Below are 144,179 nucleotides of genomic sequence, written 5' to 3'. Positions count from 1 at the left end.
TGCCTGCAGTCCTGTATTGTCACTCACTGAAAACATTTGATGCATCATGAAATGAAAAATACAACAAAGGAGACTCTGAACAGTTGGGGAGCTGAAATCCTTTATAAGGCAGGAATGAGACAACATTTCACTTTCAAAACTCCAGAGATGAGTTTCCTTGGTTCCCAAATATTTACAGTGTTGTTAAAAGAAGAGATAATGCAACAGAAAAGTAAACACAAAAGTAAACAACATTTTTGGGAATGTGATCCAGATGAGGTAAAATACTTGTTAGTGAACTGTTACATGTCAGAATGTATCATCATAACCACCCACTTGCTGTACCTATTACTGGGCCACTGACTGAAGACAAAAGCAAAGAGACACCAAATATTAGTTTAAAAATGATTTTATTGTTTAAATGAGCCCCGTGACCCCTCATGGGATAAGCGGGCAAGATAATGGATGGATGGATGTATGTAGGAGTGTAGGACAAACTAACATTCATTAACATGCTCTCCCTCTTCTCGGAGCTTTGTGGTTGGTACACTTTTACACATAAATGAGGGAAATGCAAAGTTTTTAAGATTGGTGATGTTTTCACTACCACTTTTGGTTCCAGTTACTTTTTAGCAACATGCAACTTAGAGATGCACTAATTGGCTCTGCTTCAGTTGCCTGGATTGCAGGACAGGATCTTGCTCCACTTTGTCCTATCAGAGGTGGTTGGGGCCCAGATGCTCCTCAGGCTGCTTTCTCATCTGTCCCTGGTAACTGTCATCTTTACCAAACTCTTCAGAGCAGCTTGGGATACAAACCAAAATGTTTTCCAATGTTTTTATAATGCAAAAAGAAACCGCATCAGACAGAGGTGAAATTTGCCAGACTCATTTTTTGCAGCTTGATTGGATATGGATTGTGTCATCAGGCTGTCCCTGGTGGCACTTTTGCTGTTGAGAATTAATCACTGTTGTGCTGGGGTTTCGGCCAATCAGAGTTAAGTATTTAACACAAGCTTGGTAATGTATTTTTGTTTAAAACATTCAGATGATTTGAAGGGAGGGTTGGAAATTAGGTGCAATCAGCATTAGAACATGAATCCATCCCACTACCAGGGATGGTCCTTTTATGGTGAAGGGAATATTCTTTGACCCAATTAGCATAATTTTGACTTTTTCCTTATTTGGTCATCTTACTGGCACTAACTTAACAAAACTACAAACCAGCATTATAGCTGGTTCTAAGCAACAGTATTGTTGCTGAAAAAAAAAACAGTTTTTAATGAGTACCAGCATGTTGCTGCTTTTTCTGCACAAAGAGTCAATGCATTTCAAGCCAAAGGGTGTCCAAAGTAACACCAACAAGCTTTGTCTTACTACATGAAAAGATCATCTATTTTGCAACAATGCTCACTGATCTGACCACCAACCAGACTTAGTCTAACTGCAGAGAGGTAATTTTAGCATATATTCTACCTTGCTGTTTTACCAAGTGTGGTTTTATATGTGCTTACTTTAAAGGCAACAGAGAGTTTAATATTCCTGTAGCAACATTGTATCTGCTGAGTGATCCATTTTATTTAAATGAATCAACCCTAATGCGAAGATTATTCACTGACACAGGCCCCATGGGCATTCCTGACCTGTCATCACTCTCCCTCTGCTCTCTGAAGTACGTTCCATCCATCTCACCTCACCCCTCCCGGTCTCTGCCTCCCACAGCATTTGGTTTCATGCCTTGTCCAAATGTCATGCCTTGGCTTGCTTATACAGATACCTTTGGTAGCTATTACACTTTTAGCTTATGGAGGAGAGAAAGTGTGTAAGCCACACAGAAATACCATACAGTCTTAACTTTTTCACACATGTGGCATGGTATCTGACAGTTGTGGGTGTTGATTGGCTGGCTAGCACCTCTGGCTTCTCTCTTTTTCTGGCTTCTCTCCATATTGACTTCTTTAACTTTTTTTTGCAAACAAAGTGTTTTTATGTCGGCCTGCAACTTTATTTGCATCTCCTCAATTCCCTAAGTAATAAAGGACACAGCTCAAGGCAGCTGCAAGAACATGTGCTCGAGCTGGCTTTATATGAGCATGTGTTTGTGCATACCTGTGTGTGTTGTGAATTCCAGAAAGTCTGCACATGCCAATAACTTGTTTATAGTTGCAGATTCTCGAAAACAAGAACCATCTCCATCAGATGTTTTTTTGTACCTCTGCAAAAAATTATCTGCCTTGTGCAGACCTGTCGTTCAGTCTGTCTGCTGTCCCTCAACCCTGGCTCTAGGTTAACGCCTCCCACAAGGGCGATCAGAACTTTACAATTAGTTGATTGAACCTGCCTCCAGTGAGCCATCTGCCTGTGCACACGGTGGAACCGATGTCCTCACCTGCCAGAGGCAATTAACTCTAAATACGACTCTCCTCACTCATGCAGCGCGATTCTCCTCCCAGCTGAGAATAATAAGGTTGAACTATGTTGAAGTTGAAGAGGGGGCGGGAAACCTGCTTATGGCCCCCAGAGGGTGATGGGTAATTACTTCCGTCAGATTTATACTGGCAGCCATGTGGAATGGTGGACGACTGTCTTCGACCCTCGTATAGGCAGAGGAAAGGCAGTTAAGGTTTTTCAGCTGCAGCAGGTCAACTGGGCCGGGAGGAGGGGAGGGGATGGGGGGTTATGTGATTAATTGAAGGTGCAGCTCAGGGTTAGTCTACATTGTTGGGGTGATGGGTCAAATGAGTGTGGCATTGAGTTTGTCACCTGATGCACGGCTTGCCCCCTGTCCTCGGCATCAGCTGAACGACGAAGTTGTACCTCAGAGCGCAGAAAGTGAGAAAGAGATAGAAGAGAGGAGGAGAGCGAGACATGAGGACACCTGAGGAAAAACAGATTTTGGGGGGTTCTCAGACCCTTTCTTTCATCTGACATTTCAATTAAATTGCTATCACAAGTGCCAAGAGTATTGTTGACTTCATATCTTGTGCAGATATTTTTTTCCCTCTGAAGGATTTGAATTACTTGAAAAGTGTAGGAAATGTCCCCAACAAAGGCAGGAGAGGATAGAAGTGCCAAAGATAGTATTAAGCTTCAATGACAACAAATAGATGTCTGCTATTAGAAAAGATTTGTTCTCACAGAAAGGAAGATAAGAGCAGCAAAGGTGATCTCCATCCACAAAAACATATATAATACAAGTTAATGTGATTCACTTTCACCATTCTACATCAAGACATTGACACACATCGTTTCTTATCTATTATACAATTCTTCTGGGTGTCTGATGTAACTGTCACTGCAGCCCCGTTATCCAGCTCAGCCATTAAAACCATCCTATGACAGATTTTTGAAGCTGCACCCCCACTCTTGCCAGCTGTGTTTCTCCCTCACAGCCTAAAAATGACGATCTATAAAAGCGGTGCGGTGCATTTCAAACCTGTTGTGCTAACATTCTTGACAGTGGTGTGTGTTTCTTTGTATTTTCCTTTTATTTTTCCCATTTTTCTCTCTGTCTCTTTCTATTATTCATGAAACGTCATTTCATGTGGTGTTGTATACTGCTGATGTCCTTGAAAAACAACAATAAAGATCTCCAGAATGCTAAGAGGCACATGGGCGCATCATTGATAGCAGCACTGAGCTATCAATCTTTGAAACAGATGGCCTATCAGTCGCCTGGCTTTGTCCTCCTCATGTCTACTACACTGCACAGAGGTGACCTTTCACAGATAATGTGCACTAAAGATGATAGTATACGCTTAATTCACTTTAAAGTAAAATGACTTTCTCAAAACTGGAAATACAGCACATCCGTAGTAGTTTGATCATTCTTATCATTCTTATTACCGTCGATAATTAGCATTATTTCATATATTTTCATGCCCTATTTCTCAGAGGCTAATGAAAGCTGGGATGAAATGTAAAATAAACGATGAGGTTATAACCAGCTGCCCATTGTTCCACCGGCACGTCCCGCTTATCAACGGCTCCATGTTGGCTTTCACAGCACAAGAAAAAGCGACCATGTCAATCCTCATTAATTCTCCCTGTGAATTAGAGGCAAAGTAGATGATAGGAAATTAATGTCTGCAAGGAGATACTTAAATTATTCAACAGTAACAGGATTATGATGAAAGATCACCACACTGGCCTCTTTCTCGCTATCCCCATCCATCCCCCCCCCCCCCCCCCCCCCCCTTCACCACCTCCTCCTTCTTTCCAAGCTCCCTCTTTCCTCTCACTTTTGTCATATATCAGCCAATGCCTAGGGCGTATATGTTTTTAATTCCTATTTAAAACTTGTGTTGTCCTTATGTTGGTGTTCTGCATGCACAATCATAGCAAAAGATCCACAGCAGCATGCAAGATGAAGAAGCACAAAACCCTGACTTGAAGATGTTAAGTTTGTAACATGCATTAAAGCGACATGACTTCATCCAGATAGAGAGAGGGAGGAGGATACAGCCGCTCTTATATCAAGCAGTCTGAGCCTATAGCAGCATAACAAGGGTCTGGTCCAAGCAATCATGAGTCAGCACTATCTATCAAGCAGAAATTTCTAAAGCCCACTCTCAAAAGGGGAAGGGGTGACTGTAGGCCAAGACTGGTAAACAGTTTAGTAAGATAACTGAAGGCTCTGCCTCCCATACTACTCTTGGAGATGTTGGATACAACAAGCAGCCCTGCATTCTGTGAGTGCAATGCTCAAGAGGTCTTATTTCATCTAAAGAAGTGCTGACTTAGGTTTGTGAGCTTTGTTGTAGTCTTTAACAAGATGCAACATGCTCATTGGTCACTCTTTGAGTGGGTGGTATGCAAACTTTCTACATTTGGTTAGATTCAAGCAAAAAGTTTCTCTCATTAATACAACCTGCTGCTGGCTGTAACATCACATCTAATAGGCACACACAAGGCTTTTATTTCTCTGTTAGTGAAATAAACAAAGTATGTGGAGTGAGTGATAATGTAAAGTGAGTGGGTGGTTATGCAAAAAGGAGTCCTGACAGGGTGAGACAAGACCCCTTTGCTTCGCGTTGGGGTCTCGTCTCACCCTGAAGGGATTCTCTGTTGCACAACCACCCACTCTCTTTACAGGATCACCCTTATTACCCGGCTAACAAATGCAAATACAAACAAGTTGACATGTAGTTTTGATTTAAAGATACGTTTATTGCTTTAAAAATTGTCCCTCATTAAATGGTTAGTAGTGCTTCCATTGCAACAGTAATCTTATCAGCCGACTTGCAGGACGGATTACCAGGTTTACATTTTAATTTACGATAAAGTCTAAAAAATGTTACATTCCATTGCAGGTCTTGACAGCTTCAGAAAATAACACCTGTATTATGTACTCTTCCCTGTAACCAGGAACTTTTCTAGGGGTTGCAATGCCCCCCTTAAGATCTGATTGGACACCCCAGTGATAAACCCAGAATCCTAAACAATGATTGGGTACTTGCCTGTCAGAGGCAGTACTTAAGGTAAATCAACTATTTGGGCTGTGTTACAACATTCAGCAAGCAGCTGTCTTTTCATCTCAATGTAACATATTTTCCTTTTGGCTGCACGGTGGCGCAGTGGTTAGTGCTGTTGCCTCGCAGCAAGTGGATCTTGGTTAAAATCCCTCGTCGGGCAAGTGCCTTTCTGTGTGTAGTTTGCATGTTCTCTTCTTGCATGCGTGGGTTCTCTCAGGGTACTACAGCTTCCTCCCACAGTCCAAAAACATGCTCACCAGGTTGAGAGGTCACTCTAAATTGGCCGTAGGTGTGAGGGTGTGCGTCTCTGTGTATTGGCCCTGTGACAGGCTGGAGACCTGTCCAGGGTGTACCCAGCCTTACACCCAGAGACAGCCGAATAGGCTCCAGCGTTCACGACCCCAAACAGGATAAGCAGGGAAAGATGATAGATGGGTGGATGAATATTTTTCTTTAGTTATTACTTTAAATTGTGACTTTAAAGTATATATTTTTTGGGCTCATACACCTTTGCTTATAGAGGAGAGGACAGTGGATACTGTAAGAATGGGGGAAAGAGGCTGCAGACTGAATTTGACTCGGGCCGCCCGTTACATGGACGCGCAACTTAACCATCAGGCTACGTCTGTGCCCTTAAATTGTGACTTTGAACAGACTTTAACAGACCAATGTGACTGGACAGAAACCTAGGTAGTAAGACTGAATATTTCTTTAAGGTGTGCACTCTTTTGGATGCTAAATAAATAATTTAAGCATGAAGTTCAGTTTGTAGTTTTGTATTTGCATTTTTCAGGGTTACTTGTCACCTGTCATTCTTTTTCGATTGGCTGTGTTACCGTTCATTCCAGGGTTAAGATAAGGCAATGACTCATTTAGAGATGTCTTGGGAGTAGGGTATGAAAACCTTCATAATTGACAGTTAAGCTTGAAAACTCTGTAGATTTTTGCTAAGAAGACAAGAGCAAGCTGTGACCCCAGACAGAGCGACAGAGAGGGACTGTGGAGGCATGTGAGGATAATGTACAACCATGGCAACAAAGATTGAGGATCCTGTATGTGTCACAGTGAAAGGTGTCACAGCTTTTTCTTAATTTGCGGAGATGGCCTTACAAAGATCACTGAGTCTTTTTTTAACAACAAAATCTGCTTTTACAGTTCTGTGCCAGGCGACGACAATAACCTGAGAGTGAAAGAGAAACCCAATGGCTTAATTTAGAAAGTGAGCTAACATTGCTGAAGTCACTTTGAATTGAAAAGTGGGGTAAATGAAAGTTACTGTTATGTAATGGGTAGTTTGCATGTCTATGATGAACACAGGCAATAAATTCTGTTTGCCAAATGAGTCACTGCTGCACAGACACACCTGTGACTTTGGATTATCAAACAACCTGCAGGCTGTCCAGAGTTTTCCTTCTGTACTCAGACTTAAAACTGGGCTTTTCATTGATCAAACTCTCATTTTTCATTCTATTTTACCTGATGGGATATAAATTCTACCTTACCTGCATGTTCCTGCAGAAACAAGTTAACTCTAAAGCCCCTTGTGTTAATGCTCTTTACTAATGAAAGCAAAAGTCTAAGCATTGATGTATTTTTGTACTTTTCCATCCTGTTAGTGAGTTGTGCTTCCAGATATTGATGGTGAGTTGTACTTAAGTGTAGCTCCAGTCCTTGGTGTCCTATCTGAAAATGGAACAAACAAACCTTGGTTGTGTAATGTAGGAATTTAATCTGGCACGATAGGTAAAATTGGCAGGAGTGTGTGGTATCTGTTGGTACATGAAGTTAGGCTTTCTTCATATTTTGGAAACACTATAAAAGAACACACCTGTTTTTTAGGTTCTGAGCAGCACTTCGTACGAGGATTCATAATATTTAAAAGTTTATTTTTATCAAATATAGCATGAGCAAGTTTTGTTAGACATAAAGGTAACCATTCAATGACAATATCAGCACAGTTTATCATTTATTACCTCTGTTTTGACTGCTCTGTTTGGTCAGTTACAGCATTCTTAGGCCTGCTGTGTCTGTAGAAGGCAGACATAAGGAGCAGAGAAAAGGCAAGAGACATCGCCACTGGTAGTTAAGTCAACATTACAGTGAACATGGTTTGGGATATGAAAGGGTTTCATAAGGGCAAAGAATATATCGATACATCCTATCCACGAAGAGGCATTACTTCACCATCTATGAGAATGTTAACCTTAATGAGGGAAAGATAGAAAAGTAGCCTGGTTTTAAGGAGGCTCCTGAGTTGATTGTTGATGTTAGAGTTAGAAGCTCAAGCGTTTCCTTAAGTGTAGGACAGACACATTATTTTTAAATGATGACTGTGTCTAAATCGTCATTCTGTGATAACTTTTTGATTTCTTTGGCAAGTCATTGTGTAATGACCTGGATATTGTACAGTGAGCAGGTTGTTACTGCAGAAATAAACCCTGCAGGGACGGTCCTGTATTTCCGTACACTATATGCCCCCTGTAGATTACCCCTAAATAACATTACCCCTTACTTAATCCCTTACATTCTGTGTTTTAAAACTCTGAAGTCGCGAGGGCATTACTCTGTACTAAAAGCGTTCTTCTTTGTCATACAGTCTGGAGAAAAGGAGACCTCCAGTGAAACATAATGTAGCCACAGACGGCTTCTTTGTCCTCAGCTGGCACTACAGGATGTCTGCAGAGCAGTAACCTGAGGCCGGGATGTACAATGACTGTGCTCTAATTATCAACTGCTTCAGTTAATGGATGATTAATTATTCATTTTTCATGGGTTATAGATACATGACATCAATATTTAACAAATGGTACCTGACATTTACCTTTAATTCTTCATGGTTAAGCAATGCAGAGCAGGATTTCTTATTTCAATGTTGACACCATGTGTTCAGGATGGTTGGTAAAATGCTCTGATTTTGCATTACAGTAGTTAAATCATCATCATACATGTTTCCTTTAACATAAGCAACCCACAACATTGCAATACTTAGACATTATTTGAAGCTATGGCACTTTCAAACAGAGTGTGGATTTGGCTTTTCTTCACTTAGTGAACAAAAACAAAAAGGCGCTCCTATGTCAGAGAGCCTGAGGACAGAGTAAATGTGGGGAATTTGATGAATTAGCTCCTAATGCTAAAAAAGGAAGTAGAACAAAGGGTACAGAGCAGATTTTATGTATTGTTTTTCCTGGGGTTAGAGAAGATAAATGGAGGGAGGAAGAGGAAGAGACCGGATGTACAATAGGAAGAGTAATTAGACACCAAGGGCCCGATCTACTAAGATCCCAAATAACGAGCGCTAATTTGCGTGTGCAAATAATAATTTTGCACGTGCTTTTTCTGGGCGTTGCGGGTGATCTACTAAGACTGCGTGCGCAAATGATAACGAGTGCAAAAGTGGTGCGGACCGCCCTATTTTACGAGGATTTCGCGTGTGCTATCGGCTGTCACCATGTAGAGTTTGAGAGAACAGAGTGGCCTTAAGTGATAAATGAAGTTTGAAGACATGGAGTTGGAGGTTTTAGTGGAGGAGGGAAATAAACACATCGGTGAACTCCAGCAGAGACATCTCAGCGTTAGAAATGCGATTTGGGAGGCCATCTGTGAAAAGGTGAATGATGTGAGAAAAAAACAGAAGCAATAATATACTAATATACTAATATATATAATAAACGCATCTACTCTTCTCCAAAACGCAATCAGTGTTTTGATGGAGTTTAGAGAGCGATTTGATGAGGCTTAGTCTGCCACTCTTGCTCTAGAAAAGTTAGGCGTCACTTGGATGAAGACAGTCACCTCACTGTCCCAGGGAGCAACGTTCGGGTGAACGTTTTCAATGCCTGATATCATCATCCAGCAACTGTCCCAAAGATTCACCAGCTTAAATGGAACTGGGAACATGTTTGAGTCAATTCGCCCCAACACACTGCTGCAAGCACGAGATGAGGAGTTACGCAGAGCTGCCTGGCGCAGCTCAGTGAGCGCTCATTCACGTTAAAACTAACTAATAACCCCTTGATGAGCACGATTGGACAGAATAGACTGAGTGGACATGTCATGTTATTTATTGAGAATGACAGATCAAAGAAAATGGACATTCAGTGCATCTTGGACAAGTCCACGGAGCTTAAGGCTTGTCCAAACAGTGGTGAGTAGGCCGAGTACTTCAAATAGATTTTTTGTTTGAATGTGAAGATGTGGGCCGCTGTGCCAATTTAACTAAACTTTATAGCTGTTGATACAGTGACCTACTGTGCTCTCATTAGTTGAAAAAGTTAAAGTGGGTGTCAGAATGATGAGGTCGCTATCCGTGGTGCTGAACTGCTTTGAATTTGTGTTGTTTTATTATTATTATTTAGTTATCTTGGTTTGATTGACTAAAACATTTAGTAATGCTTGTAAGCCCAGCTTTTGCGGGCATGTTGTAAAGCGATGGTATGATGAGCGTTACAGTGACCGCAAGTGTGCGTAACGCTGTGCCAGTTTGCACCTGCCTTTCAAACGTGCTTAATATAAACGCAAATACAGCGCGCGCTATCTGCTTCAGGTTTGATAGATCACATTGCGTGTGCTAAATGTTAACATTTGCATCTCCTCCTCCCAGTATTTTGCGCGTTCTGATGATCTACATGTATTCTGCATATTCATGAAGGCAAACACGCTAAATGATTTGCGAGTGCTATTTTGCTCATTTGACAGACGCAATCCTCGGTTCTCCCGGTTAGTACGTCAGCTTTGCGCGCGCTATCAAGTTTGCACGTGTTTTTATACACGCAAACCTTTAGCAGATCGGGCCCTAAGAGCAGGGATTCTTTCAGCAGTTAGCATGCATCAAACCAACACCTCACCGACATTTCCTGTTTTGTTGAAACTGTTTCAGTGCAAGTGGTGTTAGACGTCAAAGTAGCAAAAATATTTCTATGGTGGCGGTAAAAACAGGATGTGGAGAGAGTGTTGGTCCTGCAGTCACATCCCCCCTTTATTGGTTAGTCAGCATGTAATATCCTCTCCTTTCAAAAGTAGAAATGAGACACATTTTGGACAGCGAAGCATAGTCAGGGTTTTATTAACAAATCAAGGTGAAAATAGTCTACATCGTCAAATTCAAAGCAGCAGGGTGTTAACCTTTCCAAGACCCGCAATAACTGATTTGACCTCCTGGGTCAACTCAAACAAGCTGTAAACACAACAACTTTGTAGTTTGTAAAATCATTCAAGGATTTTTTAAAGACTTGCCTCCCTATATATGTGATTGAATTGGACCGTACCTGTCACTCAGTTGATGTTTGGCCTCTTGTTACATGATGAATGCCAATCCAATGTTCTCTCTCCTTTCAGTCTGCGTTAGTTACAGAGCAAAACATCTGGCTCTAAATCTCCAAATTGCTCCCCTGATGCTAACTATCCATTTGCTGACTTTCTGTCTCTGCCATTGTTGCTGGGAGGCAGTGTACAGTGGGTCTATCGGAGATTTTTTTTATCACTAGCCGCCTGCTGTAGACTAAACACAGTAGGAGTTCTGAGGGTGACGCAGGAAAAAAAACAAGCTGAAAGACTTTTGAGAGTGTAACTTCAGAGTCAGATCTTAAGTTCCATTTGTGTGAATGCTACATTACAAGTGAGTCATTTCACATCCACATAATTCGATCCATTGTTCATGTAAAAGTGGTGCTACTTTAATGAGTTACAAAGTTCACTTGTGTAAAATTGGTCAGTTAAGAGGCTCTGTTAAGTGTTTCAGTTGATTCATTACCATTTAAACAGGATGCAGGGAGTTTCTCTGTGTAGTGGTGGTGTACTCAATATTCAAGGTCCCTTTTCTTTTCTGATGCAGCTAATGTATTTCACACCTGCTTATTACTGTAATCTTTGAAAGATGGGTATTATCACTTTGAAGCTGGCACATTGGAATTTATCCAAGTCCTTTTTTCAATGCCTCTTCTTATACGTTTAAGGGAAATAAAAGAGGAGGATCCAAAATGCAGACTAAAAGAAAGGTTTAATTCACAACAAACAACAGGAGAGAAAACAAAATTGTAAAACAAGTGCACTGGGAACACCGGAAGATGTAGTTAGACTCAGATAAGACTGGACAATGAATTGACACAGAACAGAGAAAACACTGTGGCTGTTTTCGAAATCGCCTACTACGCTAGCAGTACGTACTGATTTAGCCAAAATTCAGTATGTAGTATGTGAACAAGAGCAAAATCTGCAGTATGTCAAAGCTCCCTGGATGTCTACTGATTTGGGAAAATTTCACAGTATGCATCAGACCATTCTGCCTCGTGTACTGTTTCCCATAATGCACAGCGCTCTGCTTTTTCTTTTCTCTTCTTTTTTTGATGGGGGGAACTCCGTTTTTAGGTGCTGTGAAAATTATTAATTCCATTAAAACCACTTCCTAACTTTTTAAATCATAAGTGATGCTAAAGACTTTTCTCTATCAGCTTGTCCGTTGTTTACTTCTGCTTTCCGAAACCAGAAATTCAGTGACGTCTGGCTCAGCATACTGTAACACAGATCGAACCGAACAGTCATACTGCATGCTAGATTCAAACGCAGTATGTAGTAGGCAATACCTACTGCCTACTACATTAGTAGGTAGTATATAGCAGGCCGTTTCGAAAACAGCCAGAGACTAAATACTGACAGGTGAGATAACGAGACACAGGTGGAACTAACGAGTGTGCAATCAAACTGGAAGGAAGTAAACAAACCCAGTTACACTGGGGGCAGGAACTACAAAATAAAACAGGCAACACAATAAACTAAACTAGAAACACAAGGGAAAATAAAAACAAATGGTAAATGGAATGGAATCCATATACAAGTTATGGATTAGACATAAGACATAAGGTCAACTTACAACAAACAGAATACACAAAGGGAGGAAACAAGAAAACACAACAAGGTCAGTCTAGAAAATGAAACAGGAAATCAATGACAGAATACAAAACAAGGACAACACACACCAAACAAAAGCAACTCATGACACGTCTTCCTTTACAATTCCCCTTTTCTACTGGTAAATTGAATGTTTCTCTTTCACCTGAGGTTTTGGACATGAACATGTTTTAAAAGATAAGCTGAAGGGTAACATTATACTCATCATCTCCTTCCTTTCTTTTCAGCTTTCCCGCTCGTAACTTGGGATTATGACCCGTGGTGGTGTTCAGAAGTACCTGTAGGCTCAACTTCTGTTATAGGGGTCTTAAACCAAACACATTGTAAAGCCCTGTGATAGAAGTGTTATTGCTAAAACACACAAGGATACAATTTTTATTAGATAGTCATTAGCGAGCATGTAAATGCTAAAAAAACACAAACCTGAGCTGCCAGAGGGAGCCTCTAAAGCAGCAACCAACTCACAATTCTTCACCCGTGTTGCCTGACTGTTTCATCTTATAAGAGCTGCAATTGTTTCTGCTAATTTGTCCATGCTTTAATACACCAAAACAAAAATCCCCATATAACAGGCAGTTATATGCAAAGGTCACAAATGTCTACTTACCCATAAAAACACATTAGACCTCCAGTGGAAATATCACCGTCTGAGAAGCTTTCCTACATTCCCCCAGACACTGTTCAGGCAGATGTCTATCCCCTTAAAGAAAGGAGCAATGGATGCTTTACCGAGCCGACATCTATTTAAAACCAGCAGATTGAGTGAGCCAGATGTCAGATGTGTTTTCATATTAGTCACAGCTCACTGGCAGGGAGGATAAAGTTGGCTACATCAACAGGACATGCTGGCAAACAGCCAGGGTTGTCCAGGCATACACAGATGACAGCCCCATCAACTGAATGACAAAGCTATGTGGCTAAGATAATGTGATGTTATTCATTGACACTGCATTTTCCCACTGAGCCATTCAAAGTGCCATCTACATAAAATACCAAACAGGAATATTAAGTGGTTCAGAGTAAAGCTCTTTGACAGTGTCTCATTCATATTGATGTTCAGCTGTGTGTATCAGCCCTGCCTTGACTTTTTTCCTCTTTAACACATGCCTCAGTTGTTTGAGTAAAAAAAAAAAACAGCATCACGCTTGTTTTAAGTTAAACCCTCTAGTGGTTTCCTTGATTTCTGCCAAGACTACTTCATATGTATTTTCTGATCTCACCAATTCCACCTTGAAAAGCTTTGAAGAAATGTGACAGAGTGGGTGAAGGGAATAACCTGATGCAGGCCTCAGGGCTTACATGATAAACTGTCTTGGTTTTTCAGGAGGTGGCAGCTCTCTTCATGTTATATTTGACAGGATTATGTGCCCACAGCAACTTAAAGGTGCACTTTTACAAGAATGACTCGATAGGACAAACATTTTGGGTTTGATGTTTCCTGTGCATAAAAATGGCATCATTGAAGTGTGCAGAAAACTAACAGTGCGTATCGAGGTGTAGCTGCTTAAACATACAGAACATTATGAGCTTCAGGAGCCATTGCCTGCTCTGGTTCTGTGTGAAACAGCCAGAGCGGTGCTGATACAAGGGATTAAAAGCTGTAGTTTTCTGGTCAACCAAATAATGGGACCTGATGAGGTTCCTTCCCAAAAAATAAACTCTTCCATCGAGCTTTCTTCTCCCAAAAAAGTGTATTTGATCTCAGTTTATATCCTATTTGTTCTCTCTTGCATTTCTGATATTTTTCCCAAGCAGACACCTCCATTGTTTAACAAAATGAAGCACAAAAGTCTTGTTCATTACGTTAGTTTGTGGCATGTTGAAATATATTTCCCAATATACATTACCAGTCAAAAGTTTGGACACACCTTCTCATTCAAGGGTTTGTATTTATTTAATTTATTTGAAACACTGTAGATTAATACTGAAGACATCAAAACTATAAAAGAACATATATGGAATTATTTAATGAACTAAAAAGTGTTAAACAAACCAGAATATGTTTCATATTTTAGATTCTGTAAAGTAGCCCCCTTTTTCCTTCATGACAGCTTTGCACACTCTTGGTATTCTCTTCGTAATGTGTTTGAGACCATCAGTTGTGTTGTTCAGAGGTAGGGTTAGTAGTACACAATGGATAACCCTATTTGACTACTGTTGTAATCCAGATTATGGTAAAACCAGATTATTTCATAGTTTTGATGTCTTCAGTATTAATCTACAATGTTGAAAATAATTAAAATAAATAAAAAACATTGAATGAGAAGGTGTGTCCAAACTTTTGACTGGTAGTGTAGGGCTGTCAGAATATCAGAATTTCACTGTGCGAGTACCATCACCAACAGAAATCCCTGTGTCACAGACTGTAGGTCATAAAGAGATGGAAAAGCTTTTTCTTTCTTTTCTCTTTTTGGTTTTAAAGTTGATAGTGCATCTTTTAATTTGTTCCACTGCTGTCCGACATAACGCTGTCTTCATCTGGTGTTGTGCAGCTGTCAGCTTCTTCTTTGGCCAACTAACTGCTGTTTACGTTCCCTTCATTAGCACCACCATAATGAGTCATGAAGTAGTGACATGGTGAGTCAAATTTGGCAGGGAAATCCATTACCACCATATTTATACAACTAAATAATCAATATTTAGTCCTGCAGTTTCTTCAATTGTATCACACAGGACAGGTCAACGATACACTGCTGAATAGATATTTTTTCCCACCCCAAGTGTACAATGCAACCCAATCCTACTGAGACTGAGTTAAGCGAATTAATGAATTTGACAGAACAGCCTGTCATGTATAGAAAAATAAAGTGTCGGTTTTCAGTAAGATCGATACAAATCAAGTGTAAAATAAACTCTACTATCCTGGTTCAAGAAAGAGATTTTCTGTGTGGGTATTTGACTGCAAGAGGAGAAAGCTGTGTGACATGAAACAAAAACACAGTGCTATAACAGTTGGACTGCAAAAAACAAATTACAACAGCACATGGGTCGAAAGGTCTGCATTTCTGCTGGAGGACAAATTTGGCTTGAAGGCGGAAAAAGAGTGAGGTGAGGATGAAGGTCAGCTCTCTGGTTAACAAGGTCAGCAGAAGGCCGACCCAACAGTGCAGCCAATCCACAGCCAGACACGCACTCCACGGCAATAAAAGATGTCCCTCCAAAGGTCAAATCAGTGGCTGGGAAAATTGTCAGAGCTTGGTTGTATTTTTATATGAGAAACACATCCACACAGCAACAGTAACATGTTGAAGTAAAGCATTTTTACTCTTCTCAGTGCTGGATGGGATGGATGATTTTAGACTCCTCAGGAGTTCTACAGCAGAGAACTTTTAATTTCAGGGGTGTAAGTGCTCTTCATACAGCGAGCAGTATTAGGGCATTCGATTTAACTCTTGTCTAGGAGACATGATTTAAAGCTTAAGTGTAGATTTCATCAACATGGACCAGACTAAAATGGTCTTTTCTTATTGTTTACACTCCATCAGTCACACTATGATTGCATGAGAAAAACATTACAGTCCTTGAAATCCCAGTGTCTTCCATTCCTCGCAACCCCCCCCCCCCCGAAAAGAGCCACAATAATAGCTACTCTGATGCAAGCAGTGTAAACATTTGCATAAATGTGACAGCAAACACATTATGAAAAGCAGGCTGTATTCATCCAAGCACCTGTCTACCATTGATCTGCAGCCAATGGATGCTCAGCTTTTTCGAGCTCTGAAAGAAAAGATGAGTCACTGCAGTGGAGGAGTGAAGAGAGCTTTTCAGTTTTGTTCCCAGCGACGGGTATAAAATGTGTGACACATAATGTAAAGAAAAGCCCTGACAGCTATTTTTCCTACGGAATATAAGTGTCTGAATCAGTAGAGATGAGAGATAGTGAATCATAGAGATGAAGTCTCTCTTGTCCTTGAAGAACAAGTGTATGTAAGAGGCTGGTACTGAAAGGCACACCCATCTGTGATTATTTCAGTGTTTGGAATATAAACACACACACACACACACACACACACACACACACACACACACACACACACACACACACACACACACACACACTTCTCCTAACCACACATATTTTCTATGATGTATTACCTCTGTATTACCTTATCTCCATATCCATGACACTGGTACTGCCTGCCGTAAATAACCTTGTGTCCCCTCATTAGTAGGACAGTTGTGTCTCCCTTGGCCTCACTGGCACACACACAAATACACACCAGCCCCCCTGAGACCAGGCTGGCCATCGCCATCATAAATCCATGGGGCGCACAGTCTGGCAGCCAGAGCCGGGTGGCTAATTATACTGACAAGTAGAGCCTGGCATGGAGGTGACCCAGACGCACAGGCTGGGAGACCCTGAGATAAACAGGGAGATACAGGCTGATAGAAAAGCATTGTGGGTCATCCACTTCAGGGGTGGTTTCCTAATTCTTGCCTCATCAGCAAGAACTAATTAACTGGCTTTAATTAACTGGCTTTATCCACTTGTTGCCTATGAGGGTAGCCAAGGGTTTGAACTTGTTCTCCCTGAAAGGGAGGCGAAGCACAGCAGGATATTATTAAAAAAGTCTGCTTTAATAAGCCTCCCAATTGTTTTTTTTTTCTGGACTCTGCTGATAAAGAACACTGCAGGAGTCTACATTTGTTTACTGAGCTGTCAATGAAGACATCCCTCTCTCTTTTTAACGTCACTAACTAATTAAAACTAAACCTCTCCAAAAGAATGAACACATGCACATCAACCAGAGAGATAAGAATAACTACTATCAGCATGTACGATTGAGAAAAACATGTATTATGATTGTCTAGCTTGATCCATGTCCCATCTGTTATAGTGGAAGAGGCAGGGTTTAAGACCTACACTGCTGTCAGTCACCAGGAGGCTCTTAAGTTTTTGGTTTCACTTCAGAGAAGCTGTGTGCTGACCATATACTGTAGCTCAACAGCATATGATTTGAAGAACATGAAAGCTCAATAGTTTGCAGATGATAACAGATGAGATCCTGGATTACTTTATGGTGGATTGCGTCCCTCTTATTTTGTTCTCCCACTTTGACTTTTTCTTTGTCATGGGTGTAGCAGTCCTCTGTGATACCCACTTGTGACTGCAATCACCACCTGCTAGCTGGTTTCTCATCATGTCATCAGTTTGCAGTGCACATATGCCCCAGTAGTTTGTTTGTTAATCTTTCACTCTATCTATCTTGTATACCTTGTGTGTTCCTACTGCTAACCTGATCCTCCTGTGCTCCAGGAACAAGTCATCCTCTGCCGCCAGCCTGCTGTCTTCATCTAGAGCTTCATCTCAGTCTGTAACCTTTTTAAGACCTTTTCAACTGACTCCGCTGAGTCTGCATTCAGCAGCTCTACAAGAAAACGAACACTCTTAGATAGGGAATATGGACTAAGTGATTTAATGCGATAAGCTCTGACTACAAAGCTTTTTCAGTAGATTAAATATAAGGCAAAAACACTAACAAAATGTGCAGTCCTCTATAGATCGGGTCAGAATCGTGTTTCCATCAAGAGCACACTTAAGTGAGTCATAGAGGAACCTAAAAGCATATCTCAGGTTCTTCCATGACTGTCTCTGACCTAACGCAGTGTCACCCTTTGTGTTTCACTTCACTGTGGCTAGGTGAAAAGTGAAACCACTCAAGCTTTGAGAAGACAAGATCATTACAGGAGATGTTGGATCATTCTTCAAAAGGATCATACATATAAAACCTTGACACACAGAAAAGAACCTTCCATACATAACCTGCTCAGCACCAAACAACAAACATACAGAGCTAGCAAACGGCTGGTGATTCTTTTGGAGCATTAAGCCGCTAATGAGCCAGATTCATACATTCATTAGATGGACACTATAACGACTCCAAATGAAGCTAATGCAAGTCCTGATGTATAAGTATGTGACAGTTTGCTCACAAATTTGTTAGCACTGTATCAACTTAACATGATGATAATTAGTTATGTCATGTTTAATTACAATATTCATATCAACATTTCTGGACATACTATTCAGCCAGATCCAGGCAGCCATTTCTACCCATTAATTTAATTAAAGCATAAAAATCAATCAGCTCAACCTGATAGAGCTCCTTAATTCATCATTGCATGAATGATTTTCAGTAACATGATCATGCCATGGTCATGCACATTGATTTGAAATGGTGCCACTGCATGAAAGTTGTGAAGTTTACGCTACATTTAATAATGTCGTGGTTGTCACTGTGATGGATGACCAAGCTCTAGCAAGTTCTGAGACCGTGTTCATTTGGCAACTTTTCTGGTACTCCAGAACTCTTATCGCAAGACAAACTGCTTAACCATGTTGGTGATGTGTAATGCGTGAAGGCATAATGGCAGGGCAAATCCATTCCTCCTCTGATCCTCTCTCTGAGGTAGTAACAGTGGCAGAATGGAGGGGGGCGGATGTCTCTCTCTCTCTCTCTCTTATTCTTCTCTGTACCTCTGTCCAACTCGGTCGAGGCAGATGTCTGTCTAGCATGAGTCTGGTTCTGCTCAAGGTTTCCGCCTGTTCAAGGGAAGTTTTTCCTTGCCGCTGTAACTTGCTAAATACTGTGAGGTGCAATGCTCATGGTGGATTAAGATGAGAACAGATGAGTACATTCTGTAGAGGGGACTGGATTTTATCCTTTCTTGATGTTGGGTCTTTCTGAAAAATTTAAGATTAGAGAGTACGGTCTGGATCTGCTATGTTTGTAAAAGCGTCTTAAGTTATCGTTTGTTGTGATTTGGCGCTATACAAATAAAGATTGATTGATTGATTGATTGATTGATTGATTAATTCATTGATTCATTGATACATTTAAGTATGGTAGATGCATGCAAGATGGTTGGCTATTAAAAAACTAGCAGAATCCCATCTCAAGATATCTGACTTGCCAAGACAAATATTGCCGTGGCAGATCTGTTCAGCTTGACCTTAAACCTGTGAATCTCTGTAACAGTCTATACTTTTCAAGCCAAATGTCTAACAAATGTAGACCAATCCTGAGTGAAAGCAATTCATTTCAGAGTTGGCTCTATAAGTCTGACTCCCACCTGGTGTGGTCATGCTCCAGTGGGACGGCTCAGTAGGGGGTGAGAGTCGAGTTTGCCAGCCTCAGCCTGGCTGCTGATAGAGTTATACTACTGCGGCTTGGGGTATGTTTTGGGGGAGTCGTTGACAGACAGGCGAAGGCAACCTGCTGTGCTTCAAGGTGCTGTGGAATGGCGGAGAGCATGAATATGTGTGGATTAGTGTAAAAGTGCGTGTGTGTATGTGTGTGTGAAGGGGACCTAGTGATCAGACTGTGAGTGGGCTGTGTGAAGTTGCAGCAATCGTAAGAACAGAGGGGACGAGAAAATGAGGGTAGGGGGTAGGGTGAGAGTGAGCTCTGGTGTGAAAGCAGCAAAAATCAGCTGAATGATGTAAAAGACAACTCATTGATAGTGCTTCACTGATTCATTGCTCATGTAACTGAACTTGATATTTTGGTTGTAAATTTTGATAATGTCCTTGAGGCTTTGATTTACCAGGAGAAAACTTCTAACCAAAATAAAAAAGCATTACAGATACATGTGTGTAAGGTCAGTTTATTTACCAAAGTAAAAATCTGCTGTCATGGACTCAGCTTGCATGAATGGATGGGAAAAGTGTTAATTAAAGGGATAGTTCAGTTTTTTTTTTTTTAAAGTGGACTGGTATGAGTTGCTAGTAATTGTGCTAGCCACAACAGATGCCGCTTAGCTCGGCCCCCTCATTGAGAAATTGCCCGTAGAAACAGTAGGCAAGCTAGGCAACAGTTTTCTGCAGATGGAGCCAATTCTGACACATCATTTAGGTAATTCTAAGAATCTCCAACCCAAGCACTCATCTTGGTTTAGGTGTACGCTCCAGAAAGCCCATTTGTTTTTGCACTTTTTGCAAATGCAGCACAGACGTGCTCTTCCACCTCATTCAAGTCAATTCATAAGACTATAACAGGAGAGACTTTATTATGAGTGAACCACAACTATTTTCTATCATGGTGTTACAATATAAAGGGTGGTGAGGCCAACAGCCGGATAGGTTAACCTTCCAATGGAGCCCAGACATTAGTGGTAGTGGTGGTGGTGAAGGAAAGATGCATGGTGTGATCAGGGGTGGATATCTGAGTGGCTATTTACAAGGAAACATTTTCAATTGACAGTAAACTATTGTTGTGTTTTGGCCTTTCAATAACTTTTGAAAATAGGTTCCAAAGTAGATTTTTTTTAAAACACAACCCCTTCCATCCCCGGCGAATCAAGCGCTAAACGGATCCTCTAATGTTACAGCCCCACTCGCACATATGTATTAGGTTCCCTGTCAAATAGTAATGCAGGAGTAGGAGGATAATAACAATGGAGGACTGCTGAGCAGTGTTTGCGGTGTTGATTGTGCTGGGTGTTTTAATGCTTCTCCAGACAAAGTTAGTCTTCGAGCAGTAATTCGCCATAGTCTCCTTGTTTGTTTGTACTCATCACTCTGTTGGAGAATAGCTTTATGTACAGACATGTGGTGTTCTTCTGAGGTGTTTCATTACAGAGCTTACTGCAAAGAACAGAGGCACAACCACCAACTTCTGGTCTGGCATGCATACTCTAGCATTTTCAGTTATTTTCGCGTCTTCATGTGAACACAGGTTTTTTTTAAATGCATAGGAAAGACTTTTCTGATGTTATTGTGCAATAAAAGGTCCGAAGAACTAAACTCTGCCACGGATGAAAAGGAGTGGAGGTGGCTGGAGTTGAAGAGTGTTGCAACAATTGACACTGACAGAGCAGGAAGATAAATACAGAGTAATATAAATGAATGAACGTGAATTAATTACTTAATGAATGAGTCGTTTCTGACTGAACTTGTGCTTAGCTTCATTTGTGTTACCAGTGAGGTGTAATCAAACTCTACATTCATAGAAAGGACTGATCTACAACACTTCCAAACATGACTAGTCACATTGTTGATGCATGGTACTCCAGAACTGGTTGAAGTAATCTGTCAGTACAGATTTCTGAATGGCATTAGATTGGGGCTTGGCTTTGCTGTCTACTTTTTTATAAACAAAACTTAACTTGGTCAAATGCACAAATTTCTAGTATCCCTCAAATAAAGGCGGATCAAATTTTCTGTGAGGTAATATTTTTTGTTTTCTCTCTGATGTCTTCTGACTGTTGTGTTGAGGTAACTGCTAACTCTAGCTGTCATTAGCTCTGGTAGCCATGCAGCTATCTGCCCCACTCCCTGACTCTGGACTTTGAACTATCAGGAGAGGGAGGTTTTCCTGGCAGAGAAAGCGTGAATGTGGGGCTGGCAGGGCGTAATGCCAAAACTGGGCTCAGCAGCGTTCCAGATAACAGAAAACACAAAGTCCTGGCTGGAACCCTCTGACATCCAGTTTGTCTTCTGTATGTTATTTATTTATTTATTTGTTTATGTATTTATGTTGTGTTGGAATGGAACAGGATGGGTGTTCAAATCTACAGAGTGGAAGTAGGAGAACAAAACATATAATTGGTAAGTACTGTACAATATATTACACAGGTGCTGAAGGGTTGAACTGTAGTTGAATTACAAAGAGGTTAAAAGTCCATAGCAAAATATTTAGTTGTTTGATTATTTTCTCAGTTGGTTGACATAAAAAAAAACATTATCAGAACTTATAAGACCGGTGGGTAATAAAACAACGTTTGTTGGTGCAGCTTTTATATTTCAAATACTGGGCTTCAGTAAGAATAAACATGGTTTGATTTATCATGGTTTTAGATTTTTCCTCGACCATTAAATGTATCCACTTGTTGCATTGTTGTCTTTCTTTCCCTCTTTGTTTTTATGGGCTTTGTGTCACCTTTCATGTATATCCTTCATCCATTCCTTTGTTTCCTGATGTATCCCACAATGGAAGATACTTTCATGTCAAAACGTGTCAATGTGAAATAAAAATGAAGCCAGAGCTAGATCCCTGACCTTATCACGTCTTCTCTCTCTTCTTCCAGTCACCCCCCTTGACTTTCGTCACTGCAGTTTCCTGGTGCAATCATGTCTCAGTTCTGTTCTGCATGTCACACAGCGGCCGGCTGCATTCTGACAACCCAATCAACAGCACCAGCAGGAAACCAGCAGCAGCCAGCCACACTCAGTGTGGTGTTACAGTCCAGTTTATGTATAATCAAGCCCTATGTATCATGTAGCAATGACAGCACCCTCCCTTTTCTGTAGTTCTAGCAGTGTTGTAAAACTCAAGGCCTGAGTTTCAGGACTCGTGACTCGACTTGGAGTCGTGCACTGATGACTCAGAGTTGTTCTAAGACTCAAGTATTGACTGCAGTAGGACTCAAGAGATAGAGAGGAGGACTCTGACTTCTTTATTGATGAAGGCTGTTTTACTGTTTATGTTATAATTTTTTTTATTTAAGGCCCTTATCATATTTCTGAGTTTAGAGCGAGAGCTGGCACATGTGTTTGCCTGCATTCATGTGCCGTCTTGATCAAAGATTTTACAGTTATTGCAAGTCAGGGAATATTAAAAGAACCATCGAGGAGAACACAGGGACAAGCTCAAACTTTGACTTACATCTATCCAGGATGAACCAAGTACCAAGTAAGTGGGATGCTAAAGCTAGACTACTAACTTTACAACTAGACACAACTGTGGCAAGCTAACGGTAATGTTAGCAACTAGAGTGACTCAGCCGCAGGTCAAAGATGTTTTGTAAGTTCAAATTTTGATTATTAGCTATGGGATGCAGGTATTTTAGTGTTTACTCGACATCTGCAGTGAATCATTGAGTGACTCCCTATTAAGAGAAGTGTGGTGTATTCTTAAGCCGCACGCATCTGTGTAACTTGATTGATGATATAAATCTACAGTCACAGGATCAGTCAGAATCAAATGTTTTTGAATGAAATGTGTTTTCTTCACATCCAGGAGGTCCCACACAGTCAGGCCAGGTTCACATAGTGTAGAGTTGGAGTGAAAAAGCTGTACTTGGATTCCTCTGGTGACTCAGACTGGATGCGAGCTTAAACATAGGGACTCAAGACTTGACTGTTGAACTCAAGGTTTGGAGACTCAACATGAACACTAGTGATGTGCGGATCGATACAGAAATATCGATACTTCCGATACCAGATCTTTATGACCTAAAATCGATTCTCAAATCAAAATATCGATACTTTTGATACTTCAGTCATTTGAGGCAATGTATATCATTAACAGGAACACAGTGGAAAGTAACTAAACCATTAAGATCTTGTCTAAATGATACGCGGTTGGTGGGAACTACTTTTTCTTCCGCCTGGGTAAGTACGTTATGCGGAAGTGCAGCGGCACGCTGCCTGCTGCTCAGTCAGTCACTCAGTCAGTCTCAGTCTGTACACAATGGCAGAGCGTAAGCGAAGTAATGTGTGGAGCTATTTCAGCTCCACAAACAGCCAAGACGCGGTTTGTGATTTATGTAGAAAAACAGTGAGGAGTTGTGGCAACACAACGAACCCGGTGAAACACCTCAGGTTACAGCACAAATCAGAATATGAGACATTTATGACGAGGCGGACAGAAGAGGAGAGCACATTGTCTAGTGGTGCTGCTGCTAGGGCAAGACAGACGTGTCTGGCGGAGTCCTTCGGTTCTGCAGGCATGCACTATCCAGGTACAGAGGGAGAAAATGTGAAGCTTTAAATGGAGCTAAGCACTGTTGCTATTGTTCAAATTAATACATATGGTTATAAAATAAGTAACGAAATAAATACATGCTTCAACAAATAGCTGCACGAATTCAGCTTGGAGTAATAATATGTGTATCACTGAGAGAATCTCATATAGGCAATAAAAGCCTAAATTTATTCATGCAAGGTTTCCTAAAGAATTGATCATTTTAAGTGGATTACATAGACTAGGTGTCATTCAATTATACAGAGCAATCGGGATAAAACAGTCATGGTGGATTTAGAAAAATGTATACTAGAAAAGATGGATAAAAAAATAACATTTCATCTATAAAAATAGATCTATTATTATTTACAATCACTCTAATTTGCTTTAACTGTTAAATGACTATTTTAAAATGTAGGTATTGACAAACTTGTGCAATTATTGTGGCATTTATTTATTTAGTTAAATATTTTACTGGCAATTTCAATTTGAGTCACCTAGTATTGTAAAACAGCAAGTTTTTGTATCCCCTTATTGTAGGCTATTTGGAGAGACTACATACATAGTTAAGTCTAAATAAGATTAAGCATTCAGTGCAGAGTGACCCCATCATTTGTTTTGCTCTGTGATTTTATATCATTTGAAGATGATTCCCCAAGAGCAGCAACACTCACAAGATGCCTGGGAGAAATGATAGTGAAGGATCTCCAGCCTCTGTCCATCGTGGAAGACCAAGGTTTCCAAGGATTTGTGAGAGCTCTTGACCCAGAATATAAACTCCCAGGAAGAAAAAAACTGACAGAGACTCATCTTGTAAAGATGTTTGATGAATGCAAAGGCAAAGTAAGGGAATCTTTGCAAAATGCTTCTAGTGTTGTGCTTACCACTGATATGTGGACTTCAGTGTCCACAGAGGCATATTTGACTGTCACATATCATCTTGTTGAAAACTGGCAAATGAGGGAATTTGTTTTGGAAACCCACACTTTCCATGGGCAGCATACAGCAGATAATATCAGTTTAGCACTTAAACGCATCACAGAAGAATGAGGCATAACTGACAAGGTTGTTGCAGTTGTGACAGACAATGGTGCAAATATGGTTGCTGCAGTGCACAAGTCTGGATGGAGGCATCATCCATGTTTTGCACATACACTGAATTTAATTGTAAAGGACAGTTTAAAAACTGTCCCAGAAGTGGTGAAAGTGCTGGAGAAATGCAGTGTGATCGTGTCCTTTTTTCACCACAGCACACAGGCCACACAGAAGCTCAGGGGTATTCAACAACAGTTGAAAGTGGCAGAGCACAAGCTAATCCAGTCAGTAGATACCCGCTGGAATTCAGTATTTTACATGCTGGAGAGGCTCTGTGAGCAAAATGAAGCTGTGACCACAGCCCTCTGCCTTTTAGGGAGGAATGTGTTGTGCTTAAATGAGGGAGAATTGTCCCTCATCAAATAACTGTTGATGCACTACGGCCATTTGAAGAAGTGACACAGGAAGTTTCATCTGAATAGTATGTATCAATCTCCAAAGTGATTCCGCTCGTGTCACTCATTCACAGGGCTGTAGCAGCCTGTGAACGTCAAGGCAGCTCCCTTGCCACACAACTGGCACAGCAATGTCAGCGCAGATTCAGGGGTATTGAGAGCATTCACTGTCTAGATGTCAGTACATTTCTGGATGTTAGGTTTAAACATCTTGGTTTTCGAGACAAAGTCAATGTGGAAGTAATGAAAAAACGTCTCCTCACTGAAATGCAGGAAGTCTATCAGACAGGACAGGCAGCTCCCACTCTAGCCACAAGCTCAACAGCTACTGTTAGCTCTACTTCAGGGTCTTCTACTTCAGAGCCTTCTGCCTCAGGGCCAAACCAGAGTCCTGCCCCCTCAGGTTCAGCTGTATCAAAAGGAGGGATATGGACTGATTTTGACATGCAGGTTTTGTCAGGACAACATCACTGGTCAGCTGCCAGTTATGTGCACATTGAAGTACACCGGTACTCAGAGGAAGAAGTGATTCCCTGAGAAAGGGATGCACTGGTTTGGTGGCAAGAACATGAACCAACCTTCCCAGCCCTAAGCAAACTAGCAGTGAGATACCTGGGAATTACTGCCACTTCTGTACCGTCACAGAGTCTTTTCAAAGGCAGGAGAGGTTCTGAGCAAAAAACGGAACAGACTAAAGGGGAAGGCAGTAAATATGCTACTGTTCCTCAACAAAAACTTGTGAATGAGGGAAAGTGTCAATAGTGGATGCTTTTGTTGTAGTGTTATTTACATGTTCAGTATTTTTCATGTTAACATGTTCATGTAACGTGAATTAAGATACAAGTTTTCATTTTTATAGTAGTTCTTAATAATCAAACAATAATTTACTTTAGTGGTTTTATTGTTTTACTTATTTCTTTATTTTTAGTGTTTAAAACTCCATTTTCAAATATTTTGTATGATTGTGTCCTCTGTTTGATTTTTCTGTTGTATTAGCTCGGCTATATTGTTAATGAGGCTGCTACCTTGATATACTTACACATTTTAAATAAATAAATAAATGAATAAATAACTCAGAAATATGCTTTCTTTTTAATTTACCAGACACATTAGGTGTATTTGCACAAAGTATCGGTATCGGATCGGTATCGTCGATACCAGCCTGAATTATACTCAGTATCGGAACGGAACACTGCATTCTAGAGTCAAACTGGTCCTTGTTTTTTTATTTTTTGTCCTTTTGTGAAGGAATTCATTTAAAAGATCTGAAAAATAGTACTATTTTAGCTTCTAATGGCAACAAATGAAAGCCATTTTTTCAAGACACTATTTATTGCCCAGGTGGTTCAGGTATAGGTACATGCAGCTCCGTATGTGCCAAAGGGGATAGGCTAACCTACAAAACAGCCAAGAGAAACTTAAATCAAATAGTTCATTGCTTTGATATCCTAATACCTAAGACTAAAAGTCCAACTAAGCAAAAGCTGTGTCTGATGAATGTTCTGTCAACATACTCCGAGGGCTAAGTCTGCACAAAGAGTGTGTATTGCAGCATTGTTGGACGGAAAATGGAGGTCTGACTCCTGCCATCTCTGCAGTCATCCGACAAAACCATTTTATTGACATTGTGCTGTGGATGAATCTGCCAACTGCCAACCTCCCACCTCCAACACCAATCACAGAGGAGAACCAGCCTCATTATTCTGGACAATTAGCCAATGGGCTGGGTGTCTGCTGTCGTTATTCATGGCTCATTTGGTCTTAGTCAGATGACAGTGCCGTGTCCACTCAGGCTACGTGTCACTCAGGGGGGCTGACACAGAAAGACCAGAGAGCAGCAGCCAGCCCAAGATCAAATCAGCCAGGAATGCAGGCCTTTTATGTTTGAGTGTTAATGTGTATATGCTGTAATTTATCCGTCCAAAAGAACATGGAGATGAAGACCATTCTTAAAGAGGTAACAAGAAAATAACAATGAGATAACAGGCAGCATCATAACACTTGTGAGGAGGGGGGGAGGGGTGTTTTGTAGCTTTAACAAAAATGAGGTTCTGAATGCTGCAGCTTCACAGCCCAGCAGGATGTGCTGATGTGATGACAGCTAGTGATGCTTCAGGCAGCAGTCATGTGCACACACACACACACACACACACACACACACACACACACGCACACACACACACACACGCACACGCACACGCAAGCACACACACACACACACACACACACACACACACACTCACACACTCACATACTCGGACAAAAATGTGCATGCATGACCTATCTAGTTAAAACTCTTCCCCCACCAGTCTGGCAACAATGTGTTGCCCAGTAACCCAGAGTTGGTGGATGCTCTGCATTCTGCTTCGATGTGTGTGTGTGTGTGTGTGTGTGTGTGTTTGTGTGTGTGTGTGGGTGTGTGTGTGTGTGTGTGTGATCTAGGCAAATCACAATGGAAATGCCCAGTTAGACCTCTTTCCATCCATAGTATTTTATGTTCAATACTTCGTGCTTTCATTTTCGATGGTATGATGCGGGCAAATCAGAAAGTATGATTTTATTCCCACAAAGCATGTGCCCAAAGTCAATTATCAATCATAGATGTCAAATGAACCAAATGACACGGAGATCATTGGACATCAGCGAATCAAAATATCTTTGAATAACTGTACGCACTTTTAACTCTGCGAGGACATCATGTATTTTATGTTAATGCATATTTCTTAATGTGCAACAGTGTTATCTTTTTAAAAAAGCATGTATCACACAGAATAAACAACGTGAAGCTATCTCCCACCTATAAGTCATGGTTTCACACCCCACTGGTGTAGCAGTGCAGCGTCTATTTGAATGATAGATGTCAAGATCATAGAGTGCATTTTATTGCATTCATTTGAATCCCAAATCAGGACACTGGTAAGAATGTAATTATGTTGCTGTACGGACTGAGGAATGGTTTTGAAAGGCAAAAGAATGGAATTTTAAATGTTTGATTAAAACATTTATTATTCTCAATTAAATATCACATTTATCACCATAAAATTATTATGGTTTGCAGCCCAAATTAATACTTTGTTGTATTAATTCATATTCTAGATTTCAAATGACATACTTATCTGTTTTTTAATAACAATAATGATCAAATTGTGACAGATCCTCAACTGTGAGAAGTTGATAATGGTTAGAAAAAATAACTATCGTCATGTCAGTCAAATTATCTTCCCTCATGTTTAGATCAGTATCAAGTTAACTGTAGATATCTGCTGTACGGACGATGTGTTATTATATCATTTTTTAAGATTATTGATGATATCAGAATCTTAATTATGTCTTCAGGGTTCTGGAGATATCAAGGAGGTATTCCTCATTATTGTTCCCACATGTAAGATTCTCATTTTAGATACATTTAATTAAAATTTGAAAATGTTAAAAGTGTAATTATTATTCTTTTAAAGGCGCCTGTAGTCATGCAAATACAATAAGAAACAATCAGGTGAATCATGGCCTGGAAAGGAGTAATGCTCACCGTTACCAAGGCTGATATCCAGGTAGTAAATTGACTGTATTTTTATAGGACCATCTCCAGTCTGCTGACCACACAAAGTTATTTTACATGACATGTCACACTCACCCATTCACACCACATTCATACACTGATGGCAGAGGCTGCTTTGTAAGGCACCTATCAGTATTAATCTCATCCACACACCACTGGCATATCCAGTGGAGGCAGTCTAGAGGTTAAATTTCTTGCCCAAAGACCCTCCCAACAGCTGGATCTGGAATCAAGCCCCCAACCTTTCCGAAACAGAGATGGCTGATTCTACTACTGAGCTACAGCTGCCCCTTAAAGCAAGCTGATACTTGTGTATTTTAAAAACTTGTTGTTCTTAGCCTCTGAAGTGACTTGACCACTGGGACCAATATGTTTGGTAAGTTCAAATTAGAAATGATCAATAACAGTTGTGCTGCAGGATTGTTTTTAATATAATAGACCTGCAGGGATCTCACTATAGCAGAAACTATGAGTTCACATACTCGGGATCACTCAAACTTGTCTCTGATTTTTCTTTGGTAACTCAGACTCGACTTGGACTTGCACACCAGGGTCTTGACTCTGCTACAGCACTGGCTTACAACACTGTGAAACTTTTTCTTAAACCCCATAATATCTCCTTCTTAAAGTCTCAGGTGTGTAACAGGTGTTGGGGTCAGGTAAATTGATTCAGCTTTTAGAGGACCTAGTGAGTGTTTGGGACAGTTTTCTTAGACGTCTTTGTGTCAGATGAGTATTGCATAACACTTTTATTGGACAGCTTCCAGTAGCCGGGTCTAATCTGGACAATTTATAAGCAGGTGAATATATTAAATGACTCCGGTTTCCATTAGGCATGTTGCACCAAATTGTTTATCGACCCATATCTCAGTGCTGACACTCCTGATTAATGATGTTATTAGTGAGGGAGGGGCAGCGTTGGAGGGAAAGATGACAGTCTGTGATTGACCACAAACTTGTGTGTGCATTTGTGCACGTTGTTTTGAGCAGGTCTGTCTGTTACATGTGACCGTGCCCAAAATTAACATTTTAATGTGAACTCATTTGTGCTCACCAGTGCATTCATGCCTGCAGTGTGTCTGTTGATGTCTATTAATGCATTGGCCGTGTGTAAATGAGTATGAGGGATGAACGTACATGCACATCCTGCGTGTATTGACAAACTTATCCAACCATAAGTGTCACGTCCTCTGACAGTGATGTACGCCGGTGTTATTCCTCTGCTGTCGGCTATTTTCTCAGCTAAACACATATTCAAGTCAATTACTGCAGAACATACTTATTTTGAATTCTGCATTGCACTCTTTGCCAAATGGAGGTGTTTTCATGCAGCGTGACAAAGGCTCTTTCAGCCTGGTTAAGTGTTCAGCCGCTGCTTCAAACAGCATGCTAATTATGTTAACCACACACAAGGGTTTTGAAATGACAAGATATGATCCAAATTTAAGCTTTTATGCTCTCCTCTGCAAAGATTTCTGTGATTTAAAAGAGGAGGCTTTTTCCACTGTGGCTGTAATGCCAGGGAAGGCTGGATGATGCCTCAGAATCATATGTTAGGAAGGATCAGTAGAGCAAATCCAGCGCTGGCACAGCAATCCACTTCTTTGAAACACTGATGGAAGTTTTTATGCTGTCATCCTGAGGTGATTGCAGAAATCCCCATCACTCTACCTGCTACTTAAAGTTTTCTGTCAGCCGTCAGTCCCCCTGGATAGAGCCAAGACCACTAGCTGCGCCAGGCAGTCAGGCAGAGGTACTGTAGTTTGAGGTGACCTTTGAGCCATGGCATCCTGTGAGTCATCTGACACCTGTCTCAATCACATCTGCTGCGAGACCCACGGGCCGCTGATTTGAGTGCATGTGTGCCCGGGCCCGCATGGCGTGTGTGTAAGTGAGACAGAGGGTGAGGGAAGCAGCCTTGCCTCACTACACCTACGACGGATCAGTCGGGGGGAGGAGACAAATGAACTAATCAGCCTCTCCAGTGGTGGAATCTCTCCCAATTTATTTCCAGGCTAACAGGCGTTGGTTAATGAACTGAAGCAAAGCGTCCTCTCTCTTCCTTCTCTCTCCTCTTCTCCTGTCCTCTGCTGTTCCGCTGGTAATTCTGCAGACCACACCAATTACTTCTCAGCGCATCCATTCATGTGCACCCACACTCATATTTGTGTGACCGAGCCCACATATTCATACCCAGCTTAAAAACAAGGAGAAATACACACCCCTGCTCCATGAATAGACATGCTCACACACATACAGTCAACAAAACGTCCTGCTGCACATCCTCTGAGCTCCTCTTTGTTTGCTCTGCCAATTACAAAAAGTTTAGTGGAAGGGTAAAGGTCCCGGTATTAGAAAAGAGTGAGACCCAGACAGTGCCATAATCTAAAGATTGTACCAGACATAATATATCTGTGAGCTAAATTTTAATAACACCTCTGTGACTTTTTGTGAAGGCCAAGGATGCAGCATAGACAGCTCTGTCTCCTACATAGAGAGATGAGTTTTATGCAGGTCTTCAATGTTTTGGTGGAAATCTCTTCATAGTCCTTTTGTGAAAAGTTGGTATGCATGAACTTGTTGGATTGCAAATACACTCACAGTTCTCACCCCTGAAGCATCTCAGCATGACAGCAGGTTACATTGTTGCAGCTTTATTTCAAAAAATGTCTGTACAAGACTTCAGAGTTATATTCAAAGTAACTCTTTGCTTTGCATGCAGAATAGACACTTAAACTGTCTGTTAGAAACACTTAGATAAGCACAAACATCTTAAAACACAGAAACACAAAAGAGGCTGACTTTAGTAATCCATGCACAGCAGCCAAAGATGATGCATTTTGCACAAGGGGCACAGCTCTTATTTGAGGTATTTGTAATAATCTTTTAAAGTGTTGCATAAGTCGCTTGTTATATTAACCTCTCATCTAACATCTCTTAGCTGTATTCATTCATGATTTGATGACCTTATTAGCAGTATTGTCTATGTACCAAAGGGTAATGAATTGCTGGTTTGACTCCCTGATGATGGCTTGACACTGAAACACAGGCTTTTGTTTCAAGGCCTCTGTGACCATGCTGATAAAAGCTTTTTTAATATTCAGATTCTTAGTGCATTTTTCAAAGGCTTAGTGCATGACATACACACACTTCTGTTTCCAGGATACAGGAACAAGTAGCACACATTACTCATGAATGCAGACTTCGGTGCACATGTTCAGAGAACATAAAGAAATATAATAATTGACACAGAGGATAGAAAGAGCAAATCAATTAAATAAGTAAATCAGGCATTGGCTTAGCGGTTTAAGCACGTGCCCCCATATACACAGGCTACATTCCTCGTTGAAGCAGTTGCGGGTTCAACTCCCGCCATCTGCCATTTGCTGCATGCCCCCCCCCCCCCCCCAAAAAAATATATAACTTACTTTTTTGTATAAATTAAAAAAAAATGCATTTCACCACAGAGTCACAACATCTTAGATGTACAACTCAATTTGTGCAAATACAGACATCACAAAGTTTTGTTTTTACTCTCTTGATTCTTGTGAATACATGAGTGCCCAGGACCCCTCTTTTCCTTGAGGGGAAGTGGTTCCCTTTAAAGACCTCTCCACTCAGTTGTCATCAAACAAGGTTGAGCTTGACCGCATTGAATGGTGAAGCCGGTTATACTGATTGTGTCATGATCCAGCCTCTGTGAATGTTGGACTCTGTTAATTGAATTAAGTTTTACTTATTATGAATATATTAATCCTGTTGTGTTTTGTTTTTCTCTTCTCCCCTCTCTCAGTTGCCACAGGATCAGCACACCTGTGTGCTCTGTCCTTCTCAGCTCACAGCTGAGGCAGATTAACAATCAGAGGGGTATATAGGTTGGCTGCTGGCAGCAGGCCACTGCTAGAACATCAGCTATATTGCGAAATAGAAGTAGTGAGCTGTTTCTTGTGTCTTTTGCCTGCCTATTTTGTGGTTCAGGTTTAGCCTCTCAGTTTTAGTTATCTTTGAGAGTGATTTGTTTTGTACAGTTTCCTGTTTTTTTTTTTTTAAGTAAACTGTTTTCAAAAAGTCTGCTTCTGGGTCCTCCAACCAACCTTGTGTCAGTTTGGGGCAGTGCTAACTTGCTAGCAGATAATCCAACCTCCTCACTGACTTCCATCAAAGTGAGCTCCTGTTTATTCCTATTACCACAAAAAGTAGGTAGTGTCACAAAGTTTGGGGAGGCGAAAGATTAGCTTGAGTTCATATTTTTCAACTCTTGCGAGGAAGCGAATGAAGCAAGTGAAATGGTGAAATCCTTACGCAATTCGTGCCGCCCAACTCGAGTCATTCACACCTCGACCAGAGCTTGTGTGTACTGACGTCTTTTTATTGAATTTACATGTAATTCACTTACATACATTTTTATTCGTGTTTGATGTGAACACCTCATTAGGACTTTTTAACCACTGCACCTTCTCAAGATGTTTATCACCTGGGTCCACAGAGGTCGGACCGCTCGGATATATAAACGGAATACATAAAGTAAGAGAAAGATGCAACACTTTTGGTCAAGGTGTGCACTTTGAGCTCCGCAGCTTTAAATTGCTGCTCCCACAGTACAGTTATCACCCGAGCCTGTCCCTCTGCAATCAATAACTGTAATACTTAAGCTCTCAGTTCACCTATAAGGTGCCAATACTATTGAACATTTCGGTGAAAAAGCACACCTCTAAAAGTCATATAACTGAAAAGCGAACGGCTTTGGTGACCTTTTGAGAAAATGCCAGTGGAACCTCCCAGCAAAATCCCACATTCCTGGAACAGCAGTCCTGACATTAAAGAGGGGATTTGTTCAATCGGTGGCAGTAAAAAGTGGTCCAGTGTGGTTTAAAATAAAGACGGTTAGATGACCAAAAGCCATGGAGGAACTTAACTGCCATCCTCAAGTCCCCAAAACTTCTTTTATGTGGACCTGAGTGAGTGACACTCGGTTGAAAGTATCAAAAGAGAGATAAAAGAGAGCGGGCAGAGAGATAACAGAGAGAGGGCTGTGCTAAATTCAGTCACATTTAATGTATCTGTTACACAGTGGATATGACAGTACTTTGAAAAATGTCTTCAGATTTTTGTTAAGCTCATCATATATGTGTCAGTCATCTATCTTGAGACTTTGCAGTCTTCATATAATTAAATGAAGTATTTCCATTAGTGGCAGTCTGAAGAAGATTATATTTAGGAGAAAGCACCATTGTGCTCAAATGAATATTAATCAGATCAGATAAAAATGAACTGTAAGAGATAAGGGTGAATCTTATCTAAGCTTCTGAGCTGATGAATGTACATTATATGATTGAAAGTGACAGGATTTTACTTCTGTCGAAGAGGAAGTTTTAAAAATATACACCCGTGTCAGTGTTCTTTCTTAAATAATCTCATGACCAAAAGCATGCACAGCTAACATAGGCAGACACATTTGAGTGCAAAAATATGATGTGTCAACTCTTATAATTCATTGTATGATTTCAAAGCCACTGAAGGAGTACTTAAATGGAGTAACACTGACAGTTAATGCTATTTTTAATGTAAAGGAAAAATAACCTGTAAGAGGCAATGCAGGGGAAAATCAGCAGGAATGACAACAATGTGTTTTACGCCACTTCTCACCTTCTAGCATGCAATTATTTTTCTTATCCATGTGGCACCAAACTGTAATTTGCAATTCCCCTGTTAACATCTGCTCATTAGAATGAACCTGAGGTTGCTCATCAGGGCTGATCAGCGCTCGTTTGCTCATTTGATGCATAGCAACAGCGGAACAGGCCATGAGGTTAAGCCTGCAGGCGCCGACACAATCACTGTGCTGCACAGGGCACCTGCCCGTCATGTTCTCATGATAAGAGTCTTTTCCCTCAATGGAGCGGGAAACAGGTGCCCCTCTGGGTGCACAGAAACAGAAAGTCAGAGGGAGGGCAGTCTGTGCCTGCTCAAGCTGAAAGCTCAATATTCCATCTGAGCTGCTTTCTGCAAGAATCAATAAGATGTGACATTTGAACACATATGCTATTCGGCTGTACAAGTAAATGTTTCAAGTGACGTCTCACAATCTATGAGACTCGTATACAAAATTTAAAAAATCGGCTTGATTTAAATAAGCCAACAACATTGTTTACATTTGGTATCTTTTGTACTCCCTGTATACAAACGCCTTTCACATAAAGACAAAGGAGACGCTTCTTCTTTCAGAGGAGGAAATGGCAGCAATTAAAAGGCGGGCAGCTTTAACATTTCCTGTGTATGTCTGAGCGCTGCTTGAGTAGTGATTAAGTCCTCCAGAGTGTTGCAGCCATTAGAGCTCCAACCAAATGAGGACACACCCAGCCCAGTGTGACCAGATTAAAAGAAGAGAAATCAGCCTCTTGCTGCTCCCAAATGGCCGCTATTGCTCTGGGCACTCCATCAGTGTACAATGTACGACTTGAATCTCCCTCCAATCAGTGTGAAAGTGACATAAAATGCCCAGCTGGCTTCTTAACAACAGTGACAGTGCTGTATTTACACCAATCTGCTCCTAAAAAATATGGTCTCAAAGCTTTTTAGGAAAACATGTGTTTTCCAAGCCAAGATTTTTTGGGTTATTAAAATGCTATTTCAAATTTCTGACAATGATTGTTGTTTAGTTACTGTCTCTCTCTTATCAACAGCTTGAGAATACTATGTTTTTCTGATGTAAAAGGGGAAAGAAGAAAGCAATTTTTTTATACCAAGTATTCACAATATTCGCATGGTGGACATTTTTCCTGAGGGGTCATACCTAAGTGAACACTGCACCTTTAAGCACATCTACATTGGCCCCAGTTCTCAAGACCATTGGTTTGTACTTGATTCATGTCGGCTGTCAGTCAACTGAGCAATGCCCCTTATTATGCAATCTTTGCATAACTCCTAAGATTTATTATTTTCCCATTAGGTAAATTCACCCCCATATGTAGGAACACAGAAAACAGTTATTCAGACCTGAGCTATTTTTTAGTCAAGTTGAAACCAAGTATACATTTCTTTCAAATGGGTGTTAATGGAGACTCCCAGGCTTTTGAAACCACCTCTCGAGTGGACACTCAAGGTACTGCAGCTTTTTGCACTTGGATTAATTTCTCAAGGTTGCCACTTGGGTAGATCATTATTTGATTACAGCCTTCCGCCACCTTGCACTTGACTTTAGAGTAAAATGGTTGTGTGTCATGTTAATCCTGTCCTCTCAATCAGGCTCTAGCACAAAAAGGAAAATTATGATTTATATTGTAATTATTCTCATTAATTTAACAGTACATGTGTCATCCTCAACCATCAGAATACCCTCTTCTACCTCACTCCCAAGTAAGACCAGGCCAACTACTATATGCAGTCCACAATATTTGCTTTAATTTAACAATCATAAATGAGTAAACTAATTTCAAGTAGCAAATTCAAGACAACAAACAAAACATGTTTTATGGGTAGGTTTTGTTGCTGATCAGGGAAGACACCCTGAAGAGATCAATCACCAAAGAGACTCTGACAATAGTCCATATCACATCATTTCAGTTAAATATTTATCTTTAATTCAGTAACTCCTGACTGACATATGGGTTAGCTGGACACATGAGCTATACTGTATTTAATGTTGCTTGATAAGTTGTAATCTTTGTTATTGCAACTAAATGTGCTGAAAAGGAAAAAACTACATGATCTGTTTCCATAATGCTGGTTTATTGTACAATCCCCTCGCCCTACTGATTACAGTAAACATATCAGACAAGCACAGTCTACTACATCTGTCAAATTGAGTCCCGTTCTTTCAATTTGTCTTCCACTTCCAGACCTCCTGAAGAAATATGACACAGGTCCACTTGGGGGGAAGCAAGGAAAACCCTTTCATTATCCCTGGTGTCTGCGGTGTGGGAGAAATCAATAGAGGTGGCCATGCTAGATTCATCTATATTCTACTGCGTGAACCTAATACCCTCACATGGGGAAAGGAAGATGAGTGGGTGGTTTGAGGGGAAGAGGTGAGGGAGTTTCAGAGGCAGGGGGAGGCACACTGGAGGGAAAAAGGAAGTTACAGATGGAGAGGTGAAAGAGTTATTTATACACAAAGTTTTTTGGTGCATCACAAAGGTTAGAGCAACTTTGGGGAAACTGAGAGTTTTCTAGATTTAGATGCTGCCAGGATACAGTGGCTGCACAAATATCACTTGAGAACTGCGGAAGAAAAACAAACTCCTGGTTACCCCTGAAGTCTGAGAGATATATGGAGACAGAAGTGTGTGTGATTGTCCTGAATTATGAACCAAACATAAAAAAAGAGCAAAACCCAAGACTACTGAAGACATGCTATAGCATAACAGATAATTCATCTGAAGTCTGAGAGATATATGGAGACAGAAGTGTGTGTGATTGTCCTGAATTATGAACCAAACATAAAAAAGAGCAAAACCTAAGACTACTGAAGACATGCTATAGCATAACAGATAATTCATCTGTAGAAGTCATGCTAACGAGGTAGTTGTTCAACCTCTGAGAAAATCCACACCCACACACAAACATTCTCACCCACACAATCTAACAACCACATCACCTGTCAGTGGGAGCCTCATTAAGTTGACAGGCGCTGGCCTCTCAGGGCAGGCCAGGACGTCAGAGCCCTCTCCTTCCTGTCATGACATGATGGATCTCTCCACCACTGGCTGCCAAGCTGCCACTCAAGGCCACCTTCCTGTGGGCGTCCATCAGGAAACACTCGCTAAGCATCTTGTTGATCTTATTTGTACATACCCAACATCGTCGCTCATGTCCAAATCTGACTGTGTGTCTGGGAGATGATCAAGACTGGCTCTTCAAGCAAATTTTCCCCCATCACTCAATGTCCATATGCAAATCAATGTATATTCATGCTGCATCAGTTGGCTAGCGTTTTGCTTAGCAACAGACGAGCATCACGAAGCTCCTGACATCCAAATCTTTACCTGCACCTCAAGTTTTGTTCAATAATTAAATGGATCTGGAGTCTGCTTCTACTCAGAAACATCTAATTAATTAGGGACTACCAAAAATATTTGGCTCATTAGCTGCCAAATAAAATACCTTTTTCACTTTGTCAGTGGTATTTGGTTCAAAACATGTTTTTTTTTGGTTCAAGAAAGGTATAATAGAACAGATGTTGAACCCGAATGAGCCAGTTCAGTTTCAATCTTGGGACCAAACTGCTATCTCATGACTTTGGGAAACTTCTGGGGTTGATGGAAAAACATGTTACTTACACGTCATCATAGTTAAGAGTCTTGAAAAATAATTTGTTATAAACTGGCTCTTTAAGAATAAGCATAGCTCCATTGATTGAATCATCAATTTCTAATGATGTTTAAAGTCATGTTTTATCCACGTCACCAGCCCTGTGACAGAAACATCAAATTAAACTTAAACCCTGTGTAACACGTTGTCCACAAAAAAAGCTGTCTTTTCAACACAATCCCCAAAACAAAGGAAGAAGACTCTTGGCTGTGGGTGCAGGTAGGGTACCTCGCTTTCATCTGTCATATCCTCCTACGGTCATGAGTCGATGTTTAGTTCAGTTTTTCCATGTGTTTCATGCATTGGTTCCTCCCTGTGTTTATTCTGTGTTAGTTATCATTTGTATCCCTTTTGTGTTTTGTGATCCATGTCTCTTTTTGTACTAGTGTTTCTGAGTCTTGTCTTGTGTTCTCTGTTTTGTAGTTCTGATCCCTGTGTTTCCAGGTTAGTTACTTTCTGCCCTCGTTTGTTTCCCTCATTAGTTTCACCTGTGTTCCACACCTGTCTCAAAGAGGCTAGGCCAACCTGTGCCCCAAAGTCTGCTCAATCAATCAATCAATCAATCAATCAATCAATCAATTAATCAATCAATCAATCTTTATTTTTATAACGCCAAATCACAACAAATGTTATCTCAAGACGCTTTTACAGACACAGCAGGTCTAGACCACTCTCTATGTTAAATTATTAACAAAGACCCAACATCAAGACAGGATAAGATCTAGTCCCTTTTTACAGACAGGACTCAGTCTGATCTCATCTTAATCCACTATGAGCATTGCACTTTGCAGCATTCAGCAAGTTACAGCGGCAAGGACAAACTTCCTTTAACAGGCAGAAACTTCGAGCAGAACCAGACCCATGTAAGAGAGCCATCTGCCTTGGCCGTGTTGGGGTTGGAACGAGGGATAGAAGGAGACCAAGGGAGAGAGAGAGAGAGATGATAGTGATGAGACAGATAGTAGTAGTTGTAGCCACTGGAGTCTGGCACATCAGTAACTGCAGGCGGTCTACAGCAGCGACTCAGAGGAACGTACGAGACAAGGGAGCTCAGGGACTCCCAAAAGGGTCTATGGTCAGTGAATTTAATGGGACAGGGAGAGTTGTTCAGAAAGATGCACTGGCTGCACTGGTTTGTGGCTTACAAAAATAGTAATAAAATGAAACACTGAAAAAAAAAGGTGATAAAATCATAATACCCCGAAAAACTTGGTATGGCTTGGGGGAAAATAAATATTTTGTGTTTCTTTCAGTGAGTTCACCAGATGAAGTGATCCCTTTAAAGATCTTCATCAACAGTTCATTTAAAATGTTCAAAGTGCAGCTCTAAAAACTTGTTCAGTCTGAAAAATCTGCAGACACAACAATATCTTTTTATATTTAGAGCACTTCATTCTTCATTCTTTTTCTACTTTTCCAAAACTGGCATGCTCATTCTTCCTGCTCCAGAATTCTTGAATAGTTTTTTGTTTGGATTTATTAAATCTTCAACACGATGCTGTCTGTCAGAAAAAGTGCAGAATAACACTTCAGTCTTGAGAAGCAGAAAAAGATTTGGCGTGGATTGGAGAAACATGCCGCTCAGAGTCAGCTCATCACTAATGACAGTGCCGGCTTTGATGAATCCCCATATGAGTTTTGGTTTCTTAAAGGTCTTTGAGGAGAACCAATAAACTGTCAGCACCAGTGATTGAGCCTGATTGGACAGCTGTCAGACAGGCAGAGCTGCATACAGATATTCTGCAGCGTCCTCAGCAGCAATGCGTGTGAGGCAAAATGCTCAGCGGACAAATCATGGATAAGGTTAGTCCCTAAAGACGAACATCTCTTTAAAAAATCTGATCCGGGCGCTGGTGGCCTAGTGGTCTAAGCACCCCACATACAGAGGCTACAGTCCTCGTCGCAGGGGTCACAGGTTCGATTCCCGGCTGGTTGACCATTTCCTGCATGTCTTCCCCCACTCTCTACTCCCCATACTTCCTGTCTCTCTTCAGCTGTCGTATCAAATAAAGGCAAAATGGCCAAAAATATAACTTAAAAAAAAAAAATTCTGATCCAAAAACAAAGACGTCAACGGAGAGAAGCAGATGAGTTAAATTAGCTTTTGACAGCATGTATGAAGCTGAAACTCTAAAGGGGGAACAGTTGTCTAATATTTTTATCATTCAAGGCTTTATGTTGTTATTTTCTGTGTCAAATCCCAGACACCATGAACTGGTCAATAAAGTTGTGTGATTGATTGATTGATTACACAAAACACTTAAACATTAATGAAACGAATGAATAGGAACTAGCATGCATGGATGGCGGTTCAGATCTTGTTTAAGTGGTCTTGCTAGTTTTCTGCTTAGAAAACCAGGACCTATCGATGAGACTCATGCTTCATTAGGTTTGACTTTGCACAACGGCTCAGATCAATTTCACTAAATTGACTCGTGACTTCTTTAGTAAGGATTAATGAAGTGGGTTGTTATGCGAGCTCACATAATTTGTGCCGGCTGAATGGAGAAATATATAAATATATATAGTTTATTTCATCAGTCTCAAACACAACAGTTGAAAAAACACGGTGCTGCCTTCATGAATGCTGAAAAAAGAGCTCAGTTCTATTAATATTACATAAAAAATCATAAGGAAGGCGGCTGAGGTTTTCGCTGAAACAAATAGGTGTGCAGCCTTGTAGACAACTCTCGCCTGCTTGAGGGGAAGTTTAAGTACTTATCAATGTTACTTACTGAAAGAATCTGTCTTATTAAAAGCAGCTTTTACAGAAGTCAGGGTTTGTTATAGAACTGAACTGCACTGGCTCATAGTACATGGAAGATAGTCTGTGTACAGTGAAGACCAGCACAAACTCTAAGACATCAATATTAACGTGATATGTGAAGTGGATAAAGGATACTATATGTGTGGGCAGTGATCAAAATAAAGGTTAACCTTAACCTTGTTCCTTTGTATCACACTTTCAATCAATCTTTATTTATATAGCACCAAATCACAACAAATGCTATCTCAGGAAGTTTTTACAAGCAAAGCAGGTCTAGACCATACTTATATATCTTATATACTTATAATAATATCTTATATTATTAACAGAGACCCAACATCAAGACAGGATAAGATCCAGTCCAATCTTAGAGACAGGACTCAGTCTGATCTCATCCTAATCCACCATGAGCAGAGCACTTCGCAGCATTTAGCAAGTTACAGTGGCAAGGACAATCTTACTTTAACAGGCAGAAACCTCCAGCAGAACCAGACCCATGTTAGACAGACATCTGCCTGGTCCGAGTTGGGATTGGAAAGAGGGATAGAGGAGATGAAGAGCGAGAGAGAAACATGATAGTGGTGAGTCAGATTGCAGTAGTTGTAGTGGCTGGCATCTCCATAGCAGCTGGGGTCGAGAACGTCCGCAGCAGCAAACCACCTAGTCACTCAGAAGAACCTAGCAGACAATGGAGCTCAGGGACTTCAGAAAGGTCTATGGTCAGTAACTTTCAATGGCACAGGGAGAGTTAAAGTAAGTGATAGACAGAGAGAGGGGAGAAAAGGTTTCCCAGTGTGTCAGTTCCCCCAGCAGTCTAAGCCTATAGCAGCATAACTATGAGCTGGTCCAAACCTGAGCCACAGGATAGTAAATGTTATATTGAGGATATGTTTAGGCCAGATCATTAACTGTGTCAAAAGAATCAAAATCAACTTGATCGGCTGAGTACGTATGCATGCACAAGGAATTAGACTTCAGTAAACTTAGTCAGACTGGAAACGGCACCTTAGGTTAAATATTAAGGTTTATTGATATCATTTATATATTTAGTCTCACGCTCAAGCTTATTGATTATTAGCGTCTTGAGATAACGTTTGTTGTGATTTGGCGCTATACAAATAATGATTGATTGATTGATTGATTGATTGATTGATTGATTGATTGATTGATTGATTGATTGATTGATTGATTGATTGATTGATTGATTGATTGATTGATTGATTGATTGAGACTGATTATCTGCCTGGCAAGCCAGTTTGAACAGGCAGCTTTTGCTGCTGGATGACTAAAGTAAATTGTTGTTGTTAAACATGGTAATATTTTCTTTTAAGAAAGGAAATTAATAAATTGGTAATAAGTTATAAGGTTATAAATACAATGCATAGGTCATGAGTTCAGAAATAATCGAGTTAAAAAGATACACTTGAAACGATTCTTGTGGTCCTGAAACTGAGTGTGCTTGTAAACATGTTCAAGCTTTGAAATATGTGTGTCATGAGTTGATGTTTAGTTCAGTTTTTCCATGTGTTTCATGCCTTGGTTTCTCTTGTGTTTATTCTGTACTAGTTATTCTTTGTGTCTCTTGTGTGTTTTGTGATCCATGTCTCTTTTTGTACTTTCTCGTATTGTCTTGTGTTCTCTGTTTTGTAGTTCTGATCCCTGTGTTTCCAGTTTAGTTACTTCCTGTCCTTGTGTGTTTCCCTCCTTTTTGATTCCCCTCATTAGTTTCACCTGTGTTCCACACCTGTGTTAACTACTCTGTGTATTTAGTTCCTCTGTTTCCCCTGTCCCTTGTTGGATCATTGTTCGTCTTCCCTGTGTCCGTCTCTCCTGTGTTCTGTGTCCCTGTGTTTCCCCAGCGTTTTCTTCTAGATTTAGTGTTTGGACATTTAAGTGAGTTTGGTTTGTATACCTTTTGTTGATTAAAACCTTTTTATCTTAAATTCTGGGTCCTGCTTAAGTCTTTCCCCCAATGTGACAATGTGCATTTGTTATGACAGTTTGCATTGAAATATGACTCAATACAGACGAGAGGAGGCAAGAGCGACGTGTGTGTCTTTCTCTCGTTTTATATAAACACTATTTCCTCTAGTTCAGCTAACAACACACAAGACACAAATACTCCTGAACAGCACAGACTCAGTTTGTAGTTGGCCGGCCATTGAACAACCAATTTTGTCTTTTTGACTTATCCATTAGTTTAAAAAAAAGAAAAGAAAGGAATCAGAATTAACTTACAGATGCCTACAGCAGAATCCATGTGAACTTAGTCTGCCAAACTTTTGTCCTGCGCCTCAGTTTTTGATACCTCTAAATTGATTCTCCTGGTTGTAGCTTCCAAGTGGTATCAAACTTTTTATTGCACCTTCCAAGAAAGAGCATGTAAACACATTCTCTATATCACAATTATGGTTGTTAAGGGCTACTAGCACCAACCAAGACATATATAGAGAATAGCCTTTGTGAAGCCTGCAGGTCTTAACGCTTCATGCTGTGTCTGTCTTTTCACTGTGATTGCTCATGCTTGTGTGGCAAGGTGGAGGGGAGCGCCACTAAGAGTTTGACGTAAAATAAATAAAGAAAAAATGTAACTGATCCGACAACGCCACCTGGGGAATTTCACCCCAGGAAATAAAAAAACACTTTAATGAATAAAAAGGCACACAGGTTCAACAACTGAATTTAGACAGAGATGTGGTTCAAAAGAAAATGTAAATGTGTTTATAATTTAAAATGGGAATATCTGTAAAGGGAAAGGGATTAGTTATTGCAGTAAAGATTTAAATTAGTCAGTTTAGGGAGATGTATTAAAGTTTATTACAATATTTTTTGTTTATTTTATCTTAGAAAAGGACACTTTCAGTCCAAGGTGATTTAAAATTAGCAAAATGGGAGGGAGAAGTGAGGGGTGCCAGCAGAGGGGAGGCAGTCTATCAAGGGGTTTGTTCCAGGAGTGCAACTTACCCACCACTCGTGAACTCAGAGCAACCACGGCAAACAGGTGCGAACTATTGTGTCCCGGTGCGCTTACCACTACACCTTTTCTGTTCTGTTCTGCTGCTGCTGGTCCTGCTTCATGTTTTACCATGTTGCTTAGAGCTATCAAAACTGAGCTGCTCTAACAAAAATACAGTCACTTATTGCAATCTAGATCATTATTATTATTATTATACTACAAAGATGGTTCTTATTGAGCTGATTTTTGCATCCTTCAAATTGTAAAACAAGGTTTAAATAAAACTTGACATGATCTCAATTTTGAAGTGGAAATAAAAATGTTATCAGACAATGAGATGAAATTTACATCCAGTGAATACAGTGCAAATAAACATTCTTTATATTCATCTATTAAAAGGAAAAGGAAAAAAGTGCATGAATCCAGCCTTTCATCTTTGTGTGGCAGGGTTGTAGTTTTTGTGTTAGCAAAGAGCCAACAGACATGAAGCAACACAAGCATTCCTTGAGAGTCATTTATTCATCAGTTAATTACCTAATTGACTTATTGATTTTGCTGATAATCACTCCATTATTCCTAAATCATGACAGCGTCCACAAGCTCTCAAGGTAAGAGTCCAAGTCTATAGCTAATACTCTTCAACCCTTTTCAAGCTGCAAACTTTGCCCCCTGACATTGTGCAAGTAGAGAAAAAAGGGGGTTTAAAGCTTTTCTGATTTAGAAAATAAATAAACAAACTGCTTTTCTATTGAGCCCTGTTTTTTTTTTTAAATGAACACACTGTTGGAGTTTATATTGATAAGCTCAGCGGTCATTAACCTGTTCCATTGAAATCATGTTCATGCAGGATGTAGCCCAAACAAACACAGCAGTGTTAATGATCACAGTAGTTCACTGATTGGTTCTTTCCTCTGACTGAAGGTGAGCTAATCAACAAAATCAAAAGCTTGAGTGTTTGTTGCAACATGTAGCTCTTAACAGCTTCTGAGCAGCGTGTTCTAGCATGACGCTAACTTCATCTCACTTTTGATCTTGTAGCTGGCAGTCTATCTGTCCTTCCATCAGCTTATCTCTTTCACACACATCTCTGCGCCCAGGTGCTGTCATCCTCACATCTCTCCACCTGCTGCTGTCTCCTTCTTTCTCTTTTTCCTCTTGCCATCCCTCATGCTGAGGTTCCTTGTCTTCCTACGTGAATAATGCATGGCCTCGGAGGCTTTTGGATGTTGGGAGAGAATAAGATCTCTGGCCTGAGCTTTTTTTTTTCTGTCTGTTCACCTCCTGGGACCCTCACGCCCCACAGCGTCTGGACGGCCGCTGAGAGGAATACTGAGTGACCTCCTACAACACACACCAGTCACACTTTTATAGGCAAGTCACCAGGTGCAGAAACACATGTGCAAACCTTTGTGTTCTGCATGCGCCTGAGAGTGAGACCAGAATGTTAATGAAGTGAGGGAACTTCATTAACTGCTGCATGGTTATTATACAGTTTATCCTTCTCAGGATAATGGGCCATCATCACTCGTAGTCTTGTCTGGGTAATTTATTGTGCAAATCCTGAAACCTTCTTTGCATTGGAAACATCTGCTCACAACAAAACAACACATTATGGAACACCGGCTCATGCATGCTTTAATGAAATGACAATTACAAATTCCCAACCAGCTCCCCTTCCTCACGAGCCCTTTTGAAAACATGACATCATAACAGGGACAAACGAGCACAAGTCTCCCTCTAATTGATAACCTCATTACCTATGTCTGCAGAGCTATTAACAGTCCGCCACTCTGTAGCGCCTGGGTCACAGGGTCACCGCTGGGACTCACATATGAGAGCAGCCAGCATTAAATTGGAACAAGCTGGCAGGCCTTTGTGTGCTGCACTGGCTGTTTGCTGTCAAATGGCTCTGCTGGACAGACACACACTCCACAGGGCATCGCCTGCCACCAGCTGCTCTTTGATGATACAAACAGAGGGACAGACACACACGTATGTTGGATGGAGAGATCTGGAAACAGAGGGGTAGTAAGGTGTTTGAGATTGGTATCACTAAAGCTGACGGTTTCTCTGTATTTCCTCTTGGTGAGATGTCTGGATATGATTCAGGAGAAGTGTTTGAAAAGCAATAAGACTCGATAAATCATCCGCTGATAGATATTAAAGTCCAACATTAGGCCACTGTGTGTCTTGAGTGTGGGATTTGTTCATGGTTAATTGAATTTGAATACTGAACCAGTGTTCCTGTAAGGCTGACAAACATTAAATCATTATTAAAAATACCCTGGCAAAAAAACAGGGATAATCACTGTGTTTTCAACATCTTTCACCACCACCCCCTTTCATTCACAAAACATAATCAACCTGACTACCTTCTGTTTTATTTTTTTAAACTTTTGCTTAACCAATAGTTGTCTTTTTTTATTCTTGGGAGTTGCATTCTCCAGTCACGTTAGCACGGAGTAGCTTGTCCATTCTGTTGAATCTATTAAGATTAGATAAGATAAGATAAGATAAGATAAGATAAGATAAGATAAGATATTACTTTAAATAAGTAAGTAAATAAAAAAAGTAAAAATAAAAACAGATAAATAAAGATAGAATACAAATCTATACATATACTACTACTACTACTACTACTACCACTAATACTAATAATAATAATAATAATAATAATAATAATAATAATAATAATAACATGTCATAGAGCAATCAAACTTAAACTCAAGGATCTGAATAGCAACTGAGAGTTACATAGGTGTAATAGAAAAAAGCAATAATGTAAACGCTGCAATGAGCGAGTGAAATAAATAGATCAATCTTGTCACATCAGCACATTTCCCAAATAATAGACCTAAATCCATTTGTCAATACATTTCAGGCATTTCTTCCATTCACGCTGTCTCTCATCATCTCTTTTCCTCCAGATCATTCAAAAATGATGTCATCATCCTTAAACCAGCTCTTCAGGAACCCATTAGTTGTTTGAAATCGCTCTTCACTGTAAGAACATTCAAGCTGTTTTTGAAAATCAACTCTTATATTACTCACCCCACCTCTTAATCACTATCATAAACTCCTGGTCCTTCCAATAGAATTCACTGTGGGGTCATACTTGCCCATGTCTGACTAATCTTTCCTCGTTGAAACTCTGTTGACGGATTATTCCCCATCATTTTCCACTATTTGTGATTTGAAGCACTGCACAGGCTTTCCTCTGCTCCCACTTGATGCACTGCGTCCTTTATTCTCTGTATTTAAATAAATTTCAGCACAGCGGGGTATTATTTTAAATGCCGCACAGTGGCTGAAGACGCTGCCAATTGTTTCAGCTTTGATTGTTCCCTCTCAATGCATTAATGTCTCCAAATTAATGTGATAATGAATATTTGATGTAAAAGCTGCACAAAGCGCATTTAAATTCTGACTGTGTTCCATCCCTGTATCTTCCCTCTTGCACCAGAGACCGCCCACACTAGCTTATCCATTCCCACAGTGTCATCTCCTCATCCTCAGGCAAACCCACAGTGGAGGTCAGCAAGGATTTCACTCTCTCCTCACACACACACACACACACACACACACACACACACACACACACACACACACACACACACACACACACACACACACACACACACACACACACACACACACACTATACCTCTTTTTATCACTCAATGCCTCTTACAGCCTTACTGTTGCACACCCACATCTCCACAGCTCTCCTGATCATATGCAATTCACACCTATCAAATTAATTTTGCACACAAAACCTCCTTATGCTATCACTTGGTTGACTATTCGCCCACTTAATTAATCCAATTAATAAGACATCCGAGCTATATCCAGCTAATCACAACATGTGTGTCTTACTGACAGCACCATCAGTATCCTCCCCGGCTCAGCAAAGTGTGAAGGGTAAGATGAGGAGACGCTCAAACTTTAATTTGGGTGTTCCTCCTTGTCATTATCCTCAATCATCTACAATGATGAAATTACCCATTATCACTACAGCCGTGGATTTTAAACCTTGTTTCTATCAGACTGGGCTGACAAAAACGTAACTCACTGGCTCCGAGTCCAGCTCTGACATCTTGTTTGTTAAATGTGTGCCACAGCTATGCCTCTGAGCTAACTTATAAAAGTATTTTCAGAATAGTGTAATTTTTATTCACCAGCCATGTCAAGCATTGATAACCAAAGCAGAGCTCACACATTTCATAGGACATTATCGGAAATAATGCAAGACTTGTAGCACATTTGAATAAAATGAATAATTCCACTCATAAATTAGACAAAACTTTGATTTCAAACCCAACTTTTTATGCAAAAAAAACCCCATCACAGAGCTGTTTGAATTAAGTCAGGCCCACACCTGGTCTGCAGAGGCAGCTTTAATGACTGTCCGGGAATTAATCGATACTGGTTGCGCTGCAAGCTGATGTTAAATATTTAAAATTCAAGGCTCATCCTGCTTGTGCACTAAGAAAAGGTCTTGGTGTGTGGAAGCCTTTTGGTCAGGGCTTCCTCCAGCATGTCAGCAGCCATGCCCACCTCTTTTGTCCTCCTTCACAACATGACTTTGTTCAAGGACTTCTACAACTCCAGTCTGATCAACTTCTCCCACGTATATACACACCAGACAACCCTCTGTCTCTTTTTCACCGCCCTCTGTCTCACTCCTCCGCCCTTTTCGTCAGGCTCCGTTGACCGTACAGATGACAGTATAGACTATGGCACCAGTGTATCGGAACCAGGAGCTGAAGAGAGCGATGAGGGAAGGGAGAGGAGACAAAATGAGATGGATGGAGTAAGAGGAGGAGAGATAGAGAGTCAGTCCACCCCAGAGCCTGTCAGCCTTTTTATTACCATAATGTCTGTGCTTTTATCACCATGCCCGTTAACAAAAATCTCTTATAGCCAATGGGTCGGCGGCTACAGAGACCTTGCTGAATGACAAGCAAGCAAGAACGCTCGTTTGATCTGTTAGGCATTTGAGCATTGCAGGGAAGGCACAGCGAAACCTCACAAGGGTCAGACAGAGCTGGAGGGAGGAGGGTCCACCTTATTGACCTCATGCAGGGGGGAGTGGACAGTGTGCTGAGGACAGCCAGTGGCCGAGGTCGAGGTCACACACGTGTTTCAAGCAGAGATTTGTGGACAGGCAGAGGATTAGAAGACAGTGTTCGTGCCAGACTCACACTACACTGTGAACTGCTGGAAAACAGGTACTAAAGGCTCACACTGGGAGGTACAGTATGTTTGTGTTAGATGCCACACTTGTGTGTGTGAGCAAAAATGAGAGGAATTACTATTCAGTGACATGTGAAAAAGAGAGAGAGATACGAAAAAGATGAATGCAACTAAAGTTTGAATATTTTCATGTTATGATGAGCTGGCAAAAGTTTAACCTTTTATCTTCATTTTTAAACCATTGGTAAAACATCTTTATGATGATGTAATTTCAAATTCGGCTTGTTAAATCTGTCCAAACAGGAAAGGGTAGACATTTTGATAATTAATTTGAGAATGAAATTGAAGAAACAAAAAGTATAGCTTCTCCTTTCTAGCATTGGCAAAGCAGAATTCATCCTTGTGTGCCCTTGAAACTCTTGAAGCTCAGTGCGGTAACCCATCACGCCCTTGGCAGAGATCTGGTCATACATCAGACCAGTAGGTACGTCAATTTGGAAACGCATCCACCAATATCAGAGAGAACATCTGGGATGTTTCGGTTGCATGAAGCAGATGAGATAAGGTAGACGAAAACTTAAAGTAACAGGCCAGAAAAAATAAAGTTCAATGGCTTGAGGGGAGTCAAAAATGATGAAAAAGCATAGTGGGACACACATAATAATTTACTAGCAGTAGTGATGTGATCTGTTGTTAATACAACTCTAGAAAACTGTAGTTGTGTTTTCATAATGTAGTCTGTATAAGAAGAGGGCAGCACAACCACTCCCTGCAAGTGAAACCAAATCATTTAGACCCTGACTGTCATTCTCTAACTTTGCCATGCTAAGGACCTCATATACAGCGTTAGTATCTGACAGAGACCCCCGCTTCAAATTTCTCATGCTGCTTCTACACCTGGATCGTTTGAAGGAGTTGTCCCAAAACAGCGTTCCATTTTCCTCCTTAGCTTGAATCGTTTGGACATAGGTGAACACAATGTATCATTTTGTCATCTAGATCAGAACAAATCAATGACTGTATATACAAATGGATGCCGTAAATGTTCACTGACTGTGAGGCCAAATGATTTAGAGCTCCCCCTGCTGACTGGCTGCAGTATAGATCATAAACCCTGCCTCCCACACATTAACAGATGGAGGTCAAACTAAAATTAAAATGTCCTTCAAATACATTTTCCTCAAACATGCATTCTGTCATGACAGTTCTTATCATGCTGACTTATGTGCATTTGTTCATTTTTAAGAATTTTAATTAGTTATTTGATGCTAAAAAGAGAGGTTGTGACATCATTATTGACAGCTCTCTTGATGAAAGTGACTCCAGCAGCAGAGTAGAGAAGGAACGGACTAAGAAAAATTACAAACACCAACTGATAAGTGTCTGTTGCCTATCGTGGCAGTATGTTGGCGTCATGTCTTTGCAGTAGCAGGAGATGGAAGCATGTCGTCCATATTTAGTCCGTGATTCATACCATGTAAGTGTTTTGCAGTGAAGGGCTGTATTAAATTGAGTTTGCAGCAGCTGATAAGATGTGTTGCTGCATTTCAGACTTAAAGACCTTATTCAGCTGATCATCAGTGTCAGAGTTCATCAGAGTTGAATCCTTTGCATGTCCCATATTTGTTTTGCCACTTAAAACCAACACAATACTTGTGGGGATATAATTGTAACAGACTGATTTTAAAATGTTGCTGTCATAAAGATCGTATGACTAAGCCCCGAGAGAACTGTGATATTTAAACTCTGAGTCATAGTGTGTATGTATGGTTTGACTTTTAAAGCCTTCTGTGCTCTCCCGCTATCTCTGATTGCATTAATGGAGACACAGCGACCTCAGCTTTCACTGTATCTGCCACGGAGCAAGATTTAGCTTTAATAGAGGGGTGACATGACACACCTCTTATTCTGAGAGAAACTTGCTGGATGTGTCGTGTTTCCACACACACACACACACACACACACACACACACACACACACACACACACACACACACACACACACACACACACTTGAGCTCCCACAGACAGAAGACAGCAGATACTATTACACAGTGTCCTCTCCGCTGCCCATCTTGTCATCATCCCCCCATGAATATTCAATTCCTCTCCCCTTCTCTGGCCTTCTCATCAAACGTCTGGTATTAATGTGCCACAGACGGTGTGTTGTGCCCCTCTCTCCCCTCTGTGCTCTACAGTGACTTGTGTCCTGGCCAATGCATTATGACTGGTAGGGGTGACTCAGCCTGGGCAGCGTGCCACTGGAGCGTGGGGTGACATGAATTGAGAGGGGGTTATGCTAGGTGACACACTGATGCCAATGCAGCAGACACAGGAAAAGTCATAATGCTGCGGATTTTCAATAAAGCTTTTAGACCATTTGTATTCAAGAAACATAAAAAAGACGAACACTGAGACAACAAATCTTCATTTATGTCTGTTAAGGATTTACCTGTATTATTGTAGATGTGCAAAATTCAACAAATACTGCACATTATCTTGTTTCAAAAGCCTATCCACTAAACCAATTTCTGATGGGACTTCTTATAAGCCCTCAAGGTTTCTTAGAATACATAATGGGAGCTACTTAGAGGCTTTGTAAGGTAGATAGCACTTTGACAGTGCTGGTAATGACAGGGAGTGATACCTGCCATGAAACAGCTGTTTGCCAGAAAATACACCAGAATGAGAGCAAATTGTACCAGAACCATCGCTGTAGGCAAAGTGTCAGTGGCAGAGAGAATACCCAGATAGGTTTTCTCAAGGCGAAACTGACTCGTGTCTATAACAGGTCATTTGATCATACTTCTGATTCTGGTGAGTTTTGTTACTCATTTTGTTCATCAGGTTGCTTCAAACAGAATGGTCCGCACTAATTGGTGGCGGAGTCCAGTGCAGTCTCTCTTCTTCTGTCTAAAGGTTGAGTATTAGGCTAGGAGCTCTTAGATAAACACCACGCTTCACAGGAGTGGACAGGGTAAAGAGGGGAAGCTGCTCAAGCATAAGATCCACATAAGCTCCTTTTGCCAAGTCGAATATGTGTCTGTCTTAATGTCAAGAACAGACATAGATGAGAGTTCCGAAGCATAACATATACTTTCTTATACAAAAAATGGAGGAAGGATGGAGCGCTTTCTGGACTCAAAAGAGGTGTAAGTTTGAGGTGCTCTTTTGATAGGGATCCAAGCAGTATAGAAAACCAAGAAAACAAATCGAGTGGATGTTTTCTTGGTTGTCTAACATATTTTTCATATATTTGGTCTCAGTAGCAAATTATTATTATTGTTATCAATAATAATAATAATAATAATAATACTATATATACTTCATGTTGTAGTAATCCATATGATCATTGTCATCACATAAACTGTATATATATTATTGTATTTACTTACCTGCTGCAGACATTTTCTTAGTTTTGGTTTGACCTCCTTTCTGTGTGGAGTTTGCATGTTCTCCCCCGTGTATGCGTGGGTTCTTGCAAGGTACTCCAGCTTTGTCCTACATTCCAAAAACATGCTCACCAGGATTACTGGTCACTGTGAATTGCCCGTAGGTGTGAGTGTGTGCATTAATGGTTGTCGGTCTTTGTATGTTAGCCCTTTGTATGTTAGGCTGGTGAACTGTCCAGGGTGTACCCCACCTCGAGCCCAATGACAGCTTGGATGAGCGGTAAAGTTGACCGATGGATGGACTGGATGGGATGTTGTGTCTTAACTTATAATTTCCTGATTAAAAGATCCAAAAAGGATGAAATTTCTGACTGAATATACACTGCGTGCACAATTATTAGGCATGTGAGTATTTTTGTGAATATGTTGAAAACTACGTTAACAGTTGTTTTCAAATTTGTCAAGAAGTCAGAGAGTGAATATATTTCTTCAACTGTGTGGTTAAAATGATGCTTTTCAAATTACGTTGGCTGTATTTTTAAATAAATGCAGAATCTGCAGAAATGAGCGTGCCAAATTTTTATGCAAGTTGGTGATAAGAGCATATAACTTGTGAAAATTAAAAACTAGGCACCATTTTAAAAGTTCTGTTGATTGAAAATAATAATATTTACTACAACTGTATTCAAACTTAAAAAAAACAACAGTTTTCTTTACATTTGTATACAAAATAAAACTGTTAATGTCTTTGAAACATTTCAAATCTAAAGTGTTTCTCAAATGTCCAATATAACCTCCTTTTCTTTCAGTGAGGGTCAGAGGTCACTGGTAAACTGATTTAGTGAGGTTTCTGATGACTTCTCTGCTGACTCTGTGAGCTGCACCTTGTATGGCTTTCCAAAGAGGCTCTTTTGAGCTGTATTTCTTGCCATCACTGTAAATGATCTTCTTCAGTATTGACCACAAGTTCTCAGTCGGGTTGAAATCAGGTGAGCAGGCAGGCCAGTTCATGAGGCGATCCTCTTTAAAGCCCTGAGATGCCGTCCTGTCCTGGGAATAACCAAGCGGCAACCTCCGGTCTAAAAAATATGAGTCAAAGCGGAAGTGTTAAAAGCTGCAGTTCATCGAGGATCTGCTTGAGGCTGGCTCCGGAAGTACCGGAAGTCACATACACATGAATGGGAAAAAGACGATCTTTAGAGCAGAAATAAACATGTTTACAGCCTGGTACAAAAGATGAGTGTAGTCTGGATAGCTAATTTCTCGATGTCCTCTCACTGTGAGGGGGGTGAATTTTTTTCTAACGCGGCAATTTCGAAGATATTGAGATTACTAGTCTTCCAATGAGAGGCACAGCTGCCTGTGGGAACACTGCAGCTGTTGGCTCTGAGGCTCAAAGCCCGCCTCTTTACATCACACTGGCCCGACAGAAGCAATATGGCTGCCGCTGCTGATTGGCTTCAAAACAGCGTTCAGAAACAGATGGGTGACGTCACGGATACTACGTCCATATTTTATACAGTCTATGGGAATAACGTGAGGCATGTGACGGTGCATTGTGCTCATGCATGAACACTAGCATCTTTTTCACTTTAGCTGAATGTCTTTTCCTCCATGGAGGAAAATACAAAAGAGGATCGCTTCATGAACTGGCCTACCTGCTTACCCGATCTCAACCCGACTGAGAACTTGTGGTCAATAATAAAGCAGATAATTTACAGTAATGGCAAGAAATACAGCTCAAAAGAGCCTCTTTGGAAAGCCATACAAAACACAGCTCACAGAGTCAGCAGAGAAGTCATCAGAAACCTCACTAAATCAGTTTACCAGTGACCTCTGACCCTCACTGAAAGAAAAGGTTATATTGGACATTTGAGAAACACTTTAGATTTGAAATGTTTTAAAAGACATTAACAGTTTTATTTTGTATACAAATGTAAAGAAAACTGTTGTTTTTGTTGAAGTTTGAATACAGTTGTAGTAAATATTATTATTTTCAATCAACAGAACGTTTAAAATTGTGCCTAGTTTTGAATTTTTACAAGTTATATGCTCTTATCACCAACTTGCATAATAATTTGGCACGCTCATTTCTGCAGATTCTGTATTTATTTAAAATACAGCCGAACCACACAGTTGAAGAAATATATTCACTATCTGACTTCTTGACAAATTTGAAAACAACTGTTAACATAGTTTTTAACATTCACAAAAATACTCTGCCTAATAATTGTGCTCGCAGTGTATTCTGATATCTTAACTTAATTTACTTGGTTGCTGTCCATCCCTGTGTACAGCATTCTGCACAGTAGCCTCCGTTTTACTTTCCCTTCAGCAAAGATTCTCGATGAGTGATATATTTGACTGTCAAAATGCAGTTTTTTTTACTTTTTGCGAAAAAGAACCCCTTCTTACACAGAACAAATCCAGCAAAGAAATAAGATCCACAGCTTTATTTCTAGTATCATTTCATTTTAATTTTTGTGGACTCTATGTATATCAACTGAATTCAAGCTTCATCCAGTGCTTTTTGGACACCATTCCTTTTCTATATCACCACTTCCTCCACTCCCCGCCTCTGAATCTGGCCTATTATATGTGATAAAACACATTTATCTTTCACGTGTTCTCACACAATCACACATACTCTGACACAAACACTAGCACGCACATAACTATTGTGCTTTAGCTTTGTATCTGGAAACTGATCCAAGGATACATCATATACCCTCAATGAAAAACGATGTATATTATTATTTGTATAAAGCACACTGAATTTGAATGTAATATCAGCTTGTTGTTATTGTGCATTTCACACAAGCTATTGCCATCATGACTTATTTTATTAATCTAAAACGATAAAGATTACTGGCTCTCTGCTGCAGTAAACAATGTCTCAGAGCCTCATTAGTATTAGCTTCTGCCAAACATTCAAGGTCTGATGGAAGGTGTTGCTGCTGAATGTAAACAATCTTTTTAATTGGCTTTGTTTTAATGCCATATGTCCAATTTTACTATTCAGTGTATTAGTATACCTGTGAATATGAACTCTATGGCAGGGAATAAATAATAAGAAAAATCTATTACCTCTAAATACTTGAGAGGTAATTTGTGCAACTCTAGCCAAAAGCTGGATGTACACAGCTCACTATTGTGCTGCTTTAAGGTGTTATGTCATTGTTGTGGTTCTTTTAGCTGACTGGTAAATTAGCTCTCAGATTTATCCTCATATTACTGCCAAACGTGTCCGATCCCTTCAGGTTTATTTCCTTGGAAGTTGAACTTTAAAAAAAAGAAAATAGAACAGGTAAAACTTGGACTTACAATATATATAAGACGATAAGCAAAGCCAAAGTTGTTCTCCTGTTTGGTGTGCAAGTACACAAAGTTACATTGTTGATGCCATGTTTGCACAAGCAACTTGACAAGCTTGTGTTTGGTCTGGGTCTCACCCAATATCAAAGTCACGAAAGCCTAGACTTCTGTATCTTTTTTATAGATAGTGAAAAAGCTTAATTTTCATGTAAATATTAAAGACGTCAATCAATCAGTCAATCTTTATTTGTATAGCGCCTAATCACAACAAACGTTATCTCAAGACCCTTTTAAAAACAAAACAATACTTTATGACTTGCTCAATACATCAACAACACTGCAGGTGTGGTGTTTATGGGTGGTGAAGTTGACGATAACACAAAAACTGACTATACATGATGGAATTTTGTGTCAACAGCGGTCCGGCTAAGTTGAATCCATGTGCCTGAAAACAGGAAACAGGTGACCAGAGGTTTTAGCTAATTAGCTAATAAGCTAATTAGCTCATGAGCTAATAAGCTAATTAGCAGCTCATGTAGCTAATTCATCCTAAGCAGTGGATGACGAATGGCTGCTCTGCTTCAAGTTAGTGAAATACTAGCTTATTCACTATAGTCAATAACTTAAATTTAGACCAAGCAAGCTCAGTTTGTGAAATGTTTGATTTTTGGTGAAAACATTGTCGTTTCTCTTTCTGTTGTTTTTCCCGTTATAAAAATGCTAACTTTATTGTGAAAAGGCCAGTTGCATGTTTTGTTATGGCAAAACTTTAAGACACAAAACATATTTCCTTGATTGATGTCCCATCTAATAACAAACACTACACTCTAAGCTCAGACACAACCAACTTCATAACACTAACCAGCTACATTCCAGCTAGCACAAACAAATTACTTTTGCTAATATTTTAGCATCCTAATGTTAGATTTATCACGAGCTGGATGTAATTTCCTGTGCTCGTTCTGTTGATGAATGATATGTCTAGGCCATTATTAGTGAACGGTGGAAACTGGACAGGAAATTAAGTGTTTTTTTCGCCCTCCAACATCTAACTGCACGGATTAGCCATTGTTTGGTATTAAGAAACCCCAAAGCCTAATGTTCAGTCACTGATGACTTTGTCCATGAGCTCTGATATTAATCCGATTGTGTATTGCTTTAAGATAGCATTACTCAGTGACACAGTGGGCGAAAGGTTCCTGCAGTTCCCTGAAGACTACAGTGTTTATTTGAATCTGTTATCTCACACTTTTACATTATCCACAGGACAGTGTGGAGAAGCAGTGGGCAAGCTCTCAAGACAGGGTGTGAAGAAAAACTGGAAATACTTTCACAATAGTACAAAAAGTTTAGGTTGAAACTCAGTTAAGTGGAAGAGAGCTTGTCCGATAGAGCTCCTGGGGGATCGCGAGACACAAATGGGGGGTCGTGAGATGTCTTCAAGAATGTTTTTTTAAACCCTAGAACACTATCGCCGGGTGATTTTCACCGAGCAAACGCATTTACATGATTTTCATTATGTTGCGTTTGTCTGAGTGTCATGGGTCCCTGGGCAGCTTCAGCATCGTCTTTGACGTCTTTGAAGGATTGGGTGTTTTCCCTTCTCCAAAACCTGCTTTTTCCTACAGGCACGTGTTCGGCTGATTTTAACCCAGCAATAGTGATTTTTTGTTTCTTTCTCCTTCAGCTGTTTGTGTCTAGGAGACTGTGCCTTCACCAGGGAAGGCTGAAATGTCCCAGGAATGGGTGAACCGAACACCAAGTTTACAGTTCCATCATTTGTTGTTCTAGGAATTTTTGGTCCCAAGTTCGAAATTTTTCTGTAATTTTGGAGCACTTTTATAGGGTGCCCCTATGATACATTTTTTCATTTTGTTAGACATGGCACAGTTTAAAATAAAAGAAGACAGCTCTAATTTGTCATGTATCGTCATATCTTTATATTTTGAAGTACTTTTTATTGGGTATATTATATCGGGTAGAAAATAGTACATTTTACCAATTATAGTAAATAGTATCGACAAAAATAGTAGCTAACCTTGAAAATAGAAAATGTAATTAGTTTCCTGCCTTTCTTTTTGCCAAATGACTCCTGAGTTTAGGGTTAGTGAACAGTTGATTATCAAAAGCATCAGTAGCAGTAGGTTAATTCAAAATATCACAGGAAACACAGACACATGCTCATATAGGTAGGGTCATTTTCTGCAGACCAGCCAAATGAAGCCACATTAAATCACTTTGAGGGACAGTGGGGGTCGCGAGTCCTTGGCACCGATATTTTGGGGGTTATGGGCTGAAAAGATTGGGAACCCCTGCATCAGAGCCTGTATTCTTGTAATTCTATACGAGAATGTGTCCTGAATCAGTTAACATCATTACAAACTGCCTGAGATTGAGATGTGTCCACATATTTTTTCTCTAAGGTAGGCCACATTTTTGGATAATCCACTAATATGGATGTCGCACTCTTCTCCCTGAAGGATGGGATCTGCATTTATTTCTAACATGAAATAATCATGCCTAAAGTAACACTGCCCCCTACAGACTAAAACACATAGGAGTCAAGCCACTGTCCTTTCAGTCAGTTTTTATTAATCATCAAAAATCTACAGGTTCTGACCAAATAACAACAAATCCCCCTCCCTCACCCTCCCTCCCACGCCTAAACAAACTAGTCAACTTCTTCTTAATGTGGACTGATTAGAAGACCTTTCACCTCGGTAAAGACAACGTGGCTGTTCATCATCAGTCACCACTGAGCAGATCTATTAATTGCAAATTTTTCAGTGCATCGCACAGCTCAAGGATGAAACAATGAGCTCAAGAAATCATAATAATGATCATTTTCAGAGTTTAACTTTAAATGGAGAAATACTTTTTGTAGGTAGTCTCATTCGTTTACACAACTTTAATGTGAGTCGCAAAATTATTTGAAACACATCATTGACAACATATCATTAAAAAAAAAAAACACACTGCTGAAAGATATTTGTGAGCATACAAGTTATCATTCACATCTGATTAAACATTAATAAATTAATCAACTATTAGTAAACCCCTGCAGACCTCGGACCCAACCATCCCAGCCCCCCTAACACAAATATCTCCTCACAATTAAAAACTACTTTTTAGCGCTCCACACACACCACCACTTTCCTGAGTTAATGGAGAAACTGACATGAAGTCAATCTTGCATCACATTTAACAGCTTATAAAACACCACCAGAAGTGGAGTGCATTACATAACTCGTGGGTGTTTTTACATTTAAGTGACAAGGCTGACAAAGAGACGAAGCATCTATTAGCTTGTCAAAGTCTTTGGCTGTTTTTTCAATCTTAGTTAGTGGTTAGAGAATTCTCTTCAGCTTGAGGACTTGTCAGTTTAAAGAAAAAGGAATGGGTTCAAAAGAGGGCAAGGGAATTTTAGACGTGTTGAATTGAAGGAAAACCATTCTTTTGTAAATTGCATTTGTAGGAGTGTTGTGGATATTAAGAGAAGATTTTAAGTTCAGAGTCTGAATAACATGTGTCATTAGGTTACACAAAAACCCTGGATAATAAGTTCTGTTGTGGACTTTTGAGCCCACACTGAAAGCAGAGCACACAGTTGGTGTGTCTGCTTTAGAACAGAGACGAGCACATTTTGTGTTTGATTTTCTGCACAAATCTTCAAAACTGCAAATATTTCATGTGATCTCCAACCGTGAAGGTGAAACCACAGTTCATGGGTATTTTCAATTTTCTTCACTTTCACATACTTTTTTGAGTTTTAATACATAATCTTCTAATTGACCCTTTTCTTGATCTCACATTAATATTTATCTAAACTACACCCTTTTTAAATTTAGTATCATTATGTTATGACGGTTTTCTTTAAGTCTTGTCACAATGCGGCCACTTTCTGATGAAGATCTTCTTTGTCAAATGTGTGAATTGACCCGATGATGCTAGCTGACTCATGACTATCCATGATGTCTGATCCAGGTTAGGACAATATTCAAAAGCATTGAAGTGCTTTCCAAACCCAGGTAGCAGATTATATGTGACATTGATAAATTACAAAGGCAGAAAATGGCTCATACACTATTTTAAATATCAACAGTTTCTTTGACAATGACTCTTCTGTAAAAAAAAATAAAACAACGAAGAAAACAACCTTCAAACTGTCAGCTGTCAGTCCAGTGAATCTGATTGGCTGATGAGGTGGTGGTAGCGAAAGACGAGTGATTCATGTTGGGCTCAGATTTTAAGTAACATTTGAGCGAACTAAATAGTTCACTAGCACTGGCAGCAGCCACAGCATCTACTCTAAGAGCTGACCTCTACGAGCAGTGCTCTGAGAGGCTGTGACCGCTGATGCAAGTGATCTATTTAGCGTACTACGATGTGGTCTGAGGTGAGCCATGGATGTCTCTTCATGTACGCCTAGCCTTCTGTCTCTTAGCTAAGCGTTTGGCTTCATCCAGAGCTGCACTGTCTCCGCTGGTCTGGGCCATGCTCCGGACTCCCTGGATACGATTCACAAACTGTAACAGGAGGGGGATGACCTGCAGAACAGGACAGCAAGAGGCGTGTAAGACTTTTGGATTGAAAGTTCTTTTACTTCCTCTGTAATCACATCAAGTTAAACAGCAATAAATACAGAAATAGATTAGAAGAAGCAGGAAATCCTTCATTCTAAAGTTTCAGTAACGGCACATTTCAGTGGACTGATCCTAAATTAACAGATTCAGGAATTTAATTTTAGATACTCAGGTGGGGAGCTTCTGACGGAGTCGGTGACATCTTTTAAGTCACTTCTTAAGACTCACTTTTACAGACTTTCTTTTATGGGACTTCACCTTTTTAAATTAGAATTATTATTTCCTTTTTCATTCATCATTTTAATGTTCTTAATTTATCCTTTTCTTTCTTTTGGGGCTTTTTTGCCTTTATGATAGGACAGCTGATGAGAGACAGGAAATGTGGGGAGCAGAGAGGGGGAAAGACATGCAGGACATGGTCGAGGCCGGGAGTTGAGCCGGCAATATCTGCGACGAGGACTGTAGCCTCTGTATGTGGGGTGCTTAGATCGCAAGACCACCAGCACGTCCTCTTCTTCTTAAAAACCCCTTTATTGTCCTTTGATGCTTTTTTAAAACCCTCTATAGCAATGATTTATTTGTCCACTGTTTAATCACTTTTCTTTTTTGCATTGTTAGAATTTTCTACACTTCTCTCGGTCCGGTAAAAGTTTATTCTGTCATCCTGAATCCTAAACATCTGTTTTTAAAGGTGCTATTATAAGTTCTTCTTCTTATTATTATTATGTACCTTCTCATGGTTGTATGCTGCTAACAGGAGCAGCAGAGTGAGGGGTAGAGCTATGTAGGAGCCCTGGGCGACATCCTGGTCAGGCACTTTACGCTGTTGGAAAAAAACAGAGACAAACACAAAGCACGAGATGAGACAACCCCAAAAGTGAGACGGAATACTAAAAATAGCTCTGATGAAGATTTTAAATAGGGAAAATAAAGTATCTTACAGTGGGGTTGAAGGTTAGTGTGATGTGCTTGTGGTAGCCTGTGGAGGTGAAGGAGACCTGAGGCAGAGTGAAGTCATATTGGGAGCGGGACAGTGTGGAGTACAGCATCAGAACGTAACTCTAAAACAGAGAGAGAGAGAGGAAGGAAACTTTAGATCCAACTTCAGCTCGTCCTGACCCATGGTTAATGTCTTCAGTCATCAATATGTTTGATGACATTAAGAAGTGAGTCAACATTTGAAAAGAAGACAACACAATGTAACTTCACAACGTTGAGGAAAGTAATTCAATCATTCCTGCTTCATGACAACATTTTAAACCCAGACACAGAATTTGAAGCAGATACCTCTCCATCTCTGTCCAGGGGAGGGAAGTGGAAGAAGAGGGACTGTCCCAGGGAGACACTGCTGATTGGGTTGTCCAGGTTGTCATTCTTGTAAAGCTTGACCTGGAAAAGAGAGGAGAGGACAAAAAAGTTAAACTCTAAGCTGCCATTTATGCATCGCAAAGGAGTTGCAGCTATTAATTTAAATTCAGTAAAAAGGACAAAAAAGCAGAGAAAACTCAGCCCAGCATTCACACCGATAGTGTTGAGAGGTGTTCAGGGGACGTGTGGATGTTTCCGCTGAGGTCAAAGTGATTGATCTGCCTGAAGGCGATAATGTTGACCCCTTCAATGTCATTGCTGCCAACCTGAGAGGGAACACAAAGCTCAACGTAGAGATACGACCAGGGACTCATAAAGAAAATGTGAACTGTGGATAAAGCTTTGTACAAGTCACACGGTGTGATAATAACAGAGAATTAAGTGGAATTAAGGCATTTTCATCCCTGCCAGAGAGATTAGGAGGGCTGCACTTCTCAGACATTAAAATTATGAACTGAGAGCTTTAAACTTGCAATGGGATTATCGCTGCTTTTGTTCTGCGTACAGAAAAGGAGCCATGTGATAAGGCGGCTGATAAGTCATAATCACAGGGTTCCCACACTTATTTTTACAATTCAATTACAAAAGTTTTTCAAACTACCCCGTCTAGTTTTTAGACAGCAAACTTTAAAAACACTTTGTCATTGACAAAGTTAGTCAGGTCTTACCTCTATCGCTCTGTGCTGTGGTAAGGCTCTCTCTATGTGGTCGTTGCCTTCCGCTCGCAGCTGAATGAGGTACTTGCAACTCGGCTGCAAGGAAACATTACATCCATCAGGTTGTTAAAGACGTGCACATAAAAGGTCAAGATGATGCAGAACGAGTGCAGCATTTTAAAGAAATGCTGCCAGTCTATGCAAATGTCAAGATGCTGCTTACGTAAGGTCCTCTCGTATGAACTTATAAGATCCATGGCAGTGACAGTGTTTATATCTCTTTAAACCTGTCTTCCCCTTCATGATTGATCATGTGTCTAGCGTACTCACCAGCAGACCCCTCAGTCTGAACCGACCCTCCTCATCAGTGACGGTGTCCTCGCTGTAAATGCTGCACTCTCCCTGCCCCACAGCCTCCACGGCCACGTCCCTCTCTGCATCCCCGCTCAGAGACTGCACCGCTCCGTAGCAGCTGAAAACAACAGAACAAGACCACATCAGTCATCACATCCATGTGCTACGGCTATTTGTGGAGCCTGTCCATTTTTCTGTATCAACACCTAAAAAGGTAAATACCAATTTGAGACACATGTAAATACAATGAACATATCATCTGCGTTATGGCACACCTTGACGATTTAGCCAGCGTTTTCCCAACGTATCAAAATGCCATTAAAACGCTGATGTTTTTTTTTTTCAATTTTGGATGTATACATAGTTTATTCATAACTTATGCCCAACAATAGTCCACTTGTGCAAAGCGTGCAGCAGCGTAATAACGCAGACCAAGTGTATAAAAAGGCTGCCACTCGTTAATGATGATGTATACTTTACGTATAAGTTTTGAAATAAGATGCAGTTGCATTGGTGATTAAAAAACTTCTGTGTTATTAGAAACTCTGCAGTCTCTCTTTGTAAGAACATGATGAGCCTTGGAGAGTGTCAGAGGAGTGAAACCAGCAGGAACACAGCCTCTGCTCTTTCTTCTTTTACAAGAAGTTACACTTATTGACTGCGCTTTCAAAAACGTAACATTTTGAACTTCATTGAATTCAACAACAGCAGCTTTATCGTTGAACATCAGCTTCAGCTTCTGTTTCAGAGGCTCTGCTGTTTGACACTGAGTGAGGGCTCCAAGGCTTCTCACACTCACACACATGCAGACACACACCTCTACGTGTGTAAACATGTGTCAACCATCGCATAACTTACCTACAACTTATGGCAGGCATATGCTGGAAGTATGATCCTTACTCGCCGTACTACGACGTATACCAGCATGCATTTAACTTTCATACACCAGCGTATTCGCCAATTTTTTTATACTGCTGGCTAAATTGTCAAGGTGTGACAGGGCCATTTTGTACATTCTTATACCTGTAAGCAGTCTTAACGCCTGTTATATCGATGCTGAGGTTTTGACCCTCCTCCACTGTGATCATCTGAGAAGCTGGCTCAAAGCGAAACTCCTTCATCATGGGCTTGAAGTAGTATTGACCAGGACTCTGGAGGAGAGAGCAAGTATTTAGATTAGCAAATTAATAAGACAATTCAAAGCATCTGTTCTATTGGCCTCACAGCTCCTCAGACTCAATTTAACATCTTAAACCACATAGAGAGGGAGAAACAGAATGAACAAAACACTGGATCCTCACCAGGTTATTGAAGGTGAGCAGGCCGGTGTCCTGGGTCAGCAGGTTGGAGCGAAACTGTCCTCCACTCAGAGACAAGAGGACGCCTGACAGCGGATGACCATCCTCTGATTTGATCTAGAGCACAGATAGAGGAGAGAGGAGAGGTTACAGATCCACATTATGTCAGTAAACTGAGACATAAATGATCTGTTTCACCGTCAGAATGATCAGAGTCGAGTCAGTCGATGCGTTAAACTCTCTGTGTCACAGCAGCAGAGGAAACAGATAATTTTGTTAATAAGAGCTCATGTGCTCGATTAAAAACTTGAGATCTGTCCTCCTTCAAAAAGTCAATCTAAGACTGTGGTTATATCCAGGCTGACAGGTGGGTCTAGAGGCTCTAATTTTCTATTTCAATAAGAATAAAAAATAATAGTAACAATTCATACTGAACATGATTTCAGTGTTGACACACTTAAAAGCGATTCATCACACAGTCTGAGAGGAAAAGGGATTAGCCGTTTCAAAGATCCCGTGGTCTCTGTAGATAATTGTGGCTTATTTTAACAAAGGCGGTTCAAAGATGAAACACTGGCAGCACAGCACACAGTCAAATAATGATTCAATTTTAATCACTAATCTTCTCTTTTATTTATGTTGTGTGAGAGCACACAGTGTGACGCTGCTGAAGCTTTCTTCCTGTCACTTTGAATTCACTCGTCACTGAATAAATCAACACACAGAGAAAAAGTGAATAAAAAGTTAGACGTGTCAGACAGTGCAGCTGAAATAGGTCGATGGAAGATGAACAAACAGCTCCTGATAACTTGGATGTAATATGTACAGAAGTGAGGTGATCTTGTGTACCTTGAAGGTGACGCCAGCCAGAGCGAACGCCTTGAAGTCTCCCTGCGTCCCCTCCACAGGACTCAGGACAAAGCCTTCTTTACTGGCGCTGATGTCGTACTGCCGGTCACTGTGGAGCGGACCCACGCTGCAGGACAGAGAGGAGCAAAGAGAAGGTTAGGACTGCGTATCTTCAGGTGTCAGGATTTTAATGCCCCACATAAACAGATGGAGATGATGATGGGGAATGATCAGAGGCCTTATCGATACCTTTCTGTTAGTTGGTGGAAAGACCAAACTGGTACTACTTCATCTGCTGTTTCTGAACAGACTGAAAGTTTCTATCCTTCTGATGCGACTTTAGCATAGCATGTATCTACAAGTGGTAAAGATAAATATGATCCTTTATTGACCTCTGTCTAATTCATGAACATGAACAACAGATTTCAACTATGCTTCACTATTCTTAACTAACAGGACTTGATACAAAGTTTGGGTGTTATTAGCACAGCTGCTCTGAGAGGAGGATGATGATGGCTGTCCCTCCGCTTCAGCAGCTGGAGTTGACAGCTTTTCATTCTCACATAGTCGAAGGTAGAGCACTTTGGTTTAATCTACAATCTCTAGTTTAAATGCTCTTCTTTATCGTGTGTGTGGAGTGGTGACTTCTTCTCTCACCTGTACGCTCCCATCTCATTCGTGACCACAGTAGTGAAGGGTGCCGTAGTTCCCTTCTCACTGATTGAGATCTCTACACCTTGCAGCTCTGGCGACACACTGCCCTCCAAGAAAAGACCTGCACGGCCCGCGATCTCCACCAGCCGACCCGGACATGACTCTGTGGAGGGAGAGTAAGTAGGTTTTATGTAACTTTGTTACATGTTTTTTCCTCTAAGTCACCACAAGTAAAGAATTACAACTGAGGCATATGCACAGACAGCATGTTTATCAGACTACAGTGTGGGAAGGATCTTACCTCCAGTGATAGTGGCCTCCACCTCAGGAGGGTAGAACAGGAGCTCCTTGGAGGAGGGTGTCACTGTGATCTTCTCTCCAGCCCTGTACAGTCACACAGTATACATACTCAGTGCACCGTCACATGAGGTGAGGACTGAACAGCAATATATAATAGCAGAGAGACTTTTTGATGATGCATGATGATTACTAGGGATGTAAATTTCCAGTATTTTCCGTGATTGATCTTTGGAAATTTTAATGATCAGTTATCGATTAATCAGTAAAAAAACGTGTCCAAAAACAATGCCAAATGCGTTTTTTCCTCTGAATCAAATTTTCCTTCATGACACAATGTATATAACTGACAGTATTGAATAGCTACGGATCGTACTGAGGTGTTCAAAATGTTAAACACACTGAATATCAACATGTGGAGTAGGCACATAATCTCTGCAGACATACAGTCATAAAAGTGAAGGCTCAGACTTCAACAAGAGAACTGAACAGAAACATATTTCAGACTCTCAGTGTCCAGTTTTCTGTTTACTCGTTCTTATTGAGAAAAATAAGCATGTGAACGTGGTCAAGTGTCAGCCGGGAGCGCAACCGGGTCATAATCAGTCCGGTGGGGGAGAAAAAAAAGCGCTTGTGGAGACCTGTCACTCAGCCGCAGCCCCCAGCTGAGCATCTCCGCTGTGAGCAACACCTTCAGTCAGCTGATTCACATCCAAACATGCTTTGAACTTAAAACACCTCCCTGATCGCAGAACCAAATCTGAGACCGCATGATGTTTGATCAACATGATTGAAAATCGAAACAAAAAATGTGTTCGTGTAAGTTCTTAACAATCAATTAATCGAGTATCCATTAATTGTTGACATCCCTAGATGCATCCAAAGTGCATTCAACCCAAAAACCCATCCAATTAGTGAGCCGAGCAAAAAAAAAAATAAACAACTACAGTAAGTGGCTGTGATCTGTTACCAGATCAAACTGGTCTTGAAATATGCCCAAAGTTACAACTGCTTGTTTTTGAGGAGCATTGCAGAAAACCTAATGTAGAGACCCTCAGCTCAGCCAACTCTGTGACATCATGAGACACTGAGATCCTGCATTCATCAGAGGCTGTTTGTTAAAGATGGAGAAAAGACTTGAAGTGGAAATGTGAACATGAGGGGAATCTGACCTAGCCCAGTAGGAGAAATCGAAGTGGAAGGGACCCGTCAGCTCATCAGCCCTCTCTTGGATAGGAGGACTGTCATCCCTGGCTCCTCCGTCCTCCTCAGCCGCGCGGCGCTCCCGTTCCTGCTGACGTGCCCTAATTTCCATCAGCTGCTGCTCCTGCCTCTGCTCCTCCATGCTCCTCAGGGGGCCGAGCACCAGCGCCGGCTCGCTCTCGATAGAAGATCTGACCGTGCAGAGGGAGAGAAAAAATAAGTGGGCTAGAAAGGTGCAGAGGATGTAGAGAAGCTTAAGTTAGCACGCAAAGCCTCTGGATGAGTTTTCAGTACTTGATAGTAATTGTGACGTCCAGGAGCTTGTCGGTGGTGATGAGCCCAGTCATATGGTGGCGCACTGCGGTCAGGGTCAGGATACTTGGAGCCGAGCTGTTGGAGAGAAGTTAACGATCATTTTAATTAACTGTAGAGGAGGAGAACATGAACTCAGAAATAGAGGTGCAGAGGTCATTACTTACGTATCATAGGTGTAGAAGTCCTGTTCGAACTGGTGGCAGGAGCGAGGGGTGACCTTGTAAACACCTGGAAAACCAGTTTTACTTGATTAATGACTTGGGTCTGTTTTAATATTTAGATACGTTTGACACAGACCTTTTAACTCCAACACTGTAACCATGCATAAGGGAGCAGTTGGTGCATATTTCTCTTTGCTTGATATGCTAATGGTCTCTATGTTTAGCTAATGAGAGGTCAGAGGGATGAACTGTACCCGGCTTGGAGAGGCAGAAGCGGTTCACTCCCTTGGAGAGGTTGTACATGCCGACGTTCTCGGGTTTGCTGCCATCTTGGAAAAACTCCTGCACAGAAAGACAACAGTTGGAGCTTCAATAATAATAGTACCAGTTCCAGGGGCTTTTAGCCCCCAGAACTACTTTCCCCGGAACTTGCCCCCATTGTTTTCTGCGTTTCAACTGCGCTGAAGTCCCGGGTAGATTGTGCAAATCAGGCCAGTGACGAATGGAGGAAATAAAAAGTAAATGCACTACACCACCAGACCAGTAGAGGGCAGTAAAACAAAGAGGAATTCCATTCATCACAGATGACACCATAGAAGCAGGCAGACAGGCAGGTATCATTATGAGCAACACAACAGTTAGCCTGTTAGCATGAAGAGACTCAGCTCACGCTGTTTTAGATGGTGCTATATTTCATCACAGATGGATTCACTGAATCAACACGTGAGAGGAGATAAGCGCGAGTAGCAAAGACGTTTCCACACGGCTTTAAAATCCTTTTGAACTCAAAAAGGCTGTGGCAGAGATCGGCCGGTGTTTTGTTTTAAACAGCAACCCTGTTAACTGCCAACTTTCAGCCGGATGCATCCCTCATAAACGTCTTTGGACGATCATTAAATATCTGATGAGGATATTTTGAAATCTTAATAAACAACTAAACTAGTTTGCATTCCCAGGAACTCCCTCTGTGTTTCAACAGCTGTGTAAACTCCACTAACACTGACACGTTCAGCTGAAGGTCTCCAGTTTACAGGGTCACTTTTAAAACCGCAACACCGGGAGAGACGCATTCACGGTGGACTGAGAGAAGACTACTGTTACAAGCTGCTAAATCAAGAGAATCACAGCTTCTTCTTTTGAAAAGTACACACACATACAAAAAAGATAGAACAAATAAAAACTAATGAAAGAAAGAGAAATCAAGAGAATCACAGATGTGTGTGATGTTATTGTGGACGGCGGGCGGAATAAAAACACTGCGGTTAATCTACCAATCAGACACGTTCAGCATTGCAGGCCCTGCCCCCGAAAGTCCCGGGACTTTTGAAAAGTACTACCCCCCGTAGCAGGGGCTTTTAAGGGGGGAGAATAACTACCCCATAAATAAATATAGACCCTGGGTCCACCGGTCGAAATGCATGCAGTTCAGGGGTAAAGTTCCTCCGGTCGAAAAACGCCTTATGTCACCATCTGCTTCAACCAAAGTTGATGTGATTGTAAATGAGTTTTTCTGAATACTGACCAAGGTGATGGCATGGGAGAGGGAGCACCGCAGTATGTAGCCAATCTGTCTGAACTCCACCCCCAATACGTCCGAGTCCAGAACCTCCACTTCTAGGGATTTATGTTTCCAGCACCACTCCTCATGAGAGATGCTCACTGACAGGTGGAGAGAGAGAGAGCATGAAATAATTAATAACAAAGGAAAAGAAACAGAACAACAGATGTTAATGTTTTATAAAGGATATCAATTCTTTAAGAATTACAGATCACTTCAGGTTGAAGCTTTTCCTCCGACGACCTTCCAATCATCACATATTATTTAAAAAAGAAATAAAGCTTAGAAAAATAAACTTCCTGCTCCACTCAGGCCTGGCAACACTTCAACCTGAGTAAACATGCCTCAGAGCTGCTGTGTGTGCAGATAGCTCGCAGGCACACAAAACAGATTGTGTGTATTGAACAGCGAGAGAGAGGGATGCAGCAACAGAAGGGGAAGAAAGGCTGGCTGGAGATCTGTGCTTCCCGTAAGCTGCCATTAAATACCAATTATGATCAAAAGCTGGTAATTACAAATTGATCTCGGGACAATCATTAGAAAGTAATTAGAGAGGTTTCTGAATAGAAATGTGCAAAGGATGTGGGAATCAGTTCATATTCATTTGTTTGCTCGAAGTCAGAACTTGCATGCTGGCGTTGCATCTGTGCTTTCCCTTCATTTAACTAAACTTCAACTGATGATACATTTCTTGCTTCACATAAAGGAAAAATATATCCTACATTGTATGATATAAAAGGAAATAAATACCACGACTAATTAATGCAGTTGTGATGTGTATGAGGTGTTACTTAAGGCGAGCCCTCACCTTTGTATTTCCCAGGTAACACATCATCAAAGGTGAAGCTGAGGGTGTCACCACCACCGGACAGAGCCACGGATCTCCTCTCCCCCTGTCGACTCACAGGCTGCAGGGTCACCGACAAGTCATCACAGGAGGCTGGAGGTAAACAGGAGGACACAAAGTCAGTTTAAGTGTAAACACATCCTGCAGTATTGATAAGATAAGATAATACTGTATTGATCCCCCGGGGGAGATTAAGTTGTTGCAACACACACAAAGTAGCGAGAGTTGTATAAGAATGAGGGCAGAAAAAGAAAGAGTGCAAATAATGAAAACGATTTTTTTAAAAGGTTTATACACATGGTATAAATAGTTATAATTATAAAGGCAGCAAGAAAATGTTAGACAGAAGTGACTGGTTGACATGGTGTGATTATGACAAATGGAAACACGGTCACTTCAGGGTGATCTAAAAAGACAAAATATAAAATATAACGTGCACTGTGAGGCAGATAAGATGCAATCTGCAACATAAATTAATATGTATATATATATATATATAAAAAGTTATGTCTGTATACACAGCCAATTGTATGAAGTACAATACAAAAATATAATCAGTTCTAATAAATTATATGCAATATAATATAATATAACATGATATAATACAAAACATAATAAAACATAAAATATAGTATTAAAAAGATAATATAATACAAAATACAATAAAATAAAATATCAAATATAATGTACTATAATAAAATAAAATAGAATATTCAAATTTAATATAAAATTCAAATTTAATATAATAAAAAATACAATATATAATTGTATATTTATTATTATCATAACATAATATAATATGATGTCATACAATATAATATAATATGTATTATAATATAATAATATATCATCAGAATGATGTTTTAATAGGTTGTAGCCACATTTTCAGATTTTATTCTAGAAACTCATAAGTTGACATTTCAAGCTTTTACCTAAACAGTAGACTTTTCCAGAGACAGAAGCCATGAACTGGGTGAAGAGTAGATCTGTGAGGGGCCGGTCCACCAGGGAAACCTCCAGGGCCTGAGGCTGCAAGGCCAGGCCTGCTTTCACCTCCATCTCAGGGAGCATCACCTAAATGTATGTGTGTGTGACAAAAAGAGAGTTAATGACAGCGTCAAGTTTTAATCAGGCTACTGTAGCAGCAATGCAATCTGTTTTAGAACAAAAGATATCAAAACTTTATCAAACAATATTATTAATCTTATACTTTTCTATAGAGATAACACAGTATGTGCGTTCATTTTTAGGATTCAAGGGCACATGCAGGTAAAAAAGTAATTTGAGTCTCTTTAATTATTAAATAAAACTAAGACACTGCTTGAGTCTTACATGGATGCTGTAGTCTCCAGGTTTGGCCTGAAAGCAGAAGGCTCCCTGAGGATCAGAGTCGATAGTCTTGCTGGAGGACTTGTCTTGGTCTCGGTGTGTCAGAGTGACCTTGTAGCGGCCCTGCTGCTTCATGCCCTCAGGCAGGCGGCTGATGGAGATCTGGCCACACACGCTGAACCTGAGTGGGAATAACATCAGAGCTCAAGATGCTGACTCAACATAATTCATGTTCAGAATATGACAGCTCTATGAAAACTCATGCAGCTGAAGAGGAGAGCTGGACAGGTCTGACGTACCCTGCTGTGATGATATCAGGAAGTTGGGGCGTGTTGGGGGCAATCTTCACTGTGATTGGCTCAAAGAACATGAGTTCCTTGCTGACACGGATGGTGTAGGTTCCAGCTGTCATGTTCTCCAGACGAAAAGAGCCATCCTCCTTGCTGATGACTGAGTACAGAACAGGAAGGTGAAAATCAGTGAAAAACTGTTCACAACTAGAACCACAACACTGAAGCAAACCGTCCTCTATTACCTTTGATCTGGTTGTTGAGAGATACTGAGGCATCAGGGACGCCTTCTCCATCCACACTGTTCAGAACTCGGCCCGTCACAGAGAAGCCCATGACACGGAAGATGGGCTACGTGCAAGACAACAGAAGCAGTATGAAATGTACAAATGTAGAAACAGGCAAAAAGTTTACTCAGGTTAGAACGATTAGTATAGATTTTTGGATACATATTGAAAGATTTAACTTCTCTTTACCTCTAATTTCAAACTGCTGTGCTCGACATTGAAATTCATCCTTGAAGGTGCGACATCAAACGTGATCCTCTCTCCTCTGTAAAAAGGCACCTTTGAAGAAAGAGTCCATAAAAGCAGATTAGAGGCAGAAGAAGAAGGATCGTTATATCTTGTGTTAATATCAATTCCGTTGGAAGTGTTTTCCACATTTGAGAACCTTTTTATGGAAAAAGCCGACTGCCCCCAGGGAGGTCTTACGGTGTGCGACTTTACAATTGCTACTAGTTGTGTGTTAAACATTTTGTTATATAATCCGTAGCTATTCATGCAGTCAGTTCTATACAATGTGTTGCTGTGTTTTTGATGATTAATCAATAATTGATTAACATTTCCAAAAATCTATCACAGACAATACTTCAAAGTTGCATCCCTAGCCAGAATAAAAGACTTTCCCCACAAAGCATATGACTGTCAGAAAAAACTGTCCACTAGTTCATTAATTCATCTACACTGTGTCATTATCTCAGCTAAAGAACAAAAATATCAAATATCAAATATAGGTGGCAGGTAGGGGTGCAACGATACACAAAATTCACGATTTGGTTCAGTTCGATACGCTTTTGTCACGGTTCGATACTTTTTTCGATACAGAAAAAGATACATTTCCATCCCTTTTTTTAACTTGTAGTTTATTGAAATTACCAACATTTGTTTCAGCTCAAAAGCAGTTTTTAAAATTAAATTAAATGTATCAGGGGCAGCTATACCTGACACATGCTCTGCTGTGCATGGGGGGGTTGCATGTGTGTGTGTGTGTGTGTGTGTGTGTGTGTGTGTGTGTATGTCTCTGTCTGTCTGTCTGTCTGTCTGTCTGTCTGTCTGTCTCTCTGTCTCTCTGTCTCTCTGTCTCTCTGTCTGTCTGTCTGTCTGTCTGTCTGTCTGTCTGTGTGCGCATCTGCAGTGCGCGATACAGAGAGCAGAGGAGAATTGTGAACGCGCGACCATGTAGAGACAGAAGTGACATCCCGTCATGTACATAAGATAAATAACATGAGGATATTTAGTCTGTTAAATAAAAGAACAAGGTATAGACCTGATCTATGAGAGAGGTAACCTTAAATCACTTCTGCTTTGACTTCCAAGGGGGGGGCGGGACCGGCAGGTGCGCCCCCAATATAACGGCAGTGAAAACACTGTCCGGTATCAGGCTGAAGTCTTGCACAGCGTGCAGTATAAGTCCACAAGTAATGCATATACGCACTTTAAAAACATATCCCCCAGTCTAGCATCACTACAGGACCACGGAACAACTCTGCTCTGCAACCAAAGAGGACACTCGTGCTTCCCTCTTGTGCGGACGCGCGCTCACACACACATACATGAACATATGAACCCAGCAGACCGTCGTATGGCGAAATGTATTTTCCATATGAAGCACAGTTAAAACAAACGTGACCAGCTTGGACTGAATGAATGTGGGAGGAGCGCGCAGTTCAGTGGACCTGCGCTCGACAATGCAGCCTGGAGGAGCCGAACGAAGATCCACTGATCAGCACAGAGCGCCTCGTCAGAAGTTGATCAAACAAATATGAAATTGCGTATTGTTCGGTTCATAGGGCGTACCGAACCGAGACCACTTTATCGAACCGTTCGATACAGATACATGTATTGTTGCACCCCTAGTGGCAGGATAGTAAAGTCTATGTGAGGGAAGCACTGACATCATACTATGCAGCTTACCACAGTGTACTCGCCGCTGGCCAGTGAGGGGAAGATGAAGGTCCCATCGTCCCTGGAGAGAGCGCTGCAGAGGTAGACCAGAGAGCTGTCCCCGGAATCTGCCCCCTCGACTGGAGATGAGTTACACCCACTGACGTCCTGAAAATACACAAATATAGAAGGAATGTTAATGAAGTTTGTGGTTATAACACAAAGACACAAAGAAAATGTCACAATATTTCAGAAGTAATGCAAAAATACAGCTTGAATTATTTAGACAGGTATTCTGCTGAATGAAGCAGACAAGCTTTGTCAGTTCAAGATGTAGTTTGTCAACTAATGTTTCCAAAAATGTAAAACAAAGTCGGCTTACCTCTCTCTTGACTGTAGCCGAGTACAACAGGAAGGTGACCCCTTTCATTGGCTCTCCATCACTGCGGACCTCCCCAGAGACGTCATAGCCTCCAACTACCAGATGCTCAGCAGCCGGGGCATTGGCATTGGAAACGTGTACTGAGGTAGAACTCTGTTTTTTTTATTAAAAAGGAAGACGGCAAATGTCAGGACGTAGGTTACAGTGAGGGCTGGAAGGATGATCCTGTCAGGAGCAGTGTGATGAATCTTTGAGATCATTAGTTACAAAGCTGCTAACCTGACAGGGGACACTTTCAAATCAGCAAGTGGCTGAATCATAGCTCCTACATTTAAATGGTGCAGAATTAAAATGATGCTTTTTTCCACTTCTAAATGGCACTACTCAGATGTAGAACTGTCACACAGTCCCAGGTGTTAGTATGGGGAAAAAAATGATATGGACGCAGGTCCAATTTGACTTATGCTGGAAATCCTTTATTAAAAACCTGCTACTCTGCTTTAACTTGGTTTCAGAAGCCGTATCCCTTTTCTTAAAATAAAAATTCCATCCATGGTTTTTAATTTTAAACACTGTTTATCTGTGATTTACTGAACACGTATTTGATCTCCTGTGTGTTTACTTACTATATAAGTTTGATAATGCAGGTGACATGTAAGGGGATCACAAATGGTGAGAGACAAATGTGATCATGATACCAAAGACTTTAACAAAGAGCAATTAGCAGGGCTTATAATGAAGTCAGATACAAAGTGATGCTATTCTTAAATCGATGAGAGAAGGCCTTACGAAGTAGATCTAATTATGAAAAAAATCTTAAAGTTCTTCATTTTTTCTTCATATTTATTTCTGTAATAAACTGTAAACTTTCTGTTAATAAGTATTTACCCCCTTTCAACTCTATCACAATTCCAAGGGGGGATATGAATACATTAATTTCCATTTAAAGGATTAAAGCCCACATTTTGAGGTCAACATTTTCAGATTGTTGCACACTCATGACACTGCAGATGGATACGCTTGATCAAATGTGAACTTCCCAGCACCAGGAAATAACAACTCAATCAAAACATGAGACATCTAACTGTGCCTTGGAAAAGGGTGTGTATTGATATATATGTATGCTCCATGTATGTTCCATGCTGTTGATACACCATTATTAAAGGTGAAATGAAGCTAATAACCTGGTCCAGAGTCCAGGAGGGATGGGCTGCTGTGATGTCATAATTTCCAGGGAGGACTTTCAAAAAGGTATACCTGCGAAAGAAAGACAAAAAAGGAAGAACCGATCAGATGGTGAATAGTTTAAGAGATCTGTTTGGTGCACTGACATGAGTTTAAAAGTACAAAACAGAAAAGGGTGAGCCACTTACTTTCCTCCAGGCTGTGTGATCACACTCTGGAGTTTCTCCTCCGTCCCCACTCGGCTCAGTCTGACTTCCACCCCAGCCGGACCGAGAAGATGGCCTTTACTTAGAACCTGAATCATACGGAGTACAAAACACGTGCTTAGCTTCTTGATCAAAGTCAAAGTTTAAATTCTGTATCTATGGTTTGCAAAGCGTTTCCATTATTGTGGCCCAGTACTTACCGTTCCTGCGACTGAAAAGCCGGTGAAAACAAAGTTAATGTCTTCTTCTTTTGTGCAGATGTCACTGACTCCATCCACGTGGAGGTCAACACTGGTTGGCTCTGGAGAAAAATACAAATCAGACATCAGAAACAATGAAAATGACAACAAATAAAATGCAATTGAGTCCCAGTGAATCAAAAGATTGCATGCATTATGCTTGTTTGTGTTATTGGTGCTGCCTTTACACAGACTTACCGAAGCTCCATCCAAGGGGAGGCTCAATCTTTAAAACAAAGTCTCCCTGTGTGAAAGAGGAAGTCTTTAGATTATAAAATCCATCGGTAAATACAGAAGTTAAAAAAATAACTCAAAGGAATTCATCTCAAACCTTATCATAGAGAGGGATCATGAAGTAGCCATTGATTGGAGCACAATCTGTTTGATATTTCAACGATCCTTGTTTGGTGTACAGTTTAATCTGTAGGAGGAAAAATAAGGTGCATGATTATTTAAAACACGTATTAATCAGAACAATGTATTGTAACAATGCTCATGTATTTTTGTTTTATAAAATGTAAAAATGTTTTACAAAATGTAAATTTGTCTCAAACTTTGTAAAAGGGTTTCATCTATTGTACATTTGTTTTGTCCTTCAGGGCCACCGTAACAAACGAACCAATCTTTCTGGGATTAAGTTAAATTCGCTAAATGGCCAAATGGCTAATCCCACGGAGTCTGTTAATTATCAGGGATTAGTTGTGATGGCTTGCACTCGCATGTCTTACTCGTGGACAGACAGGTTCGTGGTTTTAAAGCCGGCATATGTCACAACATAACATCAGGTTATTACATGAAACATGTATTTTTGTTCAGTTCGTATGACTGTGTACAGAAAACATTAAACTAAGCACACTAGCTAATAGCTAACTTCACTTGAAACTACATGAACAGCTCTAGTTCATGTTTCTCATTGAAGGGCAGTCAACATTTACTCAAAAACGTCCACAGTTCTGATTATTTCATTCAAACTGTCATTCCCAGCCTCCGCCTAGCCTTTAGCTCACTATGATAGAGCAGCTAAATGTTAGCTAGCTGCTAGCTAGCCGGGTCGTTTGCACTCTCACCTCGATCAGAGAGTAATTGATTTCAACGTCAGACTTCACAAATCCGCCGCATGCCACCACTATGTCCTCAGAGGAGACGGTCAAAAACTGAGAGTACGTGATACAGAGTAACACCCAAAGGGCTCCTACGTCTGCACGGATCGTTATTCTCAACATTTTGGCTGGCTGTCTGATCTCTCGTAGAACCGAGCAACAGCACGCTGCCTTCAGTTCCGTACCAGCTGAGCCGCTGTCAACCTGAACCCTTCAATACGCCCGAGTACAGCGCCCGGAACAGCGACCTCTGCTGGCCCGGAGGTGCAATTAGCAATTTTGTTTACAAAGCACATTTCATTACACGCAGTTCAATCCAATCTGCTTTACATGGAGAATTAAAAACATAAAAACATTTTTACAAAAAATAAATAGAATAAACAACAACAGAAAAACATTAGATACACACAACATACACCAGACACAGCAATCAAACAAACAGCATTTTTTGCTACACATGCATCCTTTTATTTACAGTCTATGGTCACAAAAGTCATTGTATGAGTTATACGCTTGAGAAAATAAATATGTTGCCTATATACACTACTAGAATTGCAAAATTCCGGGAATTCTCAAAGTTGGAAACTTTCCATGGGAACAAACGAGAATAAACCAGAAATTTACTAAACTGAAGGTTGGCTCTTATTAGGGAACTTAATTAATTTGGGGAAAATATATTTTAGCATAATCCTGACTAAAACAACCAGATTTCATGCAAGTACAGCTGAATGTCTATGCTATTCCTCAATCCCATGCACATAGCACACTGCTTACTGCAGGGCTATTGAGACCACGCCCCCTACATGCACGTTTTATTTGCATGTTGAATGGGACTTTGTTAGGATTGCATTTTTGTTAATTTTTGAATGGGTTGGGTCGGGGGGGATGAGCAATATTTAACTCAACATTCATATTTTGGTCTTAATGGAAGAATTGATTTTTAAATAAAATATTGAACACTTGATAAAGTTCTACTTACAAATAAATCTGTTTTAATTGTATTATTTTGGATGGATGTCTGCTTATAACAAAACAAATATTTATGCTTGGATATGATGACTTTCCATTAAATTCCCAGTTAATTCCCATCATTTCCAATTTGGAATATTTCCAAAATTCCCCTGTTTAACTTCCCATGGAAATTTACCGGAAGTTTTCCACCCCTTTGCAACCCCATACACTATCGGTCAAAAGTTTTAGAACACCCCAATTTTTCTACTTTTTTATTGAAATCCAAGCAGTTCAAGTCCATTGAATAGCTTAAAATTGTATGAAGGTAAGTGTTGAACTGCCAGAGGTAAAAAAAATAAAATAAAAAATAAATTAAAAAAAAAGGTAAGATTACCCAAAACTGAAAAAATAATGTACATTTCAGAATTACACGAAAATACCTTTTTCAGGGAACAAGAAATGGGTTGCTGTTCTGCAGCAATTGAGGTTGGTCAAGCCTTGAAAGTTGTAGAAAGAATGCCACGAGTGTGTTCAGCTGTTGTATCTGCCAAAGGTGGGTACTTTGATGAGTCAAAGGTTTAGACTACATTTTGATTTATGAATTGATTGTTTATTTGTTTGATGTTTTCATTTCAGAGCACAATGAGACATTGAACTGCATCATTTTCAATAAAAAACTTGAAAAATGTTGACCAGTTGTGTAGGTGGTAGTACTTCATGCCACACTATTTTGAAGCGACTAAATACAAAGTTGAAAAAAGTAGTGAAGGGTCTGAATAAAACGAAGACTTTATCATATTTAAATATTTATTTTCTATTTTGACAGTTGGAAATCAAAGGCCAAAACCACAGGCATATGAAAGGCATCAATATAAAGTACAACAGCTTTAAAAGAAAAGTACAAATGACCCCTCGCACAATGTTCTCTTATGATTAATTGTAACAGAATTTACTATTTGTCCAACTTCCACAGTTTCACACATTCGGAGGGGAAGTCAATCCGCCAAAGTAAAATCATATCATCTTGTAAGTTAAGTCTTTTAAAGTACCTGCACTGAGAAACAAAAGAGTAGTCATGTAATCTTAGTGGAAATATACAAGTCAGTCATTACACTTTTTATATACACAAAAGAATGTGATTCAGTAGTTGTGTTGTTATTGAAATAACCAATATAATAATAACAACAGTAGATTTCCAGACACACTCATGTGAAGTAATGCATGCAAACTATTCATAACATAAAAGGTTTTTCTGAACGTACAAAACAAGTACCAACTAAAGCTTATAAATACAGTATATTCAACTATGGAGTGGATCCATTCAGTTAGTTTGATCTGACTGATTCACTTTATACAGCACAAACAACATTTAAAGTTAACATATCTGAAGACACCTCAGGTGAGCTTGTTTGTTCTATATATTGGGTAAATGTACCTTGTGTTTGAGCATGTTTTGTTTTGTTTTGTTGTATCTTTGGATGAGGAAGAAGTGCACATTATAGAGTGGTAAAAAAAAAGGTAGAAAATATCTGGAAGAACAACATGTCAGCTACATTGAAAAACATTAAAGCAATGAAGTAGTTTAAAATGTACAAGTTATTTGCATTAATTTGAAACCAGACAGTGATTAATCATGATATATGATAGATTTAACTCACACACGACACAAACTGCACACTGTTCTGTAAACACAAGAGTTGTAAAGGAATGCTGGGGTTAAGATATTTAAAGTGCAATTCAGAAAAACTCCAGTGGTTGTTCTAATTCAAGTCCTTCTCAGAAGGAAAGATGAGAGTTCACAGAGTAGAGAAAAATAAAGAAAAAAGTTAAGTCAATAATTCTGATGGTTGAAAAATACTCAAACATTGTTCCCTTCTGATGGTTGATCATTATCGGATTTAGAACAAAATAACACTTAAAAGAAAAGACACATTTATGTTAACTGGCCCAAAAAGCACCCAAGGTTTAGTGTTCTCACAATAAAAAAGAGATACTGGATTTTAACTCCAGTCCACATGTCCAGTCTTGTACCTGTGATGTCAGACTCTGGCCTCACACATGAGTGAAGGAGTCGGGGGTCGAGTGTTCCAAGAACACACTTTCATTGTAATTGTTGGCGAAGCTGGTGTGATAGCTGGGGCTGCGGGGCTGGGATTTAGACACTGGAGATCTGGCGACAGAGACTCTCTGGGCCTGGCACAGCTTCTGAATGAGGAAACGCTTATCACGGCCCTCCTGGGAAACAAAATATCATGTAGATAATCAAATGATGACCAAGCATGGTGGATGTAAGTCAATGTTGTGGAAACGAATTCAGTAGAGAGAATGGAGAAAGAAACAACAAACCTACCATAGCCAGCTGATCTCTTAGTTGATTAATAACTCTCTTGTGAGCTCCAGCCAATGCTATCACATAAAACATGGCCAAACTGGAGGGGGGGTAAAAATGTATACATTACAACCACAAAGGACAACTCCCCACTACATATCTTGAGCTTAAATGTGAATTTTACAATGACCTTTTATGCTGGAATGAACAGAAATACTTACCATGTCACAACAAAGAAAGAGACAGCGAAGGCCTCTGATGAGATAGCAAACAGGAGCGTCTTCACTCCATCAGGGAGCTGAGTTACTGTGGTCGGCAGAACCTCCCATGAGGTGTTGTAATTAACGAAAGGTCCACAGGCTTGAGAGCAGTTTATTCTAAGAAACAAGGGATGTGTGAGTGAGTACAAGTGCCACCAGAAACGGTTCACTTCACAGGACAAATATTGACTTCTTTTATCATTACCTACCCTTGAGGTTGCATTGAGGCACAGAAAAGCAAACATGACATTGCTTAAAAGGCTGGAATAATATTACATTACTCACTGCGCTACACTGACAGTGACAGGCAGACTGGCCAGGGCCAGACCGATCAGCAGCACACCCAGGAAGAAGAAGTTAGAGCTGGATGCTCGAAAGGGACGTGTGGCTGGACGGCAGTTCTTAATCAACGAGACCTGCAGAGAAGAGCAGAAAGGTGACATTAGAGGTCATATTTATGACTTAGATCTACACTACCAGTCAAAAGTTTGGACACACCTTCTCATTCAGTGGTTTCATTTATTTTAATTATTTTCCACATTGTAGATTAATACTGAAGACATCAAAACTATGAAATAATCTGGTTTTGCCATAATCTGGATTACAACAGTAGTCAAATAGGACTATCCATTGTGTACTAACCCTACCTCTGAACAACACAACTGATGGTCTCAAACACATTAAGAAGGCAAGTCATTCTACAAATGAACTCTTGACAAGGCTCATGTTAATTAGAAACCATTCCAGGAGACCACTTCATGAAGCAGACTGAGAGAATACCAAGAGTGTGCAAAGCTGTCATGAAGGAAAAAGGGGGCTACTTTACAGAATCTAAAATATAAAACATATTCTGCTTTAACACTTTTTTGTTCATTAAGTAATTCCATATATGTTCTTTCATAGTTTTGATGTCTTTGTTATTAATCTAAAGTGTTTCAAATAATCAAAATAAATAAAAACCCTTGGATGAGAAGGTGTTTCCAAACTTTTGACAGGTAGTGTATATTAAGAAACATGTGAAAGAGACAACAAGTCACCTTTTTGATATAGAAGATGAAGAAGTATTTAATGGTGCAGATAGCAGGCAGCAGTGGACTGTAGAACGTGCCGATCCAACAGATGGTCTGACCGTAGACGATCTCTAGAACATTCTGAGGGATAGCAAACTCCTGCTGGCCCCACCACTTCGCCAGGCTGCAGTCACAGTGCTTCACTATCAGCCTGATGGTTAAGGAGAAGAGACAAACGTTAAGACTTTAAACCAATGACTACAAACAATGGAGAGGTCTGAAAATATGTCAAAGATGTCAACTGGCATGCAGACAATACTTCTATAGATACATGCTCTGTATAGCTCTACTTCTATCTATTGCTTTAGATCATATACAGTGAATGTGTATATATCTTTATAATTATCACAAATATGTCAACAAAACTGATCCAACAGAAGTTTTTCAGTTTTTATAGAGAGGGAAGACATTTTTTTTTTTTTTACTTTGTAACAGATGAGGACCTACTTTCTGGGAAACTCCACAAAGATGGTGACTGCTACTATGATGATGAAGTCAAAAATGGTGAGCTTGTACATCTCTTGTCCCACACGGGTCTCCCAACACTGGAGAATAAAAAAAGATGCAAATTATTATTTGTGAAGAGTTTGCGAAGAAAATAGAGGGGAGCATTTCTGAGACTAATCCAAAGATTACATGTAGATATGAGTGTATCAATTATGCAGACACACTGTAAGGAGAAGACGTTTTTTTCCCTTATCATATATTATTCAAATTTGTTTTTTATCATTTATGATCTCTGTCCTTACACCCACAGTTATAAAAATGAGTGTCTTCTATGTTGGCTGTTTCTCCTCTACTCTGCTAATCCAGGCAACAGGGGATGTGTTTGTTAATAGAGCTGAGTCATGGTATTGTAACCTGCTTTAAGCATCAGATCCCTGATGAAAACTTTACTGCTCATAAAAATGAACATCAGAACAAAGATCAGCATGATAGGAAATGACTACAAAAACATAAACCATCTTTAATAAAACTTCCTCAGAAGTGTATTTGGACTTTGAGGTTTGACCCATGTCCCATCTGATCATACTAAATAATACTAATAATTGATAAGACTTATATAGCGCTTTTCTAGGTACTCAAATACGCCTGATAACATGGAAGAGGCCGAATCCATGAGTAGCATGTGTCTGCAGAGCTAGGGACTGCGGATTCAGGGCCACAATTCTAGGACCCTTGTTATTTGTAACAAGACCCTGAATGCATTTGATTGCTAAGGACCACATTTAGTGTCAAGATAGATGACAAAGGAAGAGTGAGTAACCCTAACCCTAACCCTAACCGGCGCAACAACAAGGGCCCTAACACGGGACTTCTACCAGATCTGATCCGTGTTCTCTCGTCCGACATCACCCACCGGTTGCGTTTTCGGAACGTAACACGGAGCAGGACCGCCGGGCAGCTGGAGTCATGTCACCAAGGTTTTCCCGTGGCAAGCACTGAATCAAGGATTCTCCTCCTCCTCTCCTCTCCTCATCCATGTTGTCTTTCTGGATCTCTGAAAACCTCTGACCTGTTGACTCCAGGCCTGGCTGCGCTCATCATGACTGTTCATTGTTGTAGTTAAGTGAAATACGATCTGGTGATAACACAGAGTGTTTTATTCTGAAAATTAACCGGATGTTTTCATTTTGTTTTGGTGAAACCTGACTTCCTGTCCCGCTCCATCTGCTCTGTGCTGATTGATGCGTCATGCTCCGGCATCCAGCAAAAATAGAAGTCTTGTGTATCTGATCCGTTGGGTTCCGACCTGCCGGATCAGAGACACAGCCAGAATGCAACAGAGCTGATCCAGTGGGGGTTAACATATTGACTAGAATAGAAACCTATCAGATCCAGTGCCGTGACGGATGGGAGACGGACCGGACACGGATCTGGTGGAATTTAGCCGTAAAACTGCTGCCTCTGGCTCTGCACAGACATGAAACTATAATCCATGACCTGTACTGAAGCCAGCCAGCAGGGGGAGCTCTAAATCTTTTGGTTTCACTTTGGGGAGCTGGCATGTTGCTCATCTTTATATACAGTCTGTGGGTGACAGAAGGGTTTGATGTCTGCATAAGACAAAAAAACATCCAACATTATTTGAATGAAGGGAATCACTTACAGAGTAAAGCTTATGGTTATAGCCGCAGATGCAAGGCTCCTTGTCACACTTAGTGATCTGAGACCAGAGAGAGAAGAGTAAAACACCAATACTGGTCAACCGCATGAAGACACACCTGCAGAGAGAAGAGGAAAAATTTTTTTTAATGAAGTAAATGTTTAAACCGCGATTGACAACTTTGCATTTTTTTGTCTTCGTGTTTTAGAATAGAAAACAAAAAACATTAATATGTTATTGTTTGTACTGACCCATTTTACATAATTTTAAATAGCTGACATGGCATTTTTGTAAAATTAGTTTTTAATTTAAATGCATTTCAAATTAATATAACCATGAGAGAGAGAAGATAAGTCTATTTTACCTCAAGAGGGTAAAGCGGATCTCAAAAGCAGGCGAGTAGTCCTCAAAATTGATGATGACAGAGAAGAGGAGTGGCGTGATGAAGTTGGCCATGGTGATCACAATTGAGGGCAGATACTCATAGATCAGATCCACAATAAAATTCTCCTGCAACAGAGCAACAACAGTGATGAAGAGTATGTCCCTAATGTCCTCTGATGCACACTGATTAAAGCTGAACCACTGGGACAAAGAGTTATCAATCAAGAGATCTGAGAAGACATCAAAAGAAATCATAAAGAGCTCATTACTTTTATTTCTTTAATCTGTGCTTCCTGGGAAAAAATGGTGGCCACATAAATGCTGTAGAAGCAAGCAGCCAGGACAGCGATGACGAAAAGGTTGAGGATGAGGCGGATGAGGTAAATCCGACACTTTTCTTTGCGAGTGCGATCTGCAATTTTCTGTTTGATCCTCTCCTCCTCCAAATCCGTCTGGTGATTAAAGAAAGTGTCATTTAGCGATGAGTCAGGTGAATATTTTAGTCATGCAAAGATAAAACATTTACAACAAACAAAATCAGGCAATAAACAATCCAAAGACCGTGAGAGAATCACAGATTAGGACAAGCTTTGTGTCTGTCCTTTATCTTATGTCAGTGCTCCTGTACCTGCTGTCATGTCAAGGAGAAATCCAGCTAACCTTGAGCTCATAGAGTAAACTGCTTCTCTTCAGCCTCGAAGCGTTCTCGTTGGTGATGCAGAAATCCCAGCCAGCAAAAATCTTGTTGCAGAAGCTCTGAAAGCGATCCTCGTCTTGAACTAGGTTCCGTTTGAATCCTGTAGCAGACCTTGAAAAAAAGTGATCAAAGTTATCGAAAAACAAAAACATTTCATAAAAGTTATATAATACTTGATTTGGCCTTCATGATACCTTTTAACAATCCAGATTAGACTGAGGAACAGGTAGGCTATAGTAACCAGCAGGTAGGCCAGTGGCAAATTGTAAGTGGTATTCTGAAAATGAATCTTGTCCGCCCTGTAGTAGCCATAGAAAAGATAAGTCTGCTCCAGAAAGCCCTGCAAGATGAGCACAAAATGAGAGTGATGAGACTGAACGCATTCTTCTTTTCCTCTAGAGAGCATTTACTATGAAGCACGAGGACTTACTCCACCGGACAGCAGATCTGTGATGTGCTCATGAAAGATGACCAGACCTCGACGGGCACTGCTTGGATACAAATTGCACTCACTCCCTGTAGTCAGACACAACAAAGAAGGAGCTTGAACTTTGAGTTGCCACAGGAAAAAAATAATAAAAATGAATCCTCCTTTTTATATCCCTAAAATGTTCCTGAAATAAAATGAGTGGATTCATGTCAAAAACTTTCATCAATGTTGTCCCCCGGAAACTCTAATGGACTCCCTACTGGCTCTTGATCCTGAACAAAAGCAGCTAATTTCTAGCATCTACAGATTAATAATTCTACCATTACCAGCCCAGCGTCCTGCCCCAGGGATTCTTGGGAGCAGGAGCTCAGAACAACGCTTCCTGATGTTTATTGGCAACAAGTTTTACTTTTGATTCACTCCTCAATCTGTGGAAGGTACGGCCTCCTGCAGTGTAAAGTTGTGCACAAAGCTCACCACACTCATTTGAGACTATCTCGGATTTACCCCAATGTGACTGACTCATGTAAGAGGTGCAAACAATCCCCAGCCGACCATTCTCATATGTTCTGGTTCTGTCCCAGGCTTGCCACATTCTGGTCCGAAATATTCAAAGCGCTTAGCACAGCATATAATATAACTATCACTCCTGAACCTTTCTTGGCCTTGTTTGGTGCCCCCCTGCAGCCTATTACCTCTAAAGTCCTGCAGACTGTTCTTGCCTTTACCACCCTCTTGGCCAGGCGACTTATACTCCTCAAATGGAAACACCCTCAACCTCCATCTCATAACAGATGGGTGAAAGAGTTGTTACTGTCTATTAGACTTGAAAAGCTCAGGTTTTTCCTCAATGGTTCCTCAAACTCATTCGAAAAGACTTCCTCTCTTAAATCATATTGAATCTTTGACTTCCCTGCCTGATTGTGACGACATTTTGATTTTTATTTATTTATTTTCTTTCGTCTAGTTTTTTTTTATTTTGGGTCTGATTCGCTTATTTTCCTTATCTGTGTATTTGTTATATGTATTCTGTATTGTTTACACCAGGGGTTCCCAAAGTGTGGGTCGGGACCCCCTGGGGGGTCACGAGACACAAATGGGGGGGTCCTGAGATGTCTTCCAGAATGTTTGTTTTTGTAATTGATCTTAAAATAGTTCATTTTACCCATTATTGTAAAAATATCGACAAAAATAGCAGCTGAACTTGAAATAAAACCTTGAAATAGAAAATGTAATGAGTTTTCTGCCTTTCTTTGTTGCCAGATGACTCCTAAGTTTAGGGTTAGCGAACAGTTAATTATCGAAAGCATCAGTAGTAGTAGGTTAATTCATAACGGCACAGGAAACACAGACACATGCTCATATAGGTAGAGTCATTTTCTGCAGACCAGCTAAATGAAGACACATTAAATCACTGTGAGGGACAGAGGGGGTGGCGACTCTTTGGCATCAATATTCTAGGGGTCACAGGCTGAAAAGTTTGGGAACCCCTGGTTTACACGATATTTTTAGAAGTACAATGAGAGTGGGGTGGGTCTGTGGGAGGGAAAAAAGAATGGGAAAAATGGGAAGAATGGAAGTCCTCTCTACCACATTGTACTGTCGTTTTGCTACCTGTGAAACTGCTTCCAATAAATAAAGTTATTGAAAATAAAACTTTCATCATCACGGTTCATCTACTAGACTTTGGCTGTGTCTTTATCTCTTGCTTTTGCTCTTGCAAGAAAATCTATTCGTAGAGAAGCTTAAGTACTTTTTGATCCAATTAATGGATATTTAACTGAAAGTACATCATTTTAAACATGCAATATTAAAAAGTATTCAATTAACTGTATTTTTTATATCTCTGCATAAGATATTTTTTTCTTTGTGGGTCAAATTTAAGAAAATTCTTCACCATCATGCAAGTTGTAGGTGATGTTTCCTGAAGCACTGGGGGCAATGATGATGGGAAGCATGACGAAGCTGAACATAAGCAGAAAGATGACAAAGTTGAGCATCACAAGGAAGCGCAGGAAGGAGAAGTACGAGAGGATTCCTGTGCCGAACATCCCTGTAATAGAAATGAGAGAAATGCACTTAAAAGTACATTTTCTTTGCAGCAGAATAACTTTTACTCATGCCAGGATAAATCAATGAATGTATCTGAGGCTCAAGATGCAGTTTTGATCCCTCACCCTCAATCAGGTGTATGTCTCCCCTCCAGAGCTTCAGGGAGTTCAGCCATTCTTGGGCATCATCCCCAAACCTCCTCAGATACCTGCGGGTGCTTCGCCTTAGATGGCTCCAGCTGCTGAGCTCTTTAGCCTCCTCCAGACGCTGTGTGCTAAAAATAATACAGGTGAACACATTGTTGGTAAAGGGGAACATTTTCAAACCATCAATAGAAAAATATCAGCAAGCAAAACAATTCAAGACATCCGTTTAACATCCTTTATCAAGAGGTTTATAGATATATTGTGATAACATCTTTCCTACTTGTCCCTGCGTTTCTCAGCCATGGTCCTGGCCAGTTCCCTGATGGGTCTCTGCTCTGTCAGACCCTTCAGTCTCTCCTCACGTTTCTTGAAAGTGTTGATGCCCCATTTCCCACTGCCAGTAGAGCCAAGTCTGGCTCTTGAGATGCTTCTCCGCTTGGTTCCGGTGGTTGATGACTTCCTGCGGTACAGCAGAGACTGGTAGCTAGGGAGCTGATCCAACAGCGGGTTACTGGTGACTCTTCCACTCCGATCAGTGTAGAAGACTTTAAAAGACAGAAGGAAACATGATTGGATTTTAATTATGAGTTTAATATTGTTTCACTCAATTCCTACTGTTATTACAGTCCCAGTTTTCTGCTGAAACTGGGACTGGTGCTGAAGTTTATCATGTAAGTCTTTGTGAAAAATGCTGATATTGATCCGAGGCAGAACATTTTACAAAGAGAAATATAAGACATTTAAAAAACTTAGACATTAACTAAAATCCAGAATGTTTCATTATTTCATACACTGTTGTAAGATAGTTATTGCAGTGTTGTTAATTCAAGTTGCAATCCCGATATCAACCGTATCAACTCATACTTCTTTTCTTTTTCCTTGCAGGTCTAAAATGTGTACAAGTGATTTTCACTGTAGTGTTCATAAAATCATGAGCAAGTAAGACAACCTATCAATAAAGAAGTTCTTTGTGTCTTAGTTCAAATTTTAGTCACTTTTTAAATATATACTCTTATTTTAAATCATTATAGACATGTATAATATCTATTCAGTTATTTTTTTCTTTAGTTGTGGATCATTTCAGTTTTCATTTAGTTATTAATTAGATCTTATCATTTTTTTATGAACTTTGTTTATTAGAACTTTTTTGACAGAATTTGAAAATTGTGTTAAACACTTGTAATCGACAATGTCATATAACAATAAAAATAAGACAATACAATTATTAAATAATAGCAAGAATATGAAAATAAATTAATACATCAAAAAATAATAATAAAGATAAATAATCAATACAAAAAAACAGAAATACCGAAATTCACCACAATAACAACAATACAAAAAAAACAAATGAATTATTACACATATATAGATTGTATCATTTTATGATTTTTACAGATTACCTCTCACTTAGCATTTTAATATTTTATTCTGTTTTACTTTGCTGTATACTGTTAGTGTAGAATCTTAGTTCATTTTACTGGTTTAATCTTTTAGTGTTTCTTTATCTATTATACTTTGGTGAGTTTTAACATTATTCTACCTCCAGTGTTTCATTAAGATATCATGACAGTGTTTCCCCAGTTTGTTCAGCAACTTATTTTTTCTTTCTAACTTCTTTTTATTACCTTTTCTTTTTTTTTTGCATATATCAGGTTCTTAACCTTACATATGGATTGTGGTGTGGGTTTGGGAGTCACGTACGGTGGCCCTGAAGTGAAAATAACAACGACAAATCAGAAAACACTTCAACATTAACCAAATCGGTAGTGTTTTCTGATTTGCAGTTGTGATTTGTATTTCAGGGCCATTGTAGTCAGGGCTGGGGGTCATCTTATTTATTTCATTATTGTATATTTAATTCTAATGTATTCTATTTATTTTTTTGAGCATTTTTTTATGCACAGCACTTTGTGTTACAATATCATTGTATGAAAAGTGCTTTACAACTAAAGTCTGATTGATTGATTTAATTTCTTCATAACTTAAACAACATTCTAATACCTTGAATATGACTAGATTTCACTAATGTCAGGTGGATTGCTCCTCCAGAAAAGATAACATTATAGCAGAGGGTCATATCCCAGAAAACTGACTGAACTCCTGGTTTCTCAGCCACCTACTCATCTCCATTGGGAAATAGAGCTGAAGTTAAAATGTTGAAACATCAGAAAGAGAATATTTTAGCCCACGGCGAGCTACATCAACAAGTAAAGTAAGGTTTCTAATGTGAACAACATTAGAAACTACTTACTTGTGTTCCTCTTGTTGTGTTTACCCAACATGAGACAAAACCAAAAGACAGACTCCGCTTGTAAAAATGCAAACAACAGAGTTTCGATACAGTTACGGTAAACAAACAAAGCCAAACACGATCCTTTTACGGTGAAACTTGTCTTTAACTAAAGTAATAATGTCTTTAAATCATTAACCAGCAGGTCAAAGCTGTTAGCTCAGAGTTATCAGATGTTTGATTCGAGTTTGAAGCTAGCATTACAAGCTCGTATGCTAGTCCTGAAGTAAAGCGTTAACAACCTGACCCATTATAGTCAAAATATCACACACAAACACACACTAACTTTACCTGAGTCGACCTCCATAGTTCCCTTTCTTTATATAATGAACTTTCTATGTGTGGTGTAATATTACAGTGAGCTAACAGTGGACTTAGCAGACTTCGTCAACAGGGAGTTGACTGTCCGCTGTCAGGAAGACTTCACAGCTTTTCCCAGAGACAACTTCCTGAACGGGAAACAGAGAGCAGCTCAGACCTACACTCAGCGTTTATTATAACACTTCAGCTTTTATTTCCTCTGTCTGACTTGTTTTCGTTTTTTATAAAAGGCTTTATAATTAAACAAGCTTGAACGAATTAGCACTTTATTCGTAAGACTTTATGTAATGTAATTCGATCCCTGTTTGATAACAAATACATTCACTGCATTTCACTAGTTTAAAAGCATGTTTTATTTTTAAAATCTAAAATAGTAATTTTTAAGAGTGAATAACTTTATGTCTTATTTTTATGGTCTTAAATTATTTTTGAATTCACTTTTTTTTTGTTTTATAATTTATTTCTACTAATTAATGTAATTTAATTCAACCTTTTCAGTTTCTACTTTTTCCCTGCATTTTACTGCTGTGAAAATAGTTATATTTAAGCTATATTGCGACGTTTGAACAGTGCTTCGAATCCCTTGAATATAAAGTTCTGTCAGATCATTAAAGCTCCTGTAAGGAACTTTAAGTTTGTGTCAGTTTGGCACCTCCATTGGACAAATCAGTTTACCTCTTAACTCTTGGATAGTTTTGCCCTGCACATGTTGGGTGGTATTTTTTAACAAAAATTCTCATCACAGTACGTTTTAAAAGTCAAATGCATCGCTTAAATGTATAGAAAGTGTACATATACTGTATGTTATATTTTATATTTACCTTTAATATAATTGTATTCTAACACTGTAAGAGCATTGTAGATTCCTGTCAATTATTGTAAGCTGCTGTAACAAAAGAATTTCCCCCCAATGCGGGATTAATAAAAGTATATTATCTTATCTTATTTTATCTTATCTTATCTTATCTTTATTATCTTATCATTGAGAACCTTTGCTGGGGGAAAATGTAAAACAAAAAGCTGGAGGCAGCTTGTTGCTTAATGTCTGGTTTGCTTTTATAAGTAATAAAGACACATCAGTTGATTAATTTGAATAACATTATTTCCGCCTTTTTCATAACCAGTTAAAATCTCCTTACAGGAGCTTTAAAACATCTATCTATCTATCTATCTATCTATCTATCTATCTATCTATCTATCTATCTATCTATCTATCTATCTATCTATCTATCTATCTATCTATCTATCTGTAAATCTATCTATTTATCCATCCATCCGTGGTTCTGGCTTTTTACATCAACAGTCAGTAATCACTGATACAGGTATAACTTACAGTACACTGTACATCAGAGACATATTGACAATGAGATAGTTGTCTTTGAGGGGTTGGATTGTTGTTACACCAATAAAAGTGTCAATATGGTATTTACATGACCTGTTTCAAGGCAGTGGACTTTAAACCTTGTGAATTAGTTGAGCTCATGCTTCCTGGTAGCCAGACAGTCCTTCTGTTTTATCTCAGTGGTTGTGCTTCTCGTGCTGATTCACAGGTTACTCCTCTGCCTTACTCTGTGTGGTCTTGAAAAGACAGAAGCGATTTTTTAGTGGGGGATCCTACAGCATTTTGTCAGGATTTCTGTCACTATCACAACACATCAACCAGGTAAGGGGCGTTCATTTAGCAGAAGAATGCAGCAGGATTATAAGGTGTTAATTTGTAAATGTTTAACAGCATCTATCCAGGTTGAGGTTGCCCTTCTTCCAGTTCTCCATTGTAGTTTTCTATTAGTTTTTAATCAGACTGTCTGTACTGCTATCCTTCAGTGGCTTTGTGTCACACCCACACATTGAGGTGACTATCAGTATTAGAAACCAAACCTCATGTATGAATTAATGATGACCAGATGAGGATGGAACCAAAGGATTAAATTTCACATGATTCCCTCTGACAATGCAGCTGTAACTCTGAGACCCAGAGGGATGGTCCACGCTACGTTGTAGTTAATCTGGCAACTTTAGCCAAGACACAACATGAAGAGGAGGCATGTGCTTTTATTTTTCCTATGAACTCAGTATTATTGTAATATTATAGACACTCATGTATTTTTCAGTGAATTGCTGGAGGTGGACTATACCAGCATCAACACACTGAAGAGTGGCTGCAACAGGTTAAGCTACAGGATCGTTGTTGTTTTCACGGAACAGTGAAAGCTTTAGTTTAAAGGATCTGATGACAAGTTACAGCAACGGGGGAATCTACAACCCTGCCTACCATGACAGCGAGACTCTGGAAATTGATAGAAGGTTAGTGATTCCAAACATGTGATTTATAAATAATGTGTCAGAGTGAGAAGTGAGTGTTGGACAAGCAGGCAACTGTGTAGATGTGCTCTGCTCATGGTGGATCAAGATAGGGTGAGATTGAATTTTAAAATAAGGGATTGAATCTCATCCTGTCTTAATGTTGTGTCTTTGTAAATAATAAAGACTACGGACAAGACCTGCTCTATGTGGAAAGCATCTTGTGATAACACAGGTTTGGAATTGATGTTATTTAAGTAATAAAGTGTTGTAATGGAAACATTTATTGCAGTTTGTTCCTCTAGCCTTTTGGTCACCCTTTGTATGTGCAGTGACCTTTGCTGTGACCGTTTGCATGTTCTGTTTTGCATGGGTCTCATTTGATAATGATGCTTTCAACAATAGTGCTGTCTAGTCCTGGCTATAGAACGATTTCAACCAATTGGACTTATCATCTGGAGGAGGAACTCATGACTTTAGACACGCACACTGTACTATAAGATCAGCTTAGTTTCATCTTAGGTTTGTCACTCTCAGCAGACTGCACAGCACTCTGAATAACCATCACCTTCTTTGCAAAGACTACAGGAAAGTTTGGTGTTTCAAGTCATTATTTCAGACCTTACCCAATTAAAATGTCTACGACAGGTTAACAGTTAAAAAAAAACCAATGGAAACTTTAAGATTAGTTTATTGATGCATTGATGTTGACTCAAACTTCAAACTAAACTTCCTTGAAGGAAACTTAATCCTCACCCACAAAAAGAGAGAAATTCCTCCATACAACGAAAGTCCCAACATGTACCTCTGAGACTTCTATAATTACTCAACTCAACTTTGTTTATATAGCACCTTTCATACATATAAACATGCAGCCCAAAGTGTTTCACAGAATAACAGAGACAGAAAACAACAGCAATGGTAAAATTACAAATGGCATGATTATAAATGAAATACTTAAAAATAAGATAAATCAATACAGTAACATTAATAAAATATAAGTAAGAGTGAAAAGGAAAGTTAAAAATAAGGTAGCGTTAACAAGATCAGATGAATATCAGAAATAAATAGATAAATAAATAATTAATTAAATAAGATAAATAAATGGTAAAGAATTGATTAGAATAATAATGCAGTCCAGGGCTAAAAATAAATTACTCCAAATTAAAAGCTAGATTAAAAGGGTAAGTCTTAAGTTTACTTTTAAAAACACCCAGAGAGCTCGCTTTTCGGATGTCCAGAGGCAGAGTTCCACAGCTTAAGGGCATAAAAAGAGAAAGCTCCCTGGCCGGTGCTTGTCTGAGAAACATGAGGAACATTTAAAAGGGGAGCATTCGAGGACCTCAGTGATGGAGCTGGAAAATAAAATGAAAGGAGATCTGTGATGTATGGAGGAGCAAGGCTGTTAAGAGCTTTAAAAACAAGTAAAAGTACTTTAAAATCAATTCTAAAAGAAACAGGGAGCCAGTGCAGAGTTTTAAGAAGAGGGGTACTACCTTGAAATCATACACTGCATTTCCAGTTGCTCTATTGAATCACCCAGGTGATTGTAACCATCATAAACACAAGCTGTATGACCTCAATGATTAACACCCACTTGACTCGTTATTTTTAACAATGGTTTCAGGTCTTCCACCAAAAACCGGCACACGAACCCCTATGCCAGGCAAGCCCATGGCTTGGGGAGTGAAAGGGCAGACACGCATTACTCATCGGCTGCACAGCCCGGCAGTGACAGAGCTGAAGACAGAGTACCCTGGGGGGGATGGCAGGAGGGGAGCTGGAGGGGGAGGGAGAGCATACCCATGGGCCTCATCTCAACGCGTCCTGGGAGTCCTTCAAGGCAGCATGACCTCAGTGAGTGGATAATATGAAATTAACAAAGCAATTTTAGTTCTGTTTACATTTTGATATCTATATTACATCCTGCCATAATGAAGCCACATTGGTTGGTCCTGACTACTTTACTTGTTATTGCCTCCAGGGTTTTGCAACACTGTGAAAAATACTCTAATTTTATTCTACCAAGTATATTTGTTTAATATCTAGTCAAAATATCTTAAACTTAATTTAACTCACATTGACCTTACAAGTCCTGACATGTTTTCTCATTACATCAGTTTAGTCCTTAATTTTGGATTGTAATTTATGAAATAGGGTTTATTTCTTGATATGGCGGCTCAGTTTGGCTTATATCAAGTGTTAATAGATGTTTTGACATACGAGTAGACAAATATATTTTTTGAGATTTGAGTTTGTTGCTGTGAAAATGACACCTCCATTGATATTTCGACTGTGCTCTACCTTCTCCATCTTTTTAGATCACAGTTCGTTCCAAATCCTTCCCGACAACCGAAGAGATCAATCACCTGCAATTCGACTTCCTTCTACAGCTTCAGGTAATAGTTAAACTAATCCTTTCATAGATTGCAATCCTTCTTTTCACAGCCTGTAAACCCCTGCTCATTGGTTCACTGTCTTAATCGCTGCCTCTTGGGCTGATGTTATCATGCATTACACAAAGTTAACTGCTCTGAAAATTCGATATCGTAAATCCATATTAAAAACAAGTCGACCTTCCACCTTAATAACCAATCTACTTAGCAAACTCTAACTAGATAATTATTTATGGAGGCCATACGGCAATCAGTGACAGAGAACGGACCAGGAAGTAGTCAAATGACATAAATCAAGTGAGAGTTTTTTTTTTTTTTCTAGGAAACAGCACCTCCATCCAAAGGGCAAACTCTAAAGGTTGTGTTCATGTTTTCCCCCAAGGGTATTTTTCCTAAATCTGTTCAATTTATGATGATATGTCAAGCTCCAGATCATTTTTCAACTTTATTGGGGTCATTCGTGTCCTGAAGTTTCAAAGGCTACTTATGTCACAAAGATTTGGTGAGGGCTATTTTAGCAGTTCAAAGTGCAAAACAGCACAGGGATTTTAGATGCAGTTTGGATCAGAAATATGTATAAAGCTTCTGTAGAAGTATCCACTCCACAAGGAAAACATCTATTTTAGAATTTATTGTAGAGCTGGACGATATTGAAAATGATGTTATCACGATAAAATATTTAATATCAGTCGATATTGATAATTATCACGATAAATATCAAATAATTATTTCTTTTAAATTCAAAGGCAGATGTTTGGTCCTGAGTGAAAGTTGAAGAAACCAGACGGTTTGTTAGCTGGTATCTGTATTTAGTTTTCTGATTAGCTTCTTGGATCCATCATTTCTGAAGTAAGTAAGATGTGTAAGTTTTCTTCAGTGTTGCTGTGTTTACATCCGCTCCAAACATCTTTAAGCCATGCCTACCTCTCACCCTGTGACATGATTGGCTGTTCAATGCCTTTTTCTTCTTTTCTCTAATGTCAGGTGGCAACTACAATTTAAGATTAATTATTGCACCTCCCTTTACCAGTGGTTGGGGGATGTAATTACAGGTTCAAATATACCAAACTTTTATTGAACATTTGTTATACTTATATTGAAAAAAATTATATCACGATAATTATCATTATCAAATTATCGCCCAGCCATTGATTAAGGGTATAGGTTCAATACCATAATCTAGTGTAAGTGTGTGGCTTCAACATACTTCCCCAAGAAAACATTTTACTTGCTAAGACATAAATAAAAAGAAGCTTCTAAGGTGTCCTTTGAGTTCCTGTACAGGACTGTCTGTATGCATTAACTTTAGTGCCCCTTTAAAGTGAGATCACTCCTCTCTTTGCTGATCTTCTCCTGTACATGTGTATGAAGTGTTTCCTAGTAAAAATGTTTTAATCTGCTTTATTTTAACAGTCAAAGGTATCACTAATGTTGATTATAAAGCTAAAGCTAAAGCAGTTGTGATTTGCTTCAGTTAAATTGTAGTATAGTTTAGTTGATACATTTCATATCAGTGTGGCAGCATCACCAGAAATTATCAAATCAATAGTTTGCAAGTAAACCTGAGGCATTCCCATATTTTGTGATTAATTCCTACCAGCAAATGGTAACACGCTAGCACACTAAACTAGGGCACTGAATATGGTTAACGCTATTCATCTCACAGAGCCTGTAACACTGCTACAACTCTTGCTTTTAATAAATCAACCTTGATAACACTGTAATTGGGAACTACATGCAGCATTACCATGCTATGTGTAACAGTATTCACTCAACTGTGTAGCCACAGGCTTAGCACAGTCCAGTAAGTATGTCAGGCTGCAGCGCTAATAGCATGCAGTATCGCAGGATTCATTTAGAGTGCAGATAATATGGACAGTAGTGTATCACATCCACATAAAGTCATAAAGTACAACGCACTTCAATCAGCTACACTTTGAGTCAGCATATTTGCAAACAGTAGTTAATCAGGAATATGTAAAGAGATTGAATTAAATCTCTGTATCTGTTGTGACTACTGTCTTTTCCCTCTGAAGTTGGGCTCAAGTTGGGAAGCTCATACTCATATGCCTACTTCAAAATAGCTGGCTTTCAGACCATAATCATTCCACCCTCTCCTCGATTAAACAACAAAACAAAGGACAGTGCAGTCATAACCACCTGCTCTAAGTTTTTATTTATATAAATATTAAGCCAATAAAACGTGTGACATTATCCTTCTTTCTTTGTTTTTCATACAGGGAACATGACAATGAGATGGAGGGGAGCAACGATGAGAAGGATGAGCATGTTTCCCAGCGCTGATCCTTCCCATCAAGCTCTCACAGAGGATGTCATCAGGAATGAGATTGAGAATGGTAAACCCCTGTGACTGGTTTGTTATTAGTGCAATATTGTGTAACCTGATCTGCATCCTGTATTGTAGCTTGTGTTAAGATTAAAGAGAGGACTTGTGATTTTGTGTTGACAGAGGAGCAGAACCTGGTGAAGGAACTTGTTGCTCAGTCAACACGGGACAGAATTCGAGCCATTCGAGACCTTCCAATGAGCTTCGAGGAGAAAAAACACATCAGGTGGGTTTTGTCTGAGGAGCAGTAAAAAAAGACAACTTCCTTGTCAGTGTCTCAGCACTGGTTAATCATTACACCCAGCTGAGAGCTGTAAAATAAGGAGTCTGAACAGGCGTCCAAAGACAAGGTTCTGTTGCAAAATAGTTCACTGGAGGAAAAGTTACAAAGATGTGAGCAAACACCGAACACACTACTCTCTTGTTACATGGACATGTCTCGATGAACATACAGTATCTCACAAAAGTGAGTACACCCCTCACATTTATTCTAAAGATGATGCACAAGAAAGTCCGCAGACAGTTTGCTAAAGACAGCAGACTAAGAACATGGATTACTGGAACCATGTCTTGTGTTCTGACAAAACCACGATAAACTTATTTGGTTCAGATGGTGTCAAGCATGTGTGGCAGAAACCAGGTGAGGAGTACAAAGACAAGTGCATCTTGCCTACAGTCAAGCATGGTGGTGGGAGTGTCATGGTCTGGGTCTGCATGAGTGCTGCCGGCACTGGGGAGCTACAGTTCATTAAGGGAACCATGAATGCCAACATGTACTGTGACATACTGAAGAGACAGAGTATGATCCCTTCCCTTCAGAAACTGGGCCACAGGGCAGTATTCCAACATGATAACAACCCCAAACACACCTCCAAGACGACCACTGCCTTGCTAAAGAAGCTGAGGGTGAGGGTGATGGAGTGGCCAAGCATGTCTCCAGACCTATACCCTATTGAGCATCTGTGGGGCATCCTCAAACGGAAGGTGGAGGAGCGCAAGGTCTCTAACATCCATCAGTTCTGTGATGTCGTCATGGAGGAGTGGAAGAGAATTCCAGTGGCAACATGTGAAGCTCTGGTGAACTCCATGCCCAAGAGGGTTAAGGCAGTGCTGGAAAATAATAGTGGCCACACAAAATATTGACACTTTGGGCCCAATTTGGACATTTTCACTTAGGTGTGTTCTCACTTTTGTTGCCGGTTGTTTAGACATTAATGGCTGTGTGTTGAGTTATTTTGAGGGGACAGTAAATTTACACTGTCATACAAGCTGTACACTGACTACTTTACATTGTATCAAATTGTCATTTCTTCAGTGTTGCCCCATGAAAATATATAATTAAATATGTGCAGAAATGTGAGGGGTGTACTCACTTTGGTGAGATACTGTACAACTGAAGTTAAGTCCAAAGCCTTTCAGGCAGACTGAAATGGTAGCTCCTCTAACCATCTAACTCTATAGTAGTTGTAGTTTAATGTCATAGTCAACTGAAATAATGTCATATATTACCTCCACAGGAGCCAAGTGTTGGCATTTAAATCTGCAGAACAATCACGCCACTTCACATGCTTTGCAGAGTGCTCTGAGAGAGTGTCCTTGGTGAGTATTCAACCTATCATGAAATAAAATGCTTGAAGTGTTACCATCTCAATGTAACCCAGTTTTCTATAAAAGCTGTTCTGTCAGTCTTTCCGTAGGTGTGGTTATGGTATCAATTCGACCAGGCAGACCCTGGTGCTGTGGCAGGGGATTATGAAAGAGATTGGCGGCAAATTCGGCACCAGTGTCCTCTCCTATTTCTTGTTCCTCAAGTGGCTCCTCTTTTTCAACATTTTTTCCTTTCTTGTCAACTTTTGTTTTATCACCATCCCAATGCTTGTGGATGACCACTCACCAAATGTCCCTCCAAATGTGACCTTCAGAGGACTGGAGCTACTGACTGGAGCTGTAAGTGGAGGCTCTTGTTACATAATATATACATTTACCTTTGTTTTTTTGAAAGACACAACTGCCAAAATAAAATCTTAAAACAGTGGATAAAAATCAAAAAGTTTAGATTTTAACTCTTAAAAGTACAGTGTGTATAAATGGGAATATTTGGCAATATATACAGTAGCAGTCAGATTCTAGATTGAAATGCTCGCTTGCTCACCCCTCCTGATGGTGAGGTGATGGTGGCCTTCGAGGACAAGAAGCTCCTGCTATGCATGATGAGTATGATCCTCTTTTTGTCAAGTTTCTACCATCAAAATCGTCCACCAATACAAATTCAAGACAACACATCATTTCAGTGGTCACTTATTAGTTTTTCTCAGTTGCTTTGGTACATTTCTCGAATCATCCTCGACATTTGCAAAACAGTAAGTGCATTTCTCAAAACAATTCGTACAAATAGCAAAACACCATGGATTACCTGCAAAAGCCAGAATCTTACTCAAAATCCTTAGTTCATCTCTTAAAAGTAAATATCAGTGTCAATGAACATGTCAGTACCATCAGAATGACAACTCCTTGTGTCATTGTGTACGGATAAGACAGTCACATTACTTAGTCATGTTGTCAATACAACAGTGTACTCTGGAGGGACGTTCTGATGTAAACTATGGCTAAAGTTTTGATGACAGTAATTGTAAATTGTAAGTTACACCTTAGTGTATTGTGGCTCTTATCTCATCAGGAACGTGCATATGTCCTCTGCCTCTTCCTCTGTTTTGCCTCCCAACTCCTCCACCATGCAGCCTTGTTCAATTCCTTGTCCTTCCATTGTCAGACATTGTAACATTGTGTTGTGCTCCGGCTATATATAAACTTGCCAGTTGAGTGTTCATGAAATGCACCTTTGAGCTATTTCAGAAAACTGGTTGATCATTGGTTGATCTAATGCTTCACACATTTCCCTTGGTTAGAGAAAGTCAAGATTCACCTGGGAGCAATTTACCAATTCAGGACAGAGTTAGAAAAAAAGTCTGATTGAAATGTACAGAAATATGACTGACATATTCTGACACCATGTTCAACCATTTTGCATGTGAAGACGTATGCGATGAACTAATGCCTAAATGTTGTGTAGGGTGAGACTTTCCAACAGAGACCCATTATAATACATTTTGATCAACATGACATAAGCAGTTGATAATGCAGGAAACAGCAGAGAATTGTAGATAAACTTTCGCATGGATGTACCATAGCATTTGCAACTTGTTCAAAGAAATTAGAAACTGCCTTTTTAATGTGCACAAGTGACGCAATGATGTGAAGATTGAACAAGTAGTTTTGAGAATTTCAATTCTGATCTGAGAAATGTACCAAAGCGATTGAGAAAAACTGATGGCAGCTTCTAGAAGGAGACCCGCTCCTATGTAGATTTAAAGGCTCATTCTAAGTTAACAGAAACAAAAAAAGATTAATATTCAGGTGATTATAATTTAACATAAACATACTTACAAATATTATATTACATTTATTCCAAGTCTGTTCAGCTTAATGCTGCTAAATAATACACACTGTACCTTTAAGATAAAACCTGCTGTTACAAGTCGGCACAGCAATTCTATAAGCAGATTTGCGTCATTGTTTTGGAGCAGCTTCTTGCATTGTCACAAAGTGTTCAAAATCAAAATGCTTCACTCATTATTTGTACAAAATGTACAACAGCTAAGTCAACATATCTGAATGACTACAAGTTTCCCATTGCATAAGTGTGTTTTAAATATTTCCAGGGCTTTTTCAACCACACAACCATGTATTATGGAGGCTACAGCAATGGAACCCTGGGGAGTCTTGTTGATTACAACATGCAGTTGGCATACTTCTTCACTATTGCAATCTACATGGTGCTGTGTGGAATAGCACTTATCTTTGGGTCAGTGTCAGAGCTAATTACTTCAAGTGTAGATCACATATATAAGATCTGAGCTTACTGTACACGTCCTTGAATTCATCTGTCTTTTTTTTTAAATCTGATTGCAGCATGGCCAGCTCATTTAAGAAAAACTATATTCTAGCAGACCCAGTTTCAAACAGTGCATGGCAGCTTCTGTGCAGCTGGGATTTCAGTATCACCAATGAGCGAGCAGTGAGACAGCGCAAGAACAATCTGCGTGTCCAACTCAAGGTGACATTTTCTCGATTACCAACCCACTTTAGACACAAAGTAAGGAGAGGCTTTTAAACCATCCTACAAATACGTCTCAGCATATCATTTGTAAGCATATTTAAATGACATTTTTTTAATGTATGTAACATCTCTGTCATTTTCATCTCACTTTGCTAAACTTGGTTTGAACTACAAACATCATTCATCAATAAGCGCCTTCAAAATGTTATCAATTTGTAATCAAGAATCAACCTCCCTAATTACATTTTTTATCATTTTTAATCACTCCATTTTCCATCTCTTCAGGAGTCTTTGTCAGAAAAGGCCCAGATGGAACTGCTCACTCTCTCTGAGAAGCTAAAGCACTTTGGGGTTCATCTTGGGTCCTGGGTCCTTTCCACCAGTTTGGCTGCTGGCTGTGCAACAAGCATCTATTATCTCTGCGAATATGAACAGCAGGTACACATGATGGACATATCTTAGAGAAAAGTGTTGTTGAAGTAGCAGATCTCTCTGTATGCATGCTCGGAGAAACTGAAAACACATTACAACATGTTGGAAAATTAGGTCTTGAAGATACCTTATCAGCAGGTGTCATAAGCAACAACTAACTGACAGTATTTCATCATGTCATTTACCGTCACTGCCGGGTCTGAGTCATTTTATTGCACATGGCTGTTATCTAACATTATCTCGCTCTGAATTCAATCTGTTATCTGTACAGATGACTACGGATGTGACCGACTGGTCTCTGTCTGAGGAGGCAAAGACTCTTCTGCTGCCCTTTGTTGTGTCACTGATGAATCTAGTGGTGCCGCTCTTCTACTCCCTCTTCAACAAGTTTGAGCACTACTCCAGCCAGCGCAAACAGATCTATGCTCTGGTAGTGAGGTTAGAACAAACTTTTTTTTTTATAAATATATATTTTTTTTGGGGGGGGGCTTTTTTGCCTTTATTGGATAGGACAGCTGAAGAGAGGCAGGAAATGTGGGGAGTAGAGAGTGGGGGAAGACCATAGCTGTCCTAGCCAACAGCTACAGTGTTCCCGCCTGTCAATCAAGTAAGCTGTGCCTCTCATTGGAAGACTCGTAATCTCAATATCTTTGAAATTGCCGCGTTAGAAAAAAATTCACCCCCGTACAGTGTGTGCTGATCCAGAAATGCGCTATCCAGACTGCACTCGTCTTTTGAACCAGGCTTTAAACATGTTAATTTTTAGGACTATAACCTCTATACGTGGGACGCTTAGACCGCTAGGCCACCAGCGCCCCAGCACAAACTATTTTATAAGAACAAGTTAGCATTGTGTAAAAAAACATACAAGATCATGGAAGTAATTTTGTTTCCTTTTGAAGTATCATTTTGGTAGATTGATAAATTGAATTGCCAAGATATTGATGGAAATCAGTACCCCTTAGTTTATATATATACTCCTTGATTATAACGGTAGACCTATGTGTTAGTTAGCTTAGCTTAGCTAGCTTGGCATAAATTCTGGAAACTTCAGAAATAGGGAAGCTGTATTCAAAAATTAGCACAGCTTTGTTATATTGTACTTCCCATCTGCTCAGCCTGTTTAAATAGGTAGCTAAAAAAAATACACCAGGATTATTTAGTGAACTATTTCTCAGAAGAACTACTCCAAAAGGTCCAATCCAATCCACTTTATTTATATAACACATTTAAAAAAAACAATCAAGTTTAGCAAAGTTCTGCACAGTGAGGTAAAATAAGTTAGAACACACAGAACATAAAACGCTGTCAGAAAATGAAATAGGATAAAGTAAAAGAATCATGATAAAACAAATAAAACACTTAAAAAGAATAAAAACACAGCTCAGTTGTTTTTAATATTTTTTTTAACAAAGTATAAATGATTTACACATGTTTATTTGTAAAATTATAAGGTGCTATGACAGGTAGAAATTATTACCCCTAAAGAAAGGGAGAAATTAAGGCTTTAAGTCCCTGTCAGCTCTAGAGTTGCCACCTATCCCATTTTTCCCAGAATTTTTCTCTTTTTTTCACCAGCTTTCCCATGAAAATAAAAATCTCTCCAGGGACAAAATTTGTCCCGTTTTTTGGGAAAAATGCAAAAACCTAATTTGATTTCCTTCGTTCTGTAGTTTAGAAAGGTCCCCCGTGCTGCTGCAGCTATTTAAAATTGTCCTGTCTATGCGTATGTCACACGCGTGCGCCCTAGCGCTCAAAACGGCTCAAGCAGGGAGGGAAACTTGACCGAAGAGAGACAGCCAGCTGAATGAGCGACGTACTCCGCGCTGAGGTCTTCTTTTCACCAACTTTTGGCAAATGGGAGGGTAGACCACTGACGAGGAAGGAGATGGAGCAAATACATGCAAGCCACCAGCACGAAAAAAACAATATACTAGTTAAAATCCTGACTGGGTGACACTGTCAGAGTGTGAATGAGTACGGCCATCCCAGGGAGACACATGCGTTTAGTGTCCGGCGACAATCTCTGTAATATATGAAGGGAAAAACGCACTGGAAATCCATGCAAAAACAAAAAAGCATCGAGCTGTGGTATCAAACAAACAAAAACAGGCAGCCATTGCAACTTTTATGACCAAAAAAGGTTCACTGGAAGAAGACAAGATTGCAGTGGCAGAGCTTCCTAGTGTCCTATGCCTGAATTTTATGTTCATTTGGTCAGTCTGAACTGGTAACAATGGCTGAGCCCTCCGCCCCAAACAATTGGTCGAGTGTCCCTTTTTTTCACAAATCCAAGGTGGCAACCTTAGTCAGCCCGTATGCTAACTAAGCTAACCAGCTTCTCACCACAGCATCATATCTGTGGTACATTATTTAGAGTTATCAGCATTCCTTTCTGACTCTGTGAAGAAAAACAAATAGCTACATGTAAAAAAAATGTAAAGATATATTTTAATCCACTTAGAATGTCTGAAATATTTTTGTCTTTTCCACTTACAGAAACGTGTTCCTTAAGATGTCCATTTTGGGTGTCTTGTGTTATCACTGGATGCATGTGGTGCCTGAAAAGTTTTCGGTAGGACTGACGTTATCCTTTGATGCTACTTTTAAACACACAAATGTTGTGATTTATTGACTTCCTTTCTTCTCCACAGTGCTGGGAGTCCATAGTGGGACAGTCTTTGTACCGTCTGGTCATTTTTGATTTCCTTTTTCTTTTGTTGGGATCCTTCTTTGGGGAGTTTCTTAGCAAGTGAGTAACAGACTTCCAGGTTGTCACTATTCTTTAAAGTGACAGAAAAAACCCTCAAAATGTAAATTATGTCATTTCTTTATCAGTGTGATTGGGACCAGATTAATAACTCGTCTTGGGGTTCCAGAGTTTGACGTAGCACGAAATGTCCTCGAGCTTATCTACGCACAGACTCTGGCCTGGTAAGAACACACATTCATCCACTATGGTCTAAGTTTGACTCTATTACAGTAATAGTTAGCTCATATTTTTTCTTTTTCTTTTACCTTCTCCAGGATTGGGATCTACTTTGCTCCTCTGCTGCCAGTCATCCAGATTCTGAAATTTTTCATCTTGTTTTACGTAAAGAAGGTAAATCCAGGTTTATAAGAAGCCTAAAGGTGACTGCAAAGTGAACTGCTCTGGTGACACAGAGCCATTGGCAGATACAATGCCATGGCTGCCTTAGCTGGTAAATGTACCTTTAAGGGCTCATGTTACGCTCTATATGCACCTGGTTTAATAATTGATTGAAATCTTTTCACCACGATGACTCAATGATGTATTTTGGAAAAAGAGAAAAAAAGGCCGGGTTTGGATTTATGGATTTAACTTTGGTTGCTTTGAACAAGTCAGGGTCGGTCATTCAGATCGGGGTAATGGATCAAATGAATGCATAGGACTGGTTATTTGACCCATGCTGGACCTGCTGCTGTTACATGTTTAATGAACACGATGAATGACCTCTGTAGCGATGCTATTCAAGGCTCTGATGAGATCCTCATGGTCTCTTCTGGAGGGTAAACAGATATGATGTTTAAGCTCACGTTAGGATGGATTGTAAGAATATAGAGGGAAGGTGTGTTTCTGATCATGTGGTATCCTTTTTTAATCACCCTCCAGGAAAGCCTGATACAGAACTGCCAGCCTCCACGGCGGTCAGGAAGAGCAGCTCAGATGCAAACTATCTTCATCAGCCTCCTCTTCTTCCCTTGTTTTGTGGGAGCCTTGTCCATGGTTGCATACACTGCTTGGAGGTGTGAGCACACGATGAATACAACATTTAAAAGATCATAACCTTTGGAAGACGAAATCTGAATACCAATGTTCGTCAGTTGACACATTTTTATGAAACTAAATCTCACTCTTGTTTTGTTCACCTTCTCTTGTGTAGCCTCAGTCCCTCAGAGACGTGCGGTCCTTTTCGAGGTCTCAACAACACCTTCAGTGTGGTTGGAGAGTGGATGGATTATCTCGAGGTAATCCAAGATTATGAATGGGCCATCTGGATCTATGAAAAAATCATCAGAAGTGAAGTCTTCTACTTTATCGTCACAATTTTCATCATGTAAGTGAACAGTGAAGGTGCTATGTTATATTGAAGATACATCATTAACTAAAAGTACTAAGTTAAATTTATATTAGTTTGAAGCACATTGATACTTTTAATGTTGAACAAATAATCTCACTTATTGAACGATTAAAAAGCTCTTCTGAGCTTTCAGTTGCATCATATGATCCTCATGGTTAGATTCAACTTATTAACTACAGTCTTTAGATCTTTCATTTCATAAAAAGGCCCTGAAAGTGGAGGTTGGAGTGGAGTGCAGTTCATTACTAATTCGGAAACTGCATTAAAAAACAATTTAACCCTGTAAGCCTGAACCATCAAATAATTCAAATTCTTTGAAAATGGAGTGTTTGTTGGACCTTCAGACAAATTAAAAAAAAAAAAAATTAAATAGCAATTTTCATATAAAACTTTTAATTTGTATCATATTTGATACATCAGGCATTTTGGTGTACTTTGGTTTTACTCAAAGTTTCTTATTTTTTAAACAAACTAAAACATAAAGAAACATTTTTTTTAGCCTATCAAACTTTGAATTTCCTTCAAATTTTTCCCAAATTAATTTCAAACCTTTTTTTCTTCTCCATATTGCACGACAACGTCATACATATTTTGTAGCAAAAAAAAACTAGTTTATTATATATGTTTTCTCTGAATTGTTCAATTTTTAGTGAGCAAAAGACATTTACTTGGGAGCCATTCAAACATTCAACTAGTCATCAATCATCCTGATACAGCAGGTTGCATATATAAAAATACAATATATGTTATAAATATCTCAATTTATACTCTAAATATACCTGGTTGTGTCATGTAAACATGTTCTTAAATAAAACAAGTATGTTGCTATATGGAATGCATAATGTATGACATTTAGTAAAATTATGATTGACAGGTCTGCAAATAAATACCTGCTGTATTAATTTTAATACACACATTTTCAACACTATTTGACTATAAATTAAGTAATGAAATTTTAATTAGTTTTACATTGCGTCAATCCAGTAACTATTCCTCTTGAAGTTTCAGGAACAATTTGAAAGTTTTTGTTGTCCAAACTTTTCAAAATTGTCAAAAATATCCCTGAAAAACCTCGAGTGGGTCACTGATCCACAGCTGCCATTTTGGATGTCTCAAGTGACCTCCTTCTGGTGCATGAATTACTCACACCTGGTGGATTATCTGTGCACTGCATGCATCTGATTGTATACATCAGGTTTTTTCTGAAAAAATATATCACACTGCTGATGTAGAGGTCTCAAAAACTGATGTATCAAATATGATATGCTTGACGTTATAGGGTTAAATCTCAACATCTATGGCAATACATCCGAGACATGTCTTACAAGAGACATCTCTGACAAACAAGTGTGTGAACAGTAGACTAAATGGTATTATTACTGACCTTACCTTCTCCACTACTAGTTAAGTCAGTCATCAAAGGCAATGATGTGAACAAAACAAAAGATGTCATGTATTTTGTTGCCTGTAAGGTGCACAAGATGTAAGCACTCGTTGTGTAATTGAATGCGTCACACAAAGTAACCATGGTGGGTTTTTAAGCAACATATAAATTTAGCGTAGTTTGTCTCTGCCTATTGAAATTGAACTTCTAATACAGACGGATACAGACAATAGCAATGTTTGCAAAGAGAGTGTGGCTGTGTGTGGATTTCTTCCACTGTTTGTCTTCATGTAAATTGTGTTTGAAATACATAATACATAGAACATAATGTCTTCCTGTTCAGGGTCAACATGTACATCTTTTGGCAAATCACTCAAGGCCGCAAGCAGCTTATTGTTCGACTGAGACAACAGATTGTGAATGTGAGTGTGGTTAATCTATATTTTTAATCTATATTTTTTGTCTGTTTGAGGTTTCATCTTGTTCTCTTTTAATATGTCTGTTTATCCTTTGACTGCATTGATTTTGATTTGTTTTTATTTGATGTCTTTATTTCGAACACGTAAAAGTAAAATTAAAAAAAACACCATACAAGTAGAAAAGAAGAAATAGTTATACAAACATAAAAAAACCAAAAAGAAATAGTCCTCCTTGTACCTCATGAAAATCATTTCTTTATACGTCTTCTTGAACTGGATTATGTTCTGACATTGCTGTAGCTCCATATTGAGACTGTTCCATAGTTTTACACCACCGATTGAAATACAAAAACTTCTCCTTGTGGTCCAAACACTCACCATCTTTATTCTTAACTTCCCTCTTAAGTTATAACCCCCCCTCTCTTTCAAAGAACAATCTTTGAATATTTCCTGGAAGGAGATTTTTCCTTGCCTTATACACAATGTGTGCAGTTTTAAAATCTACAAGGTCAAATACTTTAAATGCATTACAAATATAAATCCACTAATGTCTATTTTTCCCTCCTTCTCTATTCTTCCATTTTTATGTTCTTTCCTCCCACCAGGAAGGGAAAGACAAATCTTTCTTGTTAGAGAAGCTCCAGAATCTGCAGAAATGTCAGCCTAATAAAAAATCAAAGCAGAAGAATCAGAAAAAGGTTTGTTGAGGAAATTCTTTTATCCTTATTCTCTTTGTTCCCTGAGATTTGTTATCAGCCTCACCGCATACTTTCTCTTGTTCTTTCAGCACGCCAACCGGAATCCTGATGGCAGCTCATCAGGTGGTCAGTCCAGCTCTAACGCCATGGTTCAAGCTTTACTCGCTCGGCAGCGGCTTGAAGAGGAGGAAGAGAGACACAGTGCTGGTGGAGTGTCTGTTCCATCTGACATCTCCTCCAGTAGTCTGGTTCAGGGCATGTTGGCTCGTCAGAGAGCAGAGGCTTCAGAGAGGGGAGAATACTACAGCACAACAGGTTTCACTGAAAACCCCTTAAACACATCCACCGCTGTTACACAGGCGATGCAAGCCAGACAAAGAGCAGGCGAGTACGGAACAGAGGAGGTAGACGGCCTGTCGTCTTCTGTGTCGAGTGTGATGATGCAGGTCATGCAGGCCAGGCAAAGAGCAGAGGAAGAGGACAGATCTCAGTGGGCCCCTGCTCCTCAGCAAAACACAGCTCCTGCAGGATCCAGCGCTCTCATACAGGCCATGCTGGCACGGCAACAAGCCCAGAACGAGTACGATGATGGTTACTGAGCAAAGAGTCAGACATAGGAACTTTGTCACTCAAACATGATTTAGAATCACTGAAATTCCATAAATCAAGAGACTCAGACCAGCTGTACATAAAAGTGTTGAGCTTCTGTAGCAGGACTAGGAGAGAGAGTGCGGGTCCACCTTTCTCCTTTTTCATACATATATTTTAATAGTATATTTCTATGACAGAGTATAAGCGTTGTAACATAAATTAAAATAGTGCATAAGAAGCTGCAGGCCCTACAGTGCCATTTCAAATGTAAGAAGGTTGTTAATTCTGTATTCTCTGTGAAATGTGAATGAACACCAAATACAAATAAAGGAAATATATAAGCATATTACTGACTACTCCCCAGTACATTGTGAGAAGTTATATTTGAAACAGAGATAAAGTGTGCCACAATAATCCAGTGACAGAAAGCATCACTACAGTCAGCACCTTTCATGGAATCATTTAAAAGCTTGCAGTCTATTAAATCAACACTGCCCTCTATTGGGACAGTCCACACAATGACAAAGATTAGATAGAGAGCTGCAGGTGAAGGAAGATAACAAGTCTTCTTTCTTCAGTAATAAGAGAGATTATTTATCTGTTGACATTTTTTAAGTTCTACTGCAGGACATAACATTTCTGTCATTTTCCAGGTACATCTTTCCTCCTCAGATAACTGAAAATGTGTGTGTGAGGGGAACTCAGTTTGGCCACTCAGAGTTTGTGAGATAATCATCACAGTGCAGTCAGGTGTGTGTTTCTGCTCGCCCCTGATTGGGAGCAGGTGTGGAAAACGTATATACTCTTGAGGTCCAGTTCCCTGTGCTGACTCATTAGTGCAACATCTGAGGAAGTGAGAGGTTGCTCCTTGGGCTTTCAGTGTAGTAAGCAACATATTTGTCTTTGGCGTGTTATCTTTCGCTCGCCAGTTCCTTAAAATAAATGTGATTTTTTTTTGACACCGCAGCTGTTTTCAAAACCGTCTACTATACTAGCAGTACGTACTGATTTGGCCAAAATTCAGTATGTAGTATGTAGTATGTGAAAAAGAAAAAAATCTGCAGTATGCCAAAACTCCCCGGATGTTGTACTGATTTGGGAAAATTTCATAGTATGCATCGGACCAGTCTGCCTCGTGTACTGTTTCCCATACTGCACTGCGCTCGTTCCACTTTTTATTTTTTCTTGTTTTTTGACAGTTTTTGATGTGCTGTGAAAACTATTAAATTACATAAAAAACACTTCTTAACATTTTAAATAGTGTCTGCTAAAGAAGCAGTTTCTCTATCGGCCTCGACGTTGTTTACTTACGATTTCCGAAACCGGAAATCCAGTGACATCTGGCCCAGCATACTGCAGCTCAGATCCAACAGAACAGTCAGACTACATACTAAATTCAAACAAAAATAGTACGTAGCAGGCAGTACCTACTGCATACTTAATTTGAAGGTGGTATGTAGCAGGCCATTTCGAAAACAGCCTTTGGTGTCTTTTCAACCTCAGCCTTTTCGTGTCTGGCCTCTTTTGCCGCCTTTCTGTTTTGTACACACAGATATTCCTGAGTTTGGTGTCCTGTGGTTTTGTTCCTCTTTTTTTGAGCTTTTTTCGTTTGGGTAGCCTTTTTGTTTTGGCTTGATATTATTTAGTCTTTTCCCTATCCCCTTCTTATTCCTTGAATTTTGTGGTTATCCTTTTGGGATAACTTTAAGAACCCCTTGGTCTGCAATTGCATCCCATTCCCCCAGTTCCTGACAGTTGTGTGAGTTATGGATTAGATAGGTATCCATTCAGTTTTCACAACATCTTGCTAATACACAGATGCAAGATTTAAGATAAAACCGAGTCATGGGATACATGAAGTCCATCAAAAATAGGTTGCTTATTGCTATGATATTAATATATTTTCATAATGTCACAACCTGGCTCAAAAATGTTTGATAAAAGAGGGAGACCACACATAATCTACAAATATATGCAATACGTAATACGTAAAGACAATAACATTTTAAAGTGTTATGTGGGAGGTAGTCAGTATGTATGCAGTTTCGAGGTCAAGCAACACAATCTGCAAACAAAGGTGAAGGCAGTCTGCAGGCCAGGGTAGAGGGTGAGAGTTGTGTGCAGGTCTGCCTTGAAGCCTCCTGAGCCCAGCCTGCTCAGGTGTGCTGCATCACTGACAAGCTCTCACTGAAGGCTCCACCAACATCCCCCTGAAACAGACAGAGCCAGCAAAGGAAAAACAACAAACAATAGAGAGATCAGCTCTGAGGCCAACAAGAAATAGCTCGATGGCAGTCTTACAAAATAGCATGCAACAGATGAAGCACCTGCAACATGATAAACGAAAATCCAGATTAAAAACAGAAAGGGAGTTAAATGTCTGAGAATATCAATTCATCCGATTATCTTCCAGAATTGATGAACAAGAAGAGTGGCAATTATTTCCACCAATCAGAGATTAGAGTTGTAGTTCCTTTGTCGCCTAAAACTCAGTTTTTTGCTTATAAAATCTAAAAGAGGACTTCTACTCAGCTCAGCTACTCTAACACCCATAAAAAATAAAGAACAATAATCAAAACATCTTTTTGTTCAAAGTATAGAGAATTTATTTCCCTCCATTCAAAGCATAAACATTTTAAATTACATAGTTTACTGAAACTGTTTGAGGTTTTTATCAGTCCTATCTTATCTTTAAAGGATTTGTGTAAACTTCTTTGCTGTGTTTTAATTTAGCCAAAGCTTTTCCTGTTACAGCTCTCAACAGTTTAATGAAGTGTGTGTACATCTGTGTTTGTGTGTGACAGTAACAAGAAAATAATAGACCTTGTTGCGTTATTTACACTCCCTATGTGTAGGCACATCATTTTCATGTAAGTATTTGTGGTGTTATTTCAGAATGAATGAAACCCTTCAACTGTCCCTTGTCATTGCATTGATGAAGTGATTGTCTAAAGCATGTACAGTAAGGCTGTTAGCATCTAGGGCCCTCGTTATTTTTTAACCAGGTCTACAAAGCAGGTTTTTCAAGTCTACATGGTATTAGCTTACGCAAACAGAGAAAACCTTCATCTATGAGTCCGGTTCATGTCCACTTTTTCATATAATCAGCTGCTTTAAAGCTCCTGTGTGACTTAAGCCTGGCAACAACCCATGCCAACAACTTACCCACAATTAAGGCAGTGTTTAAATGTACCAGATGGTGTTCATTATACAGCATGAAATCCCATCAGGAGTTCATCCTGTACCCAACACTGACCAAACACAGCTTCATCCAGGAAGCTGAAACTCTGAGAAAATTCCTTGTCCATTCCATCAGCACTGCTCTTCCCCCAGAGATCTTGCACAGTCACTCAGGTCCAGAGAATCCACAGGTATGGGAGCTTTTCTGCCACTTTTTGGGGTCTGGGTGGTAAAAATCTCCACAGACTTGGAGATGGAGTGCACAGAGCGTTCCCTGTAATACCCGAAAGCCTCCCGTGCCTGCTCTTCTCGTATAGTTTGCTCAAAGGTCTTTCGTTTGTGCCTGAATTCAATGACAGTCTTTGTATAGGAGTTGAGGGTGGTGACCGAAGCACCCATGCAGCACGTGAAGGATGCCCAGGCCACGCTGATATGAAACAGAAGGGATTGAAAAAAAGGACATTTAGGGAAATTGTAACACAGCACATGTGGTCATATCGGTTGATGTAATAAAAAATGGAAACATTTCAATGTAAGAACACAATACAAATTGCATTCTGGCCTTGTCCCCCTAATATTTTTGTTTGCTGAGATTAGTGTCAATCAATTTAGGTCCTTCTGCTCCCCTGGGGCATGCTGGGCCACATGGGGGATCAGAAATTCAAATCTCTGCCTCATGTCCTTTAAAGCACGTTGGTTAAAGCTCACAAAAGGTCAAGAATTGTTTAGCCTCTAAAATGAAATCTCAGCATACTGTGCATATTGTAAAGGAGTAAAATATTATCCCCTTATGCAATTCTAATCACTCCTGGACACCAAAGCCTAATCCTGCCATAACATGAGAGCTTTGGGCTTTTTTCATTAGAGACAGTGACGCTGAGGAGAGGTGAGAGCAGAGCAGAGCCAAAGCCCACTATTTATGGTTACAAGCTGAATGGAACTATCTGCCCTCTTAATGGGTCAGTTGACATCACTTTATTTACAAGGAAGTGTGTCACATGATATAAGTGAACAAACATCTTGTGATTATGATCCATGAGTGTGAACGTGACTGTGGGGTCTTACCAGAAGGACCAGCCATAATCCCAGTTGTAGGGCCTCCAGTCAGGTGGGCCCAGGCTGACAGTGACGGTGAAGACCTGTGTGTACATCACATGAGCCACCATACCAAGGAGACCTGAAATCATACGAGTGGACAGTAAGCTATTGGGCTAAAAAATATATACATTAATAAAACTTCTGGACAAGAATAACTTGGTCCTGTTGAAGTCACACAGTTGATGTAAACCATTGAAATTCACTTTTGTCCTTTATGTCTTTTCAACATCACCCTCTCTTTTATGCATTTACTGCTATATCATTAATGTCAGTCTTCTTGGTAACTACTCCTCTTCGTTGCAGAAAAACAAGGACGATACATTTATTTTCTCTATGAATTTACCAAAGATCTGACATTAGAAGTTGTGCCTTTATAATAAGACTTCCGGAGTCTTTTATTTAAGTTATTGCTGCTGGAATTACAGACTTTAGATTTCAAAGCATAAAAACAAACACTCACACTCTTAACAAAACAACAACAAAAGAGGTACCTGAGAGCACAGTGAAGACAGCAGCGAAGGCATTGAGCTTGAGTCCATCAATGACGTTGCTGGAGTGGACCATATCCAAACACATGAGGCTGAAGCCCACCACCAGCAGAATAATGTAGAGCATCTCAGAAACCAGCGACAGCCACAGCATGCCTGCAAAACAAGAACAAGTGATCACAATAACAACAAATTAGAATAAATATTACTACTTGAGAAATTGATCAGATTTATGTACAGCTTATCACAGTTACTCTACAGTCAGCCTCAAGTAAATACAGAGTGAGGATATATCAATTAGGTTTACTCTTTTTGTAAACGAGTCACACACTACCATGCTCTTGATCCTGTTGGAGAAGTCTGTTGTAGGTTATCATCGGCCTTGGCTGATTATCAGGGACGATTTTTGGCATTTGGCCAATTATCCATGTAGGGACCATAGTGTTGATTTACATGTCTTATTTGTTAATCATGATTATATCCTTTTTATGGTTGACTTCATTTCCGGTTTTGGGTATACAAAAAGGCATACAAAGAGGGTGAGTGGGTTTGAATTTTTTTTGTTGACCGCCATCGCCATCACCATCGCCATCGCCATTGTCATCGTCATCGTCATTATCATTGTTTATTTCGATCTTTTTGGCATTAAATTATTTTGGGTCTTTTGTTAATGAATAGAAAAACCTTTCCTGGACTTTGATTTTGATTTATGGCAAGGTGCATCACAAACACAAGCCCACTTAGTCTCTGTGGCACTTTTCACACCTTTTGTCCTGCCCGCAACATGATCTGACGGGCAAGACATCACAAAGACTGTGTGGCGTAACTATGCTGGGAGTATGGTAACTGTTAACTCCCATATGATGTTTGTCAGTTTCAGTTTTGATTACAAAATTGCTGAAGGCATTTTAACAAAGTTTTGTGTTGGATTTTGTAATATTTCAAATCCATGCAATATGGATTATTGGTCTTATGAACTATAAATAATTTGTATCTGTATCAGTGCTAAACAAACAATATTAGTCTACCCCTAGTATGTTGTCATGTCATTCTTAAGTTCCACTTTTTACTTTAGAATGACTGATGTCAAGTTGGGCAATAAATCCAATTATTAAATCAATTAAACAGCAGTTAACTCTTTAATAACAGTCTTGAATAGACACTGATATCTTATGCGCAGGTGAAACTGGGACTTCATTTCATTGACAAACTCTTGGTTCCTCATGTCACTAACGGGGGATGAAGCTGTCTCATGTCCGAGTGGTAAGACTCTGAATGTCAGTTGATACAAGAGGAGGGCAATCAAAATCGTATTCATCTTTTCAGTCTTTCAAGCCAAGTGTAATTACATCTGCATTGCCGGCTTCTTGTTATTTATCCACTTGACAGGAAGTGAGCAATTTTCAAATAACAGTGTCAACACAGCTGAAAATCCATAAAGTAAACACTTAATGGGTGTACGTGTGCATCTCAGGCTGCTTGGTTTTTATTTTAAAATGAACTGAAATGCACAACTTGAAGGTTTAAGTGCTTTCTGAATTACTAAAGTTACAGATGAAATCAGGAAATGTCATGTGAAAAACAATCATCCACTGCTCCCTCTTAATGGATAACTGTTCAATATTAATACAAATTTGAAATCGTATCCTGAACTATGGGAGAATAGCTGGTAATTGGATGAATAATCACAATTTATTTTCTTCATCTAAGTTATGGCAATTTTGCCTTTATTTGAAAAGGACAGCTGAAGAAAGACAGGAAATGTGGGGAGCAGGGAGTTGGGGAAGAAATGCTGCAGACGGTCAAGGCTGGGAGTCGAACCTGCAACCACAGCCTCCATACACGGGGCACGCATTTAAACAGCTAGGCCAATGGCGCCACATGAATAATCATTCTTTAAGATTTAGAAGGAAAGACGGTTTATTTATTTGGAAAGGAGAAGTGCTTCAGTCATTTACTTTCTCTGAAGATGCCTTTTCAAAACAATGAAACAGATTTACAGTTGTCTTTCTTTTCAGACTGATATTTCAAACCAAACCTCAAGTCTAGTGGTTTGCACATGTTCATCCATAACTTCACATTTCTGATAAGCATTTTAAAATATACTCTCTTTCAGTAAGAGAAAACAGGAACAACTTATTAACCACTATCTACAGCATTTCCACAGATAGTTCTTGTCTATTTTTAGTGAGACTACTGAAGAACTTTATGTCAGACAGCAGTGGAAGCAGTGGAAACTCACCTTTCTCAGATGCAGGCGCCAAGTCAATGAAGCTCCGGCACATCTCACCTAACAGCAGATAAAAGACACATTGTTTTGTCAATAAATTACATGGAATTCACTAAGCTGCAGATCAGAAATTAGTGAGTTTGGCTGAGGTCAGGTCAAAGGGGAATGACTGAGGATAAACAAACTAAATAAATGCTCCTAGTACTAAACTGACAGAGGCATCAGGCTAAGTTCTAATCTGTGTTTCATTCCCAATTTCTGTCCGGGTGTGTTCTGCTGGATCAGCTCAGAGAGGAGTGTGACCTTCTGCTCTGTGACCACAGAGTGACACCGCAGTTTAAAAAAACGATCAACAGAATGTTGAATAAGAGGCAAATTCAGCTTTCTGGGGCTTCTGATTCAGCATCACCAGCTGCTGTGTTGGCAAGGTGGCTCAACATCTGCTTCTTGTCCTATTGAATTACACATCTATTCATTGAATTACAATGACGGGCTAGAATGTGGGTATTACTGATAAAAATAAAAATGCACTGTCATAACAATCATGTAACAAAATGAGAAGAATGATGTCTGTGTCAGTTTAAGCAACAGGATACAGAAAAATCGACCTTTGACGCGTTTCCTGCAGATGTGCTGTTTTCTTTATCTGCTGAGCGTGTTGTTGGATTTGTATGTGGAACACTTTAATCAGGTAGAAGGAGTGTGGCAACAGCTGTTTTGAGGAAAAACTCATCAAGGCCCCCGTTACATAATCCTTATTAACTCAAGCTGTCTCAACCCCCCTCCCACCCTACGGCCACTTGATGAGATAGACATGTGCTAGCAATTCCTTATTGAGTAATCTCAATGTGTGGGTCAATTCTTGTCTTGAACATTGTAAAAATGTGTCTGACATGCAGGTCTTTCTGTTTGGACATCATTGTTGAGGCGTATGTTGATGGGCCTAATCAATTTTAATGGATCAAACATCATAGATCACATCTTTGACTTGAACTTCTCATGACCGTCACCCGCCCCCCAGACACACCCCTCAATATGTAACCTTTGCAACTCATCAAAGTTTTGAAACTTGTTAAATAATTGAACTGAACTGTGATTAATAAAATCCCACAATTAAGCTTGCGCACACACCACTCACTGTTTTCTCTTCCCTTTGGCTTAAGCTGTAAAGCAATCACATCCATCTACTTGAACTGTGACACTAAACATGAAGTCAAAGTTTCCTATTTTTAGTGTCTTACACTTCACTGTGAAGCTTCTGGGTCCTGCTATAGGCTCACTATTCCATGCCAGATAAAAACAACTACAGCAAATTTAGCAGATCCCTGGAGTGTGATAAGTCAGTTGATATAAATGGGGGAGGATTATACTGGCATGACATGGACTATCTCAAAAAGAGTGAGTTACCTCCATTTAAACAGAGAGTACTGTAAAGAGAGTTTGGATGATGGATTCACAGAGTAAATATTTGTTTTGCAAACATATGCTTTTGTGGATTTTATGCACTCTTTTATTTTATCTAATACATTTTATATGGACATATGTGACTGAAGTAAAATGTTAAGTAATTTAAGTATTTGTATTTTATTTATCCATGTCGAACATCTTAGGGGGAAAAAGAATAGAGATAAAACATATGTGCAATTAGCTATCACAGTATACTCACTGTGAAGACTGATGTTACAAAAGTTCTGTTTGAAAAGTGCTTATACGATGAGGTACAGAGCTTATCTAGTCCTGTCCCCTTTTCCATTCTACATTAGATCAGTTCAATACATTAAATACAGGCTGAGACATTCAAGTAGCTCCAAAGAGTAAATGCTTTCATAAATGCATCAATTGTGCAACAACAAAATAAAATGTATACAGTGCACACAATGTTAAACATGTAAATAAGATTAAGAATCAAGAGTCAGTGTTTAATGAGGTGTGATCCTTCCATCTGTGTGAGTATAGCCTACCAATATGATGGTCAACTCTGTTTTGGTCAAAACCAGAGTAAAGACATAAAAACGGGTGAAAGAGAACAGAAAGACAACAATTTGAGGTTCTGATGATCTGCTTTTGAAATTTTAGATAATGTGACAGTGTAAAAAGTCCCTGTCCAAAAAAGTGTTCCAACACAGGATTTTATTTAACCCTTCTGTTATGTTGCGGGTCAAACTGACCCTTTTCAAAGTCTTTTTTAGGGAATGCCTTCCAAACCAGCTAAATGCAGCATAAAAATCTGGACAGCATGTGACAGAAGAGGAGTCATGTTAATTTATCAACAACTTCATAAAAAAATTTAAAAAATAAATTAAAATTAAAATTAAATAAACAAAAAGATATGTCATGTAAAACTATTGTATTAATATTTAGGCCTTCCAATGTATATTAAAACAAGTTTTAACATACATTTTCATGTAAAACGAGTGAGTTATCCTCATTGAACCATAATATTTGAGAATTAAAGAACACCAATGAACCAAATCTGGATTTAAATGGTTAGTAATGGAGTTAAAAAATAGATTTAAAACATGTGTATTGGGATTTTTGGGGTTCTGACACTTTTGAATTGAATAGGCCCCGGGTCAAATTGACCCAGGAAATTGCTGTTCCAGAGAAACTAAAATAACAGTAGGGAACTAAATCAATAAAAACCTCATCAAACAATTTTTAAAAAATCTCTACTGTTTTGTAAAATCAAAATGAGTTTGCTATGATTTACGTTATTCAATTGAGAAGTCCATCAAGGACTTAAATGACAGAAAGTTACACATGTTTCACATGTTACTACCATGTCATTGCACGTGAGGCTACTTGTAAGCATGATAAATGTCTGCTTGTGCAAAAGTCAAGCCAGCTCAGTAACACACTCTACCACACAACACACACTTCTTCACACCTTCTCTTACTTTCATCGTGGATGTTTTCCTCACAGGAGAACCAGATCCCGGCGTGAAACTGTCTGAAGAGGTACCTGTCGTCCCCGGTCTCCCAGCTGTACACTACTTTGTTCGGGTCCGTCTCGTTCACCCCGTAGTCTATACACTGGTGCGTCCGCAACTTGCTGCACTTTGGCTTGGGGACTCTCTGGGTCCCCACGCACCAGTACGTCGTAATAAACGCGGTTATCGCGAACAACAGAGCCATGAGGTTCAAAGTGACCGACAGAAGGCTCCTGCATTTGCGAGTCGTCCTCATTGTCCCTGAGAAGAATGCAGAGGCGCGCGGGGGACCGAAAAGTTCATGGGTGCGAGGTGAAGAAGGTGCGCGAGCTCAGGTTAATCTCCAAACACACCTGGTAAGGTATAACAGCCATTTGGTGCTTTACAGCAGCCACATGTTTCCATAGGTGAGCAGGACGGAGAGAAAGGTGAGCCCAGCTGTGTGCCAAAGTGTCATAGTTCCATGGACTTGGTTTCCCTCTTGGTCCTCACGAGTGTCCGGCATATAGGATGTCACGTGGTGAAAGGATTGGATTCTAGCCTTCATCAAGCGTGGGATATTCTTATGATGCGCTCTCTCTCTCTCTCTCTCCCCCCCTGTATCTCTGTCAATTGGATGCCCCTCCTCCCCTCATCCCCTCATCCCTCACACTCAACTAATGGGCCTCAACTGCAGATTATCAGCCTGGTGCTCATGTGCTGGACGAAGTTGAACTTCCACTTAAAGCTCCCTTGACTTATTGTTGAACACACGAATGTGACCTGACTTGGTGCCCTAAGGCAAGATTTCAACTGGTGCCCCTTGTATTGTAAAAACTCCACACAACAATCACATCACATACACTGAAAGACAACTGACACCGCTTTATGTTTTACAGATTTTCTTTATTTTAGAATAAAACTTACCTCTAAAAGAACATTTAAAAAATGCTAATAACACTGATATTTATATTTCAAAATACTTAATGTAGTAGAAGGATTTATTCAGTCATAACACTAATTTCCACAGTACAGACACTTTCAACAAAGCATCAGTAATGTATTGACTGATGACTGAAAAGGGCAGCAAAATGCTTATTTAAGCCGTGCCTACATTTCCTATAACAGTTTCCAAAGTGTAAAGAAAACAACAAACACAAAACAAAAACAGGTAAATCGTGAACACTTAAAACCTTCAGAAACTGCTCTGCAAACATGTTTTTAAAAACCAAAAGTGAATCACAAGCTTTCAAACGTATACTGGCATCACTCCACAATTGAACCCCAAATTATATAACATAAAACAAATTTTGTTGCAAACTACATCAAAGAGGTTATCTCAACTACCTGTAGGAAGTTTGTTGTGTAAAGTTGGTCTCACTTCATACGTTAGGTTGGCAAACTTGAAATTATGGGTTTGAGGCTAGGCTGAATTACCTGAGTATGCTTCAGGCAAAGAACGGGGTCTCCAACACAAATCTACAGGGGTCTTCCACACTTTCAATTTCCCACATGTGGCGCCATCCCTCCTGTCCTGTGTGGATTTTATCGCCCCAAAGGTGAGTATTTTGTTTGAGTGTCTCAACAAAAATTAATCAGTTGGCGCGAATGTAAGATTTTTAGTTAACATTTAAACCAAAAATCTAGTTCAGACAGCAGCATTTTTAGTTTTCTCTCATTGGTCATCTTGCATCTCTGCAGTCTCTGTGTCTCTTAGAAGTCTTTCCACGCTTTGTAGTTGCTATGTTTTTCTTCTGTGTCTGTTTGAGGTTGTTTTGATGTGTTTCATGGAAGTTGAGCAGCTTTGTTGTTGCTTGTTGCAGTCATGTATCTCTAGATAGTGTTGATATCATGCCTTATGGCTGTTTTGCATATTTTCAAAGAGTTTGGCAGAAACTGTGTGTGGTCATTTGCATCTCTAAGCGTGGTATTGTGGTTAATTTGTGGATCTTTGTGGTTCTGTATTGTTCATCATGTGAGTCCGTAACAATGCTGTATCACGCTTCATCATTATCAAGCATTTCCCTTTTATATTGATGCCATAAAACTGGTGTCACACTGTGTGATTTTACATCGTGTTGTGCAGCGTTATGAGATTACAAGAAGAAGCACAGCATGCACATTCACACACTCAGACGTGCTCACACAAACACACACACACACACACACACACACACACACACACACACACACACACACACACACACACACACACACACAGACACAGTGTTGCACTGCCCTGCCTGCCCAAGTGGTTCACTGTGATCCTGTCTCACCCCTGTACCATCTCTGCTTTTACCTCAGATGTATCAATGGAGTGTCCCTTTCATCCTAACCATCAGATGTTGAAGTCTGTTTACCTCATCAATACTCTGCTTATGTGTAAAGTCCAAGGCCCTTTTTTCAGTCTCATGCACTGTCTCATGTTCTTTGAAACTGTGTTACTTCCTTCTCCTCCTGGCCTTCTTCCCCTCCTGAGCTCTGAAAGGCTATTGACCAGACCGATGGTGTTCAGCACAGATGATGTGCTAAACTAAGAGACTGCAGTCCTTTTTTTTTTCCTAATCTGAACTGGGCTGGAGCACAGTTGCAACACAAATGTTGGCATTTCAAAGATGTTTCCCATCAGTCATGTGATCTGTGTGAGACTGGGCTAAAAATACAAATCGTTTGAGCCTCTATGCAAACATCGTTTACAGTCCTGAAGTAAATAAGGCCAGATGGGCCGGACATCGCTGTTTCCTCAACGGCATGCCTTCAGATGCAGCTCCAGAAGATAAGCCTCACTTCAACATGACTCTGATGAGGGACAAATCCGGCCAAGGCTCTCCACTGAAGTGCTTCAACTGCAAGCTGCTGGTAAGAATGAGGGTGATAGTCACATTAGCATGGTTGTGCATAATGGTTATCAAGGGGTCAGGTTCACTTTGCTGTTAAATTAGATAGATTCAATTCAATCTTACATTTCAAATAAACTTTCCTAAGAGCTAAATAGGCGTATAAACACAAAGTAAAACATGGAGTTTGATTATATGCTATTCTAATGTTGAAATATTAAAGATCATCTGAAATATTACAGAAAGCTCAGCGATGTGAGCAAACCCCTTCAAAAAGTGCTTTTTGTCCTTGAGTCACCCTGTGGTTTTTGCTAACAGTTGAGAGAAGACTCTTACTGAGTATCAACAGCATATTCGAAGTGAGTTCTCTTGGCTGGGGTCTATTAAACGCTGCTTATGACGTGGATGATGTGGATGGTGATAGGCTGTCTGCTGGAATGTCCAGAGGTTAATCCCTGCCCTCCAGTTAACACATTGTAAGCCCTTTGCTGCAGGGGTCCTCTGTAGGGATGAAAACAAGAAAAGGAAATTCTACTATGAACACAGCACATGCTAAACAAGAATCAATGTATTAGAGATTTCAGAATTATTTGGATGACTTACTTGTGTTGTGAAATGAGAATATTACATCACAGTACTGCGCTATAGTCTTCGATCTGATGTCAACACATATTAAGAAAGCTACAGAAAGAACTCTCCCACATTTCATATGAGCACTTTCTACCACAATGTAACTGACAGATATTGAAGTAGAAAGTAGCTCTTTCAGAAAAAGTCAAAGAAATGTATCACCACCTTTTATTTTCTTCACTTACACATCTCTCACCAGCATATATTTTTGCCTTTTGCCTTCTTCGTTGGCGAAAATGAGCTAAGCTGCCCAAAAAAGGAAGTAGCTCAGTCCATAGGGACTTGGCTTGGGAATCAGAGAGTTGCCGTTTCAAAAAGTGGAAAACATTTGGCAAGTGGACTGGTGGCTGGAGAGGGGCTGGTCCATTTATGGCAGTGCCACTTGCCTGGGAACTGCAGAGATATCTTCGAGCAAAGCACCAAACTTGCAACTGCTTGGGTGGTTCTGTGTGATGACGCACCTCCACACTCTGCATCTCTCCTAAGCATGTCCATAGCATGTTTGTATGCATAACTAAAACTATGGTGTGGATAGTAGCATGATAAAAAAGATGATTCAAATTTAATTTCCCCTGTTTAATTCGTTTAAAAAAAAGAAACGTTTTTTTTTCCTTTTTGAACCCATTTCAATGCTCTCTCGGAACAAGAATATGTCTCTGCATGTATTAGACCAACTTTGCATAGCAATGAGGTGCAAAGACATCCATGCCCTAGAGTCTGCGTGAGGCTTCAGTTGCCTCTTCCTCCTGATTGTGATGGAATTTCAGCAACAGAACTGGCACCTGGACACAGAAGACTCAGGAGCATTCGGACGGCTTACCGTTGAAATAGTTTATGTTAGAACTTGATCAAGTAGAAATAAAATAAGGAGTACACAGGGCAGGAAGAGTGCAGTGCAATGCCAAGTCAGTTCTGACAGAACAAAACCCTGGCATGGTATTTATTCCCTCTGAAGACGACACTAAAGTTAGATAACCATGTTTTGACAATAGGAGCACAACAGGTGGGAAGAAGACCTGTGCTCTAGTTCTGGAGACAGTTAAGTCAGCCATAACACATAGATAAAGACGGAGCAGGGGGAGGAACTAGACTACTACCCTGACACTATCTCTTCAGTCACAGACGACATAGGAATCAAGTTACTCTAAACATGACATTTACACTGAAAGAATACATTAGTTAAACATTCTTACATACATATATATAAGACTATGAAAATTCCACGACACTGATGTTTTAAATATATATTACATTTTCGGGCGGCTGTGGCTCAGCGGCAGAGTTGCTCGTCTCTCAATCTCAAAGTCTGAGCTCCAATCCCAGCTCCTGCAGGCACATGCCAAAGGGCAAGTCACTGAACCCCAAATTGCTCCTGCTGTTGGTCAGCAGTGTGTGAATGTGTATGAGTGATATTAGCTAATAGTGATGGTCCCTTACTGTAGCATGTTCTCCCTTCAATGGGTTAAAAGGGCTTAGAGTGGTCAGAAAGACTAGAAAAGTGCTACATAAGTACAAGTCCATTACCATTCTCACGTCTTGCTGCAAACTTTCTACAAATGAAGAACTCCTGAAAATCCGGCCCTCTTAAAAAAAGTAGATTTTTGATAAAGAAAAATATACTTTGATGGTTGCAAATCATTAAAACCGTAGATTTATTTGAATTTTTGCAAAGACAACATATCAAATGATGAAACTGAAAATGTGTATTGTTTCATGAAACATATATTATGCTTATTCTAACTTTGATGCCTGCAACATGTTTGAGCATTGGAACAAGGATAACAAAACACTGAAAAAGTTGTGTACTACGAGAAAAAGACACCTGGAGGAACATCTGCCACTAATGAGGTTAATTTGCATCAGCTTAGTAACATGACTGGGCATAAAAAGGGCATGTCAGGGAGGCTGAGTCTCAGAAGTGGAAAGGGGAAGAGGAAATCATTTATGCTACATCCTCCACTCCAAAGAAAAGAGACCACTCAGCATGTTATCATCTCACAGTTCAAAAGCCAGCATCTGTGAGTATGGGAACACATTAGTGTCCATGGCATGGGGTCACTTACACATCTGGGAAGGCAGTAGTATGCTGAACATGCACACAAGTTGTAGTGGTGTTCCCTCTGGAAATAAAATGCCATAAAAGAACTGCCGGCACGTCAACTTAAATTCCAACACAAATGGCAGGAGATGTTTTCCAGTTTTAATCTTTTAATGACAAAGATGTCATTACAGTGTAGCTATAGGGTAAAAATGTACAAAGCATGAATTTAGAACCATATTTTAAATGAAATTGAATTATCACAAGTCTTGGAGCAACATGTTCTGTCATCCAGACGATGTCTCTCTCAGGGAAGACCTTAGATCAGGGATGTCAAACATGCGGCCCGCGGGCCAAAACCGGCCCACCAGAGGTTCCAATCCGGCCCCCGGTTGACTTCTAAAAATGAAAAAAATTACAGAGAAGACATTAACCGCAATTTTTAAATAAAAGTAACTGCTATATCAGATTTGTTCTCTGGGGGTTGCATACAATCATTGTGCTGATGGAGCTCGCCTGAACAATGCAGGTGAGTGGGAAACCTGTGTGCTTGGTGTGTTCGGAGCAGGTTTCAGTGCTTAAAGAATATAATATCTGGCCCCACTATGAGACGAATCATGGCGAAAAACACAACAGCTGTTTTAGTAAAAATGTAGTTCATTAAATGTGAAAATTTTCATAATGTACTTGTACTTTTTGCACTAAAACAAAGGGAAAATTTTGGAGTTGTCCTTCTTTATAGGTTATTATGTTATGATTTTACTTGTCTGGCCCACTTGAGATGAAATTGGGCTGTATGTGGCCCCTGAACTGAAATTAGTTTGACACCCCTGCCTTAGATAATCAGCGACACAATGTCAAACAGTATTCAGCAGCATGGCTACATCGTAGAAGAGTCTGGGTGATAAACTGGCCTGTGTGCAGTCCTGACTTGTCACCTATCACAAACATTTGGCGCATCATTAGGCAAAAACCATGACAATAAAGGAGTTCCCAAACTGCTGAGCAGCTGAAACCCTTTATCAGACAAGAATGGGACATTCTTTAAAAACTCCAGAAACTGGTCTCCTGGGATCCCAAGCAGACCTGTTTTGACATGTTGCTGCTGGCATCAAATTTGAAACAAGAATTATTTTTAGATAATATACAATTTTCAAGCTTCAACATTTGGTATGTTGTCTTTGCAGTATTTTCAAAAAGATTTAGTTTTAAAATGATTAACAAACCATCAAAATCTGCTTTTATGAACATTTTACTCAACATCTCTTTTGGAACTGGTGTTCATATGTATATTATATATATAGTTGTATAATCACATGATGACATATTTTATATAGAAATCTTACATAAGTTTTTCAAACACTGATGGGAATGGATTTCTGGCTGCTGGACTCTCTGATCTGTTAGGATTTGATGAGAGACAATAAGACAACACATTTCCTCACAGCTTTTCCTAAGCCTGGAAATCACATGTGTGCGTAAGCATCATAAATGATCGCTGAAGAAGAAAAAAAAGGATGGCTGAGAGGAATTTTAATGTTCTTTTGTTTCTTTGAACTTTATTGAACATGCACAGCTGGAGCTTTTGTGTTCGTGATGAGAGCAAGGCATATAGAAACACAGATTAACATGAATACATGATTACGTTTCTCTTTATGAGATCATCTCATATCCATGCACTGTGTAGCTTCAGATGACACGCAGCTGTGCCTCTACTGGGAAAAATGCATGGACCCAAAAGGGAGCTTTTGGTACTCCGCATGAGTATCCATGTAGTGAGATTAGAGACCGTGCATTACATCCATCATTTGGCCTTGAATACCTTTGAAGCATATGTGGTTTCAGAATGCAACACTGCAACGCCTAAGCTGTTGATAGACACAGACTTCATTTGTACTTCAGTGGGGAACTTCCGCATAAAGCTGCTAAGAGTAGAATTTGCCTCCAAACAGATAGCCCCCAAGGATTAGTCCTCATAATCTGCCGTTCACTGATCCTCGAAATCATACTGTCTGGGTTCTCTGAAATCAGCTTACAGTAGTTCAGACAGTAGATGGTGTGAGAGTGGTTTTATGGTTGGGATTGCATGCAGTGCAAGCTTTATATACAGCTGCATTGAATGAGAAAAAGACAATTGTTGAGTGTCACTTCCAATCTGCACAGAGGATATGTCAGCTAATGTAACAACATGCTGTGTCCACTTTTCTTACATGCTGGCACGCAACTGTGACGCTGTAGTGTAGCCTTTCCTCAGAATGCACTTATCCAAACAGATGTCTGTTTGATGAACTGAGCAGCCCTGTAACCTCTTGGACTTTAATGTGAAAATCCAGAGCAGGATGCACAGGTCAAACCCATGCACTGGAAAAAATGCCCCTCGCAAAACCAAGAAAAAAAACCAACGTATTTTTAGTTACTTCACCTTGAAATAAGCAACAAAATCTGCCAATAGAAGAAGTCAAAATTTGATTGGTAAGACTTCTTAAATAAGACGTAATATTTAGAAAACTGTGATCTTAAAATTAGCAGGGTTGACTTATTTTAAGCAGTATTTTACCAGTATTTTAAAGCTAGTGTCTCAGAATAAGCCAGGAATGCTAACAGTTAGTATTTTTTCACTCAAAAAAAGATTTCTGCACTAAAACATTCCACGTCAACTTCTTCATTTGAGATATATTCACCTTAATTTGAGTTGTATTATAGTGTCACTTCTCTAGGTTTAAGATGATCTTGTACTTGAAATAAGATGACAAAGTTTAATTTGAGCATTTTGAGATATAACGTCTTCTCATAGTGAGCCGGATATACTAATATTCAGTCATGTTGGTTTTTTAGGATAAGCCAGCTATGCTCTAAAGTAGGTGTTTCATTGTGTGAATGTAGTTTGAGGATGTTTATTTTTATCTGATTTAGAAGAAACAGTGTCTGAAAACTGTAACCCACCCTTAAAAAAAACAAACTTTTCTTTCTTTCTTTTATCAATGGAGCTGTTTTCTGATTAGACTCTCCAATAAAATGCATTTACTTAAATCCAGTAAAGTGTTTGTCTTAAATCAAGATTATCCGTCTTCTACAAATAAGATCTCAGCTTGAAAAATGTATAAAATGTAAAATAAACCTTGTTTCTTCTAAATTACAACTCAAAACAAGATCATTTCAAGATTATTTGATTTAACAAGATATTTAAGATACATTGTGGATCTGTCCTGTGTGTTTTTTAACTTCCTGTGCTTGCTTGTGTTGTTGTTATACATGGTGTGCATCTGTTGCTCAGTCTATACATTGCTTCATTTGAATTGCATGCAGCTAGTTTAATGACTGATAGTCACTGCCTGATGCAAATGTGTACAGCACTGTTAAATGTTGTCCTGTTGTGTCTGCATGTCATCTTTAACATCTCCTTATTGCTGTTTTCTGATTGTCTTGCTCGATGTATTTTATGTCGATGGACACTTTCTCAAAGGCTGTCATATCATGTCCTTGTGTAGCTTTTAGTCATTTTTAATTGTATGGTGCTATTTGTACTTCTCTTTTATTCTCTTTTTTTGTTTGTTTGTTTGTGTTTTGGTTTCTCCTCTACCTTCTTATTTTGATCTTATTTTACTCTATTTTATCTTTGTTTAATCTTGATCTTTTTAGGGAGTCTTTTTAACATCTGGCAAGGGACTACAGATGTAAACTAGCCTTTTGGCTAATTCTGGCATATTTACGGAAGTGTTAATTAATATGAATAGTCCTTTTAAATAATAAATAATATTTGTCTTAAAACAAGTCCCTCTATCTTGCTCAAATGTTACTTGTTTAGTAAATTTATCTTAAATCAAGCGGGATAAGACATTTTGACTAAAAATGAGACAATTTCACTTGGTAAGATTTTGAGTTTTTGCAGTGTGATTTCATCAGTTTAGGTGACTTCTGCTCACTTGTGGAAATAAAAAAAGGAACTTGTGATGGTGCAAGGCGGGGCACTTCTCTAGGTTTAAGATTATCTTGTACTTGAATAAGATGACAAAGTTTAATTTGAGCATTTTGAGATATAACGTCTTCTCATAGTGAGCTGGATATACTAATATTCAGTCATGTTGGTTTTTTAGGATAAACCAGCTATGCTCTAAAGTAGGTGTTTCATTGTGTGCATGTAGTTTGAGGATGTATATTTTTATCTGATTTAGAAGAAACAGTGTCTGAAAACTGTAACCCAACCTTAAAAAAACAACAACTTTTCTTTCTTTCTTTCTTTCTTTTATCAGAGGAGCTGTTTTCTGATAGACTCTCCAATAAAATACATTTACTTAAATCCAGTAAAGTGTTTGTCTTAAATCAAGATTATCCGTCTTCTACAAATAAGATCTCAGCTTGAAAAATGTATAAAATGTAAAATAAACCTTGTTTCTTCTAAATTACAACTCAAAACAAGATCCTTTCACGATTATTTGATTTAACAAGATATTTAAGATACATTGTGGATCTGTCCTGTGTGTTTTTTAACTTCCTGTGCTTGCTTGTGTTGTTGTTATACATTGTGTGCATCTGTTGCTCAGTCTATACATTGCTTCATTTGAATTGCATGCAGCTAGTTTAATGATTGATAGTCACTGCCTGATGCAAATGTGTACAGCACTGTTAAATGTTGTCCTGTTGTGTCTGCATGTCATCTTTAACATCTCCTTATTGCTGTTTTCTGATTGTCTTGCTCGATGTATTTTATGTCGATGGACACTTTCTTAAAGACATCATGTCCTTGTGTAGCTTTTAGTCATTTTTAATCGTATGGTGCTATTTGTTCTTTTCTTTTATTCTCTTTTTTTGTTTGTTTGTGTTTTGGTTTCTCCTCTACCTTCTTATTTTGATCTTATTTTACTCTATTTTATCTTTGTTTAATCTTCATCTCTTTAGGGAGTCTTTTTAACATCTGGCAAGGGACTACAGATGTAAACTAGCCTTTTGGCTAATTCTGGCATATTTACAGCAGTGTTAATTAATATGCATGGTCCTTTTAAATAATAAATAATATTTGTCTTAAAACAAGTCCCTCTATCTTGCTCAAATGTTACTTGTTTAGTAAATTTATCTTAAATCAAGCGGGATAAGACATTTTGACTAAAAATGAGACAATTTCACTTGGTAAGATTTTGAGTTTTTGCAGTGTGATTTCATCAGATTAGGTGACTTCTGCTCACTTGTGGAAATAAAAAAAGGAACTTGTGATGGTGCAAGGCGGGGGATAAGACACAGGAGCCGTTTCTTCTGTTGACAGGATTTTATATATGTTAGCATGAAGAATCCAGACAGGATCTAAACCAAAAAACTGTCCCTTTTTCTTTTTACAGTGTAGTAAAGTTTGATTACAAAGACACTTGGGCAGTCACTGGGTGTCGATGACCAGATGGTGAATGAGATGAGATGAGGGGACTACACTATAGGCAGTGAACAAAGTCCGAGTTAAAAATAAATCGTAACGTTCGTCATTGAAAGGAGTCAGTTGTGTTGATGGGATTGACTCCCATCCATCAGAACATTAATCCTTACTATCCAGACAGCATTTTCTTGGAAAACACTTCAAGTATAATCCACAAAGGATTTTATCACAACAAGCCACTGCCCGTTAAATTGTGATAAACGAGCCATCAGTGTGAAGACCGGATGGCTGTTTGAACATTTCTTAACCCACATTAGAGGTACCATCATAATTTATTAATGAGAAAATTCTACACATGCTATTCTTTAGGTAAAGACAGAGCGAACACATATAAGTGTCATATCAAACAGCATCTTCAACCAAGTCTACTGTAAAACATACATATTTAAAGACAAACAAAAAGACACAAAATCTTAAATTATTAGTCCAATCATTCTGCATGTCACAGGTGATATCAAATATAAAAGAGCTATAGATTATTAGATATTGCTTACATAAGGACAGCGTGGTTTTGGACCAATGTCTCACAAATAAGTTATTGGAAAGGACTGCAGATGTGACTTGCTTTCAAGACTGTATGATTTACCCCTCCTCTGTTCTGTCTGCAGCGTGGAATTTCACATACGACTTCGGAGAGGGAGGAAATCAATAACCATAAAACACAGTAGAATCTCTGGGTTTGGCTCCTTCACAACACAAAAAACAACAACAAGGGAAATGTTAATGGATCCCGATATGAGGATGGGAATGTTGCATCACTCCTTCTTCCTTTTTTACGCAGAGCTGGAAACGGCCAGTTTCTTCAAGTGGTCCATGAAGACCTGCAAGCTGACGTCATCAGTGAGGATCGGTGCTCCAGTCTCCTGCAGGAAACAAGAAGAGTGAACGTTTTAGTTTCACTCACTTTATGTGCAGCCCTTTTTATGACGTAACTCAAAGCAATCGCTTCCCTTGATAATCTCACTCGCAGACAGCCATCCATGTATTCAGTGTTAATATACTACGGGTTATGGTTCCGTTGCGTCTTGACTTGGGAAATAAGAGATTAATGCTATTTCCAGCTTTCAATCTCTCTCACTTAGAACCAGGTGAGCTTATCCCAGACCCGTTTGCCCTACTAGCTTGACTTCATGTCTTCCATGTGGTCAGCAGCACAGATGGTTTCTCATCAAGAATACATACAACTCTGACATTTGGTCGTGATTTGGATGGGAGACGGAAATTAAAATGCGTCAACCCTTAAAAAAATCTGGATGGACATGCAAATAAAGCACTTGTTGACTGGAACTGACAAGACAACGATGGGAGAAGTGACATTTTGAGCATCCTCCATTTGAATTTGGGTGTTTATGTGAACTTTATTCTCATTATAAGCATCAAGTTAGAGTTTTTAATACAGTACCTGTCCCCAGGTGTAGAGGTTGTTGTGGGTCTGTGATGGGTTGACTTTTGAGAGCAGGAAGCGAGCCTGTGAGCCTCCGTGTTCTGTGTCGACGTAGCGTGGCATGGGGAAGCGTGTCTGCAGGATCTCTTGGGCGTCATCCAGAGGGGCCAGCAGAAGCTGTTTGAAGTTCTCGTACTCGGCCATTTCCTGGTAGCCTGCCTTTCGCCACTGTGCAATGGTCTAGGAATAAAAAGTTTAACCATAAATAAGTGCTGCTTTAGCAACTCTACTCTAAGGACACAAATAAGACTTCTTATTTAGGTAATGAAAGCTGTTAGGCATATTCCTGTCTCACCTCTCCATGGTAAATAACCAGCTGGAAGAAAGTGTCCATCAGCAGGATTCGATCTGGCAGGATGCTGCTGCTGTCCAGGAGGACGGGCTGTTCAGAACAGAAAGATTGAGATTACAGTTTAAAACAAGCACTGAACAAACTAACACTAGTTATCAGCTCTAACAAGAACATCATAAAGCTAAAAGCATCTGACACACTCCTCCAACTGTGATAAAGACAGTGATAAGGGTGTGAGGCTGACCTCTGGTGGTCCATGGAAGGAGTAGGAGTAGAGGATGGGCTGGATCATGATCAGGGACTGAGTCAGGTCCTGCCTGACAAAGTGGTGCCTGTAATACGAAGACTCATCTGGACTGTTGTTGAACACCTGCAGGAAGGGCGACCGCCGCAGGTGGAACATGAACTAGAGGAAGAAGAAAGGAAAGGAGACTCATGGATTAGGGAGACAGTTTAAAGTAATCAATGAAAATGGTGATATTTTAATCAGATTCTAAAGATGAACTCAGTTTGATCATGTACACTACCAGTCAAAAGTTTGGACACCTTCTCATTCAATGTTTTTTACTTATTTTAATTATTTGAAACATTGTAGATGAATACTGAAGACATCAAGACTATGAAATAATACGGGTTTGTCTCTGAACAACACAACTGATGGTCTCAAACACATTAAGAAGGCAAGTCATTCTACAAATGAACTCTTGACAAGGCTCATGTTAATTAGAAACCATTCCAGGAGACCACTTCAAAGCTGTCATGAAGGAAAAGGGGGGCTACTTTACAGAATCTAAAATATAAAACATATTCTGCTTTGCTTAACACTTTGGTGTTCATTAAATAATTCCATATATGTTCTTTCATAGTTTTGATGTCTTCAGTATTAATCTACAGTGTTTACAATAATTAAAAGAAATACAAACCCTTGAATGAGAAGGTTTTTCCTAACTTTTGACTGGTAGTGTATATACAGTTTGACATTCATATATTTTAACAAGGAGGCAGCTTTACCTGTGGGTAGAGGGACAGAGACTCCGACAGTTTGAAGGATGTGGGATCATCTTTATTGAACTGTCCAAACTTCTGACACTGGAAGAGGAGAGAAATAAAGGGTTGTTTAAACTCTGAATAGATTATGGAATTTAACCTTGCGTAACACACAGAATGAACACTGAATTAATCCTACTATTATCCTTGAGTAACACATAAAGCGAACAATCACATAATGACGTCTGACTACTTATCATACCGGACAAGCCCAACAATATTAATGAGGAATTGTTCCTATTCCATCACAAAGCAAAGGTGGAGTAGCTGTGGGTGTGGGTGTATAACTCACCAGGCGGATCAGCTGTCTGTCAAGCCAACGGAGGACATCTGGCCCCTCCTCCGACTCTGCTCTGAAGACCCCGAGACGAGCCATCAGAACGGCAGCCGCTTCCTGGTCGAACGATGACTCGATGTGCTGGATTTGGGTCTGTGCATCTGCCCAGCTTCAGAGAGGACAGAGAGGGAGAGGAAGAGAGAGAGAGGGGGGAGGATAGTTGTAGGTGAGCATGGGTGTGGTGTGAATGATGCAAACACACAGGTCTCAAAGGGTGTCACCAGAAATTTCAGGTATGTAAACATCCTGAGCTAATATTGACTCCAGCTGTCATTTTCTTGGCACAACGCCAGGCTGAGTTTTATGAGACTCAAATGTTCGAATGACATACATTCAATATTTACTCAAAGCAAGTCTTTTAGGACTTTGCTCGTTAATACTTCAGATATTCAAGAGTGACAGAATAAAGTGGAGTTGGTGAGGATTTCCACTCACAAATCATTACACAGACTCAAACTTACTTCCTGGCGACGGTAGAGACACGTATCCTCCTCTGTGTGTTGGAGTGCTGGTACTGGGTTACAAACTGGATCACACCTCGACCTCCCTGGGGGACTGGTGCATTGTGCTGCACACACAAACACAAAACAAGCACGACTGTAAGACCACAATCATTCACCCCATGACCCTATAAGATGATCTTCTGCTGTTGTTTAAAAAAGGTCACTAAACAAAGCCATCATCACAATCATTCACATGCTTGATGGGATTATTGTGTTTCATTTGTCTGCAGTAATCCAGTTAGGACTCTCAAACTGAAGTCCCTGTCTGTGTTTCTCACCTGATTCACCACTTCAAAGAACATGCCCAGAGTGGTGGACGGGTTCAGACTGCACAGCTTCCACTGGCTTGTGCCACCAACACCCATCTCCTGCACACAACAGAGAACACATTGTGTCAGGAGATAATAGCGGTTTGAAAACAGCTGAACTGGCAGAAGAAAGACATCTCAGTCTGAGTGTTGGACTTGGACTCACATTCTCTGAAACGCAGGGACCCTTGGAGTTGAGTGAAACACATGGCCCGATCGCCCCGCAAACCTTCACCTCTCTTGAAGTCTACAAAGACGAGAGGACACAGAATATAAACTCAATTGCTATATCAATAATAATATGCACTCAGCACTTCTTGTTGTCACAGCAAACAAACATTTTCATCTTGACTTATTTACTTTGACTTCTAGGACGCCTCCAAAAGCCATGCGGAAGTCTCCATTGTAGTCTTTGCTGAAGACCCTCTGGAAGGTCTGCTTGAACAGTGAGGTATTAAAGGAGTCTCCCATCACAATGTGGCCCCTGTAAACACATTAAAACAAATGATTTAGTATCAAAGCACTTTTTAAACTCACAACTTCAACTTCTAAAATAATTAGTGCTGACGTACCCAGTGAGATTGGATAGACATTTCATCTCAAGCAGTCCGGTCTGGTCCAGAGCACAGGCGTAGATATCGATACAGTGTCCGTTCGCTGCAGAGCGGTTTGCCATGGCTTCATGGAACTGTGGGACACAAAACACATACATGATATAAAACAGTACTTTAATACGGTTAGCTTACACTAAGAAGAATTTGAATCAATGTATCTGACAATTCTGTTTGTGTGAAAAATGACAACAAACAGCCTCCTCATGCATGTGCTCACCTTGGTGGCTTTCTTCAAATGGCGAGCATTGTCTTTCTGGATGTCATGCCACGAGCGGATGGGGGTTTTCAGCTCATCTCCCACCACCATGCCCGGGCCCTGGGTTGGGGGGCCTCCGATGAACAGCATCACACGGGCCCCTGTGTTGGGGTACGTACCCTGAAGACAAGAGAGGAGACATTTAGTGGGTTGGGTCATTGTAGATATAATAAATCTGCCACAGCTTACAATACTGCAAGCTTATGCATTAAGCTTTATTACAGGTGACCCCTTTAACACACATCTCTGCATTCTTTACAATAAGGTTGGCTCGCCCTCACTCCATGAAAGATGCAATATCCATCTTTTTTTTTATATAAAGCTCTCTTTGGAAAATCACCACCATACCTCACTGAACTTCATAAATACCCAGACCGTTTTTATCAGTCTTGCACCTCAAACCAGCTGCTTTTACATGTTCCTCGAGTTCAGCAGAACTGGGAAAGACTGCTTTTTGTTTCTCTGCTCCTGACTCCTGGAATAAGTTGCAGCATGGTCTTGAATTAAATGCACTTTTACCTCTTGGACAATTTAGAAACTTGATTTAGAGCCTTTCAACCCCACTTTGTAACTGTTTTAGCTAGGTTTACCTGTATGTATTTATTGTATCAATCCTCTACAACACTGGTTCCCAAAGTGGGGGTCACCAGGCACTGATAGGGGGGTCTTGAGATCCCATCCAAAAAATGGTTCTATCAAAAGCTTTTTTTCCCTCCCTTCTGAATATCTAAAATTGTATATTATATCCATTATTATAAAAATATAAAGATACTGGTTAAAATGAATGCAAATCAGATATGCATTCATTTGAACTGATATAATCAGAATCTGTTTATCCTATCACTGCTACGGACTACACATGAAGATTACTCGCATTCTGCTTTCAACCTTTTTTAAATAAGTATGAAATAAAATTATGGTATTTTGGCTTTCAGTTTTAATGTCTGTTTTTGGATTGGCCAATAAGTGCTTGCCCATTGCTGTAAGCAATGTTTATCCAACCTAAGTTACAACGTGGGTCGCGAGTCTCTGGCACCGTTATTTTGGGGGTCCTGGGCTGAAGAGTTTGGGAACCCCTGTCCTACACCTCCATTTATTTGTATTATTTTATTTCATCTTTTCATTGTTTTTGTCTCCAACTCATAAATTATCCTATTTGATGACTTTCATACACTTGATGCCTTGTTGATTGTTTGTTGTTTGTTTTTTTAAATGTCACTGTAACTGACTTGATATTGTAAAAGAGGGTTGCCCCTCAATGATCTCTGGAGTATTAATAAAGGTTGATTGATTGATTATCATTCTACTATGACCTAACAGTTTGGTACAGACGTACTCATATGTGAGGTCATTAACACTCGTATTGATATCTCTGCTACATGTGTAGTAAATTCTTGTCTTTAGGCAGTAAAAGTAGATAACAAGCTCTGTTGGATGAGTTCAATCATGTTCAAACATTTGCTGGAGGAGTACAATTAGAGTGCAACGTTTGACATTACAAATACAGAGTCAGTAATCAAAGCTGAAGACCTAGAAGAATGATGAAACAGTAGTGTAATTTAATGGTACGCTACATTAAATTATAAGTATAGCATAGAGAGATGTTTTCCAATCATTTTGTGAGGTCATTATGGATGATTTTATATTCTAATAATGGAGTTTTTTTTTAATTATGTGACAAGCAGAAATCAAAGTTTGCTGAACAAATAGAATAGAAGAATGTGAACTAAAGGGAATCCACTGGAGTAAAGTGCATACCTCAGAGGTGATGCTTACAACAAAGTTCATAGTCCAAGAATCTGACAAATTGCTGAGATATCTAAAAATAACCCGCTCCGTCACAAAGCCACCGGAGAAAGGGAGTTGTCCATTTCTAGTGTGGGTTTGGTAATAGCTCTACGCAAACGGTGACTCAGTTATAAAAAGAGACAACCAGTCCTTGTTGACAGAGAACAAGGACATAAATAAACCTGATGCAAATCACTTTTCGTAGCTATGCCAGGTATGCAAAAGAGTCATTCATCATGTCAAATGCCTCTTGACAAATCGGTGAATCTGGAGTCACTTCAAGAGCCAACTTCTACTAATCAGGCCTCATCTCCTATCTGCTGACAGAGAGTACAGCAGAGTAATGATCTGTTGCCTCAGTTATGTAACCGTGCAGATTAGCAGTCGGAACAGAGAGGATAATGGTGGTTGTGGGGGAAGACAGAAGGCAAACAAGGAACCAGCCTTTGAACTGAGCATATGTACTGTTCCTGCAGAAGACGGCTATCAGGCAGACTGTGAGTTTCTAAACAGTTACACGTGGCACTATTGTTGTGGGCAGGCTAAAGTTCTGCTTCCTGGATATACAAACATTGCTGTCTTTACGGCTCAAAGTTTGAGAATGTATCTATTTTTCCTAGAAATAGTTCGGATCCAGCATCAATACATTCATAGTCCTGTGTTGTTTGTATGCACTTAATGCATAGCAGTGTGTTTCAGTGCGTTCGTGTATTTTACCTCCAGCAGACCAACGGCGACCGATAGAGCAACACCGGTGGAGCGCAGGGGTCTTTTGCCTTGAGGGACGGGCCATGGGTCTCTCTGGAGCTCCCCGAGCAAGTCAGTTAGATTCATGTCCACTCTGTGCACGGGCTGCAAGAACCTGGATATGAGAACACACATCGCTTAGACAAGAGATATCAACTACTGTGTGTTCCCTAGGATGTTTTTCTTTCAACTTAACCACAATCATTGACTGACAAAGGAAAGTGTTCCATACTTGCAAGAGGCTGCACTATCCTGAGGTGCAGGCGGGCGACCTTGTTGTCCTGCTGCTGCTGGCTTTGTTAAACCCAGCATCTCCTGAAACACACAACAGAGGAAAAAAATGTTAAAGTAAAGTTAAAATTAATGTTTGAACCATCAAAGCAAAAGGGATAATAGTCTTCCTGGTGGATCTCTAATCTTGGCTCTCTGAAACACCCTATTATTTTTCTATACTTACATATTTATCTCTCTATACGTCTTAATAGTCAGTTTCCCCTTGGCTTTGACTCCACCCACCTGAATCTGTTTGGCGGTCAGGTCCTTGGTCCCCCTGAACACGTAGCTCTTGGCGATCCCCTCACAGCTGAGCTCGTGAACCTGCACCATTCGTCCGAATGTGATGAGGCCCACCAGGGCGTTGGGTGGCAGCAGGCTGAGGGACATCTGCAGGGACTCTTTCAGGGCCTGTAGGTCCTCTTCTTCCAGACATGTGTCCACCACATACAGGAAGATGAGAGGGGCTGAGGGTCCACGCTATGAAGAGATTAGAGAGGAAGGACATACTTAAAATATGAGAATTGGAGAGATCAGGGTTGGGTTTGTTGGATATGAATTTCTAAATACACTGGCAGGGACACTTTGTACGAAGTCATCAGCAGCTCATATTACTCTTGAAAACAGTATGCAGTATTCATGGGGTTACGCTCGTGGCACACAGGAGAGCAAGGATCACATTAGTTGCAGTCTCAAAGATGTGTCTGTATATACTTATCATAGCGGACCAAAGACATCAAAAACTGTGATTATGACAAACTTTTAAGAAATATTTGTTTCACTTAACAAAAATTAGGCTTACAACCAAGTAAAAAACACATTTTTCATAAAGTTGTGCTTTACACTATGGAGGATGATCTCTTAATTCATAACAAAAAGTACAAGATTCTTTAAAAGTGTTTGAGTTTTAATGATCCCACTGACCGCCCAAGAGGCCATCATCAGAAATCGTTAATATCCACCCTTGCTCCGTACATACAATCTCCATGTATAGGTGCTCGGGTCAGAGTGCAGACATGTATGTAGTATTTACCTGTACTATGTACTCAATGGTAGAAAACTGTGGCATGAGTTCAGCGGGCTGGTTCACGTCTGAAATGCCTGCATAAGAGGGAGGGAACTGAACAGACACAGAGAGAACCAGATTAGCCAGACTAATAGAGGAATGTAGAAAGTCCACATTGTGTTATGCAAGTTCATATAAGCTGTGGTTTCAATGAATATCCAGTTTATTACTGCTGTTAATGGCTGTACTTACGGGGTTTCTCTGGAAGCAGAAGTTGCACGCCCATATTTTGGCTCTGAAGTCAACTTGACTGTAAAGAAAGATCAAATCAGTTCAGGGTTTGGATCAAATTGGCAGGAGTGGAGCTGTGACTGTCGTCTAATCAAGTTGTATTTGCAGCTATATGGTACCACACCTACTTCTTAGGACACATCAGCATTTAGAACTAAGTATGTGTTACATAAAAGAATAACAAGACAACTATTTCAGATCCCTGCAACTCCTTTTCTTCTCATTATTGTTTTTTTACGTGTAGAAATCAACCGTACCAAAATGTGCAGAGCATTTTGGGACTACACTGCAAAAACTTAAAACCAGGCAAGTGTTTTGTCCCTATTCTGTCACAAACACCTGACAAGTCCAGAAAAGTTCATCATGATATTACAAGACAAATATAAAGGTCTGAACTGCATGTAATGCATAAAATAAAAAAATCTGCCAATTGGAAAAGAAAAAAAATAATTAAAAAGTACATTTTTGTGACGCTATTGGCAGATTTTTTTACTCATTAGAAGCAATTCAGACCTTTATTTTTGGCTTGTAAAACCTTGAAATAAGACATCCTTCTGGACTTGTTATGTGGACGTGGTTTATATTGTGTCTAGTACATTTATACTAGAATAACGACAAAATACACTTGCTTGTTTTGTCGTCTTTGCAGTGTGCACAGTTACAGTGATAGTTGAACACAGTTTCTATGTAACATAGAAAACTAAATTATGACTTCATCTGAATAAAGGCTGCTAATAAATATAATAAGTTGTGTTTTTCATTGTAATCCTTATTTCTAATGCACACAGCTATAAATAAAATATACTGAGACATTCTGTGAAAGCATTTTCTTTCTCATGTACTCACCAAAGTGGGTTGAGAACTGCCTTGCAGTTAGCCCGGCTGCACAGAACTGGTTCATACTGGACTGGAGGCAGGTCCGGCCTCTCCTTGAGAGGTGTAAAGAGGCAGGAGACTGGGACCACTAGCCTGGTAGCCTCCAGGCGGCTGGAGGGCCAGAGGTTCCAGCTGAACCTGACTCCATCCCTGTCCTCATTCTGTTGGATGAACTCCTGGTAGGTTGCCATCACCGTGCTTTGATAGAAAGAAAGAGCCCAGTGGACAACAGTGAGGTTGTCAGTCTGATAGAAGAACTTGGTAAAGCTGGTTAACAGTGAAAGTCTGAACTGCTTTCATTAGCTTTAGTGAACTGCTCTTTATACAGGTGCTTCTTCCACTCCCATGACAAAATAAGACGTGTGTATTCAGAAGGATGACGCACTTATGTGACATCAGAAACCAGACCAGCTTGTTTTAAGAAGGACAAGAATGGTGGAGAGGAATCCCATTGCTATTTTCCGCCTCTACCTTTGTTGGTGTGAGTGTGAACATTCAATGACACCTTTATAAAAGTGCCACCAAACATTCTGTTGTAGTAACAGCATACACTCCCTCTTACACACTCACATAAACAATACCATACACAACATTACACAATTTGTTGCCAGCCTGGCATATTAATTCACAGTGTAAAAAATGGTCCATACCTTTTAAAGCAATACAAGTTTACAGTATGAAGAACTACATCTACTATTTAAATGATCCATTAAACTATAATTTAGTCTATTAAGGGTCAGGAGACGGTGAAATGTCAATGAGTTCCCAGACCAGGTGGGACATCCTACATCACCTATGCAGCCTGACCAAAAGTACTAACTCCAGTTATACTTATTTTACTGCAACTAACTCAATCAATCAAGCTTTATCTATATAGCACCTTTCATATAAATCAAATGCAGAAATAAAATAACTTTTTTTGTATTAAAAAACATTTTTTTTAACAGAGACTAATGCACACCAACAATAAAATGTGAAAATAAAATACATTAAAACATCAAATTAACATTAAGAATTTGAATAGTTAAAATAAATAAATATAAAAGGGTAAAGATAAGAGTTGAAGATAAAATAAAGGCTAAAAAATCAATAAAATGAAGTGGAAGATAATTAGAACAGGTAGTTAAAATTACTAAAAATAATACAACAACATCAAGTGATAAAAAAGTGTTGAACCCTACATAAGATTCAAGACTCAAAGGTTTGTATTGTCTATTTAACCATATATACGAAGACTTACAGGAAAATTGCTTCTCTCTTCCAACTCTTAAATAGCCAAAATGTAAAAACAAAAGACAATGAAATACAGTTTAAAAAAACTGCCTATGTACGCCTATAAAATCAACCCTTTCAGTTTAATAACTTTATACAAGTTTAGTAAATTAGTCAAATGAGAAGTTGGCATTGAACTACTTTGCAAACATGTAAAAAAAAATGTGGATTTGTTTAAATAAATCAATACTGTTTATTGAATTCTTATAGATTACATTTAGTCTGATTACAGTGTCTCAGTGTTGTTATATAATGTGAAGTTAGTCTACTGATACTTGAGTTAAACCTCAAAAAGAACCAAAAATAAAGAATCCCTTCTTCCATTGGTTTGTTCCTTGTTGTTTTTCTGTCTTGTTTCATTAAAGTTTGAATATGCAAATGAAACCTGAGCAGATCAACTGGAGCAGATTCAAGGAAAGTACTGTGCTGTCCTAGATTGGTGTCAGAAGAAGAAGGGCCTTCTTCTCCAACTGTGCAGGAAAGTACCTTAAAACACTGAAATGTGCCTTAACTGTAAATATAACTATTATTATTGATCGATTAGAGAAAGATAGATAACTTTTAAGTGTGTAGCAGGCTGAAGGACACGTATCATGTCTGATGAAACTAAAGTAAAGGTTGAAGTCTGATGAGAGCTCATTCCTTCTCGGAATCATCCAAATATTTTCCTTCCCACGTCCAATGTTTGTGCTTCGATTAGGCTACACAAACTCAAAATATAAACAATGGCTGTTACAGAAACCAAACAGATTTAACAGAAAATGTTGAATTATTCAAGTTTAGCAAATGTCTGCCCATCATTTTACAACACAACCTCTGCTAGCTAAGGAATGTAGCATTAGCGTTAACCCACTTCCCGTCCCTTCATGAATGAAAGCAGACACAGGCGGCCTACTACCGAGCTAAACGGGGTAGATAGCTTACCTTTGATATGGGGTTAGGCTGCGGACTGGTGTGGAGCAAAGCGGTCTGTCGTGTCAACAAAAAATTACAGCATTTGTAGGAAAAAACAGAGAGATGAACGGGCTGGAAAGACGACGATGAAGGGATAACTCCCTGTCAGCCGGCTTCTGCGCTTCACTAGAGTGACGTGTTACTCATAGCTGAGGCTTCTCTGATTGGCTCGTATCACTATGACGCAGACCGGAAGTGATCCGTTTACGCATGGACATAGTGCTGCTTTGGGAGATTGAGTTCGTTCAATGGCTCACGGGAAAGACAGTATGCATCAAGAATCAAGGAAGCTTTATTGCCAGGTGAGCAATAAATTATTGCCAAGCAATTTGACGTGGTGAACGGAACACTGGTTGTACTTAACAACAAGACAGTAAGGACAATAAATATAGAAACCTAAAAAAAATCTAAATCAAAATAAAAAACTATCTGTACAAAGAAAGGTATAGAATTACTTCTAAGACATGCATACATGTATTAGCCAAGCCAGAGTGCAAATGCTAGTGGATGAATATAATAATGAAATATGTTATAGAATAAATTACAATATTGCAAATGGTTGTTGAGATATTGCATTGGAAATCAAGGATTGCATATGTATGTGATGTATCACAGGAGTCTTTAGTGGTTTACTGTTGATTGTTTATGAGGGATACAGCCTGAGGGAAGAAGCTGCTCCGGTGCTGGGATGTTCTGGTGCTCAGAGCTCTGAAGCGCCAGCCTGAGGGCAGCAGGTCAAAGAGGTGGTGACCTGGGTGAGAGGGGTCTCCATACAGTCAATGTTTGAAAGGAGTTGCTTTAGAAGGCTGTTATCTTTACTGGGTGTTGTTCTGTATTGATGTAACATTGTATTCTTTTGTGGTTTTGTTCCTATTCTGAAGGCTGGCCTATCCAAGTGTCAAAAACTATTCTCAACCTATTTAGCCAGAAGTAGCCTTTGACTTTTCATCATATACAAACATATACTCTGTGGACATGGGTAAGGAGGCCCTAAGTCAGGGGCGTCAAACTAATTTCAGTTCAGGGGCCACATACAGCACAAGTTGATCTGAAGTGGGCCGGACCAGTAAAACCATAACATGATAACCTATGAATAACCACAGCTCTACATTTTTCCCTTTGTTTAGTGCAAAAAAGTAAAAGTACATTCCAAAAAATGTCCACACTACATGAACTATCTTTCTACAAAAACAACATTGTATTTTTTGCCATGATGAGTCTCATAGTGGGCCAAATGTTTTACTCTTTAAGCCCTGAAACATGCTGTGAAAACAACAAACACACAGGTTATCCATTCACCTGACACAGAGTGTAATGTTAACAGCAAAAGAACAGAGAGATTATAATAATAAACAAGGTAAAGTTGATTATTTTGGACCCCTCAGCTCCAGCATGAACATATTGCTTGCTGGACAGTGTTGTATGCAGGAGTGTAGTGCTAGTGTTAGTAGTTAGTGGATCATGTTATAGTGCTCTAAAAAGTCAATATGAATCTCAGCGGGATTATGCAAACAGCAAGTAATCTATTTTCTCACTTTGAGAAAAAAAGTCCCGTAGCGCTCCGTCAACACTATGATTTATGCGACCCCCAGAGGACAAATCTGAAATAGTAGTTACTTTTATTTACATATTGCAGTTGATGTAATTTTTTCACTTTGCAAAGCCGTTCCGCGGGCCAGTTTGGAACCTCTGGCAGGTCAGTTTTGACCCACGGGCTGCATGTTTGACACCCCTGTTTTAGAAGGCTGTTATCTTGGGTGGGTGTCGGAGCCGACCCTAACCGACTTGGTGCCCGAGGCAAAATTTCAACTGGTGCCCCTTGTATTGTAACAAATTATATTATTGTATTGTGACCCACAATCACATCACATATACACTTAAAGAAAAATGACATACAGCTTTATGTTTTACAGATTTAAAGAAAATAAAAATGGCCTCTGAAAGAACATTAATAAAATGGTAATAACACTTATATTTAGCACAGGAAAAAACAATACAATTTCAAAATACATAATGTAGTAGTAGTAGAATTTATTCAGTCATTATATAACACAATCATTTTCACAGTACAGACACTTTCAACACAGCAACAGTAATATATAAAGTGATGACTGAAAAGGCAGAAGCAAAATGCTTATTTAAGCCATGCCTACATTTTCTATCTAGTTAAGCCGCCAGCTTCCAAAGTGTAAAGAAAACAACAAAAACAAAAACAAAAACAAAACAATTGAACCATGAACACTTATAGACTTCAAAAACTGCTTTGGAAACCATTAAAAAAAACAGTGAATCACAAGCTTTTAAATGTGTGCTGGCATCAGTCCTCAATTTAACCCCAAATTCATTAGATAAAATAATTTTACTTTTCCTATTCTTCCTCACTCATTTAGGGTGCAAGTGGCGCCCCCTATGGATGGCCAGCGCCCCTAGCATTTGCCCATACTGACTA

At 39.7% G+C, this 144,179-nt stretch overlaps 4 protein-coding genes across 4 annotated transcripts; 1 reads left to right on the top strand and 3 right to left on the bottom strand.

Moving 5' to 3' along the window:
* Positions 1–59,694: 59,694 nt before the first annotated feature.
* On the bottom strand, positions 59,695–90,247 carry nomo (nodal modulator). The gene is given in 48 exon segments (XM_034686823.1): positions 59,695–60,573; positions 61,340–61,432; positions 61,551–61,670; positions 61,897–61,998; positions 62,133–62,243; positions 62,646–62,729; positions 62,964–63,105; positions 64,011–64,138; positions 64,289–64,402; positions 65,135–65,261; positions 65,792–65,951; positions 66,090–66,172; positions 67,258–67,479; positions 67,583–67,678; positions 67,768–67,831; positions 68,019–68,106; positions 69,287–69,423; positions 70,131–70,262; positions 71,102–71,243; positions 71,502–71,679; positions 71,798–71,948; positions 72,034–72,139; positions 72,265–72,354; positions 73,984–74,121; positions 74,336–74,488; positions 75,520–75,592; positions 75,709–75,815; positions 75,927–76,027; positions 76,164–76,209; positions 76,297–76,386; positions 77,033–77,197; positions 77,199–77,261; positions 80,075–80,251; positions 80,367–80,445; positions 80,567–80,722; positions 80,891–81,021; positions 81,643–81,826; positions 82,123–82,220; positions 83,786–83,900; positions 84,147–84,292; positions 84,436–84,618; positions 84,827–84,974; positions 85,058–85,203; positions 85,294–85,379; positions 87,191–87,346; positions 87,471–87,619; positions 87,772–88,036; positions 90,076–90,247. Coding segments are annotated over 48 exon segments (5,973 nt in total). The 5' UTR covers positions 90,092–90,247; the 3' UTR covers positions 59,695–60,441.
* tmc5 (transmembrane channel like 5) lies at positions 89,694–109,239 on the top strand. Its single transcript, XM_034686821.1, has 22 exons — positions 89,694–89,842; positions 91,656–91,768; positions 92,217–92,409; positions 94,034–94,263; positions 94,728–94,805; positions 97,043–97,159; positions 97,273–97,375; positions 98,667–98,748; positions 98,836–99,096; positions 100,869–101,011; positions 101,119–101,263; positions 101,552–101,704; positions 101,970–102,136; positions 104,198–104,273; positions 104,353–104,450; positions 104,537–104,632; positions 104,726–104,801; positions 105,333–105,466; positions 105,604–105,777; positions 107,529–107,607; positions 108,210–108,302; positions 108,392–109,239. Exons 3-22 carry the CDS (start codon positions 92,336–92,338, stop codon positions 108,899–108,901), a joined length of 2,889 nt encoding a protein of 962 aa, XP_034542712.1. The 5' UTR covers positions 89,694–89,842; positions 91,656–91,768; positions 92,217–92,335; the 3' UTR covers positions 108,902–109,239.
* Positions 109,240–111,481: 2,242 nt separating this feature from the next.
* On the bottom strand, positions 111,482–119,384 carry LOC117815231 (germ cell-specific gene 1-like protein). The gene is made up of 5 exons (XM_034686820.1): positions 118,787–119,384; positions 115,902–115,949; positions 113,663–113,815; positions 113,139–113,250; positions 111,482–112,500 (listed from the first exon to the last, which is right to left on the bottom strand). The coding sequence occupies exons 1-5, from the start codon at positions 119,073–119,075 to the stop codon at positions 112,206–112,208; spliced, it is 897 nt and encodes a 298-aa protein (XP_034542711.1). The 5' UTR covers positions 119,076–119,384; the 3' UTR covers positions 111,482–112,205.
* A 10,164-nt stretch (positions 119,385–129,548) lies between these two features.
* On the bottom strand, positions 129,549–141,895 carry sec23b (SEC23 homolog B, coat complex II component). Its single transcript, XM_034687840.1, has 19 exons — positions 141,701–141,895; positions 139,475–139,702; positions 138,590–138,647; positions 138,365–138,451; positions 137,575–137,811; positions 137,291–137,373; positions 137,029–137,173; positions 134,485–134,643; positions 134,226–134,341; positions 134,014–134,137; positions 133,820–133,900; positions 133,624–133,713; positions 133,304–133,410; positions 132,798–132,951; positions 132,470–132,547; positions 131,703–131,864; positions 131,462–131,548; positions 131,125–131,346; positions 129,549–130,585 (listed from the first exon to the last, which is right to left on the bottom strand). Exons 2-19 carry the CDS (start codon positions 139,693–139,695, stop codon positions 130,496–130,498), a joined length of 2,301 nt encoding a protein of 766 aa, XP_034543731.1. The 5' UTR covers positions 139,696–139,702; positions 141,701–141,895; the 3' UTR covers positions 129,549–130,495.
* Between the last annotated feature and the right edge of the window lie 2,284 nt (positions 141,896–144,179).

Source organism: Notolabrus celidotus, chromosome 7, assembly GCF_009762535.1.
Source record: "Notolabrus celidotus isolate fNotCel1 chromosome 7, fNotCel1.pri, whole genome shotgun sequence".
In the NCBI taxonomy this organism is placed as follows: Eukaryota; Metazoa; Chordata; class Actinopteri; order Labriformes; family Labridae; genus Notolabrus; species Notolabrus celidotus.
Note: the sequence above shows the minus strand (reverse complement) of the source record. Positions and strands in the feature narration are given on the sequence as shown.

Excerpts from the sequence above, each read along its gene's own strand:
- tmc5 (XM_034686821.1), top strand. The coding sequence starts at position 92,336 with ATGACAAGTTACAGCAACGGGGGAATCTACAACCCTGCCTACCATGAC. Across the intron at positions 97,376-98,666 it reads GAGGAGAAAAAACACATCAG|GAGCCAAGTGTTGGCATTTA; the intron begins GTGGGTTTTGTC and ends TTACCTCCACAG. Across the intron at positions 102,137-104,197 it reads ATCTATGCTCTGGTAGTGAG|AAACGTGTTCCTTAAGATGT; the intron begins GTTAGAACAAAC and ends TTCCACTTACAG.
- sec23b (XM_034687840.1), bottom strand. The coding sequence starts at position 139,695 with ATGGCAACCTACCAGGAGTTCATCCAACAGAATGAGGACAGGGATGGA. Across the intron at positions 132,548-132,797 it reads ACAGACAGCTGATCCGCCTG|TGTCAGAAGTTTGGACAGTT; the intron begins GTGAGTTATACA and ends CTCCTCTTCCAG. Across the intron at positions 130,586-131,124 it reads ACCTCTACACCTGGGGACAG|GAGACTGGAGCACCGATCCT; the intron begins GTACTGTATTAA and ends TGTTTCCTGCAG.
- LOC117815231 (XM_034686820.1), bottom strand. The coding sequence starts at position 119,075 with ATGAGGACGACTCGCAAATGCAGGAGCCTTCTGTCGGTCACTTTGAAC. Across the intron at positions 113,816-115,901 it reads GGCGCCTGCATCTGAGAAAG|GCATGCTGTGGCTGTCGCTG; the intron begins GTGAGTTTCCAC and ends CTTGTTTTGCAG. Across the intron at positions 112,501-113,138 it reads GATTATGGCTGGTCCTTCTG|CGTGGCCTGGGCATCCTTCA; the intron begins GTAAGACCCCAC and ends GTTTCATATCAG.